General features: G+C 42.0%; 2 protein-coding genes and 2 long non-coding RNA genes across 13 annotated transcripts; 1 reads left to right on the forward strand and 3 right to left on the reverse strand.

Moving 5' to 3' along the window:
* Nucleotides 1-5606: 5606 nt before the first annotated feature.
* Nucleotides 5607-10136, reverse strand: LOC128777644 (uncharacterized). Its single transcript, XR_008422890.1, has 2 exons — nt 10041-10136; nt 5607-9558 (listed from the first exon to the last, which is right to left on the reverse strand). It is a non-coding gene; the product is annotated as an uncharacterized LOC128777644 (long non-coding RNA).
* On the forward strand, nt 9847-66758 carry SLC2A12 (solute carrier family 2 member 12). 3 transcript variants are annotated; one of them, XM_019420516.2, is made up of 5 exons: nt 9853-10148; nt 29522-30853; nt 49955-50077; nt 54572-54704; nt 66489-66758. In XM_019420516.2, the coding sequence occupies exons 1-5, from the start codon at nt 10034-10036 to the stop codon at nt 66592-66594; spliced, it is 1809 nt and encodes a 602-aa protein (XP_019276061.1). In that variant the 5' UTR covers nt 9853-10033; the 3' UTR covers nt 66595-66758. The 3 variants fall into 3 exon arrangements, with proteins under 3 accessions (XP_053760443.1, XP_019276062.1, XP_019276061.1); XM_019420517.2 differs by lacking the exon at nt 49955-50077 and having other exon boundaries at nt 9849-10148; XM_053904468.1 differs by lacking the exons at nt 49955-50077; nt 54572-54704; nt 66489-66758 and adding an exon at nt 33761-35269 and having other exon boundaries at nt 9847-10148.
* Nucleotides 21514-28893, reverse strand: LOC128777645 (uncharacterized). The gene is made up of 3 exons (XR_008422891.1): nt 28801-28893; nt 24293-25005; nt 21514-21960 (listed from the first exon to the last, which is right to left on the reverse strand). It is a non-coding gene; the product is annotated as an uncharacterized LOC128777645 (long non-coding RNA).
* Nucleotides 66759-70449: 3691 nt separating the features above from the next.
* TBPL1 (TATA-box binding protein like 1) lies at nt 70450-107244 on the reverse strand. 8 transcript variants are annotated; one of them, XM_053904472.1, is made up of 9 exons: nt 106795-107244; nt 99952-100034; nt 97213-97300; nt 78245-78423; nt 76116-76198; nt 75902-75965; nt 73135-73238; nt 72938-73032; nt 70450-70983 (listed from the first exon to the last, which is right to left on the reverse strand). In XM_053904472.1, exons 4-9 carry the CDS (start codon nt 78377-78379, stop codon nt 70904-70906), a joined length of 561 nt encoding a protein of 186 aa, XP_053760447.1. In that variant the 5' UTR covers nt 78380-78423; nt 97213-97300; nt 99952-100034; nt 106795-107244; the 3' UTR covers nt 70450-70903. The 8 variants fall into 8 exon arrangements, with proteins under 8 accessions (XP_053760447.1, XP_053760446.1, XP_053760445.1 ...); XM_053904471.1 differs by lacking the exon at nt 106795-107244 and adding an exon at nt 105809-106158; XM_053904470.1 differs by lacking the exon at nt 97213-97300.
* Nucleotides 107245-144179: the final 36935 nt, after the last annotated feature.

Consider the following 144179-nt stretch of genomic DNA (forward strand, 5'->3'; position numbering starts at 1 on the left):
GCAGGAACAAACAGCTAATTGGACCCACAGAAACCACAAGGTTGACAAAGCACAGCTTCATAATTGGTGGGGTGCTCTCTCAATCTCCTCAGCCCTTGTAGCAGAAACCCACTCTTCCCTCTATCTATCAGTAGGGGGCAGCAGAGAGAAGCAAATTCAGGTTCCAGCCTTCTGCGAGCAAAGCCACCCCACTCCCACCAATATCTCAACGCAGATTTTCCAAGCTGTGTCCTCCTACAAGGTAATGTTTGTTTTGTTTTGTTTTGTTTTGTTTTGTTTTGTTTTGTGGCAAAATTAAATATCTAAAATTAAGGACGTTGGGAGAAATCTACATTAAAATGGTTTGGTGTCTACACTGAAAATATTTCTTAGAGCTTTGGTGTCCTAAGAGTAGCATACCATGCAGACAATTTCTCAAACTTTCTGGAAAATGAAAGGGCCCCCTCGTTTTTTAATTTCTCAGAACATCTATTCGCATCTGAAGATGCGACGCCAAAACTCTGTAGAGGACGAATTAGGAAGCGCTGTCCTAGCAAATTCGTACTGTCTTGAGCGGAGGTTGATTCTCTCGGCTTTAAAGATAAGAGAACATTTATTGGGCGACAGGGAGGAAAGGACGACAATGTTGCCATTTCATAGAGTAAATTATCTCAAGAGGGAGCTTGAAAAATGTAGATACACCTTCAAACCTTTCTACTTGGCACTTTCCTGTCTCACCTTCTCTCCTGGGAAGTTAGGCCAGACCCCAGATTTTCATCTGAAAGTTAAAGATCTAACCAGGGGCCTCCAGTTGGGTACATGGCTCTGGGAAATGTTGAGTCAGGTCATGCCGTTGTAAAGGCTGGAGATACGTGGACTTTTCTGGCTTATCACCACTGTATCCATTGCCAGTCTACTGTCATATGCTGTTTTTGTCCTTTTTAGAAAGGGAGTGCATGATTTGGATGGATAAACAAACAGATTCTCTTTTACACTTACTGTTGCTATTGCATCGGCGAATAAATTATATTTATATGGCACCCAAACAGTTTTAAAAGTGCTTTCAAATACTTTATCTGATTTTATCGTAACTGAAATCCCTTCAAAGAGTTTATGTTAGGAATTTTGGACTCTGGACAGCATTAGCTAAAAATGAGTCTGTTGCTTGGTTTTGGGGTGGTTTATAAGAACGAAGGGAGAGAATACTGAGAACAAAGCCTTGGGAAGGATCAGGAAAGTTCTAGAGAAATGGGTAGTAGGAACTAATGGATGGTCTTTTCGGAGTTCTGCCATTGAGAATGACTGACTGCTCCATTCAGGTATAGTCCCTTGTGTCACCTTGGAAGACTTCCATTCCAAAGACAGGACATCTAATTGTCATGGCGGGCAGGTCCAAGCTTACCCCTTGGCTAAGGGTGGTGTGAACTAGTTGGCAGGTCCCAAAAGAAAATTTCAAGAATATTGCCAAAAGAAGTGAGCTTAGCTGCTTGGTAGAAAAAATTAGCAGCTTTAGGCAAAGCAAGTATATGTGTCCCTGTCTTCAAGATAAGGAAACCGAGCCTAGAGGGATGATTCGAACTGGCCAAAGTCGTGTGCATAATAAACAAAAAATCCAACATTAGAATCTATATTACCTTACTCTTGAACCGGCATTTTTTTCTATTATTGCCCTATATTTCTATGGAGTCCCTTGGATGCAAATAACAGCTATGACTTACTGAGGATCACTGAGGTCAGATACTGTTCTAAATACTTTCTGTATATTAATTCATTTCATCCTTGTAGGAATCCTGTGAGATGGGTGCTATTATTATCCCATTTTAGAGATGAGAAAACTCAGTGTCGGTTCCCAGACTCTTGCAACCAGCTCTGGATGTCAGTTCTGTGCATCTGTATAGGGATAGGTATGATGCGGGGGGGGGGGGGGGGGTGCTATTTTCTCTGGCTCTTTGGGGAGTGTCTGCTGCCCTGTGAGTTCAGACAGATGTGACATTTTCCAGAGACAGCATTCCTGCATCGATAGCTTCCTGGAGAATGCAGTTATGGGGGCAGTTATCGTCTGAATTTAGGCAATACATTCTTGAACTCACGGCTTTGTTCTCTGGCCTTAGATACAGGAGCTCAGCTGATAAGTCAGCTCTGTATCATTCTGGGAGTCATTTATGAGTGCTTGGAATCTGATCTTTCAGGCCTTCTAATGATTTTATAAGCATTCATTTCCCTGTGTTAAGTTCCTTCCTGCTTAAACTTCCTGCACTGAACTCTGACTGATATGACCAGTCTCTAACTTAATTCAGAGAGAGAAGATGTGAAAGAGGGGATCCTGGCCCATCCTGTCTGTTCCCTGGGCAAAAAAAGAATTCTATTCCTGGTTTAGTTAGTTGTGCTGGGGCAGGATTAGAGCAACCACGGTGAGGAGTGAGACGAGGCCTTCTGAGAGGGGATCCAGTCAAGGAGGCACTGATTGGCTGGCCCACTGTAGAGTCTGAGATGGGAGGAGACTGCAGAGTTCAAGTTGAGCAGAGTTCAAGGGCCAGGAGACGGGTCTGGAGATCCCAGCTTGAGCCACACTGTGCAGGGCATCTCAAGTCTCATTAAGAAACTTAGACCAATCCTAAGAATGGAGGAAGCTGGCGAAAGGTTTAAAATACCTGGAATCCATTTAAGGGTCTTGATGTTAGAAAAAAAATCTTCCTGGCTGCAGTTTGGAAATGGCCTCCAGGAGCAAGAACACAGTCAGGGGGGCTCGTTAGAGGCTGCTGCAGCTGCCCACAGGGCCAGCGGTCAGGTGGCCTGGATTCAGGGAGCAGCGGTGGAGAAGGGGAGAAGGGAAGGGATCTGAGAGACGTTTAGTAAGCATGCTCATCCGGAGAGAACTCTATTTACCAAACATATTCATGCTTCTTGATCTAAGTTTTGTGGGGCCCGAAGGTTTTAAAAAGTTGAGGGCTCCTACTTTTAAGAAATAAGAATACAAAATGGGGCACCTGGGTGCCTCAGTCATTTAAGTGTCCAACTCTTGATTTTGGCGCAGGTCATGACCTCACTGTCCATGGGATCAAGCCCCACATCGGGCTCTGCTCTCACAGCTCAGAGACTGCTCGGGATTCTGTCTCTCCCTCTCTGTATCTTCCCCCCACTTGTATTCTCTCTCTCTCTCTCTCTCTCTCTCAAAATAAATAAACCTTAAAATAAATACATAAATAAAATAAGAATTCAAAATTACATATGAATGTGAATATTTATTTAGCTAAATTCCAAATATAGTAAAACTCTGGTGTGTACACATAATTCATTCTAGAAACATGCTTATAATCCAAAGCACTTGTATATCAAAGCGAATTTCAGGAACCTTTGGCTCAGTTGTGATCATGTGGCGTTCAACATCACGTACTACTCGTATCGCAAGACGTTGTTCATTTAGCAAGTTAAAATTTATCAGAAACGTTTGCTCGTCTTGTGGGACACTACTCACAGAACAAGTTACTCGCTATCCCAGGTTTTACTGTACTGAAAAGCTGCCACTGTTACAAACATCACACAATCCAAGAATCGCCTGATACATCTGACAGTACTTTTTTCTCCCTCTCCTCTCCATACACATGTTTTTGGTGACATTATTTTCTACAGAGAGAATCAAAAGAATCCAGTGTGTCCCCTAGCATGGCCATCCTCCACAGTCCACACACGTCTTGTGCTGAGAGCCATAGGACAGGTTCATGTTGAGAGGCAGTCTCCAGCTCTGTCCCTTCCATCGCGGTGCCCCATGAGTGACAACGTGGAATATGTGTGACATGGGAGAATTCCCAGAAGTCCTTCTTTTACAAAGAGAGCTAACAAGAGCTTAACTATATACACCAAAGCTCCTGGGAGCCATCTAACTGAAACTCAAACCAAATATTTTTCCAAATTAACTGCCCCTAAGCTGGATCCCAAATATTCGAGGGCCACCATGTCACCTGACGCAAAGAAAACGTGACAGAGAGGATGTCAGAGTCATGGTGCAAAGAGTTCGTTAGTCTTAACTCGTTGCAGGTAAATATTTTACTTTTAACCTACCTCTGCACAAATGAAAAAGGATCCATTGCAAGACCGTGTAAGAGTACTGAGGAAGATTTAAAAATTAGAAATGATTTATTAGGAACAATAGCTGACGGAATGAAGAAAGGCACTCATTTGTATAGCCAAGCGGGAAAAAAGCAGATGAAGGCCAGACAAATCAAAAAGGAAATTTAAAGGAAGACTATAATTTGAACAGCCTTCTTAGTTGCTCAGATACATCTTTGTGCAAATTAGAAAAAGCTGCCCCTTCCTCATGATGTTTTTTTAAAACGTATTTATTTATTTTGAGAGAGCACGAGCACGTGAGCATGGGAACGGCAGAGAGAGAGAGAGAGGGAGAGGGAGAGAGAGAATCCCAAGCAGGCTCCATGCTCTTAAGGCAGGGCCTGATGCGGGGCTCGATCATGACCTGATGGTGACCTGAGCTGATATCAAGAGTAAGACGCCCAACCAACTGAGTCACCCAGACGCACCCCACCCCCCCATGACATTTTCAAGTATCGTTTTCTGGAAAATTTGTTTTACGATTAAATAAAACCAACCTGTGCTGTGAATGGGAATGGTCCGCCTATTGTGCAATGTCTAAATTGCACAATAATATATAGTAGCCCTAAATCTGAAGAATGGTTCTTTAGATGGATACTTATATATTATATATTATATATTATATATTATATATTATATATTATATATTATATATTATATATTATATATTATATGTTATATATATTGTATATGTTATATATATTGTATATGTATATACATGTATATATATTATACAATGTTATCACAACATTAAGAAAACATTTCTTCCGAAAATACTTTTTACACATGATTTACACATGATTAGGACTGGTCTAAATTTCTTAACGTGGCCTAAGATTACCATTCCAACATTGTCAGTTACTTTCAATTTTTACAAGTTCCTTTCTAATCTCTACCGCTATGCACATGCATGTTTAAAAATTATTATAATGGTAATCAGCATGCAATTTTCTACTCTGATTTTCTCATTCACAATAATAAAATAACAGTTTTTATTGCTATACTGTCCTTAATGATTTTATTGCTAAACTGTCTTAATGGTTTATCATTTTCTACCCAGAAAATATATTATAATAAATTCAACCGTGCTTCTTTTATAATGTGAGGAACTTGAATCCATAGGTAATGATTGGTAAGATTCTACATATAAGAAACAAAGTTATATTGAAAACTTTTAAGAGAAAGAAGTTATTTAGGTAGTATAAACAGGTAATATAATAACTATCTTTCCAAAAAATCGTACCAAGCTGAGTAGTTGATCGGACCGGGGCTAAGGAAGAGCTGACTTTGTATCTGGGTAATTTTTTTCTAAAGATCATATTTCCCCATTTGTGCTTACACTGTAATGAACCATTTTAGGATTAAAAAACTCCAGAGGTACATCGCACATAAACACAGTGCCGTAGGATACACTGGGGAGAAGCAACGGGGTGTAGTGGAAAACATGTGGGTTTTGGAATCAAATGGACTTGGACCGCTGTGCTTTGAAATTTTATGTTCCACAAAAAGACCTGTACAAGAATGTTCATAACAGCTTTATTTATAACAGCTCAAACTGGAAACAGTCCAGGTACACATCAGTAGGAAAATGGATAAATAAACCGTGTCATCGTCACCCATGGAATCCTATTCAGCAATAACAGAATGAACATAATACACATAAAATGAACAGAATGAACAGAATACACATAAAAACATGGGTGAATCTCAAAATTCCGCTCAGTGAAACAAGCCTTCTACGAGAGTACATACTTTATGATTCCATGGTATGAAGAGCCAGAACCAGCAAAGGTAACCCATGTGAGAAAAACCCACAGCACTGGTTGTTTCCAGAGGCTGAAATGGGAATTTACTCAGAAGAGATAACAAAGAACTTTCTGGGATGATGGGCATGTTCTGTAACTTAACAGAGCTTTGGACTGTGCACATGAAATCATGTCATGGTACCCTTAGGATTTGTGCACTTTGTTGTATGTAAAATGTCTCAAAGGGGAAAAAAAAGAACTAAAATAAATATTGAACTCTAGGGAATGATACACATCCCAAAGTATTTCAACTTACTTTGAAATTCATAAATACTGAGGCGCCTGCGTGGCTCAGTCGGTTAAGCATCCGACTTGGGCTCAGGTCATGATCTTGAGATTCGCAAGTTTGAGCCCTACATCAGTCTCTCTGATGTCAGCTCTGAACCTGCTTTGGATCCTCTGTTTCCCTCTCTCTCTCTCTCTCTGCCCCTCTCCTGCTTGTGCGAGCATACACAGGCTCGCTCCGTCTCAGAAACAAACATTTAAAAAAAAGAAATTCATGAAAACTAGGATGGATCAATGGATGGATAGAGGGGTGGACATATAAGTCAAAGAGTAAGCATGTTGTAAAATGTTGACTATAGAATCTAGGTTTTCCTGTGTTATTGCAAATTTTCATGATAAAACATTGCAAAGTACTTTTTGATCTTGGGCATGCTCATAAACTTCTCAAGTTCAATTTCTGCAAATGGGGGTCATAGTATTTACTTCACAAAGTTGTGATGTTAAAAAAAAAAAAAAAACTCGCCACAAAAATAGGCCTGGAATATAGTAGACATTCATGTGCCTGGCAATGCTTCCGGCCTTGTCTCTGGTCCCCTCTTACCTATCTTGCCAATTTATCAGCCATGATATGTCTTTTAGGATTCCACAGCATGATCTACAAGCAGGGGGTCTAAAACGGTGTGTGGCATAATTATTGGGGTTATAAGGAACAAACTGTGTGCTGTCTGCTAAGATCTATTTCTTGGGGGTGGGGAACAGCTTTTAAGGATAGCAGTGGCTCAAACTCCATGGAAGAGGGACAGAAAGCCGATGGTGATACTTGCTCCAAAGATATTAACGGAAATGAGAGAGGAAGGCCAGAGTGTTACAGGCAATCATCAAATGGGTTTTGATACATCAAAACTAAACAGGTCTTCAGCTCACTAAAAGCTTCATTTGTGAGCACTCGCTTATTTCAGATATACGATATTCAGATATGATCAAGGATTTATACAGCATGGCTGGTATTGTGCCAGGACCTGGGGGGACAGAGATGGACGAGGGCACACCCAGACGTAGGTACGTGTTCTCTCGGACTTTGCATTCGAACAGTGCTAGCATGGGTTGCATTTACAGGGATCAGCCTGCTAGCCAGCAAATATTTACTGAATATTCACTTGGACCATAATGAACGAAACATGCTCCATACTCTCGTAGAGCTTGCTATCTAGCAGAAAAGGCAAAGTTGATCAATCTACACCAAGAAATACATTATAAATTATAAATGTGCAAACTATGATGAAGAAATACAGGTTACTTCAGGAAACTTAGGCAGAAGAATATTCCCCTGTAGCCCAGGTGAAAGGAATCTCCTCCCTTTGCTCGGAGTTAAGAGAGTAAGGCGAGCACAGGACAGACCGGGATAGCCACGGCTCACATCAGGGCAACAACGGAATGAGGAACAGAATTAGTTCTACCAGGAGGCGAGGTAGTCAGTCACATTGTTTGCTCATTCCTTTTGGTTTCTTGTTGGATTATGCCTTAGGAATTCCAGTAGAGTTCGACCATAGAAAGTAAAGTGAGAATTGCTTTTAACCAGACTTAAAGAATTCTAGAATTAAGTTTGTCTTCTCTCTGATCAAAGACTACAGCAAACACCCTGACACTTTCATGATGCCCACAAGCCGCTGGAGGAGACGCAGGGCCCCGGGATCATTAAACAAGGCGATTACGCGATTGACCAAGTGCAAGAATATGTCCTCCCCTCCACCACTCCCCGCCAATTGAGGTCACTGGTTCTGAGCAGAAAAGGGAGAAGCAAGGGCACGCGGGTGGCGGCTCAGTCGGTTAAGTATCTGACTTTGGCTCAGGTCATGATCTCACAGCTGGTGAGTTTGAGCCCCGCCTCGGGCTCTGTGCTGACAGCTTGGAGCCTGGAGCTTGCTTCGGACTCTGTGTCTCCCTCGCTCTCTGCTCCTCTCCCATTCATGCTGCGTCTCTCTCTCTTTCTCAAAAATAAATAAACATTAAAAAAAATTTTTTAAAGGTAGAAGCAAAGAGAATATGGAGAGCCGATGAGAGATGTATGTGTGTCGCAGATAAAAAGTACAGCTCTTACCATCATAACACCTTCCGGGAACAAATTAAAACTAAAGCATCATCGCACTACGCATTCTTCGGTGGGGACAAGCTGATCCGGGGGTATATTCACCTCTGAACCAGGAGGGGGCTGGGCGATATCTGGAGAGCTTCAGCAGGGTCAGCACACATATGACAGGTGCACGGTAAATACTAGTCGAGTTCCTACAGGTTTGTTTCCATTCGCTATGTGATTCCTGGACAGATAAGACAAATATAAAGCGATCTGGTGATGAGCGAAGGAAAGATACACATGATAAGTTACTTCACAGTTGTGTTATGATCCAGCCGAGGCGTCAAAAGTGAGTCCAGAGTGGTTCAGCTTCTGCCGACAGCACAGATCGGCCTCTCCGTCCAGGGAAGTGACTAGGTCAAAAGGGCATGTTTCACGGCCTCTTCCTAAAATCAAGAAAGGCTGATGAGGGAAGGAAGCCAAGAAAGTCAGAGAAGGAAAGGCTGGGAAATTCGGATGTAGGAGTACATCAGGCTGCCTGGCTTTGCAGTCTCAGCCCCGCCACTAAAGCAGCTGTGACACTTGAGGCAACTTTCTCAGCGTCCATTGCCTCTTCTGTAACACGGGTACCTGGCTCACAAGTTGTTGTTGTTGCTGTTGTCGTTTCTCAAAAGAATCATCTCCAAAGAAAAGAATCATCTGAGTTAATACCCTCGGCACAATTGCTGGCACATAATAAGTGCTCCGTAAATTTTCGTTTTCACGCCTAATGATTTTCTAAAACGATCCCAATTTCCTAAGATTTTTCGCGAAACACGACTTGCTGAAACATACAGCCGAAGGTAAAATATCACAACTCTGTAAGACCTTTTTATCTAAATCATATTCACCAATCGGGGGGCAAAATCTTCTTCTCACTCCCTGGTTTTGTTTCTGAGTCTATGGCCACCACACTCACACAATGGGTCATCGGTCTGACGTCTCTGAATTGGAAACACCCTCCTCCCACAAGCAGGCAATCACACAACCTGACGAAGATTGGGGTTGGGGGGGGGGGGTTGGTTCCTCTCATAAAGACAACTATGCATAAATAAACTGGATTACTTTGCGATCATCCCCGGGTATAAAAAGTCGAAAGAATCTATGCAGTATGAGTTCATGCACGCTTGGTCTCGGGCCTGGATCTGTCTGACGGGCCTTGTGGAGGAAGAGTGCATACCACACTCACCTAGAGCAAAATCAGGCCGAAACAGCAAAGCTGTCTTATGCTTTGTTTAAATGGTGAGTATCACGACTCTTGGAGTAACAGCCTTGCTGAAAAACTGCCACACTTTTCCTTCTGGTATGTCTTTGCATAAATTGTCCCCCTCTCTGCAAGATTAAGTGATACCATCTGTGAACATTCTGGGCCGTCCCTCTCAGCTTCCCTTTAAATCTGCAGGTTTCTCTTCTCTGCCTCTTTTCAAAGGTGCGGGGCATACAAGAGCTCCCCCCACCCCCCACCCCAGCTTGCGGCCAAACCCTGAGCGCCCCGGCCTTTTAACCCCTTGCTTCCAACTCCGCATCTGAAGGCAAAAACAATCCTCGGAGACACGGCCCTCCCACTGCCTCTGATAGGCTGCTTGCAAATAGCAACAGCCTGTGTCACCGAAAAGGGCAAAGCCTTCGGAAATAGAAACAAAGTTGGTTACAAATCACATTGGCTTTGCCCGAAGTTGTTTTTTTTTTTTTTTTTTTTTCCCACCCTTCTTTAAGCATGCTACCATGGGGACAGTGACCGCCGCTGTCACAGGGGGCAGCCGGGGTGGTTCGGGGCCGCGGGAGCGGCTGTAACTTCTCCGCGACCATGGTACCTGTTGAAAATAGAGAGGGCCCCGCTCTGCTGAACCCGAAGGGGAGAGCGGCCGAGACGGACGGCAGCGGCGCGGCCAGCGGCAGCCGGCATCCTCCCGGGGCCAGAGGTAAAGTGAGGCGCCGACCGGCTGGAGGAGCAAGCTGTGCTCGGGTCTCGCTCGCGTGTGTGTGTGTGTGTGTGTGTGTGTGCGCGCGCGCGTGTGTGTGTGTGTACACGTGAGCGTGCACGGTGCGTGGAGAGAAGGGAACGGGATCCGGTGGGAGGAAGAGAGGCAAGGAGCTGTAACGTGGAGATTGAAGTCCCACTGCTGGCACGATGGGTCCGTGGACTGTGTTGACATAATGTGTAACTCTTTTTCATTTGGGGAAGAGTGACTGGCAAAGGAGTCACATGTGTAAACACACACACACACACACACCCGCGCGCGCACACACACTTTTTCATTGATTGCCACAAATGGGCAATCTGTAAGGAGGGAACATGGAGAACCACCATGTTTTAAGTCAGTATTTTAAGCAGGCTCTGGAAAATTGTTAGTTACGTAATCAATGAACACCAACTTTCTTTTTTAACTTCCCAGCGTCTAGTTGGTAATGCATTTGAGCATTTGAGCCTTAGGGAAGCCTCAAACCTGTGCTCCGTTTGCTCCTGCCTAACTGTCAAACTGGCCTTTCAAACTGAGGGTCCTTGAATCCTTTTTCCTTCTGGAGGCGAAACTGGGAAAAGTTTTAATTCATTCCAGTTATCTTTGCTACAGCAAATGCTTTCCTTCACTTCCACATTTACAGTTCCCACAAACGCACTGCAAGCTCTTGGCTAGCCTTTCCTACTCTGTTAGTTGGTTCCCAAAGGAATGGAAACTAATCGTAATAGGAAATTAAATCGAACACAGATAAGTGTCTCTCTGAAGCTTTCCTCAGCTCTGTGCCCCTTCACCATGCCTACCATAGATTCCCAGGCCATTTATTGGAATGGCCAATGTGAAAATGGCCAATTTTCATGAACAATCCAGAACACTAACTGATTCAAAAGGCATGTGCCTCTCACCTTGCAGTGGATCTATCAAATCACATTTGCCTCGTGGGTCTGTCTGATCTTGGACTTGAATCCACGACCCCTCTGACGGAGTCATGGATTGGCTCTTCCACAATGAGAGGCTGTCATTCTTCCCTGCCCTGTTCCCCCTTCAGCTTCCTCCTACTTCCCCACTTCTGGTCAAGAATGAGTACCTGAGGTCATCCTTCAGGACGGCCTCTCCCTCGCTTAAGCAGAACTACCCCTTTCTCCAAGGGTGCTCTCTGGCTCCTACGTCCCCAAGCAGGCCAGGGAAGCTTGTATTTGAGGGTAAAGGAAAGAGTTGCAATGTTCTCTCCGAGTTCCTGAAAGACTGAACCGCCGAGCTTGCTCAGGTGGCCATGTCAACAAAAGCGTTCGCTAAATAGCCCGTGGGAACGTCACAAAGAGGATGAAAAGAAACTTTGTCCTGAAGGGGCCTCCACGGCAACAATTAAAAATATGGACTATTTAATTCTGATATGGCTTTGAAAGCACCATGTACTCTTAATAGGTTAAATTGCGCAAGGTCACGGTCATCCTGAAGGAAGGTCACAGGTGTTAGTGTTTGCAAAGGCACAAGATTCAACTGACAATGCAACCGTGTTCCAAAGAAATGATAAAATGAATAAACACGGTAAATTATTTTTTAACTTAATTGTAAATGAACCTTTATTACGTGGAAAAGAAAGGAAGCCTAAACGTCTCCCCCAAATCCTAAATGAATAAAGCTTTGATTTGTGCTAGAGTTTATATTTAGATGGATACAAACATTTTAGCATTATTAGTACAAATTTTCATAAGTTGTCTCAGACGTGTCGTGGTATCCAAGGCAATTATGTGTATGGACTTGTACCTACGGAAGGCATAGTGCAGGCTCGCTGTACGATTTGGGATTATACTGTAGTCTGTTTTATGAAAATGCTGAGGTTTTAATGAAATGATGTGTGTCGAATCGTTCTTTTGACCGCTTTGTACATTCCCATAGTTTCATCCAGGAAATCCAGAGTATTTACGTATGCTCAATAATTACCATCCTAGTCCTGCATTTGAAGATACAAGTTTTTCTGTATTCCTAGATGGGGAAATTAAAGCACAAAGACGAATGAGTCATACAACCCAGGACAAAGTAATTAGATCATGTGAGATACTGAGAAACAAATCCACACAAAAATTTCCAGACTCCATGTTAGCGCCTCCTAACGCTCTTACGCCCAATAAAAGTGTTGGCAGATCTCGCCCGGGGAACCTCCTCTGAAACTGGAAAGAATTCTTTGTTCCAGTGACTACAAGCTAACGAACTTAAGTCCATTTTCAATCAGTTACGACATAAAGCGTGTATGTTTTTAGTAATTTTTTTTTAGTATTCATGGGCATGTTATAACCGACCTTATAGGCAGCGTTAAGCTCAATTCATAATCCTGGTGCCTATACCCGACCGCTGTGTGGGTGATATTAGAAAAGCACAGTGCTACAACATCTCACACAAGTGAGAGAAGATGTGTGGTTGGCCCAGGTTCTCGCGGGGCTGGTGCAAAACTCACCCTGAGGTCTCTGGCCTGGGGGGCTGGATGCCTGTTCCTCTGTCTCAGCAGATGGGTCTTCCAGACTCTTCCAATTTCATGTTTCTTTTTTTTTTTAATGTTTATTTGTTTTTGAAGGGGAGAGAGAGAGAGAGACAGAGCATGAGTGGGGAAGCAGAGAGAGAGGGAGACACAGAATCTGAAGCAGGTGCCAGGCTCCGATCTGTCAGCACAGAGCCCGATGCGGGACTCAAGCTCACAAGCTGTGAGATCATGACCTGAGCCGAAGTCTGACACTTAACCGACTGAGCCAGCCAGGCGCCCCTCCAATTTCATGTTTCAGATCAGGCTAAGAGGAGTTTCCTTGAGGCCCTTTTTACCCCACCAGCACCTGCCCAAAGGATCAGAGACCAAGAACAATATTCACTGTATGAGTGCAAGTTCTCAAGCAATGGAGCCCCGGCTGCCCGATGCACTGGAACCCAGATCAGTATAACTGGCTGGACTCACTGGCCCAGTTGAAGGGGCTGGGCTTCGTTCCCCCTGAGACCCTTCTAAATCCAAGATGCCGCAGGCTGAGATTTAAGAAATGTACACTTGGGCTAATCAGATGAGTATCCAAAGGCAATTGTTTTCAAACTTCTTTAAAGCCGGGAAACTCCTTTCGACAAAGGAAAAGCTAAATAGGAGGTCAGTATGTAAGAGAGGTAATCATGGCACCTCTTTAGTGGAAAGGGGGGTGAAGAAAAGGAAGAGCCTGAGGCAGGCTGCTCCCTGATCCTTTCCCATCTCCTGTAGTCCTGAGCTGGGTCCTGGGTGGGACCACATTAGCAAACCACAGGTCTGTCACTACTCTGGTTATGCAGACGATGATTTTGAGGGTGGGGCATTTTTACTATGCTCCTACTGAGTCTTGGGTTCCCAGGGTTAGCCTGAACCAGGCCCCCTTGAACTCAGTCAGGCCCAGCTCTCTCAGGCTTCCTTGGGCAGCCCGATGGAGAGTCTACCTGTAAGAGAGTTGAGCAGACTTTAGAAGGAAACTTGTCCCCAGGGAAGAGCAAGTCAGGCCAATGAACTCGACCTCTTAACAGAGCCTTGGTTGTGAAAAGGGCAAGTCTAATAACAAACCAGTCATTTTGGGAAGACCCAGGCCTTAGCCATTAGCATTTTCCCAGGCTTTCCCTACATTAAAAAGTGGCAAAACCTGTGACACAGATTATTGTGCTTTAAAAACACGGGCATTTAACACATTGATGACTGATCACAATAAAAAAATATTCTATACAGCTTGATATTGCCAAGGAAATGGCAGGATTGATAGACATGTGAATCTCTGAGAGACTGTCGACTCTTTTGTCTGGAAATAAGAACAGATTTAAAGATGATTATCTCCCTTTTCACTTCGGTCAGCTTATCTCTATGACTGTACATTTAACCTCACTTGGAAATCACATCAAAAGCCTCAGTTTGAGGCTCCTTGTGACTGTGAGGGCCAGGCAAATGGCTTCTCTGAGATCTAGGGAGAGAGAAGGCTCTGAACCAACATGGCGGAAGCTGTTTCACCACAGACTCCGGGTAGCGTTGGGCTCACACAGCCAGGGCTCTTGTTTCCCTTTGAAATGGCTGTGCCCTAGAGAGGGCAGAGAGGTTGCTGCTTCCACAGGCTACCCCCTGGCTGCCACCACAGCTGCGGACATGCACTGGAGGGAGCCTGCAGGAGGCAGGGCCTGGCAGACATGGATGAAGCCTTCAAGCGGTGTGACTGACCCAGAGGACTGAAATCAGTCAGCAGACACATTGTGCCTGAGCTGGTTTCACAGCTAATGCCTCTTCTGATGGGTCAGTGCCCCATCCCCGTTGTGAAATATTTGTAATATCACCCATAGTCTGGTCAGATTGCTCGCAGGAGCTGAGGCCTCTGAGATCCCAGGAACAGGCCTAGTGGTAGTCCTTAACTTCTACTGTTTGTGAATTTTCAAGGGGGTACTTTTTGGTGGGCTAAATCTTATGTTCGCAGGTAAAAAAAACAGACAGACAAACAAATGAAAACAAAACCAAAAACACCTCAAAATAAACCCACCCGGTAGCTGCCCGAGGAAAACTCCAATTTAAATGTGTAAATCCAAGGGGAGTCAGCCAATTTGAAAATGCAATGTTTAATTGCCATAGATAGGTGGGACTGTCTTCTCGTTCAATAATAGTTGTTGAATCTGGCTTTGTAGGTAGCGTTTTCTCAGTAGTAGGAACCAAGTAATAATTAGCCTCAGGGTTTAAAAAGTTCTGAGAGCTCCCAGTTGCCCCCCGCCCCCTGTTAGTGTGCAATTAGTTTCTGCTTCTCAGCAAAACACCTACTGACTCAGATGTGAGCCAGAACTCGTTGTAGAAGATTCTTAGATTGAGCAGAGTTGGGTTCCCTAGTTCAATGGTTTCCTCGGGCAGTCTTCCCCAAGAAGATGAGTTATTGAATACAATAGAGAATAAAAGCCATGTAAAAAGATACCAAGATACGGTGAGAAAGGGGGGGAAGGTTAGAATGGCTTCATTTCAAGGGGCTGTTTGACCAAATACCAAATAAGGATAATTTCTCATCCCGTCTTCCCTCAGAAGGCACCTAATCTCCGTTAAAGGCAAAGGACTTGAAATCACCCCAGATAGTTCCCAGCTGAAACTTCGAGTCAGCTATATAACCTTTACAGTAAATCATAAAATCATACATGTTTTTTAAAATTTAATTTTGTTTTCTTTTGGCTCATTGGTACCGTTTTACTTCCTATAGGAAGTACTGCTAATCCCATAGGATCCTAAAAATTAATTAATTAAAAATTAAAAAATGAAAACAAAAAAAAAAACCCCACACACACAACACAGCACACTCATTTATACATTTGCTAAGTGGCTATACTTCAATGATATACTAATTTTTCTATACAATTGAGGTATAGGAGTAATAATAAAACTAAAATAATTAATTACATCCTTTTAATTTCAGTAGGTTTCATTCTTTTCGAACAATCCCTTACTTTATATTGTTCTGCCAAAATATCAGGGAGAAAAATGCAGTCCTTTGTTTGACTTACAGGAGTATTTTTTTCCTTGAGTAAATCACGTGTAATTCACCTTTAAGCTGTTAAATTGTGCTCCCCTTGGAAGTAATTGTTTCTCCGGAACACTCATGACTCAGGTCTGCCTGGCACAGTTAGGCAGACTCTGGGGCTGTTGGTTATGTCCATATAATTTTCTCCAAAATTTGTTCTACATGCACCTGCTTCCATACTTTGTGGAAGTTGGTGCTGGGAGAAATGTGCAATGTTAATTTAGAAACCAGCCCGAAATGGCATCGCAGCCTCAGCGGTGCAAGACTTTTTTTTTTAATGTTTATTTATTTTTGAGACAGGTGGGGGAGGAGAAGAGAGAGGGAGACAAGATCTGAAGTGGTCTCCATGCTGAAAGCAGACAGCCTGATGCGGGGCTCGAACTCACGAACTGCGAGATCATGACCCGAGCTGAAGTTAGAGGCTTAACTGACTGAGCCACCCAGGTGCCCCAGCAAGACTTTTAAGAACAGAGAAATAAATTGTGATTAAGATCAGTTTGTGGTGAGAGAGCATTCCCAAGCTAATAAAATGTTTCAATTCCATTGGGAAACAAGATTGTTGAAACCCCAGGCAAACTCACGGGAAGAATTTTTCATGGTGTAAACCCAATTATGTAGGTACTACCAAAAACAAAGGAATTCAAGAATTTATGAAAAGGCATAATTGTTATCCTGGAAACAAGGTATCATTTTTCTTCCTTTGCTATCAGTAAGAGAGACTGTTTCAAAGGTTTATTTCCGTGTCATGGAGATTTTACCCCACTGGTCCAGACGACACAGATTTTTGTTGAATGATTATTGTGGGTCAAATGTTTCTATTACTATTATTCCTTCTTATCTTTACAATAACGCAATGAGGTAATACTACCCCCAGTTCACAGTTAAGGAAACTGAGGCCAAGAGGACAACAGCGAACGTTTACCAAATGCTTACTACCATGCCCAACACATTCTTCTGCCTCATTAATTCTCATAACAACTTTATGAAGTAGGTAATATTATTATCTCTATGTTAGGAATGAGGACACAGAGGAACAGAAAGGTTAAGGGACATGTAGCCGGTAACTAATCAGGCACTCTGATTCCTGACTGTACCTTCACCTTAAGCCCGGGTACCTCCTAGAGAGAACCAAAGGGACTCACTCCAGGTAGCATGGATAATATCAGAGTGTCGGTATCCTATGATCCAATCCACGGTTTTACCCACTTGACCCGTAATACCATCCAGCACCAATGTCTCTACTCCCTGCTCTGTTCTGTTATCTGATCTTTGATTTGGGGTGCCTGTTAAACTCGTTTCAGAACTTTATTGCATTCGATTTTAGCTAGCTCCCTGATTTTCCATGCAACGCGTCTTTTGCTATAAGGTTATAAGCTCCTGGATAAAATACACATTCTTGTACATTTGTCAGAGCTCTGAGAGGACTGCAAGCACTGTGGGCTTGGAAAAGACTGTCCGCAAGAGGTAGGAGCTATGCCTTTTCCATCGGGGATCACGTGCATGTGGGACAAGTACCACCATCTTGAGCTACCAAATCCAGATGTAACCTGGGAAATCTCTCAACACAGTGCTCATAAAGACCATCCTGCTGACTGCACTGTTCATCCAGATGAGCCTGTTACCATCTGTGCCCAACGTGGTGCTGGCGCATAGTACATGCTGAGCTGTTAAATGAGTAAATGAGCATTTGTTCAGCTAAAGAACATGGGAATTCAATACATATTGAGCACTTACTCCATGCTGGATGCTTCAGAGTGAAAAGCAATATGTAGGACATTATCCATGTCCGTAGATTTTACCAGAATCGAAACACTTATAAGATGATCGTTTAGCAAACGTGCTACAGCCGGGTCCAGGGTGAATAAGAGACATCCATGCAATGCCGATACATATTACCAACTGGTGGAGAGAGACACGCGTTCAGGAAACCCAAGATGGAGGAGGTGGCCGGGGATATAATGCCATACTAATGCCCATGGGGCAGCTCAGCCAGGTTTTGATGGATTCTGGAAGATAGTAGAGTGAAGTTGAGTCAAGAAGGTATAACTGAGAGCAGTGCATTTACGGAGAGCATTATCAGCAGAGAAAATAGCTTGCGTACAAATTTTGAGAAGACAAAATGGCACATTCAGGGACCTCCAGCTACTTCTGTGTGACGAGAGCACAGAGTTCAAAGAAGGGTGGAGGGCAGAGGACGACAAAGAAATCTGAAGATGTAAGCGGGGACCATATCACAAGACCTTTGTGTGCTAAGTACCATGAGAGGAAGCATTCTTAGGAAGAGACCATATCAGTTTAGAGAAACCAAGCAAGTGTCTGAAAATGATGGTAGTGGGGACAGACTTAGAGAGTTCTAGAAAACCTTATCTGCATGTCAAAATCCTCCAGCTTCATGGGGCCACCATTATTTTAATATTTATTTTTTTAATTTTTTTTTAATTTTTTTAACGTTTTTTATTTTTGAGACAGAGAGAGACAGAGCATGAATGGGGGAGGGGCAGAGAGAGAGGGAGACACAGAATCGGAAGCAGGCTCCAGGCTCCAAGCCATCAGCCCAGAGCCCGACGCGGGGCTCGAACTCACAGACTGTGAGATCGTGACCTGAGCCGAAGTCGGACGCTTAACCGACTGAGCCACCCAGGCGCCCCCATTATTTTAATATTTAAATAAACACAGTTCCAGCCCCCATGAGGCTAAGTCCACATGTTTTCTTACTCGCCGCCCTCGCTGTGCACACACAGAATACCTGAGGAGCCTGGCTGTTCTTCTGATCAACTTCCTGTCTCCACTGGATTCTTAACCTTCACTTCCTACAATTAGGCTTTTTCTCTTATCTTTGCTTTGATCCATGTGCAGATCATGGCCCCTTTTTCCTTCACATTCTCAAATCCCATTCATATAAGCTCTTTGTGGATCATTACTACGATTTGCAGACAGCTATCATCCAAATAAATGTTTGGTGAGCCCATTTTTAAAATTATCCTGTCAAATCTACCATAGGGAATTTCTTGTAAACCAACTTTACTAAAATCTGTAGGCCTGTGGCCCTTTTGTTCCCTTATCCCCGTCCTCTCCCCCACAACTTGATAACCTGTCTGGACCTTTTCTTCCATTTCTCCATTTTTCTTCCATTTCTTCCATTTCTGGGCATTCTTCGCCAGTCTTTCTTGAACTCTCTCTGTCATACACACATACACACATCCACACACAGGTCAAAATTCTTCCCTTATGTTATATAAAACATCTCGGCCTTTTTTTTTTCCTCTCTCTCTCTCTCTTTCCCATAGTCCACTTGTATATTATCAACTTGCCCCATGCACTTCTCCCTTAACATCCAGGTGGCCATGCAGGTATTTATTTTTAGTAAACAAAGTGCATTTCCTAAGAGCTTTACATCCACAGCCTTTACAATATTATTTGTTCTCTTCCCATTGTATTTTCCCAATTTAAAATGTTTAAATGCACTACGGATGATTCCCAGTCATTTTCAAGCATGTAGACCCCTTTAACAACTCCTTAAACAACTTTAGATCCTCACATAATAGTTTCTGCCATCTTAAATTTATTGATTAGAAAATATAGCCCCCCCCCCGGGGGGCTCCTGGGTGGCTCAGTCGGTTAAGCTTCTAACTTCAGCTCAGGTCCTGATCTCACAGTCTGTGAGTTCGAGCCCCCTGTTGGGCTCTGTGCTGACAGCCCAGAGCCTGGAGCCTGCTTCTGATTCTGTGTCTGCCCCTCCCCTGCTCATGCTCTGTCTCTCTCTGTCTCAAAAATAAATAAAAACATTTTAAAATTAAAAAAAGAAAATATAGACTGAAGGAATGCTACTGTGCCATCACCAGAACTTGAACTTTTTTTATAACTTTTTCATCACATCTGCATACGTTTGAAATCTTCGAGTACAGATACACGTGTTACTATGTTTTCCAACGTTCACTAATTAAAGATTTTGTGAATTCTCACATGTCCATAGCTCACTCGCGCTCGCACACACTGAGAATCTCCGTGGGGGAGTCCTCAGACGTCTCCAGGTGACGTGGCTGCTGGTTTGTTCTCCAGATCACACCCCCTTAACTGTTGAAAATATCCATAAAAACATGGAAAGAGAGGTAAAGTCACAAAAGCGTACAAGCCAGATATGTTCATCAATGGGTTAGCATTTAACCCAAAGTTAGGTACAAACACGGGCCTGATGTATAAAAGGCAGTAACATTTTAGCTTTGCACAAGCTCCCACTGCACATCCCTAATGGAGAGGATTTTCGGGAGCCAGATATAGGGAAGACATCGCCACAGACCCCTGGGGCCACTCTGGCAGAGGGTCGAAGCTTTGCCGCACGGTCCGATCTTCCCAGGCATCCCGTTGCCGTTACTTCTCTTTCTCTCTCAGGGGCTACAGTTTCCAAGATTTCAGCAACTCTGGGCAGATAGGAAAGGCAGCGGCTCACCGAGTTCTGGAACATGAGATCAGTGTTAAGAAGGGACAAAGCCTGGATGAGCCACTGGAATGGTGCCTTCCAGAAGTTGTAGCTTTGCCCGTACTGGTTTTCCAGACTGCTTTAAATCATGCAGGAATGGTATCTCTTCTTCCTAGTCAGGGGACCAAAACATGGAAGCAATACAAGTCCTTCCTCCGTCCAATGGCATCCCACCAGAAAAATTACTTCCAGGGATCAGAAATTTGGCCAGTCGCTCTGCACACCAAGTGCTCCCCCCGGTCTCGCTAAGAGGAGTTCTCGACGGCAGCCGGGTGGCTAGAATAAGGTATGTAAGACACTGAAAACCCAACAGCTGTTCCAACTCCCTTCTCATGTTCTGCCTTTCCTATCTGGGGAGCTAAAATATTCAGAGACTCGCATCTCAGGCTCCCTTGCAGCCAAGTCTGACCAGGGAACCTTCCTCTGCTTCTGGCCAATGAGACATGACGGGAAGTCTTCAGCTAGGTCTGAAAATTAAACTGACGAAGATTAAGAGGGAAAAAGTATCCACGTGAATTTAATGCGAGTTCTACATGACACGGGAGCCCTCGGGAACTAAAGAGTAAGAAATGGTTAAATCTGAGTGTTGTTATGCTCTGTTTGATGAAGCGTGGACAGCCGCGGAGCATATGACAGGTCAAGGTGTGTGAGGTAAGTGTCGTGAACTGGGGAGACTGGGCAAGGCCTGTTTGTTCGGATCCTTCGTGGTCTCTCTCTGTCTTCAGAGATAAGATTGTTCCCTTCCTGTGGGTGTGGGGAGGGCACCTCCCATGTAAGGGTGTCACCTGCTTTAGGGGGAAAGGGCAGGGAGAAGGCCAGAGGGACCCTCCTGCTTCTGCCATTTTCTCAAACTCCTTCAGCTTAAAGCATTCAATAAGCCAAGGCACCACATTTCGGGGCTAGCGTATTCTGAAACCCATCCTCTTCCAGGGTGCTTCTGGAAAGTTCCCTCCATGAAAAAAAGAAAGAGGCCTTACCGCAAGCCTTCTTCCACCGTCACTTGCCTTTGAATTTGGTAGCGAGAGAATCTTAAGCCTGGGGCTGTGGCGGCCTCTTTGCACCTATGGTGACAAACCAGGGGCAAAAGCCAACCCTCTGAGGAGGCAGGAACAGAAGAACGGATAGAGTATGAATCCTTGGAGACACCAAACTCAACTCGGTCTTCTCACCAATTAAACAGCGAATGCCACAATGTTTTAAAGCCTTGTTTTTTAGGTTTTGGTTTCCTACGGTCAAAAATATCATAACTGATCTGGGGGCTGGATACAGAGAAAGCAACAAATCTGGCCACCGGCAAGTATGTTCTAAATACAAAGGCGAAGGATGCATTTTAAGATTTCTTTTTATAGGAAACATACATACATTTTTGGAAAGCATCTGTTTTCTGTTCTCTATACATTTTGTAAGAGTAGACTCTGAAAAAAGAGATTAGGACAACGCCCGACGACGAGAACAAATCTAGGTGAAGACAGAGCTGAGGACAGGTGCAGACAGGACAGGCCTGTGTGAACCTGTCATGAGCGTGAGAACACTAACGCCGCCGGAGCAGAACTATATTCTGAGATCTGTGACGTAGGAGAGGCTATTCTAGGTGCACATAAGCAGGACATGAAGACAGAGAGTGGGGACGCCTGGGTGGCTCAGTCTGTTAAGCATCCGACTTCGGCTCAGGTCATGATCTCATGGTTTGTAAGTTCGATCCCCACGAAGGGGTCTCTGCTCTCAGTGCTTTGGTCTCCCTCTCTGCCCTTCGCCTTTCCGTGCTCTCTTTCTGTCAAAAACAAATAAACATTAAAAAAAAAAAAAAAGATACAGGCGGGAAATGAGATGAATATGTATAAGTAACACATAAATAATTATTACTAAACAAATAGGGGGAAACCCAAAATACTAGAAGAAATCTTTCCTGAGTAGAAGAACCCAAGTAGAAGCAGAAAAGTGTGGAAGAGACAAGTAGCCAGACTTATCCCGGCGAAAGTCTCACAGTGAAGGAGGGAAGGAAGGACGGAAAGGCAAAAAAGCGAAAAGGAAAGAAAGAAAAGAATGGAAGTCCTGTGAATAATCAGGCAGAAAAAGAGAGTTAATAGGGCAAGATGAAGGGAAGGGCTAATAAGCCAGTGTAAGCAGCGTCCCCTCTGGGTACCTCCCTAGCCCAGGGAATTTGGAGAAGCCTGGTTTCCGGAAAGTGTGGCTGTATACGTACTACTAAATCAAACCTGAGATTTGAAAAATGAAAAAGAAAGCAAAGTTCCTATCGGTTTTTGTTTTCGAAAGGCCAAACAACAGCAGGTAGAGAGGGAGGCCAAATTTTCGGTTGGGCTGAGTTTCATTGTATGCTAAGGGGGATTGGGAGGCAGGGAGGGGGACTAGATGCAGGCTGGTGCCCAGTATTTACCACCACCAGGGGCCCCACACGTGGTCTAGGGCCCAGAGGCAGCATCCGGGACCTTTGGCAGCTGGTGGAAACAGCACACCTCAACTCTCCAGGGGCCATACCCTCTGGGCCTGGGGGAGCTCTCTGGGCCAGCGCCCTTCCCCCACTTGACAACCAGGAGTCTGTACTGAGCTCTCCTGGAGGCCCTGTGTGGGTCCCTTGATGAGTTTTGTCCCTTGACGGCGACAGTCCTACTCTCAAGGCGCTCCCAATCTAAGGCAGGAGACGGGCGCAACTAAATATGATCCAGGGTGCTGTCAGGTCATGGACAGAAAGGCAAGAGAGAGGAGAGGGATTAATGCTAACCAGAGGGCGTCTGGAAAGGTTTTGTAGAGAAGGCAATATTCAAACTGTATCTTCAGAGATGACTCAGGTTTCCCCTAGACTCTGAAGTTAGGGGAGAGACATACCCTGAGGGGGAACAGCTGGAAGAGAAGCACAAGTCTGGGAAAGTGCATGGCATTTTCCAGAAACAGCAAGTAGTCTGGATGGGCTGGGAGGAACCGGTGTCTGGAGACTGTTGTGGGGGCTGAAAACCCGAGTCCCTGACGGGTGCTGCTAAACAGTGAGTCTGAACAGCCAGAGAACACGGGGCGCACGTTTCATAAAGAATAAATATATGAGTGATAACGAAACGGTTTACGGTGTCTCCGGTGGTGCTATATTAACAGGCTAAAAATAGGGCTGAAAGCTTTATAGAAATGCTAATGCTAGGCTGTTCAAATGCTAAGCATTTATATAAATATGAAGTTGTAAATGCTAACCATTCCATAATACTGTGCCTTAATCTTAGTCTGCCGACAAAACCTTGGGGAGGTGAGGACCAAGGATCAGTGTTCTGGAAGGCTCTTATCCTTCGTTCATTTATTCCACCACTCAGCAAACATTTACTGAGTATTTACCTTGTGCCAGAGACCACAGATGAGAATACAGACATAAGGAAAGTAGAGTTCTTAGACGTTCGGTTCAACAGGTGGAGACAAATGGGTAAATAAGTGAGCACCTTGAACAATGACAGGTGCACTAGAAACACATTCTTTGGGCGGCAGGAGCCCAGGGGGGGTGAGGGGTGAAGCTCGCAAAATAAGGCCGAGCAGGGTGGCCTTCCTGGGGGAGGTGGCGCTTGGGATGACTCTTGAAAGATGAGTTGGGATGGAAGATATTCAGGGAGGAGGAGTGGAGAAAGGGGAGACCACATCTGCAAGGCCATTTGGGGGCCACTGCAAGTTTTTCCCCCCGAGCAAAACGTGAAGTGGGGGGGTCTTTGAAACCTCAGAGGCATTCGCATTGGGGCACGCCGTCCAATTCCCTGGCTGCCTGCCAGAGGAACCTGTGTGTGCACGTTTTGCCGTCTGTTGTAGGATTTAGTGAGCCGACAAGTGTTCATGGTGCGCCCATTATGTACCCAGGCTGGAACAGACATATGGGGTAAGAGAGGAAAGCAGAGGGCAGGCAGAAACGCAAATATTATGGAAAATTGTGTCGTGTGCGAGCCAGTGACAGCGTGGTTTCATGTGAGTCACGACAAGCGGCGGACAATGCAGCTATTGTGGCCTCGCCTCGCCTGGGGAGGCTCCTGCCCTTTGTGCCCTCCGTGTGGGTCTCAGTGCACGTACGTGAGGCCCCGTGGCTGTGATGGCATCTTCCGCAAATGCTTTTACTTCCTTACCTTGTAGCACAGGCGTCGTGGCTTCAACAGGGACGCTGCTGGACCTAGCGAAGCAGCAAGGCAGAGAAGTAGGCATGACCCAGCGGCACTGCGGGTCCCAGGTGTGACTCTGCACGTAGTTGCCATTTCTGTGATGTCCACGAAAGGCTGGGAGTTCCCTGTGGCCCCTTTGGGGCCATTTCCTTGAATGTTAAGGAAAGGCCCCCATTGAGCAAGGCCGCGAGCAAATGGGATGGAAATGCTAAACGTCACCATGAACGTGAAGTGCAGGGTGTTTGACTTCAGGGCTGGGTGTTCTTTGAAAAGGCATTCATCAGAATTCCTCATCCTGCCCTCTCCTTCAGGACCGGCTGCTGCTTCTGGGTCCAGCGAGCTGCCCAAACTCTCTCATCTGTGTTTAGGCAGACCCCACCTGCCTGCGACGCACTCTTTCCTCCTGTTCATGGCCAGATTTCTTGAAAAAGTTATTTCTACCTTCTGGCATCCGTAGAATAATGTCTTGCTTTTATCATCATCATCATCAAAAAAAAAAAAAAGTCCACTTTTTATGTCTCTTCACTGTTTTTTTTATGGTAAATGAGCACCAGGAAAATGTCCTGTCGTGGAAGTCCTGAGGTGTCACAGGGCTACAATCTAGGGTGATTAGGGACTAACCTTCCACGGGCTCATTGGAATTCAAAATCCCAAATGGGCAGCTGGAGACTGTAAGGGAACTTCAGCAGTAACAAGGAGCAGCACCAAGATGAGTGAAATTTGTTTTGATCAGGATCCCTTAAAGCATATCTCAGGGAGGACAGGCCCCTCAAATGAAATACACACAGTTAAGCCCTTAGCTTAATTCTGTGATATATCACCCCTGTTGGTATGCCCCCTGTGTGGGAATAGGGTCATAGAATGTCCTCTGCACCCTTTAAGATTTTAAAGGCCAACTCCCTAGATAGACAGACAGAAAGATAGATATAGATAGATAGATAATGTTGTGATATATAAAAAAATTTTTAAACTCAGGGCGCCTGGGTGGCCCAGTTGGTTGAGCGTCCAACTCCAGCTCAGGTCATGATCTCGTGGTTCACTAGTTCCAGCCCCATGTTGGGCTCTGTGCTGGCAGCTCAGAGCCTGGGGCTTCCTTCAGATTCTGTGTCTCCCTCTCGCTCTACCCCTCTACTGCTCATGCTCTGTCTCTCTCTCAAATAAATAAATTAATTAATTAATTAAAAAAAACTTTTACACTTGTAATTTTGTAAAAAGACTTTTTAGTAATTCGTATGGAAATAAAGTTATTGTAACTCTGAGGAATTATACTCAGTGCTAGCTGCTGGGTATCTAGAGGGACCTTGACAAACTGGGATGGTTTCCAGACCCTTTGCACACATCCCAATTTGTCCGTGTCCCGTGAACGCTGACTAAAAGAATCAGCATATGAAGCTAAGTCCAGAAAGTGGACAAAGAAGCTGGATCTCTCTTCCGTCAGGAGCATTTCCCCCACAGTATAAGGAGCAGGCTTTGTGACTTGCCCACCTCAGACTCTGTCTGAAGTAACATGATAGAGCATCAAAGGAAGGGAATCTGGTATGTCAAGAAGTCTTTCTTTTGGTAGGAAAACACTATCTCCCAGCTAACAAAGGGGGGAAACAAGAGGGGAAGGAGAGGGCGAAGTGGCAAGGGCAATCTTCTGCCACTCAAGCAGTTGCAGCATCTATTCTGCCATGCCCCTGACTCAGTATCCCCTCATTGCTGCCCTGTGTCACTCTAAATCCACTCCTGGGGTGCCTCCCTCAATCTGCCTTACAAGTGTTTCATTCTTCAATGTCGTTTATTTTTTTTATATGAATAGCAGAGGCCAATTGCCAAAACATATAAAAGCTAATCAATATGTCAAAAGTAGATAAAATTGGGGGGCCTGGGTGGCTCAGTCAGTCAGGCATCTGACTCTTTATTTTGGCTTAGGTTGTGATCTCACAGTTGGTGGGTTCAAGCCCTACACTGGGCTTCATGCTGACAGTGTGGAATTTGCTGGAGATTCTCTCTCTCTGTGTGTCCCTCCCCCACCTCAAAAATAAATAAAATAAGAAACTTAAAAAATAATAGATAAAATGAACAGTGGGAGATAGAGATACGAAGTAATACAATATTCTTATCAAAATGTGAGAATTTGACCCGATTCTCCTTGTCATAGAGAAATATGTTGCTGAGGATTTCAAGATCACATGGGGGGGAAATATGTGGAAATTTAGCACATGAATGATCTTATAAGAGAGTACCTTTTTTGTTGTTGTTGTTGTTGTTGTTGATTTATTTATTTTGAGAGAAAGGGAAAAAGTGGGGCAGGAGCAGAGACAGAGGAGGAGGAGGAGGAGAGCCCGATGTGGGGCTGGAACTCACGAACCATGAGATCATGAACTAAGCTGAAATTGAGAGTCAGATGCTTAACCAACTGAGTCACCCAGGAGCCACTATGAGAGACTACTTTAAAGCCATTTTGCACGTAAAAACTAAAACACTGCATAATAAATAATAGATAACAGAGATATCACCAGAATTTTGGGTTTCTTGGGGGCAACTATATAACTACATCTGGTTGTCCTTATTTCCCTCTCTCTCTCTCTCTCTCTCTCTCTCTCTCTCTCTCTGTGTGTGTGTGTGTGTGTGTGTGTGTGTGTGTGTGTGTGTACTTCCCACTACCTACAGAAATATCTTCCATGTACTGGTGCTAAATATTTGTTTTTTACTTAGCTGGATAAATTGCTAATTTAATTTCACTTTAATGGTTTATGATCACTATGCTCATGAATTACTTTTATTTTATTGTGGGTTCTTGCCCTTTTATTTTCTCCTCCATCTAAATGTTCAATCCTTTTTAGATTTATTTTTTGAAGTCACCTATGTCCCAGGATCCTGGAGATGTAAAATACCTTGGGTATTTCTGGTAGGAAGAGACTCAGACCAACTTTATTTGACCTGCTTCACTTCCTAGAGCTGAACATCATTTTTAACCGCCCCGCCCCCGCCACAATGACAGGCTTAAATAGCCCTTGCTCAGCCTGTGATAATTGTGTGCCTATGCACATTTCTAGTCTATTCTGTACACATCTCAGTTCTGTTCCTTCTCCAACTCCTTTGCTGTTGTCTGTCTTCTAGATGTTGGCATTCCCCAGGTCCCAGGACTACTCCTCCTTCTTCAGCTCTTCTCTTCACCTCCCTACCTGATTTCATTCATTCCCCTGCTTTTAAATCCCAAATAAATGCTGCTGAATCCCACGTACATATTTATCCACAGGGTATTGAACATTATAAAATCACTCAACCAACAGGTCAAACCAGGAAGCCATCTTGGGCTCTGGCCCACCTCTTCTCCTTCTAACTCCCAATTCACAAGCAAGTGTAGTTGTTATTACTTCCAAATTCACTCTTTTTTTTTTATTTTAATTTGAGAGAGAGAGAGAGAGAGCACTTGTGAGCTGGGGAAGGGGACAGAGAGGAAGAAAAAGAGAGAGAGAGAGAGAGAGAGAGAGAGAGAGAGAGAGAGAGAGAATCTTAAGCAGGCTCCACACTCAGTGCAGAGCCCGATGCAGGTCTTGATCCCATGACCCTGGGATCATGACCTGAGCCAAAATTATGAATTGGATGCTCAACCAACTGAACCACCCAGACACCCTACCTCCAAATTAACTCTTGAATCTGTCTACGTGTCTCCAGGTCTACTCTGAACATCCAAGCTACTATCATCTCTTGTCAACTCTAAGGCAACACACTTTTCTCTGTTACCAGTCTTGCTTCTGGAAGAACTAGTCTGCACCCAGCAGCAAGAAAGTTGGTGTCAGTCCCCCCATGCTATTCGGTGTGCATTGGCCCCATTATTCTTGGAAAACAATAGAAGGTGTCACTGTGGGACACCTGGGTGGCTCAGTCGGTTGAGCGTCCAACTTCGATTCAGGTCATGATCTTGCAGTTTGTGAGTTCGAGCCCCACATCAGGCTCGTTGCTGTCAGCCTGTCAGCACAGAGTCCATTTCAGATCCTCTGTCCCCCTCTATCTGCCCCTCCCCTGCTTACGTTCTCCCCCCAAATAAGTATTTAAAAAATAAATAAAAGGTGTCACTGTGGCTTGCAGGGCTCTGTTTGAAGTGTGCCCTCTGTGTCTACCCCGATTTACTGGATCCTATTTACTTCTCCAAGCTGGGGTTGCACCCCACATATGATGTACTAGCTGCCCAGCAGTTCCAGAATTTGCTTTCCTGTGTCATGCCTTTCAGTTGCAAACTACTGTTTCCTGTGCCTGCAGTGCTCTTCCCTGCGCTGCCCTCGGTTACTTTTTGTTTCGTTTTGTTCCCGTTTTGACAAACTACAGATATACACATATAATAAACACCCTCCTACCTACTTCTGAAAATTAATGCCTGTTAACGTTTTGCTATTTTTCCTCAGTTGTTAACATTAAAATAACAAAACAAGACGAAGTCCCTTTTGTCCTTCTTCCCCCAAGTCCTATTCCCCTTCCTCCGTACTCACAGCAAGGAATGGATATTGTTGGTTCCCTCCCCTGCATCCATTTCCTTCTTCCTTCTTTCTGATACAACCTTAACTTTGTTAAGGCATACGCGCACGTGGGCGCACGCGCGCACACACACACACACACACACACACACACTACCCTCATATTTCAGCAAGAGCCAACTGTGGCCAGATGTGACCAAGGAGAAATGAGGGCAGGTTTCCTGGAGGTTGTGGTTCATTTTTCCCCAGGTTACACAAGGGGAAGCCTTTAGCGCTTCTGGAGGTTTCTACCCTTTCTACTCTGCCTTGGAGGTTTGCCTTTAGAGAAAAGCCTGCCATGGGGCCCGAGGAACTGGGCTGGCTGAATTTCTGATCCAACACCAAAGCAGGAACCCAATGGGGTTGCTCTTATTTGTTCAGTCTTTATCATCTATCATCTGCTTATCTTGCGTAGCTGTCTGCTGGTCACTGAAAAACAACAGTGGCACCACAAATAGAAGGAAATGACTTCCTAAACGTCCTCACCCCTCTCCTCCAAAAATGAAAGAAAAAGGGTATTTCCATTTATATCTAATCATTTTTGTTAATATATTACTTTACTATATTAATGTGTGTGTGTGTGTATACTCAGTGCTCCGAAAAGCTTACGCACACAAGCTTGAGTCTCCATTCAGACATAAAATGTTTAAACTAATGGTGCAGAACTGACCTCTCTGTCTCTCCTCTCTGCCTGTAGGTTGCGGCATGTTTACTCTCCTGTCATCCGTCACTGCTGCTGTCAGTGGCCTCCTGGTGGGTTATGAACTTGGGCTCATCTCTGGAGCCCTTCTGCAGATAAGAGCCTTATTAGCCCTAACCTGCCACGAGCAGGAGATGGTTGTGAGCTCCCTCCTCATGGGGGCCTTGCTCGCCTCTCTCACTGGAGGGGTCCTGATTGACAGATATGGACGAAGGGCTGCCATCATCTTGTCATCCTGCCTACTTGGACTCGGAAGCCTGGTGTTGATACTCAGTTCATCTTACACGGTCCTCATAGCGGGACGCGTTGCTCTAGGGGTTTCCATTTCACTCTCTTCAATTGCCACATGTGTTTACATCGCAGAGATTGCTCCCCAACACAGAAGAGGCCTGCTTGTGTCACTGAACGAGCTGATGATTGTCATCGGCATACTTTTTGCCTACATCTCAAATTATGCGTTTGCCAATGTTTCCCATGGCTGGAAGTACATGTTTGGCCTTGTCATTCCCTTGGGAATTTTGCAGGCAATTGCAATGTATTTTCTGCCTCCAAGTCCCCGGTTTCTGGTGATGAAAGGACACGAGGAAGCTGCTAGCAAGGTTCTCAGAAGGTTGAGAGCCGTCTCAGATACAACTGAGGAACTCACTGGGATCAAATCTTCCCTGAAAGATGAATATCAGTATAGTCTCTGGGATCTGTTTCGATCAAAGGACAACATGAGGACCCGGATAATGATAGGCCTAACATTGGTATTTTTTGTGCAAGTCACTGGTCAGCCAAACATATTATTCTATGCGTCAACTGTTTTGAAGTCCGTTGGCTTCCAAAGCAATGAGGCAGCGAGCCTCGCCTCCACTGGGGTCGGGGTCGTCAAGGTCATCAGCACCATCCCCGCCACTCTTCTTGTAGACCACGTTGGGAGCAAAACCTTCCTTTGTATCGGCTCCTCTGTGATGGCAGCTTCATTGATGACCATGGGCATCGTGAATCTCAACATCCCCATGAACTTCACCAATATCTGCAGAAGCCATAGCCCTGTCAACCAATCATTGGATGAGTCTGTGTTCTATGGGCCCGGAAACCTGTCAGCCGGTGATGACACTCTTAGAGAGCTCTATAAGGAGCTCACTGCCCGCAGCCAAAGCTCCCTAATGCCCATGAGAAATGACGTGGATAAGAAAGGAGTGACACACTTGCCAAATACTGGACTGAGCCAAGCTCAATACCAGATAGTCACAGATCCCGCGGACGTCCCAGCTTTCTTGAAATGGCTTTCCTTAGCCAGCTTGCTTGTTTATGTTGCTGCTTTTTCCATTGGTCTAGGACCAAGTAAGTATCCCATTTTTTATTCCTTCCCTCTTTGCCCTTATGAATGCTAACTTGTTGCCTTTGGCCATCAGAACGTCTTAGGGCTATGGTACCTTGCACATGAACCTACTAGACGTAAGATGGGGATAATACTGGCCACCTGACATTTCTACTCATGTGGAAAGTATGCTTGGCTCATACCTCTCTTGTGAGATGTGCAGGGCTGGTATTCAACAGAAGGATTAGTTTTCCATTATCTGTCGCAGGAGGATAATTTAGCAGCAATTGATTGGGGATAAACCAGACCTCAAAAGATGAGTATTGTGCAAGAAATGTGTGTGTTTTATGAAAGCAGTTTACTGGAATAACATTTTCTCCCATATCATTCCTGAGTGTCTTCGTGAATGGAAGAAAAAAATCAAGCTTTTAGATTTTCTCAAAGACACACTGGTGGATGCATTCAGTAATAATGAAGAACAGGGAACGATGAGTTGGGAAGGAGGGTGGATTATTCCTGTAAGTACTGTATGTTTTATCACCAGAGTAACCTCCCTGAGCACTTTACTCATTAAGCAGGAGAATGGGAGTCAAGTTACTCCCACTCAATACAATATAAACAATTTACAGGGAGATAGCTACACGGTTGTTTAATTTTATATAGCTGGTCTAGTCCAATGACAAAGTTCAAACACCTCTCTTGAGCAAACTCTCTACGGTTTTCTAGAACAGGTTGTTGGTAGCAGTTCCTTGTCTTTTAGCCTCACACACAAAATCCAAACCTCTCTTTAGGGAAGTATAAGTCAACTCTTACAACTCTCCGTCTCCCCCATTCTTTCCCTCTTTCCCTCTTCCTTTCTTCCTTCCTCTCTCCCACAAAGTTTTTCTGTTGTTGTTTACAAGGATCAGGGACCAAGCAGAGTTGCTCAGATAAAAGGAAACATTGGGGCTTAAGAACATGAGAAGACATTGGTCATGTTGAAGGAGAGGGAATCTCATGGACAAATTTAGGTTTCTGGTTCCAGGACCTGACAATGTTCCTAGAAAGAAAGTCACTTTAGGGCTTTTGCTCTGGTGATCTACTGTTAGGTCAATAACTATTCATTCAGGTGATGTGTAGCAAGTGACTAATTTTTTAATAGCAAACAACTACGCTAGATGTTGAGGAAATCGTAATGAACAAGGCAGACACTGTCCCTGTCTTCAAGGAGATGATACTTGAATTAACTGAACTATATTCCCCGTGTCTGCTTCTTTCTGGTCAGCAACCAGCAGATTTGGCCTCCTTAATCTCAGTTAATTAATACCTGCATTTGCACATGACTTATATGGCCTCTACAGCTGCTCTCTTTCCTCACTTTGAAGCCTACTCCCACATCTAACCGAGATCGGTCTCTAGATATTGATTCTTTCAAATTCCAGAGAAAGAGAAGGAATCTGATGGACTCTGTCCTTTGCGACGCGGTCATAAGTGGTTGTGCAGGACACCTCTGGGCCACATGGTCCCAACCATGGACGACCAGAGCTGGCCCTTCATCTGGCGCTATGAGTGGATGGATTTCCTTCTAAGGGACTGTGCATGGGCAGATACGAGTCAATTCGACGACACCATCAGCCTCTGACCTCTCTGACTTGTTTCTGAACCCGGGCCCTCCTTGTTAAGACTTAGCAATGGCAAATATTATTAATGAACAGTTTCCTGAAAACAGGTTTCGACTATTATTTCAGGAATCAGGCGTCTTGGGTGTGTGTATCTGTGGGACACTTATCTTAGTTAGTTCGGGTTGCTATAACAAAAGACCAAAGACCGGATGGCTTAGACAGCAAACGTTTATTTCTCATCGTCTGGCGGCTGGCAAGTCCAAGATCAAGGTGCTGGCAGGCTTGGTTGTTGGTGAGAGCCCCCCTCCTGATTTGTGATTGGCCATTACCTTCGTAGTGTGTCCTCACATGGCAGAGGGACAGAGAGAGAGACAGAAACAGAGACAGACAAGAGAGAGCTAGCTAGCTTTCTCATGGCTCCACCCTGATGACCCAGTTACCTCCTAAAGTCCCTACCTGCAAATGCTATCCCATTGAGAATTAGGATTTCAACATATGAATTTTATGGGGAACACAAACGTGCGTGCGGTGCAGACAATACTTACGTGGTTACTCTGACGCATAAAGCTAATGAAATTCGAGAGAGCACCTTACGCTTTTATTCTCAGAAGCTCCTTGAAGTCCACCAGAAGGGCAACATGTAAGTGTTGTCTCGTACCAAGGAACAACTCAAGCTCCTTTGTGAACTTTTCCATATGAAGGAGTACAATAAGTTTTGCTCATGTGATAAACTTCAGGTGGTATTGTCTCGTTGATTTCCTTTGCCAGCATCTTTTTTTCCTATACGTTCATCATATAACTAAAAATCTTCTTTACATCAATTTTCTTGACCCAGTCTTTTACAATATCAAGAATCAACTAAGAATCTAAGGAAAGGTGAGCAAAAAGAAAAGGATGCTTTTCTTGCTTTAAGTCAGAGAAACTTTCAGGTGAACAGAGGTGATGATATGATACATATTATATCAGACATTGATCATAAACCTCCAGAACCCACATACTCATGGTATGAGCTCCTACTCCCTTTCTGTCTTTAGTTTTGGGGTAACTTTGAAAACACGCAGCAAATTCTCCGTCACTAGCTTCCCATTTGATACATTATTGTATTAGAGCAAGAATTCCCCTTTTCAGCAAACTCCGTTTGATTTTGGAAGAAATTATTGGGAGCTGTTTGTTATTTACCCTTTAGGATTCTTGAAATCGTGTTCTCTACTCATTCTTTCAAAATATAATTTAGGCTGTAGATCCAACTCATACGTTTTGACACCTGTTAGGTCAAATACTGTGCTAGGAAGGTTTTACATACTTTGAAGTATTTCGTTTTACCTTCAGGACAAGCCTGTGAAGAAAGAATGGCCACCAAATTTTACAAATGACAGTACTGGGTCTCACAGAGGCCAACGAAGTGACTTGCTCAAATAATTGAAAAGACTCGTCTTCTGAAATTCAGTGTTAATCCTCGTCCCAGGCAAGAATAAGCAGGTCTCTGTTGGTCTCGAAAATAAATGTTAATTACTTTTAGTTCCGTCCTCCATGAGGACGCTGTAGAGGCAAGAATGAATGGAAATCGTGTGTCATTGCCCATCACATGAGGCTGTTAAGTGCACCACTCTGCATTTTATGCAAGATAGAGACAGTCCCTCTTTTTCGGAAGCTCTGCTGGGTAAGTGAGCATGTACATTTATAAGGCTGAGCTGCAGGATAAGAGAGAGGGAGGGTAATGATAAGAACACAGAAGTTTCTGATGTGTACTTACTTGAATGACTGAAGTTGACGAAGATAATGTTTACTGGTTGTTTGGTTAGATTTCAAGCCCGGCCCTAACAAAGACTGAAATAACAGTGAATTCAATAAGATAGGAGTTTCTTTCTCTCTCGCTTAGTGACTGGGCAGTTCTGGGTGCTGTGGAGGCCTCCACGGTCAGGTACCAGAAGCCCCTAGATGGTGTCCCCCAAACCTCCTTGTAGCTAGTACTTCCTTCTTGGTTCTCTGTCCATCATGCTGACTCTTTAAAAATACAAAGATGCGTTTTAAAATTTCATCACCCTTTTCTGATGGCTAATGGGCCCTTGGGAATCAGTGGAAGACGCAAAGTACAGTCAATTAGAGGGAGGCGGGGCATAGGAAGGCCTGGGTAAGGAGGATTGTGAGCAGCTCTGTCGGGGAAGCAGGACCACTGTAAGTGATAGGGGACAAGGAACTTGTCACAAGGGTTGCCCCTCACACAGGGCCCCAGGGAAGAAAGGATGGCCTCAAAGCCACGACAAACTGGAATCCGCGAGAAGAAACTGGAGCCCACGTCTGTCTCCCACCACATCGACTCTGGTGATGCTGGCCACCTGCAGAAAAGCAGGTGTCCTTCTCCGTAGAGCCCTGACAGCAGCAGGAGAGGCCAGAGGAGGAGACTGGGTGCCATTGGCTAGTCCTCATGACCAGCAGGGAAAGGCAGCCGGTCACAGCCCTAGTGACGTCTAGGACCCAGCAGAGGCTGGGTGTCACTTTGGCCTTCCAAGCCTCGTGCAGATTTCTCTTCTGCCCAACCCTCACCAGAACTACCCAGGGGAGGGAACTCTGGGAAACATAGTTCCAGCTCAGCTCAATGGACGCAGTACAAAACCGCCATAGTAATGAACTCCGGACTAAGAAAGAATAGATGTGAATGTGGCCAAAAACATTCCAGAAGGTCAAGGGCCCTGAATGCTGTCTTCAAATGCCGTGATAGATATTTATTTCTGTTAGATATTGTTTCTCTTATTCCTGTGATAGATATTTCTTAAGTTGTTAACATGTATGACTAGCTTCCATTCCATCTACTTCTAAAAAAGAGGTGAGATCATTAAATTAATGTCTCTTGGCTTTCGTTTCTTTAGCTATAAAACAAACAAAAAAGACTCTTTTGCTAATGCATTATAAAAGCCTCCACATCCATTTTCTCAGGAATGTTCATTATCTCCCGGCAGCTGATGACTCTCACTTATCTCTAGTTCTATCGTGTCACAGGGCTTCGAGCTCCTTTTTTTCCTAATGAGGACGGGATTTTTCCACTTTGATGCTTCACTGTAAGCCCAATGCAAGAAGCTCAGCGCTGAATTCTTTTCTCCCTGAGACCAGGGGGAACGGCCCTTTCTTTTCCATGCTGTCTGTCATTCAGTCTGATGCTCTGATGCCTTTTCCCAATCCAGTCAATGACCAAACGCTCTCGCATTCCCGCTCACAAATGCCTCCTGTGTTGAGCTTTTCCTTCCCGTTTCTGCCATCGTAGTCGACCCCTTAGGAGCTCGCTCTTTGATTCCCGGCAGACGCTTCCCGTAATTCTCTTACATTGCATATCCTTCCCATGCCCTCCCGTCCAACATAGGGGCCCCCTTAAATACCTTGTTCCTCGTATCACCACAGCTCACAAATCTCCCATGGTTTCCTGCTTTCTACCACATCGGAGAAGTCCAATGCCTTTCAAGATGAAACGAAGATTAGACATTCCCTGGTCCAACGTATTCCTTTTGTAGAAAAGAAAGAAGTCCATGAGATTGAGAGCACACAGACGTGGGACCAGATCGCCAGGCATCTGGAGCCTCATCCGTCCTCTTTCTAGTACTCCCTCACCCACCTCTCAGGGAAAGATGGTATGATTTCCAAGGCCCTCCATCATCTTCCCAGCTCCATTTTGTAGTCAGTGGCCTTGTGCTCCGGTGCCACCACTCATACAGAAGCACGTGTAGACTCCGAATGGACGGCAAAGGGAGGGGCAGCCCTGCCCCCGTGTAGTGAGGTCACGCTTTACCTCTCGGCGCTGCTGTGTCTCCACGGCTCCACACCCCGGTCGAGAGACACACGCCCTTGTCATGGTTCCTTTTCCTTCCCCCTCCCCTCTTCCCAGATCCCGCCTATCTTTAGAGCTCAGTATAAGTCTCGTCTCCTTTAGGAATTCACTCGGTTTCTTAGAGGTCTTTGTTTGTATGAACTACGAAGTATTTCTAGTGTAGAGCGGTCTGGTCCGGGGCCACGGAAGAGCCTGAATGTAAAATCAGAAAAGCTGGGTTCTTCTGATTCCAGCTTTTCTACCTACTGGCCGTGGGATCTTAAAGCCATGTATCTTCTCTGAAGCCGATTCTAATCTATGAATTGTGCATAATGACCCTTGCTCGATCTCACAGGGTAGAGTGAGTGCCAAGTGAGTTGAAGCACGTGCGACTGTTTGGGATGCTGTTGAGTCTGGTGTAAGTGGAAGTCACATGTGTGATAACACCACTGAGGCCTTAATGATGAAGTGTATTGCTTCGTTATGTTTGTTTTGGCTTATTAAGCAAACATCGTTATTAGAATAAGGCCTTTGGGGAAAGAAATGACATCTCATGTTGTTTTTTTCCTTCTCCTCCTTTAAGTGAGCACTACATAAGTCTGTTTGAAAACCATGAAGGAAGGCATGTGTGTTTCTAAGAGGAGGAGTTGGGGGAAAAGGAGTTTTAAAATGAGATATAAATATAAGAAAGATCTCGAAGTGTGGTTTTTACGTGTGTCAAGCCTTCCAGGGCAGGCGAGGCACCATATGAGCTATCCCTGCTAGCCACCATCGCGAGGCTCTTTGCGGAACAATCCATCACTTGGGCATATTTCCAAAAATCTCTTTCTGGTTTGGCCCGTCAGATACGATATAGGGAAGTTAGGAGGCCTTGAAAAGAGGTATTGGGAGGCACTTAGGGCTTTTCTTTGTCAAGTCGTGAAGCATTATTGGGGAATTTCAGACTCAGAGTATCTAAAAGTCGCCCCAGTTTTTCTTGGACATCTCTACCTTTTGCTGCTAGAAAGAGAAGAGAGTTCTTTCTGCTAAGGAGGTAGAGAATCTCATGGTTGAAGGAGGTTTGGGTGTGGGAGAAGAAATGACCCTTTGTCTCATGGTTTCCCCAGCTTATAATTGCAGTTCCAAGGGCTGAGCTGGGTGACATGTAGGTAACAAGATATGGGTTCAATTACTAAGAAAAGGAAAAGTGTGGATTTTGGAGTAGGGTGCTGCATGGAGGTGAATCTCCACTCTGCTAGCTGTGCAACCTTGAGGAAGTTAGTTAACTTCTCTGTGCCTCATTTTTTATCACTTGTAAATATGGATATGATTAATAATTAAATCATAGCCTTGTTAAGATTAAATCGGCTCATAATAAAGTCCTTAAAGACTGGCACTCAGAGTGCCATATAAGTACATGTTGAGTAAAAGAAATAAATAAGCTTAGGGGTGCCTGGGTGGCTCAGTCGGACTTCGGCTCGGGTCATGATCTCGCGGTTCGTGAGTTCGAGCCCCCACAGGGCTCTGTGCTGACAGCTCAGAGCCTGGAGCCTGCTTCGGATTCTGTGTCTCCCTCTCTCTCTGCTCCTTCCCCCTCATGCTCTGTCTCTCTCTGTCTCTCAAAACTAAACATTATTTAAAAAAAAAGAAAGAAAGAAGCCTAAAGATTGGGTATTCACTCATGAATCTGTGGGGGCACGCAGTCTGAGGCAGAATCCCAAATCTTCCCCTCTGGTGAGAACCAATGGTTATTTCATACACGTGGTTTGGGTTATTGATTCTTCTAGAGTTTTCAGAAGGGATCTGGTAACTGTCCTTTTTTTTCTTGCCAAGAGTCAGTCATTTATGTCTGTATATTATATTGTAGTTTTTTTCTTTTTAAAGAAAACGTAACCTAGGAACCTATCCCAATTTGGTCACCAAAATTGTATTCTAGATCATTAGTATAAACCTTGCAAGCCAGTTGGAGTTTAAAGATTTTTATTAGGAGCAAGGTTTTCATACCAGATCTTGAATGCATAATAAAACTTACTAATCTGATGTGATTATTGCCCAGGTATTTCATTTAAAGAGTTTATTGCTTGTAATAGATGCAAATCCTTTGTGTATAAAGGGAGTTAGCTGCTTTTGTAAAGTAAAATTGAAAGCAAGATTAAACTGTTTTTATTAAGTCTTCTTAAATCTGGATTGGCTTAGAACAACATTCCTTAATTGTATTAGATCACAACATAGTTTCTTCAGCCAAAAAAAAAGTGTTTCTATTTTTAGGTTAAAGTACATGCCCTACATCATTTTATTTTCTGGTCCTCTGTTTCCCTCCGTGTAACATCATAAAGCTTGGCCTAGAATTTGAATTCAGAAGGGGGCATGAATTTGGTCGGTACCAAGTAATCTTATGTATTTTATTTTATGCGTCTAATATACTATTCAGGGAAGGAATCCATAGTCTTAATCCGCTTGCTGAAGGGCTCATGGCCTAAAGTCTCTGCCTTCCATTTTTCTGTTACTCATCCAAAAACTCTTCCATCAAAAGAAATCAGGATATAGACGCCACTGCTGCTATTAGAGACATTTATTTAACATTCTACTTTACATACCTCGTTTTTCACTTTAAAATGCGTTCAAAATCGGAATCTTACCCTCTCCTGTGCTTCTCGGGTGGTCCTGATCGTCACTTAGCTCCTTCTAATTACAGAATATTTGTCCATCATGGTTCCAACTTCAGGGTTGAACCAGAGGTTCCTTACACCGTGAGGACATAGACCCACAGGAAGATTTCTCTTTGACTCACGTTCAAAAGTAAAGCACAGATGAGCCCAAACCCGAGGCGTGGAATTATTAGCTCATGAGTTCGTTTGAGGTGACATTTGTGTAGAAACCCAGCCCTCCTTAAAGTGGCCACCGTAACACAGAAAAATGTGTGTGGCTGTTCTTTTCACAATAATTAGGGCTTTTTAAAATCCAAACCTTCCTATGTTCATAAATTAATGAATTAACCTCTTCCATCTCATGACTAGTCTCTATTCATGAAAGCAGATGGAAGGAATTTGTCCGACGTCACATGCTAAGTTCGGTAATGAGACTGTGGCTGTTATCTTTTAACTACCTTTGTATTCACCCATTCAAGCACAACCTTACACTGCAGGCTGAGTGACAGGTGCCACCAAAGCGCCTCCCAGAGCCCTTCTACTAAATAGGCAGAAGTTCCAGCAAGAAAGCGACTTGCGGGGACCCAGAGGAGGAGGGAGAGCGAGGAAGCAGCGATTGGGGGGAGGGGTCATCAGTTCACTCGCTTATGCGGCATATGTGTATTGCTCACCCATGACATACGGGGCTCAGTGGTGTGGCGATTCGGGGTGGGTGAGCGAGGCCCACGATGTGCCCTCGTGAGCCCAGTGATGGGGACAGGCAATAAGCAAGAAAATGACTACACGCGTGATACAGTGTCAAGAGGAGAGAAATGCTCACATCTAGCTTTAGGTGAGAGTAGTAAAGAAATAATGGAAAGGATAAATGGAACAGCCTGTGTGGAGGAGGTCGAAAGGTCACAGAAAGCCTTTCTGGTGTGGTGACATGGGGCCAATGCTCGTATGAAGAAAGTGGTGTGAAAATCTGGGGGCAGGGAGTTTGAATCAGGGGTGATGGCAGGTCAAGGGGCCTTGAGGGGACATGAGTTTGACCGAAGATTTAGCAGAACAGCAAGAAAGCCTGTTGAGGCTGTACCACGGGGTATTTGAATTCGGACCAGGCTTTGACATCTGACTGCCTGGCCTCGAATCTCAGGTCCAGGGTATGGAACTTTGGGCAAGTCAGTTCATCTCTCGAGGTTTCAATTTCCTTTTGTAGAAAATGGGACAATACTGTCTGCCTCACAGTGTAATCCGTGGGGTTAAGTGAGGCAATCTATATCAAGCATTCCTAGTTCAGTGCCTGATGTCCCGTGTGGACTCAATACAGCTAGTTATTATGCTAATAAATGTCAGACAAGACGTGAATAGTTCTGATAATGCCACCACTGACCGCAGCAGGCGTTTTGTTCAAGCCGTGTCAGGACACATGGGAAGTACCTCACGGCCCTATGTTGAATTATGATGCCATGGTCCTCATCACCTCCCTTCTATACACTATCCCACTTGGGTCAAGACTAAAATGAATAGATTTGGGCCTTAAAATATCTTTTAATTCTGGATTACCTGCAGTCAAGAGAGCTTCCTAGGAAACCAGACATGGCTTAGAGAAGGTCCTGAAGCTTTGGTGAAAGGTGTGAGGTAGGCTGAGAAACACCCACCTGTCCACTCTTCTACGTTGGTGCAACTAATTCAGACTATGTGTCCTATGTGTACACAACCTCTATCTTGTTCATTGTTGTTTCCTCCAGCCTAACCTAGGGCCTGGCCCACAGCAGGGGTGCAATAAATATGTGTTGTAGGAGTCAAAAAAGTGTTTCTGGAACTCTCTCAGCTTCTGGGACTAAAGGGGAGCTCTCTGTCTAGTTTGGGGTTGATACATCCTGATCCCCTCTGGTATATGAGTCAGTGTATAGGGAATTAGAGGTGCATGTATGGTGTATGGAACCTGTGTACCTTTCACCAAAAATTATACCTGAATACAGCTACTCAATTCAGGATGCAAGGCCATCTCCAATATTTGATGACCTAAGAAGTTTTACATTTTAAATTTCGTAAAATTAAGGCCATTAAAAAGTTATAGCGTTATACAAAATATTCATCTCCAGATTTCTATTGTTTTCCCCAAATGCAAGACCCAGTCCTTCCTTTGAAAACAAAGATTAAGATTAGCAATGTCATGGAATAATGTTCCATACCTTGGTTTAGTAATTAGGTGTATTTAAACTTGACTCTACAGAAAAGATTTGAGTCAATTCCTTCACAGTTTTCCTAAGAGAAATATGTGAAAATCTGAACCTGGCATTTGAGACTTGTTTTTGCTTTTTAATTAATATTAGAGTTTACAGAAATATTTCAATGGATTATCTCAGGCTTAACAATCCCATTGAATCCATCAGATGTAAATGGGCAGTCCACAGTTAGTAATAAAAGATCTTTGTAGAAAAATCATACCATTGCCACAAGTAATCAAACCCTCAAGAACTGTAAACTGACTGATATTTTAACCCACTTGCAAGCTAACAACAGAAAACACACTAACCACAAAAAGAACGAGATAATCCCTGCACATATTATGGGTTATTTTTGAGAAGAGGAGCCCCAAGCCTAGAGAACCCAAATCTTTTATAATAGACAGTAAGCCAGCCTGATTTCTTCCATGGAAGACATTATCTTTAATTTATTGGATTGTAAACAAACCTTTGCTCCGGAGGAGACCCTATCTCTGTCTTCCAAGGCTGTTTGTTATACAAAAATCCTTAGGAAGACAGCCCAGACCAAAGACAGTCAGCGCTTTTGCTCAGAAGATATGCAGAACTGCGAGAGAGCCACAGAGAATTGTCTCTCGAGTCAAGTAACCCCCAAAAGCTGATTTTATGTTTTCAATAAGAAACCAGAATTTTTTTAAGTTGCAAAAACTGTAGAGTCTAACTTTTTGTGTGGTTTAGTTTTACGGAGTCTAGCCAGCTTTTTGGAGGATGGGTTAGCAGTAGGAAGCATAAGACTCCTCTGCCATAACATTCAAATTTAGATTTTATACCCAAATAACTCTAGTTCTTCAAAAAGCAATTGTTCATGTGATGTTTGCATAGCTAAAGATTTTGATAGTTCCGGGATGTGAAACAGCAGGTTCTAATTTGGAAGCTGCTTCACTCTAAGATATATTGGGTTTAGAACACAGAAGCATACAGACCAGAGTACATTGAATGTTTCAAAAAAGATTTCAGTATTCTTCATATTGCCTCCTAGGCTCTAGGGCTTTAATATTCAGAATCATGACTGTTCAAGGCAGTTTTAGTGATCGTCTTTTTTCCCCTACAATTCTTATAGGATAGTTACATACCTTTAGAGAAAAGGCATACTGCATACATTATTATGCTTTATTTTATTTATTTAATTTTTAATGTTTACATTTGAGAGAGAGAGAGAGAGAGAGAGAGAGAGACAGAGTGTGAGTGGGGGAGGGGCAGAGAAAGAGGGAGACACAGAATCCGAATCAGGTCCCAGGCTCTGAGCTGTCAGCACAGAGCCTGATGCGGGGCTCAAACTCTCAAACCGTGAGCTCATGACCTGAGCTGAAGTCAGATGCTTCACTGAGCCACGAGGTGTCCCCCAAATTATTATGCTACAAACGTGTGGATCTTATTATCAACTGTAGCCACTAAACAATCATAGTCACACATTAGTCTGTGTTAAGTGTAAGTGTTAAGTGCGTAAGTTTAAGCTCTTTCCAAATTTTTTTTCTTTTAGATCTTAGGCTTCAGTTATCACCAATATTCCCACCCGTACTCTTCCTTTTTTCCAATTAATGAAGTTAAAGGCCATGTTGATTGATGAAAATGATGATTTATTTGGTGCTCTGATGTGAATCATTAAAATAATGCAAAGTAAATTAAAAAATGGTATCTGAATAGTTTTATACTAAGTTTGCATCTGAGCGAAAGAGGAAAGGCTTAAAGAAATACGTGCCCTTGGGGTGCCTGGGTGGCTCTGTCGGTTAAGCGTCTGACTTCGGCTCAGGTCACCACCTCACGGTCCGTGAGTTCGAGCCCCGCCTCGGGCTCTGTGCTGAAAGAAATATGTGCCCTTGCCCAGTGAAGTCCTATTTTCCTCTTTGGAGTTACATGAAGCAGGAAACCAGTACCTAACAGCAGCAGTGTAAAAATTGCATTTTTGTAGCGTGAGCACAACTCAACACTTAATGAAATGACACCATCAGTTCCGTTACCATGGGCAACTGTTCCCATAAAACAAGTGCTGAACTTCCCTCTCAGTCGGCACCACAGCGTAGTCCTGTGCCCTTGAAGCCTGTGAATATCACACAGTTAAGATGTTAAAGAAACAGACTAAGGTTTTAATACTGTCCTGATCAACCCAAGCATTCCTTTGCTACTTTATGTTTTCCGGAGCACGATGTTAAGAATTTTTCCGAGGAATATTTGCAACATTTAAAAACCAGAATACCTTTCTGATTAAGCCCAAAGCAATCATCAAAAAAGCGCCGCATAATGTATTAGCTCTGAAGCATGACATTCAAGTTATAGTTTAGACAAGAAAAGACTAATTTCTCGTAACTCCTTTTTTTATTTTTCGTTTTGAATCCTAGTTCAGTGGTCCGAAAATTGGGATAGTCGTACTCCTAGAGGTTCATTTTCCAGAGTACTCCTTCAATGGTACATCAAAGAAAATAAATTTCTTGATTCTTTAGGGAAAATCTGTTCCCTAAATTTTCTTCTTCCTCATCTCCATTGTAATAACTGTTGTTAAAGCACACCCATTACCCATCAGGAAACCTTTTTATTATGACACACGTCCCAAATTATAAAAACCTCAGGAGCACTAATCAAAAAAATAATTGGAAATATTGCTGTATTGAGGAGGGCACCTTTTGGGATGAGCACTGGTTGTTGTATGAAAACCAATTTGACAATAAATTTCATATACTGAATTCAAAAAAAGGAAATATTGCTGTAGGTATGGTATGGAAAAATGAGAATGACTAGATAATCATCTTTTCATAAACCTAGATATTTCCAATAATTTACTTTCAACAAAATTAAAGAATGATCTAACCAAGTTATGAGCTGATATATCATTACAAATAACTTGTTTTGTTAATGCAAAGAACCGAGTGATACTGCTGTTATAAAATTTCTTCAACTCCCCATCTTTTCTCATTATTCTTGAGAACAATGAATTTCATCTAAAGAGTAGAAATGTACCATATTGTTCTAGAAGTGACATTCACCCACACATACATGATAAAGAAAAAACTCCCCAGTCAATTAAGAGAGGTTTTTTTTTCAATACATTTCACTTTTCATATCTGATAGTTATTTCTAAAGATTTGTAACGTATTTCTATAATTTTCATCCATTTTGTATTAATTTTTGTGTTAATACCTGAGGGAAAAAATACCAAAATCTCTTAGGGGAAATTTAAAAATCCCTAAAATTTCAATTTAAGGTAATTTTTTTCAGAGAATTATGATGGAGTGATCAAAAGACTTTCAAGTTTAAAAATGCATTAAAAAGGATAAAATACCAAGTTCAAGGTGAAAAACTATATAAAATTGATGTTAAGTACCTCATTCCTGTATTTTTTAAATGGATGATGATGAATATCAGATAGGTATAGTATTTCATAGAATGATAAGTGTTCTATTTTATATTAGAGTGTATAATACCATAGAAGTTGCATTCTTTGCTATCAGTTAAATTTATGGTGAAAGGGAGTTTGATGCTGGCTTATAAAGAAAGAAAGTACTTAGTTTTTCAAATTATTTTAAAGGTTACACAAGAAGAAAGTTTGAAGACCACTGCCAATAGCTTTTTCTTATTTCCAACTGGTTCCTGCTCACAAAGGAGTTCCATGATCAATTCTGGCATTTTTTAAACGGACGGTTATTCAATTTATTCCAATTTCCCCTACAATATTTTCAAAAAATCAGTTGGTGTTGACTAGAGATCATGAAGATAGAAAGATAGGGAACACTGAGACTTTCTTTTGTTGCTTTTCTTGGTTTAAGTAATACAAAATAGTATTCTTGAATAAAATATTTGAGAAGAGGCCGGGCATGAGCAAAACTCAGAAAGACTGAGAGAAAGGAGAGTATAAGAATAAAAATAAAAATAAGCGAAAGCTATTGCGTCATCACTGATGTTGGAAATGGTGCTCTACAGTGCAGGGTACTTTTAAAGAGCACACTTTTCCTGGGGTGCCTGGGTGGCACAGTTGGTTAAGCGTCCGACTTCAGCCAGGTCACGATCTCGCGGTCTGTGAGTTCGAGCCCCGCGTCAGGCTCTGGGCTGATGGCTCGGAGCCTGGAGCCTGTTTCCGATTCTGTGTCTCCCTCTCTCTCTGCCCCTCCCCCGTTCATGCTCTGTCTCTCTCTGTCCCAAAAATAAATAAAAAACGTTGAAAAAAAAATTAAAAAAAAAAAAAAGCACACTTTTCCTATTTAGGGAACTTCCGAAGCCAGGATTTGAACATCTGGTTGGGAGGAAATGGGCCTATTTCCCTCTCACATTCATATTTAAAGGACCTCTTGGCAGACAGAGAGCTAGGTCTGCCCTGTGCCGTGTGCATAGGCAATAAAAGTCATGGGATTTAGCTTTACTTCTGCCAAGTGTGGAACACTGATTTCTCAGCAAGTCAGGTTGTTGAAAATTCTGCACCTTGAGTGTAGAACTTCCTCCAAAGTTGCTAGGAATTCTCTGGTAAGAGTTTAAGACCTCCACGAACTTTTCAAACCTGGAGCTAGCATGCCAGGAGGTTCAGGAAAAGCTCAAGCCAAATGGAAGGTGTGCCTGGAGAGCCGTGATAGCCTTGGTGGCTCATATGGAGGGGGTGGAGATAAGCAGGCAGTTTACCTTTGGGTGGGCTGGGTCATCTCCACTGATGGCCCCTACCAATGCAAGCCCTTGTCCTCCATGGCACATGGGGACACGTCAACATATTTTTTGACACTGTGTCCAGCCGTCAACACTGTCTGCAGATCTCACCCGGATCAGCCGCGTTCTGACGGGCAGCCGTGGTGATTCAGTAGCATGTGAAATACAAGTTCCAATACTTGTGGACAAATTGTGTCCTGGCAAGTCCAAAATCTCCTCTATCCTCGCGGCCACAAAAGAAGGCCTTGAAGACCTGTGCAGAGGGTCACCTGGGTGGCTCAGTCAGTTAAGCATCCGACTTTGGCTCAGGTTGCGCACTCGTGGTCCATGAGTTCGAGCCCTGCATTGGGCTCTGTACTGACAGCTCAGAGCCTGGAGCCTGCCTCACATTCTCTCTCTCTCTCTCTCTCTCTCTCTCTCTCTGCCTCTCCCCTGTTCGTGCTCTGTCTCTCTCACTCTCTCTCAAAAATAAATAAACATTGGGGCGCCTGGGTGGCTCAGTTGGTTAAGTGGCCGACTTCAGCTCAGGTCGTGATCTCACAGCTCGTGGGTTCAAGCCCCGCGTCAAGCTCTGCGCTGACAGCTCAGAGCCTGGAGTCTGCTTCAGATTCTGTGTCTCCCTCTCTCTCTCTGCACCCACCCCTCCATACACACACACTCACACTCTGTCTCTCTCTTTCAAAAATAAACATAAAAAAAACTAAAAAAATAAACATTAAAAAAAAAGGCATGTGCAGACTGACATTTATGGAGGCACGAATTGCCAAGGTAGTCCTGGAACGTCAGGGTTAAAGGTGGAATAACAGAAATCAAGGAGGACTGTTTCAGGGTCTGCTAAACTGTAGCGGTGGCACTCATTGTAGAAGAGTTCGCTATGCGGTGGGCACAAAGCATCCCCTCTGGCTCTGTCATCAGGGAAGGGGAGAACAAGGACTCCCAGAGAGAGCCAGCACTTCCTCACGGTGCCATGTAACAATAGCTCAATTTTCCCTGGGAGAGCGATGAGGCCATCTCATGAGAACGCAACATTGGTGGTTTTCAGAAGACTTCTACTTGCCGTTACCAATATCAACATAGTAAATCCCCACGTGACATTTTACCTCTCCGTGCTCCTTCCTTGTGAACTGACACAGAGCTTCTCCATTCTTTCCGCTTTGGGTATTCGTGGCCCCTTCCCAGGGAACGTGGAGGCTTTTCACCATCTTGCTCCTGAGGCTGCCGTGGAAAGATTCTTATCCTTTCAGGAAGTTTTCCCTTGCTGCAAGGACCATCTTCAGAACTTTATTTCACTTTCTGAATTTGGAAGTCTGTGATGTTAGGGTGCTGACCTCATTGTTAAAACAATGTTAACAATTTTAACAATAATTTTAACAATTAAAATCCTTATTTTTGACTTAACAGGCTTCTTATTGGGAGGTTGAACCATCCTTGTCAAAATGCTTGTCAACTGCCACAGCACCCAGTTTGTCAGTATTAGATAAGCCAAGGTATCGATTCTTGAATTCTTTCTATTAGATCAAAAAAGAAGTGGAAGCTTTCCACAATGATGCGTTATTTTTGGAAACGTCAGGTGCAAGGTTTGCCTGACAAGCTCTTATCAGAGACGAAGGGAAGTCCCTCTCTCCACATTCAGTTCATTGCTCACTGACTGGTTCAACTGCCCGCAAAGCTGGCTCAGGTGCTGAATTGAATGCACACCTAGTACCCAGGCTTTCAGTGTAGACTGTGGGTCCTTTCAGGAAGCCTCTGACAGTTCAGATTGAGTGCTTGTAACTAGGGCTTTAGGAAACTGTCCCATCTTCTTGTTGGCGAGCTCTACCACTTTCTACGACAGAAAGATCAGCTCATTTTCATCCGATGCCAGCATGGGTCTGATGACCCCAGCAATGATTTTGCAAAATCCCACCAAATAATTCCAAGAGGAGGTCATGATGAAAGTGGGGAGGGTAAGAAGGGAGTTTCAGAGGTGACGAAGTGGGGATGAAAGTAGATCAAGAAAACCTGTGTGAAGGGCGCCTGGGTGGCGCAGCCGGTTAAGCGTCCGACTTCGGCTCAGATCGTGATCTCACGGTTTGTAAGTTCGAGCCCGCATGGGGCTCTGGGCGGAGAGCTCAGAGCCTGGAGCCTGTTTTGGATTCTGTGTCTCCCTTTCTCTGCCCCTCCCTCGCTCATGCTCTGTCTCTCCCTCTCAAAAAGGAAACATTTAAAAAGTTTAAAAAAAAATAAAGCAAACTTGTGCGAACTCCTCCAGAAAACAGAATGAAAGAGTGACCCATCCCCCACCTCCTCCTTAGGGCTGCTAGAGCAAAAGGTGATAAGAGATCCTCCGCTCTACCTTGACAAAAAACCATGGCAGAAAGGGGCAGAGGGGATTGGTCTGTGGCGTAGATTATTTAGCTCCAAAGAAATTGCATATACATAAATTCATCTTGCATTTGTCCAAGGGCAGGTCATTACAAAGACTTTGCTAGAATCACACAACTGTCAGAGCCAGATCCCCAGTCTTAACAAAGCCCCAGACGAGGTTACCCGAGCACTGCTTTGGTCTCATTAAGAGCAAAGTGATCCTACCTCGGGTCTAATCTGCAAGAACCCAATAAAGTTTTTTTTTTTTGCAGGTAGGAAGCGGAGGGGAGGGGTACAAAATGTTGACTTTGAATTCCCTGTTAATTAAAACAATGATCATCGTGTTCCTTTTGTTAAAAGTATCTTCCATGCCCTAAAGGTAACTCGATACGGATTCACGTGGAAAAGGTAATCAAGAAAAAAAATGTTTCTCCAGCTCTCTTCTATAATTCAATTTGTTTTTCTTACTTTGAAACAACAAATTTACTATGAGCAGATGTTTTCAGCCCAGAGCCTGCTCTTGTCATGAGAGCCAAGTTGTTAAATTAGAGGCACAGCTGACAGCTTGGTTCCCACATGATCCCTCCCAGTGGTTGCCCGCAGTGGGGCCCCTCCCTGGCTTCAAGCTTCTCCCCGCCCCCAACCCCCACCCCCACTGGGCTAGGACAGTACATCTGGGCTGTATGTGACTGATGGCTTTCCAACACAAGGTGACTTAGCCAGCAGTGAGCCCGGGCTGGGGCAGCTCCTGCGTCCTTCTTTCTTCAGAATCAAAGGCTTAGATTCCACATTTACTTATTCATTAACAAATATTTATTGAGCCACCAGCAAGAGAGCACCGTGATTAAAAAGCATGAGTTTCACAGACTGACCGCCAGGACTCAGTGGCACCCGTGCCACTTGTGAGCGCCGTGACCTTGGCAAATTATTAACTCTTTCAGCCCGAGTTTCTTCTCTTGTGAAGAGGGATAGTAATAGTTCCTATCGTGTGAGATTTGAGGAGACTCGTTTGAAGTAAGTTTCGGGACGTGCTCCGCCCCTTGTACGAGCTCGTAGCTCCTTTATGAGGGCAGATTGGACTCGAAAGGCTGTAAACAGAAGACAAGTGCGTTTGCTCCTCGGCCGCCCCTCCTCATCCCATCAGGAGGGTCCTATAATGCTCCCCGTCACTCCCAGAGAATCAAAAGTGCTCTGGTCAGTTTTTGTGCCGACCAGAGTCTCCTTTCAGACACTCAAACATTAAGTCAAGTATAATAATCAAATTTCGGAGCTCTGTTGAATTCAGACCTTCTGTCCATTCAGCTTGCCCAGGTCAGGAAGACCAAGTGGGAGAAGGGGGAATAAGAGAGCCTCCTTCCTCCTGCCTTCGTGGCTCCATTTCCTACCCACTCATTAGCTATGATGTTGGATTTCTCCAAGGTCAGGGGCAAAGGAAATTATAGGGAAGGGCCCAGACATGGAGCAGGTAGAGCGCTGGTCTGGCCCTGAGGCTCTGTGCTTGGCAGAGGTCCCAAGCTGCCTCTCTGGTTGCTCCCTGGCAGGTGGCCCCAGCCACTGCCCCTCCCATTTGCATTTCTCAGGCCTGTGTCACATACCAGCACTTTCTGTCCTCCCGCCCCCCACCCCTGCCCCACCCCTCCTCCAGGATTGTCAGACTCTGTTGGTGTTTCTCCCGAATCCTTTCTCACTTGGCTGGAGAGGAGCAGGAAGCCTGTCCTCTTCCCTCCTGCCAAGGAAGGACCCAACCATAAACCATAAACCACTCTCCAACCATAAACCACTCAGGGCCAGAGCCGAGGTTGGAGGTCAGGGAGCTGGCCCTCCGTTTCAATGGGTGTTTGATAATTTCGCTGCTCCCCACCCTCTCTTCCCTTTCTTCTAGTGCCCTGGCTACTACTGAGCGAGATTTTTCCTGCTGGAATTAGAGGACGAGCCATGGCTTTAACTTCTAGCATGAACTGGGGCATCAATCTCATCATCTCGCTGACATTTTTGACTGTGACCGGTAAGGACCTGCTGTTTGCCTCTAACACCTTTTGTGCTCATAGGACAAATGTTGGGGAAGCACACTCACCTAAAAGACATTTCACTGTGGACATTTTTAAAACATTCAAACATAAAGAGGATGTACCTGATGTACCGACCACCCAATTTAAAGTTATCATTCTGAATTCGTTTATAACCCCAGCTTCTCTCTCCCCGAATTGTTTTGGGTCATATCCCAGACAGGACGTCATTTTGTCTATAAAATTTCCACGTGGACCTCTATAAGATCAGGCGTTTAAAACCTATACCTGCAAGGTCATTATCAGAAATAAAAATATTCACAGTAATCCCTTAGTATCAAATATCAAGTCTGTATCCACATTCTTCCATGTCTTATAGTTATTTTTTATATTTTGTGTTATTTTTTATGTCTTTTATACACTTTTTATATTTTCTTATACTTTGTTTGAATCACGATCCAAATAACACAATCTGCCGTTGATTGACATGGCTCCTAATTTGTAGGTTTCATCTCCATTTCCTCCTTTTCCTGCCCATCTTTGGATTTGTAATGAAGAAACTGGGTCATTTGTTTCAAAGAGTTTCCCCACGCTGGGTTTTGCTGATTATAGTCATGTCACGTGGCCTTCTGTCTTTTGGGTTTCCTGAGAACTGCTCTTTAGATCTCGAGGCTTGAGAGCAGATTTAGATTTTCTCATTTGTTTGTCTATAAACTCCTTCACAGATGATGGAGGGTGTCCTGCCACAAAGGCACACCCTGTGTGTCTGCTTGTCTGTGTCCCACTTTGTCATGCAGGCCCCTTCGAGGATCATCACCCAGATCCGTTATTTTTTTTAAGTGTTGTTTTTTAATATTTTATTCATTTTTTTTTGAGAGAGAGAGAGAAAAAGACAGAACACGAACAGAGGAGGGACAGAGAGAGAGGGAGACACAGAATCTGAAGCAGGTTCCAGGCTCTGAGCCGTCAACCCAGAGCCCCACACAGGGGCTCGAACTCACAAACTGCGAGATCGTGACCTGAGCTGAAATTGGATGCTTAACTGACTCAGCCACCCAGGCACCCCAGATCCGTTATTTTCATTGCATCGCTCCTTCTGTATTTTTGTCATTGATATTTCTCTAAGGAGGAATTTCTTCTCATTAGTTATTTGTCTGCCCTAAAGGATGAATTGTAGGAAAAAGGCAAGGTAAATGCTTGACGTTTTCTCTTGATTTTCTAGTTTTCAAAATAATGAGATAGTTCCCCAGCATCTTCCAAAATTACTAAGGAGCTGTTTTCTTCCTTTCCTTTTCCCATTATATGTGTATCTGATACACATATTAAAAAATACATATAAAATATGAATTTTGAAAAGTGGATGTGTACTCGAAAAGGTCTATATCTATATTTCTGAATACTTGTCAACCACTTTTTTTTGAGTACATCTACTTTTGGAAATTCAGTTTTGGAGTTATTAATTAACCATGGTTTGGGTTTTTACATAACATTTTCAAACGTCCCACGTTTTTTAGAAATAGCCTAAGATTAAAGGAAACAAAGAAACCGGTCATTAGCACCAAACCATACGTGTCCTTTTCAGATCACATGCATAGGCCTGTACCTTTCACCTTCACACACACACACACACACACACACACACACACACACACCCCTTATCTGCCCCTTGATGTGGAGAAAGAGAAATATAAATGCAAAAATGGAGTGAGCATGGCATAATGTGTCAACTTGTCCAATCACTAACCTGATACGTGAAACCAGTGTAACATTGTGTGTCAACTATACTTAAAATTGAAATTAAAAAATAGAAGAAAGAATGGAAACGATCAGGGATGGGAAAAGATGACATAAATCTCTGGGAAGGCTAGCTAATGTGTAAGATGAGCTAATGCACATTCAGAAGTTCTCCTGCATTTAGAACAAACGTTGGGAAAGCACATTCACTTAAAAATCCTGGAATGAACCTGTAGATGACATTTCACCGGGCTGCGTTTGAAATTCGATACAGGTTTCTCCCGCTGTTCGAAAGTAGAGTGTGTCCACGAAACCACTCAGAAGCCACAATGGCCTGAAGCAAAGCAACTCGCACTTCCTAAGAGCGAAAATCCTCTCTGGATTTTTCTCAGTTAGCAAAAACAGATACCGAGGTAGGTCTCTCATAAAAGCAAAGTGGCAGGACACGAATTTGCCGAGAACAGGGAAGGCTGTGCTTACTTTCAAAAGTCAACTTCCCAAGGGGCGCCTGGGTGGCTCAGTCGGTTGAGCGTCCGACTTCGGCTCAGGTCACGATCTCAGAGTTCGTGGGTTCGAGCCCCACGTCGGGCTCTGTACTGACAGCTCGGAGCCTGGAGCCTGCTTCGGAGTCTGTGTCTCCCTCTCTCTCTGCCCCTCCCCCCCCCTCAAAAATAAACATTAAAAAAAAATTTAAAAATAAAAAAAGAGGGCTGCCGTGTGCCCAGCACGGGAGGGCACCTGGATGGGCATTGTGACCCGCGGTCTGTCCAGAAAAGTTGCGAAAGTCCTGGGTGTTTGGGGCGAGAAGATGCTCAGGGAAAGGATGGAAGGGGGCTCGCCCGGGGGCCTGCGTGGCTGTCACGCTGTCATGACGAAGGGACTGGAGAGCTGACCCGGAGGGCAAAGCAGGACCAGAGCCAGAGCTCTTGAAAGGTAGTACTTGGACTTCAGAATGAGTGAGGAAGGCCTTTGTAACAGTTGGGCCAGCCCACTGTGCGGTGAGAATCTCTGAAGCCATCAATTCATCAACTCCATGTTACTGAAAGTGTTCAAACAGAACAGAGGACGAGTTCGATGAGGTGACCTTTTTTTTTCCCCCACTGTCTATATTCCGGTTTTATGTCCCAGAGAGGAAAAGACGACCGATTCTACAAGCACTTTATTAAGCCCTCACTGGGGCAAAAACCTGTGCCAGCAGCAAGGAAAGCACAAGGGATCGGACTTTAATTAAAACTGTCCAAAGAACTGCAGCACTGTCCCTTCTTCCTGCTTCTCCTCACCTCACTGACTGGCAGGTGGTTTATATGCCCAGATCCTTCCACACTGCATTCGCCAAACCTCCCCACTGCACTTTTCCCTGACTGACCAGTCGGGATTCGTGGCTGCGGCTGTTAAGGGCTGTTTGCACTGTCTCTGGCTGAGGTCAGTCTGAGCCTGTGTTTGTTAAGAGCCAGTTTCTTTCCCACAAGTTCCCGCCAGGCTGGACTTCTTGCTGCTAAGCCCGGGGCAACGCAGTGCCCATGCCAGGCTCCGGTGCCCTGGGGGCCGCTTCTCGCCAGTTAACTTGCCTCGAACCTTGGTCAGTAACTACAAAAGGACTGTATCTTTGACCAGAAGTCAGAGGAAACACCAGGCTGGCAGGAGAGGATGCGGCTTCTTGTTGATGAATCTTAGCAAGCTAATGCCTTTCATTAGAACTGTTATCACTTCTGGGGCACCTGGGTGGCTCAGTCGGCTAAGTGTCCGACTTTGGCTCAGGTCATGATCTCTCGGTTTGTGAGTTCGAGCCCCGCGTCGGGCTCTGTGCTGATGGCTCAGAGCCTGGAGCCTGCTTCGGATTCTGTGTCTCCCTCTCTCTCTGCCCCTCCCCTGCTCACACCCTGTCTCTCAAAAATAGATAAACGTTAAAAAAAAAAAAAAAAAAAAGAACTGTTATCACTTTTTTCTCTGAATCCAGGAAGAGGCATCACAAAAATGCTGCCAGCTACTAAAATGAATATTGCCAACACGAGTGACGTATTTGAGTCAGGGTAAAGACGGGTGAGCTCATTTCAAGAAAAGTGCATCTGTATAAATGTCTTTTAAAATATCCACCAAATAGAAACCAAACTGCTACAGCCAGTACTCCCAGGAGGGGAACTGTGGGGTGAGGAGAGAGAGAGGGAGGAGATATTTTACCTTCTGCTTTCTCTGTTTCTGTGTTGTTTGAGGTCTCTTTTTCTTTTTTGCGATGAGCATATTCAGCAGGAAGATGGCATGATGGCATTGGATTTAAATGGTGGTAGTCACAAGGCTTCTATTTACTTTGACAGGGCAAGCTGGGGTAGTTGCTAAACATGACACTTACAGAGGTTGACTGTATTTTTAATTTGTAGTTGCTATTTCCCTGGATATATACCCTACCAGCGTGTTTGGAAATACACATGTTTTTTATATGCTCTAAGAAGCAGCTGTCCACAAAGTGGGTCAAAGCAACACAAAACACATTTTTAGGGATGCCTGGGTGGCTGAGTCAGTTGAGTGTCCTACTCTTGATTTCGGCTCAGATCATGATCCCAAGGTCCTGGGATCGAGTCCTGTGTTGGGCTCCACACTGAGGGTGGAACTTGCTTAGGATTCTCTCTCTCTCTCTCTGTCTCTCTCTCTCTCTCTCTCTTTCTCTCCCTCTCCCCTGCTTTCCTTCTCTCTCTCTCTCTCTCTCAAATAAAAAACAAAAAGCAAAACCCACATTTTTAATCAGTCTCTTTTGTCCTTTGTAGATCTCATTGGCTTGCCATGGGTGTGCTTTATATACACGATCATGAGCCTCGCATCCCTGGTTTTTGTTGTTGTGTTTATACCTGAGACGAAGGGATGCTCTTTGGAACAGATATCAGCAGAGCTGGCCAAAGGGTAAGTATTCTATGCACTGCTCTCTGCACAACACTCTGGTCCAGAAAAATGCAGCTTTTATGTACAACTGAATAATGATAACGTCGGAAATTATTTCAGGATATTCCCTACGGTGTGAAGCCATATCTCAGAGCACAACTGCAGGTTTTAGGGCCATGTGTTGAATCTGGGTGACTAAGCGAAGGAGCTAGAATAACCAGTGCTTTCGAACAGGGGACCTTTTCAAAGCTCTTTTCAGAAATGCTCAAAGAACCTCTCTCGGCTCCCTAGGTCCCCCACCCAGGAGGGTTTTTTTTGTTAGTTTGTTTGTTTGGGGTTTCAGGTAAGTCTTGGAATGCCATGTCCATCCTGTGCCAGAACCACAGGCTTCTATTCCTATTACGCTTGTAGGTCGTCTTTAAGCCCCAAACACCTGTCAAGGCTAAGATTATCAGGAACACTCGAGTTTCAGTGACTGCAGTCATTCCAAATGCGGCACAATCAAAATGAGTTTAAGAAGATAAAGACTTTCTCGAAGGGATAGCATTCAGAAAACTGGTGGAACGCATCTCACATAGAGAGATTGTCTAGACCATTTAACTTAGGGGCTGTAGAAAACTCTTTGGTTTTGGTAACAGAGCTCACAGCTCTGACTGCTCAACGGAGGGCAAGGAGGTGATGCACAGGGGCCAGGAATGAAGGGGAACTCGTTCTTCCTCGGATTAAATCATTACACTTGAACATGGAGAGATTCTTGCTCTTGGGTTTCAATATACTGGGAGGGCACGACTTATTTACAGTCTGGGAATTTCTTCCAGAAAGTCTGTCAATGCGCTGGAGAAAAATGTATGATTGCTACAGGAAATGTGGGCACTGTGATGCTTCAGCTTTTGCCTGAAGGAAGAACATACCTGATAGGTGATTTGATGGTAGCCGGACATGTACATATTCATGTAGAGTAGGGTTTGGAAAACTTTCGCTTTGTATTTTATACACTTTTAGATGGTTTGCATTTTTCCCCCATGTTTATTTATTTATTTTTGAGGGGGGAGAAGAAAGAGAGAAAGACAGAGAGAAAGAAAGGGGGGGTGGGCAGAGAAAGAGGGAGAGAGCATCCCAAGCAAGCTCCATGCTGTCAGCATGGAGCCTAACCCGGGGCTCGATCTTACCAACTGTGAGATCATGACCTGAGCCGAAATCAAGAGTCGGACACTTAACGGACTGAGTCACCCAGGAGCCCCGAGAGTGGTTTGCCTTTTTAAAATATTTCACTTAAAGGGGCGCCTGGGTGGCTCAGTCGGTTAAGCATCCAACTTTGGCTCAGGTCATGATCTCGCGGTCCGTGAGTTCGAGCCCCGCGTCGGGCTCCGTGCTGACAGCTCAGAGCCTGGAGCCTGTTTCAGATTCTGTGTCTCCCTCTCTCTCTGACCCTCCCCCGCTCATGCCCTGTCTCTCTCTGTCTCAAAAATAAATAAACGTTAAAAAATAAATAAATACATAAGTAAATATTTCACTTAAGTGAGCGGAAGGACTTTTCTCTTAATTTAAGCTGTAAGTTAAACATCAAATTGTAGGATTACTTTTTAATACAGATAAGGCCCCATTTTTAAAAAACACAATGAAAACGAAGGTTACTCATTTACGAAGATATGTAATTGTCAGGAAAGCCGGCTGTACCCTTGGCCTGATCAGCACATCGCCTGGCCCTATGCTAGTTGAAACCAACTGACTGGATTTCTTGGAGAGCACAGAATCTCAACAAGACTGTCACAGATACCTGATTCCAACAACTAGTAGCCTCAGACCTTGGTAACTTTATGGATTCATCTGAATACTTGATTCAGATTCAAGGCCTTTTTCCGGGACTTAGATGCCAGGACGCTAAAGACTTCCAAATCTGCTGTTCATTCTTCATTTCTCATTCTTCCCTGTCACCTGTTTCACATCAGCTGTCTGTTCAGGTGGAACGCACCATCCCCAAATGTGGTGGCTGAAGATACACCATTTCCCATTTCCCAGGATTCTTTGGCTTGCTTGGGCGGTGCCTCTGCTCGGTTAGCCTGGCTGCACTCATGTGTCTCCATCAGCAGGAGGGAACGCCGTAATAGACGGTGTAAGGGAGCCTCAGCCACAGGATGGCGGTGGGTGCTGACTCAGTGGGGAGCTCCCATTGCCGTTCACGTGGCCTCAGCCTCCAGGCCAACATGGCTTCCTCACGCGGCAGACTCTGGGCAGCATTCCACGGCGGTGAGAGCCGGAGCTATAAGGCCCTGTGGGGTATACGTTCTGGAAGTCACACTGCATTACCTGCGTTACTGTCTAGCATCCTACAAGTCCCAAGGCCAGCCCAGAATCAAGGGCTGTAGACATTGACTTAATCTCTTGATGAGATGGACACGCGCACACAAAAAACTGTTTTTAACCACATTGACTCTTCCACACCTACTCTTTTTGAAATTCTCTTTTAGCGCCTGTGAAACAGTTTACTTTCCTGGCTTCCCTCCTGCCTCACTGATACTTATTTCTTTATCTCTCCTTCTCTCCCTACATTATAGTTATCATTGCCGATTTAGCCGGTCATCCTTATGCCTTGAGAGACCATGCAAAGCCTCATCTTAGAAGCCCTGCATAACCCCAGCCCTGGATAGCATTCCTCTCTCCTGGATTTTTCACATTTTCGAGTCCCATTTTCTTCTCTACTGGCGTAGCTAGGACTCTAGGGGTTTCCCCTCCTTAACTAAGCGGTAAAGTCTTGGTTTCCAGGAGTGGCCTCTGCCCATTGTCTTTCTTCCGGAACCTCTGTGTGGTGCCTAGCATAATCTTGATTCCTAGAGGATGGTGGAAAAGTATCCGCTGTTCAATTTGATAACCTATGAACAAGGCCAATGCTGAATTCATTGTGTGGGGGGATTAGAGCTGGGATGACCGTGTGGAGCACAATAGGTGTTGATCTGTGGCTTGTAGGGTGTGGTTTCATCTACAGTTGAATGGAGCCTGTGCAATGGGAAGAGGCAGAGGTATGTGTTCAGATAAGTGAGCCCGACTGGCTATACCACACCACTGGCTATACCACACCACTCCCTTCCCCACGGTTTCATCTTACTCATTCAACTCTTTTTTGACCATCTGCTCTCCACCAGACACCGTTCTAGGAAAGAACTGAAGACGCAGGAGACAAAGAATCCATAGCTTCTTTAGAAGGCAGGCAAGAAAACAGACTATTACAAATATTTAGCGTTGTTGGCAGGCTCAAAGGAAGATCGCCTATATTGGAGGATCTCACCTATAAAATCTTCCTGAAAGAGATAATACTGAAGCAGAATCCTGAAGGAGTTGCCTGGGCAAAGAGGTGTATGTGCGAGACACAGGGGGATCACACACGGAGGCCAGTATACTCGCTGGTGTGGTCTGGAGAGGACAAGAGGATTGAGATGGGAGTGCCGAGCAGAAGGCAGAGAACAGTCAGGAAGGGGCTCGTCCTTCTTGGTAAAGAGTTTGGAGTTGGTGCTAAAGGCAGCAGGGCATGTTTAGGGGCACCTGGGCGGTTCAGTTGGTTGGGCATCCGACCGCGGCTCAGGTCACGATCTCACGGCTTGTGGGTTCGAGCCCCGCGTCGTGCTCTGTGTCGACAGCTCGGAGCCTGGAGCCTGCTTCAGAGTCTGTGTCTCCCCCTCTCTCTGCGCCTCCCATGCTCATGCTCTGTCTCTCAAAAATAAACATTAAAAATTCAAAAAATAAAAATGAAAAGATAAAGTAACCGAACAGGAGGGAAGAGTTACCGATTTTTGAAGGAGGACTCTGGCCAAATACAGAGAATGGAAGTGGAGGGGCAGCTGAGTGAGGGAGACCGATGGGAGCGTGTTGATGAAACCAGACAGAAAACTATGGGACTGGATGGCATGTAGGGATGGAACCAGACAACTTAGACCTCGATTGGAAAAGATGGTCAAGGGAAAGGAGCAAATCTCCCTCAAGCTTAGAGAACTAACCCCATACACAATGGCGACATGTGCCCTCGTAAGACCAGGAGAAGGAGGAGCAGGTTTGGGGGGCTGGAGCCTGGCGGGGCTCAGGGACAGCACTGAACTCAGTCTGTACGGACTGTCTGTGAGGTGCCTCTGGGACATGCAAATGGACCAGGGGAGCGGAGAGACCGGTGTCGGTCGCAAGGCGGTCCTCAACACATCAGTGCATAGGGATGTAAGTGGGGGCTGATCCACATTTCGTGGAGCCTAAGCTTTTGAGGGGCCCTGTCGAAGGAAAAAAAAATACAAATTATGAATGTGAAATTAGGTGTGACTATGTAGGTCTTGGAAGAGGCTGTGCAGGGAGGGACCCTGGGGCTTATGTGTCATTGGCTTCATGGTAAGTCCGTCCACCGTGTGCGTAAGCACTTTGTAACTACCCATTTATTAGCTGGGGGTGTGAGATTCCTTTAAAACATTAATGTTTGTTAAAATTCTCGTGAACAACACTACAGAATTGAGGCAGGGAGAAAGCAGTTAGGAATTAACTTTTTAAGTCTAACTTGAAAGTGGAAGGAACGCTCTGGATGAGCTAAGGTTAAGAAACTTTCAGATCTATTTTTCACACGGGGCTGTCAGAATGTATCCAATTGCAAACCAAATAAAAATCTGAGGACAAACCCTCAGAAAAGCCAATATTTCTATCTAATAGACCTCCAGAAGAAGACATTCCCTAGCAGTATCTGATTTGGCTGTCTAAAACGCAACAAAACTTACTCATTCAGCGTCAGGGTGGGGAAGGAATCCGTCTAAATCAGTAAAGCTCTGGATTATGAAAGGTTTTCGAAAGAATCACATTTCTGTTACTTTTGAGTCACGCAAGGTATTCAATCCGAACCTCAAGTGATAAACGGCAAAGTAAGAGGAATCCAGAAGCCAAAGCACCGTGAACCCTAGACAAGACGACACGGGTACCAGGTGTTGGAGACCAAAAATAGATGCGAGCTCTGATGCGGAGAATTATAAAAGAGGAGGTGGCAAACCAATCCTGCACGTGAAATTGACAGCAGCAGTGAAGGCATCTCCTAGGGTGTATGGTGTGAGGAAACCCATTACGGAGGGCGGAAAGGAAAGAGTTGCTCTGGGAACCCTTGGCTAACTCCTGTTTATCTAGTAGTAGAGAGCCTGCGGTTCGTCTGAGCTCGAAGAAGCAGGTCGGCAAAGGCTTTTCAAATGAAAATGTAAGCAGCCCGAATTGTGCAGACTGGCCAAAGTCTGTACATTAGACAAGGTTCCCTGGAGGGGTTAGAGTGGGAGAGAGCCAAAGCCTAAGAGACTCTTAAAAAATGAGAACAAACTGAGGGTTGATGGGGGGTGGGAGGGAGGGGAGGGTAGGTGACGGGTATTGAGGAGGGCATCTTTTGGGATGAGCACTGGGTGTTGTATGGAAACCAATTTGACAATAAATTTCATATATAAAAAAAAAAAAAAAAAAAGGTTCCCTGGAGGGAAATGTCAGCGACAAAAATAAAAAGATAAAATACATAATGGTTCTCCAACCAGCTAAGTAAATGCGGGGCAGCAGAAAGCCCAGGGAGCTGGCTTGGACGCGGAAGCTTAAGGGAGCTTAGAGACTGCGGAAGGACGCTGCTACGTCAAGCAAGTCTTTGCAAATTTAGGAGTCTATGAAACAAGTGAATCATTTTTTGCCGCCATGGAAAGAGATAGTCCTGACATGCATCTCCCAATGACTTCCTAAGGAGTAAGAAAGGAAGCAATTTATAATGTCAAATTAACTTCGAAGCTGAGCCTGCATACCGCTTAGCACTTTTCTTTCCTCATCTCCGGAGTTCGGTTCTTGTGCTTCCATCTCCGCGAGGCTGAGAAAACAAATATTCTCCCAAGGTTGTTAAGTTTCTTATAAAATAAGCAGGGACTCAGCTGAGAGGTCGGACAAGATTTCAGCAAGAATGTAATTTGAAAGGATTTTGTTTTGAACTTCTGCCCTGCCAGCCACAAACTCAAAATGGGATGTTTGCCATATTTGCTATTTCAGCTGTGACTTTGATGCTTTTCCTCAGGTTAAGCGGGAACAAATGGAGAAAATTAACAAGCTAACGTTTTGGAAATATTTTGGCTCTGAGACTTAGGTTATTTTCCGCTTCCAGCAGTTTATTGTATGTGGTCCTTGCTTCATTCATTCACCCAAATTCACTGATTCGATAAATATTTCCTGAGCATCTAATACGTGCCAGGCACTGTTCTAGGTGCTACGGCAACATTACTCAACAAGCAAAAAGGCCGTATTAAAACATGGCAATAAGAGAGCCTCCTAATCAGGGCCTAGGTTTTTTGTTTTTGTTTTTTTTTAAAGTTTATTTATTTTGAGAGAGAAGTGACCGAGTGTGGGGGAGGGGCAGAGAGAGAAGGAGAGAGAGAATCCCAAGCAAGTCTCCCTGTTGTCAGTGTGGAGCCCAATATGGGGCTCGATCTCACGAACCTCAACATCATGACCTGAGCCAAAATCAAGAGTCAAGAGTCAGATGCTCAACCTACTGAGCCACCCAGGTGCCCCAGGGGGCTATTTTTGATCAGCTGATCCGAGAAGGTTATTCTGAGAGGCAACATTTAAGATAAAATCTATGTGATAATAAAGGAGCCAACCAAGATAGGGCGAAGGAGAATTCGGGCAGAGAGAACAGCGCAAAGGCTAATCCGAAATGCACTTGACCTGTTCCAGGAACAGCAGGAAGCCCAGGAAGCTGAAATCTGTGTGAGATTAGTCAGAAAGTTGGTAGAGACGAGCATACAGAACTCTGCAGGCCCAGCGAGTTTGGATTTCATTCTAAGTACAATAGGAAGCCACTAAAATATTTTAAGCAGGGAGTGACATGATCTGATTTACATTTTGAGGTATGCCAAGTAAGCCTCTGCAGTCGCACAGCAGAACGTGGCTGAGAAAGCACACAAGCGCGGTGTTGGGTTTTTCTCATTTTGAATCACGATCATTGACCTCAAATGGCCCTCAGTGCTTGCTGCCTGGCGATCGCACGTGTCCCTGGTCCATTAACTGCTTGTCTCCTAGACAACTGCTCCATACTGCCTTCTCTGTCTGGAAACCTCCCTTCTTCCTTAGCCCTGCTCACTCCCACTGACGGCCTTGTCCCTCTGACTTTACTGAGAAAAATGGACACTTCCGTAACCTGGCACAACAACCCACATGTGTTTGTATCCAAATATGCCACCATCCCTCTGGGTTTTCTCTGTTAGCCTCAGCATTCCTGTTTGAGGCCAATCACTTCATGTTCTCCCCCCATGCCTTTTCCAGGACATTCTCTGACAGTTCTCTCTGCTCACCCATGCATCATGCCCATTTTACCTCTCCCTTTATCTCAACTGCTCACCAGCAGGGAAACCCTGTGCAATTTTTCCCCATCTAAAAAGAAAAAAAAAATGGCCTTGATTCCATTTTTCTCTTTGGCTTTTGCTGTTTTTCTGCTACCATTTATAGCAAATTCTAGCATATTCATTGTCAGTTCCTCTTTTCCCATTCTCATGAACCTGCTCCAGTAAGACTTTTATGGCCACCGTTCTACAGAAATTGCTGTTTTTAGCATCCCAGTTACCCCCTACAGTGCTAAAGCCAGTGGTCAATTCTCCTTCCTCATCTTAATGGCTAGCGTGGTGACCATTCCCAGAATTGGACCGAGGTGAGCATGCCCTTCTTCCTGAAATAGTTGGCTTCACGGCCTTTGAGGAACCCCCCCACCCCTCCTGGTTGTCTCCTGTCAGCACCCTCTACTGGTTCCGTTGTATCTTCCCACTATTTTAAAGTTTTTGTGCCCTAAGGTTTATTTCTTAGAGAACTTCTTTATCAGCCTCACTGGCTAATTGATCTCAGCTAAAGTTATTGAATGAATGAATGAATTAATTAATTAATTAATTAATTAATTGGATATAAGAGTAAGGCAATGAAGTAGTCAGGATGACACCTAAATGTTTAGCTTGAGAAACTACATGGATGGTAAGATAGGGTAGCCACAAGGGGGACTAGGTTTCGGGGATGGAGAGAGTCCAGAGTACTATTTTCGATATATTCATTTTGAGATGACCATTAGGCATCGGGGAGATATATTATTAGCCAGCTGTGCGACATATAATAAGTCTGAAAGACACCCAGGGACAGGGTCAGATTGGGCTGGTATGTAGTTTGTAGGTGGCATTTAAGTTGTGGAACCGGATGAAATCTAGTCAAAGAGCCGAGAGAAGGGAAGGAAGTCCAGAACCAAGCCCTAGGTTAACCCGACATTTAGAGATCCGACAGAGGAGACGGAGTATCCAAAAAGACTGAAAAGGAGCTGATAGTGAGTTTGGGGGAAAGCCAGGAGACCATGGGATCACTGAAGCCAAAAAAAAAAGTGTTCTAGGAAGATGGGACAAGATGGTGCCAAAAGCTGCTGAGAGGTCAAGTACAAAGAGTAAGGTGACCGCAGGCTTGTCAGGCACAGTCTCAGTGGAGTGACAGGACAGAAGGTTTGAGGCTTGAGATGGGACAGAAGTTCACGAAGTGAGGGAATCAGCTACAGCCCTTCTGTCATTTTGCTCGGAAGGGGAGCAAACAGGATGGTCGTATCACGGACTGTCATTACCCCTCGCCCTGTGACCCCTCTGCGCCCCAGCTCACTTTCCCAAGCACCAGCACCGCAACAAATCCGCGCCACACCAGGGCCTGGAATCCACTGAGTAGCCATCGGCTTCCCCTGCTCAGACTTCATGGACCACCACCGCCTTTTCCCTGCCTTCGCTTCCTCCATCATTTCGGGAAAACCCAACTCTGACAAAACCATTTCTTATGCTATCCCTGCACCCAAGGGGCGCAGCGTGGCTAAAGAAAACACACAACCGTGTTGACAAGACTGATTTTAGATTTATGAACATAAATCTCAAGTAGGTCTTCGGGCGAGTCCTACAACCCACGTGGCCCAGAGAGTTGACTTCCCTCCTCTCCAAGAGGATTACCTTACACTCTATACTCTTTCCTCAAGCCTTGAATACCCTTCCCACTTCCTCTCTGCCGACGATCTTGCCTTTTCAGTTCGCTGACAAAACAGAAATAGAGAGACCAACTCATCCTGCATGCCATCCACTAAACTACCTACATCTATGCCCATATCCATCTATGCCAGCTCTTCCCTTTATGCGCTGTCATCAACTTCCCCCTTCTGTGAGGTTATCATCACACACACACACACACACACACACACACACACACACACAGAGCTGCAGTATTTACCGTCATAAACAATATACCTCCCTAGAGGTCATAAACAATATACCTCCTTCCTCCAGGAACCCACCCCTTCCCTGCCTACTTTTCAGTTCTCAAGTACAGTAAAACCTTATATGGCGAGTGACTTGTTCTGCGAGAGTTGTGCAAGACAAGCAAACATTTCTAATACATTTTAACTTGATATCCAAGCGATGTCTTGCAATACGAGTAGCACGTGACACCGAATGTCACGTGATCACAGCTGAGCCAATGGTTCTTGAAATTCGCACTGACACGCAAGTGCTTTGTATTACAAGCACGTTCTGGAACGAATTATGCTCGCCAACCAAGGTTTTACTGTACTCTGCATTGTCTTTGTGTCCTCACCTTCCATTCTTTCTTGAACTTACTCCACTCAGACTTGCTCATGTTCTTACTCCGAAGGCTACTTAGGACTTCCAAGTTATCAAACATGGGGACAGTTCTCAGTCCCCGTTACTCGACTTCCCAGAAGCACTTGCCCCGTTCCTCATGCTCCCTATCTGCAAACACTTGTTTTCACTTGTCTTCCAGAATACCACTCTTTGCTGATTTTCCTCCTACCTCATTAGTCACTTCGTGGTCTCCTTTGCTTCCTCCCTCTCCCCGTCCTCCTGTATACCTTTAAAAACAGTAGTGCCCAAGGGGCACCCGGGTGGCTCAGTCGGTTGAGCGTCCAACTTCGGGCTCAGGTCATGAACTCACGAACTGTGAGTTTGAGCCCCACATCAGGCTCTGTGCTGACAGCTCAGAGCCCGGAGCCTGTTTCAGACTCTGTGTCTCCCTCTCTCTCAAAAATAAAGATTAGAAAAAATAAAAAATAAAAAACCCAGTAGCGCCCAGGATTCAGTCCTTAGATCTATACCTACGTCTACTTCTTAAACCTATCCCTAAGGCATTATAAGCCATCCAAAAAGTGAGGACTCCCAAATGTCTACGATCTCCAGGTTTTGACCTTTGACCTGACTTTCAAATTTCCAAATCTAACTGCTTACTTAACATCTTTGGTTGGAATGTCTAATAGGCGTCTCTAGCTTGACATGACCTACACAGAACTCTTGGGTCTCAGACCCACTCACCCAAACGCACACACCCTCCTCCATAAGCCTTCTGCCTGCGGGTAGTCGGGAGGGGCTCCTCAGGCCAGACGCTTAGGATTCATCCACGATAATCACTATGCTCCACAACCATACTGTCGCTAATTCTCGTTAAATCTGTCGGCATGACATACATGAATCTGACACTTTGAGCCAGTACCATTCGGAGTTCCTGGACTACACTAACCTCCACACTGGTCTTCCAGCCCTGGCCCTCTACAGTCTGCCCTCCATGGGGCAGTCAGCTTGATCTTTTACAAATGTCATTCCTCAGCTCAAAATGCCATGGTGCAAATTACATTTCAGATAAAATGCAAACTTCTTACTGTAGCTGCCACCTACCTCCCGTCTTGTCGTTCGTGTACTCACCATGCTCTGATCTTTCTGAAAACACAGTGCTTCTAATGCTTCACATATTTACCTTCTCGTTACAGTTTCTGATCACATGTCACCTCTTGGGAGCGATGCCAGCGGGATATAGTCGCCTCTCTCCCAACTATTTTCCTTCTTTTTTTTCTTTCCGTTTACTTTTCTCATTAGCACTTTCACTACTTGAAATCAGGTGCTTATGTGCCTGTCTCCTTTATTAAAATGTAAGCTCCTTGAAAGCAGGACTCTATATCCACACTATCCTCAGTATCTAGCGTAGTACTAGGTGCATAGTAGCCACTTAAGTAACTGGCTAAATTACAGGAAAAGATCTTTGAAAGAGGAGGTTCAAAGGTGGCTTTGTTTTTTTTATTATTATTTTTTAATGTAGATTTTGGAGAGAGAGAAGGGGGAGGAGGGGCAGAGACAGAGGATCTAGAGCAGGCTCTGCGCTGACAGGAGAGAGCCTGATGCAGGGCTTGAACTCACGACCCGTGAGATGGCGACCTGAGCCGAAGTCGGATGCTCAATCGACTGAGCCACCCAGGCATCCCTTTGTTTCACTTTTAAATGAGCGTAAAATACTAGGGCATATTTTTATGGGAAATAATCCCATAATGGGAATAATCCTGTAGGAAAAAAATGATTACTGCAGGAGCAAGGGGATAATGCAGAAGGCAGACAATGTAGATATACAAACAGGCATGTTAATTGGGTTCGAGAAATGGAGACAAACTAGGATCTGGGACGTTATCTCCATTAGTTCTGTGTAATACTGTCCTTGAACTCTGCTGGTAGGAATGCCTTGATTGTGTTCGGAGAAGTCACCCTCCCCATTTTACCCTTTGCATGAAATCGACACAAGTTCTGTGGGGTACTGAATGTCAGGATACGTCAGGGCTTTCCAATGAAAATGTCTTTTTTGCTTAGCTAAAACACGAGAGGCCCCGGGTGGTTTAAAAAAAAAAAAAAAAAAAAAAAAGCCTGCACCCTCCCCCCCCCCACCCCCCACCCCAGTACTATAAATTAAGAACGACATTTTCATTAGTGCCTCTTTCTCTTTCAGGAACTTTGTGAAAAACAACATTTGTTTTATGAGTCATCATCAAGAGGAATTAGTGCCAAAACAGCTTCAAAAAAGAAAACCCCCAAGAGCAGCTCTTGGAGTGTAAAAAGCTGTGTGGTAGGGGACGAGCAAGGTGGCTTTCTCCAGAGATCTAATGGCCTCAAACCTTACAAGTGTTGACAAATTAGAAGGGTGTCTTTGTACCAACACCTATTGGCCACTCCCATGTTTTCTTAGGGTCACGGAGCTAGTTTTAGAGGGACGCCCTGAAATGATGAAATGATGAAATGAAAGGACAACCTTTCATGTCCACCTCTCGAAGTGTAAATGGGGTGCAAGATCCCAAGTGATCTCTTACTCTGAGTAGGATACTAGGTGAAAAATACTGGCTGGTTCAATACTTCCCACCCTTTTCACATAGCAGCCTTTGAAAAACTATGAACTAGTAATACGATCAACTTCTGCCTTAAGGTATGTACGTACGGAGGCCAGTCGCAGCTTTATTATCCGGACACGTAAGTGGCCTGAACACGAGCTTACAGGGGTTTTTTTTTGCCCACTACGACAGTACTTACACTGGGTCTTCTGTAAAAAAGAATCAGGACACAATGTGGACAGTTGCACCTAGGTTTTAGATTAGGATAGGATCCTGGCTAGGATTTCAGTGATAATTCCTAATTATATTTCAACAAGTACAAAGATTATGCAGCTTATTCTATGAATTATGAACAACAGTGTAATGCAAAATACCTTTATAAATTTTATGTATTATCACATATTAAAAGAAACAATTCTGCCATAGTTAAGAAAAACAAACACTTTTCCATCCATTTAAAAAAATCTATATGAATAGAAAAGGCAATTTCCAAATCCTGGGACCATATATACTTAGTAGTAGCTGTTAGTAAAACATGAGAAAAGGAGTCAGGCCGTTAGGTTATTTATCCAAATCTCTATAATCAATTAGGTTTGGGTTATGCAGTCAAGCTTATAAAACTCTCTCCTTGTAAGGCTTTCATGACTTAATAGCGATCCATAGTTTCCTGCAATTCTTTGCACTCCTCAGGAATATCACTACCTCAGGTCATGGCATACTGGCTATAATTGATGCTGACTTTCAGATGACTGCAGACATAGGACATCAGGACAACTCCTTCACTATGTTCTTCTCTATGATGAAACAGAGGTCACCAGCTATACCAGAAGCTTGAGTTTTTACCACAACAATGAATTGCTTTCCTCTGTATTTCTCCAGTTGAATATTAGGACTTGGTGGGGCATTTTACCAATTTGGATATGACGACAGAGAACCTACAATAAAGAATCTTGACCCACTTCAGGAGTAACCCATTAAGTTACTATTATAAGCTATGGGAGGCACACAAAGACTTAAGGCACGAATAACCTAACTTGAAAAAGAGTAACCAATTATGTTTGGCCTGAAGAAAAGAGAATCCTAAGAGCCAAAACCCTTTGTTGTTTAGGTTGGGATTTTCCTACTGGCCCCAACCAAACTGCCCCAGTTTGACAGAAGGGTATATGACCTAGTCATTTCCCTATAACAAAATGGAAAGACTACAAATCTGTATAATAGGGAAACTGTACTAGCAGAGACTCAGGAGAATGACTAAAAGTCCTGATTCTGAAACGAATTACATAATGAAAATTGGCAGGGAAAGTTATGAGGGAGACTTGAGATCTTCCTTCTACCACAGCACATTTCCTATGCAAGTTAGAGCATGTGTTGGGTGGTTTTCTTTTTTTTTTTTTTTTTGGAAAAAGGAAAAGTATGTTCTAGAGGATCAATTTAAGAAATTTATTATGAATCTTCAGTGGAATTAGATGCTGAGATTTTTTTTTTTTTTTTTAATCAAGACAGGGAATTGATACGAATTTTTCTTTGCCAAGCATCCCAGATTGTGAGATATTTAACAAAACTGTTACATGTTCCCTTCAAAGTCTGAGCACTACGTATACATTAGCAATTTGTTTTAGCCATACATCATAAATGGGTAGGAAATTGTTCATAAACTTAGGTGGTTTATCACTGGTGATTTCAACTTCGGTACCTTAAACACTCTTACACGTTTCTTTTATTACCCTGAGTCCGTGACTAAATAATTCTGTCTTCGAACCAACTTTTACCCAACATGCCCCCAATCAGAGCTTTTTTTGGTTTTCAAAAATAAAAAAGGGGGAATACTTACAATGTGTATGTATATAGTCACAGTTTTTATTTATCAAAAAATTTACAGCACTTGTGAAGAGCCAGCAGAAGACCTCAGACATGCTCATTCTTCCCAGCTTTAAGTTTAGTGGGTCAGCCAGGACATTTTGCCAGGTGACGCTCACACAGCAGCCCTGAAACCTAAACTGGTTAGATTGTCTTTCTTCCTCTTTTCTGAGAAAGCGTTTTGATGCGCTACTGATCTACCCACTTTTCAAGTCACTCGAATGCTGAAAATATTACAACATCTGGATCCGCACATTGGCCATATAATCATGTCCCCCCCCCTTCCTACATTTCTTTTTTGGGGGAACGTTACAAAACAGGTCACTTGTTACTGTTAATTAAAGCTAAGTGGAAAATCTCAATTTTTAAAATAGTCTGCCCGGAACCTGTAACTTCTTCACGGAATGGTATCCTCTGTGTTTTATGAGGTCTACCTATCCTGTTGGCTCTTAACGTGAAGCAAATAAACACAATGTAAAAAAAAAAAGAGAGAGAGAGAGAGAGAAAGAGAGAGGGCGCACGGAAGTTTGAAAATCACAAGTCTTTCACAAGAAAGAAAATATAAAAGTTAGCCTTTGCCCCCCCGCCATTAAGAGTGAGAGGCACAGTAGGGAAAGGCATCGAGAGGAAAGAAGATAAAAATAAATATAAAATAACGTGTGTTGTTCAGGGCAGGATGTAAGTGAGGTTTGGGAGACTTTATGAGATGGTGAGGAAAATGGACTCGAATATGGAGGTTAGGACGCGGCCATTTCTCACGAAGCTTTCAAAACGTTTTGGAAATTCAGGTTTTAGTGGGGGATTGTGTTGGAATACTGTCTCTAGTAAGTTTCTACTGAGAAGCTAATTGCACTCTCCACTCAACTTCACTTCCAGTTGAAATTATTGTTGGTTCTACTGAATTCCTCACCCCAGGGGTGGAGCGCAACTGCAGCCTGCTTCGCACGCCACCATCCCAGGGCTCACGCGGGTGAGCCAGAGAGCCAATGTTTCACACATGCACATTTATTGTCATTTTAAGAGGAGCAATCCCAAATACTGGATAGGCAGTCACTCTTCGGCTCCATTGAATAAGACACAGCAAGGGGAAAGACATGTCTTGCAAAATGGCTTTCAAGTTCAAGTTGAACTATATTATAATTATACTGTGGCACAGAGGCAGCTTGTGGGCACTTCTTGTTAAAACAGCACAACGTATCAACTTCTGACAAGACTCTTAGTATAGCCTCGAACGCCAACCTCAGATTACTACTTTCCTACAACTAGAGTTGAGTCTTACCAGAATCACAGAAGTACATACGAGGTACAACCCATCACAGCTTCTTTCTCACATCCATCTCATAGGTAAGAGGTTTTGCTTTTTAAAACTACAATTCTGTAACTTTTAAAAGATATTTAACATTCTCTATCATATTAAATTAGCAACATAAAACATTATGCTTAATCTATAAAGTTCTACTCCGGTTCATTCCCTAGAATTTATACACATATTTTTATTTCTAATCTGCAAGAAAAAATTGCCTATTTGATATTTGGTAACAGAGCATTAAAAGATACTATACACACGTGGCATATATATATTTACAAAATACACTTCAAAAAGAAGCCAACACACTTTTAGCAAAAGTCTAAGCTTGCATAGATCAAAAAGAAAAAAGAATTGTGAATACAATTTTTGTTAAAATAGAAAATGGGGAATAAAAGTTACAGAATGGATATGAAGAGAGATCTTTTCCAAACTTTTATTTGTGCACATTCAATTGAAAAAGATAACTTTTACAGGTTCTTTGGTGCCCATATTCAGCATACAAAAATGTAAAAGACTATTCACAAATAAAACACATTAGCTCAAACTGGAAAAAACTAATGACAACAACAGAACAATTTAAGGTAGTGCACACTGTGACAGCTCTGCTTACGGGGACATGAGAATTACTGCGAAAATAAATAGAATGTCCTTTTGTAAAAGCAGCAATGTCATGTCTTGTAAACTTCCTTTTTATATTACAGCAAGGTCTGAAATAAAATCCAAAGGGCCTGGAGCTTACACTGTAGCCGTGAATGAATAAAAGAGTCTATTTCCTCAATTACTGTTGGTCCAGTTTTCCTTTTGTTTTGAGTCCAATGTGCAGCAGGTTTTAAAAGGTGCTCAGTTAGGGATTCTAACCAATTAAGCGATGAATTATAAAATTTCTTTCCTGCTTTCAAACACAAACGGGTAAATCTGTTCCACAGCGGTAGCAACAGCCTTTACGTTGGGCCCTGTACCAAACACAACAGAGAGAGGAAGGGGTGAGAAGAGCGCCAGGAACGCGGATTTCCCAGAACTGAAAATATACGGGGTTGTTTTTAAAAAGATCTACACTTTACATAGTCAGACAGTCACAGCAAAAACCAAGAGAATAAAATTCTCTCTGAACAATTAAAGGCAATCTGAAACACAAATGATGTGATTCGTCTTGTTTTCGGGCCCCAGGGTGAAGACAGTGTACATAAAAACCACACACAGACTGCCGTGAAGGAGAATAAGAAGCGATGTGAGATACTGATTAAAGGAAGGAATGATAAACGGGAGTAGACATTTTGGGCACTATCCTTTTGGTCGCTGTAGTCTGGCTTTGGTTAGGCCGCCTCTGAGGCTCACAGGAGTGCTGAGGAACCCAGTAAAGTACAACAAGCCTATTTCCAAAGTTCTGGGAAATCAGAGGGCTGTGACTAGCTAACTGGTCTAAAACGCCCCGCAGATTAGTACTCACTACCCACCCCCACGTTTATTACTAACCTGGCCATTCATCCTCACAGTTCACTCAGTAAATAGGGAAGCGTGCACGTGCACACACACACACACACACACACACACCCGGGAATGAGGTGACGCTACATATGAATTAATCCATATAATGCTAGGAATAACTAGTTTTTAAAAAATTTAATATTCCACTTGAATAGATAAAAGGAAACATAAAAAAAGACCAAATATTTTCATAAAACATTTTAATAAAAATGGTTTCACTAACGTACGCTTAACTCTTTCAAAAGATCTTAAAAACACACATATTGTACCCACTGTGAACTCTCTGAAGGTACTGACCATGTGTTATCAGGGTCTGCTCTTTCCTGATTCCTCTCCCTTCCCCCACATAGGATAGTGCTTTGCCTATGGGAACCACTCAGTATCTGTTCACTGAATTGTTAGCATTTCATAGGATGTTCCAGATGTAAATATATAACGTATACTAATCAACCTAACTGTCTTCAGTTTGTGATGTTGTTTAGTTACCTATTAACTCAAATGTAGATTTTACCTATGCATCATAAACTCTACACTTAATGGGGACTTCTCAACAGATTTTGGGGCTCTGCAGAGGCCTAGGCTCCAAAATGTAGGAAGAGGCAGTTGAAAGGAGGGAGCAAATGGATTTGTTCCCCCACACTCCATTTTAAGATTTCGGCATGACCCTGGCAGTAGGTTTTAAAAGTCTCCAAGGAAGATGTGAAAGCCCATAGAATGAGTCAAAACTAAAACTTACTTCTTCAGAGTCTAAAGGTGTTGGTAACGTGTATTTTCTCTTAAGGACTAAAGGAACAAAAAGAAAAATTCAAAGACACCAAAGAAATTTTCCTGAATCCAATTTAGTCAAAGGTTGGGCCTAACTCTCAAGTGATGTCTCCGTACAATTTATACGCACAGTACTTTTAAAAACCATCCTGTGTGCTAATGTGATCCTTTGACATCTATGCCTGGTCTTTGAAACCACCCCTTCCAAATACTTAGGACTCAGAAGATACATAACAAAATACACATAAGACGTGATAAATAGGCACCAGTGATATATGAGTATTTTGCTTATGTAAAACCTCTATGAAGTTTATGAAGTGGATTTCTCTTAGGGTGCCTGTGTGGCTCAGTGGGTTAAGCGTCTGACTCTTGATTTTGGCTTAGGTCATGAATCTACAACTACATGGAATAATACGAATGAATCTCACTAGATAATAATGAATGAAAGAACACTGACCCAAAATAGTATGTGTAAGACTTAAAACTAGTAGAAAAAGCAGGGAAAACGAAACTACAGTTTCAAAAGTCAGGAGACTGGTTCCCTTTGAAGGGCAGAAGTGACTGAAGGGGGACAATGAGACAATATTTGTATTTGGATATAAGCACTTCATTCAAACCATAATTGGCCATACGCTTGCTTTCAGTATCATAAAATACCTGTTACTGTGATACTTCCCGTTGAAAAAATCTGTAACGTGGCTCTTAGAGATTTTATCCGATAGCACACAGCAGGATGAAGTTCAGGTTCATAACTGTACAAAAAAAAAAAAAACAACACACAATTAATATAAATATTTATAGGCTGACAAACAATTACAAATTTGGTAAGTTGTCCTGATTCTTCGAAGACCTACCTGGCATGAGGTCTATTGTTCTTTGTGAATTCTGGCAAACGGATTTCAAATGGCATATTACACACCGCCAAAACGTTAACGACCTTAAAATCTGTAAATATTACCTTCAGGAGAGAAGTACAACTCAATGAATTACTTTGCAACAAAAAAATTGCTCAGCAGAAAATAGAAATTGTTCATCAGGGAAACTATAAATAACTGTTTCAATCCTTAAAAGTAAGAACAAGGGGCGCCTGGGTGGCTCAGTCGGTTGAGCGGCCGACTTCGGCTCAGGTCATGATCTCGCGATCTGTGAGTTCGAGTCCCGCGTCGGGCTCTGTGCTGGCAGCTCAGAGCCTGGAGCTTGTTTCAGATTCTGTGTCTCCCTCTCTCTCTGACCCTCCCCCATTCATGCTCTGTCTCTCTCTGTCTCAAAAATAAATAAACGTTAAAAAAAAAAAAAGTCAGAACAAACTAGAAAGAAAAACAACACCTGATGAACTGATTTAGTTTTCGGTGACTTCTTACTACCATACAGGTGACCCTTGAACAATGCAGGGATTAGGGCCCCTGCCAGTCAAAATTCCACGCATAACTTCTGACTCCTCAAACTCAACTACTAATAGCCTACGATTGACTGGAAGCCTTACCCATAACATAAACAGTCGATTAACACATATTTTGTATACATAGTATATACTGTATTCTTACAATAAAGCTAGAGAAAAGAAAATGTTATTAAGAAAGTCATAAGGAAGAGAGAATACATATATGGCACTGTAATATATTTATCAAAAAACATCTGTACATAAGTGGATCCGCACAGTTCAAACCTGTGTTGTTCAAGGGCCCACTGTAATTAAAGAAAAAGGTCAAAAACTTCATCAAAAAATTAAATAGAACTTGAGAGATTTGCAAGATTAAAACATCTGGGCCTTTTGAATCTTATGTTGTATTTTTTTAAACTTTAAGTGGGATATTTAATCTGCTGGGACAGGAGAAAGAATAGTGATTATAAAAATTAAAGCAGAGTTATCCTTCTCAAGAGTCAAAATGGAAGCTGCCACTTAAATAAGTAAATACTGAGTATACGCTGAGTCAATACTGAGTACTGCGTGTACACTGAGCTCTGAAAGGTCAGACTTTTGCTTATAGGAGTAAGGTAAAATGACCTTTCTGTGAGTTTAGTTAGACGTTTTCTTTCGGGAGGGTAGAGTGAGAAAGTGGTGTTTTTGACTGGGATTTTTCTCAACACGTCTAATGTTATAGCAAGACAAGGTCCAAGGCTGAAAAGTAACTTCAGCCACTCCTACCAATAACTTGAATGGAGCAGTTCATTATCTTTTGAAACGTTCCCAGTAAAACCACAATTCTGGGTTAACTATCTTCCACCTGAGTACCTGCACAAGGCAGCTGATGAAAGTCACTACGCTGTCCAAAGTGGCCCCACCATCAGTCACGACTCTCAAGACTGCCACTTTTCTTAAGCACCAACCCTCCCCCTCTCCCACCATCAGTACTCCGGCACCTTTCTAGTATCTTCCACCTCAGGGAAGACTGAGGAAGACACAGAGAAACTCAACTTCCCACAACTGCTCATTTGAATTCCACACAGCCTGGGCCCATCTCTTCAGAGACCACAGCACATCTTTATTTTTCTTTCGTTTACTCATCATTTGCAAGTGACATAACAAGTCCATACTACAGAGCAATTTTACCAAATGTATGCCTCCATAAAATGGTATCTGATAAAGTTAACCTCCCAGTGATGGTCACTTTACAAGTAAGAGCCCACCAACCAGTATGTACTTTCTGTGGACTAAAGTGTGGATTTAACACAGCAGGCCAATCTTACAATGTCCGTTTTCAAACACTGTGCATTTTGTTTTGGATTTATGCTATTTTTTTAAAATGTTTATTTTTGAGAGAGCGCAAGTCGGGGAGGGGCAGGAGACAGAGGATCTGAAGCGGGCTCTACACTGACAGCAAAGAGCACGACGTGGGGCTCAAACTCATCAACCATGAGCTGAGCTGAAGTCAGGAGCCGGACGCTTAACCGACTGAGCCACCCAGGTGCCCCAGGATTCATGTCATTTTTAATACAGCTGATTGATTTTACAAAATGCAGCCTTTTCTGAGTTCTTATACACAGGTGTATACTTAGTATTAGTTATTCATGTGAATCCTTTTCAACTTACACCAGCAAGTGCTCTTATTTCTCAAGCACAGATTCAGTCAGTTCTGCGTATTTTTAAATAATCACAATTTCCTGTTATAATGGTAATGCTGTCACTAGCCATAAAATGTAGGAACACTGTTCACTCTTAGCCATAAAATGTGTAGATCTAGGCAAGTTCCATTCTAGTATCTTTTTTCTTCTTTATAATTTATGTGATAGCTATCTATAAATAAAAACAAATGCGCTTCAACTTTTTGAACGTAGGGCCCTACTCCCTACTCATCATCCTGACAAACTACTCTTGAGGTCATCGAAAACATGACTTGGTGTGTGTGTGTGAGGAGTGAACAACCTGAAGAGCTGAAAAGGCAGGTCACGTGTAAGGTAACAAGCCTCTCTGAGAAAGGGGGCAGTGAAAAAGCCAGGATCCTTGCAAGGACTCACGTGGGTAAGTTCACTGCGTAATTTTTGTACTGAAGGACAGTAAGAAAAAGGCCAATCGTGAGGAAGTTTTTGTGTGATCTCTTCAGTCTATTAAATTAAAAAGTTTACCTTTACAAACTAAATCCTTTCATATTTGCAGTTTGGATGTTTTTTTGAAAACATTACCTGAAAACCTAGTTTCTGCAGACTGCGGGCTAAACGTCTGGCACCAAATTTTGCTTCTTCTTCACTACGGTTTTAAGGAGACGAAAAGATTATCAGTCACACAGGAAATAAACTTTATACTGACAAACATGACAAACTTCACACATGATTTTAAGTCCAGGAAAACGTCCTCCCCTTGTACAAAGGAAACATTAAAAGTCCAAGGAAAGTTTACCTTGTTGCTCCAGTGCAAATAATTTTTCCTGAGGACCAAATTGTAGCTGTGATTCTAGGTTTTCTAAGCTTCATTAATACTTTCTGCAAAAAACAACACACACACACACAAGACCCAAAACCTGATTACACATTAAATATTAATTTTCACTTACGGTGCTGCTCTATGTGGCCATTTTAATACAAGTTGACTACTCGACGCTTACCCAAGTCTGAAATAAATAACTGTTCTCCAAATCATCCATTCGGAAATCGAGCTCCATACCGAACACAAAGAACATATTAATCCAAAAGGACATTCAATTAATCAAAAATACAAGGTCTGCATAAACCTCTTACTATATACTTGAAATCAATACGCCACAAGTCTGTACACTTTCCAACTCTCATTCCCCGCTGGCTACATAACTGGAATTTGCAATTCGCAATCCACATAAATGGATCCTTAAACATGCCAAACCTGTTCACACCTCAGGGGTTTTGCAGTGTTTGTTACTGTCATCCTGAATGTTCTTCCCTCAATAGTCTCACTTCATTCAGGTCTCTCACCAGATGTCAGAGAGGCCTTCCCTGACCACTCCATCAATGCACCCATCCCTTTGTCGCTCCCCACCTCCCACCTTGCTTTATTCTGCTTCATGGGACTCAACGCTACTTTCTGTACCTTACAGTTGAGATGCCTACTACATGTTCAAGTTCAATACACAAATCTTGAATGTAGGGGAAACGGTGGAGCTGGAGATGTAATTTTAGATTCCTTAGATATGAGAGCCATTTATTTAAAGCTGTGGGTTTGAATGAAATTATCTACAGAATGAGCATAAGTCGGTCAAGGACTAAGGTCCAAGAGAACAACAAATTTAAATTTTCATTGTAGTTTTTCATTTATGGAAATATTAATTATATGCCCACTGTGCATAAGAGAAATAAATGTATACTGATTACGATAGCATATGAATTAGACGTTTCGCCTTCAAACTTCCATTGGCATTTTGAGTTTTGCCCTTTCTCTGTCATATGCCGTATTACCCACTTATTATCAAAGCTATTAAATCTGGAAGGATAAAATTTCCCAAAGAGTCCAAATAAAATCTGAACCAAAAGATAGTATAAAATTTCACACACAAGTGGCTGGGAAACACTAAACTGAGTTTATTCTGCATTTAAGTGCCTTTCACCACCTGCTTACCATCAACTCAGCCTTTTCAGTTCATCTTCCTAGAAAAAATGACTTCCCTGTCCCATGGCACACACAAGATCCAAAGCAGTACGAGGCCTTTTACTCGCTAACCTTCTTCAGCGGACATATTCCTTCCTTTATTTAGGGGACGATGGCATTGCTGATGAACTTGAAAATCTTTAATTGTGTCACTATTAAGTTTTAATTGAATTCAATTCCCCTTAACTTAGTTTGTAGTACTAAGAACTAATGATAATTTACTGAGGTATACTGGCACCTAATTTTTAGAGCTTGGAGCCTTCATATACATTCATAATTTTCATAATAAATGTATAAGATACACATCTCAACATCATGTGGTTTACAAAATCCAATGAACACGTATTGTCACTTCTAATGTTAATCTTCAATAAGATTAAAGGCAAGTTATCAATGCTTTTATTTTAAATAGTAGAGGTCTAACAAAAACTAAAATTGAAAGTATCCAGGTTAGGATATGAATCATATTATTTTCAGCCATGTGTTACTAAGAATTCCAACTATTTTATTTTAGCTAAATAAAGAGGGGTATGACAACATACTACAAAAATCACAACATACGTATTAGGACCTCATTCATATCATGCATCATTCATGCAACTAAAAAATTATATTTGAATTAAGTATACACCACTGTACAGATGTCCCCTTCTTCAGTTAAAAGAAATTAAGAGAAAAAAATGTCTAGTAGCCTGTGAATTCTCTGCTAAGACTTAGAGATATGTATATGCAAAAGTTGGCACTTCATGGGAGCAGGGGGGCGCTTCTACAGGGCTCCATATTGTACTGAGTACAGCCGGCACATGGTAAGGTGCTCTTCAACTATCGGTAAGTGAATGTATTTTAGTATATCATTTACAGCGCTACAAAACCAGTCTATGTAGCCCACACGCCAAAATTTAGATACTTACTCCAACATCACGCTTATAAATTACATTTGCTCCCTCCAAAGCAATCTTCCTTAAGTTCAAATGGCATCTTGTTCTAAAAACACAGACTACATTTGTAATTAGAATGTCCAATGCAACATCACTGTCTGCATCCATTGGGGTAGTTTAAAAACTGAGCTTCCCACCACGAAGATCACATCCTGAGAAAGAAAACAAAATAAAGTAATTACACTTAAATATCCTGTTAATTTATTTTTCATAAATAGTCTTGAAAATTAAAATATAAGAAATGAATTACACTATTTAGTTTTCAAATGTGACTCAAACCAAATCATGTCCCTTCTTTTCCTCACTAAAAATGTCATTTTTAAAAAGATAACAAACATGTCGTACAGAATCTTTCAAAATCCGGACCTTTTATTCCTTACAATTAATAAGTAACATTTACGTGCCAGGAGCCTACCAGACTTTTCTCCTGCTACTTCCCTTTACAACCACTATGTTTCAGGTGTATCATAATTATGGCAATTCTCCAAACACACCAAGTTTAAGGGTGGGACTTTGTGGTCCCAATGTCCAATCATTAGTGGTACTGTAACCCGCCTCATACAACTTGCCAGGGCAAAAAGAAGGATGACCTGTCTTTCCTCTATTTTAGGTAACTGACTTACCTGTTTAAAGAAGCAGAAATATTAATTATAATATTAATAGATTTTTCTCATTTGCTAGTCAGCCATTCATTATTCACTTACTGAGTACCTTCTATGCACTGAGGACACCAGGAAAAAAATGAATAAGGCAAAATCTTTTGTCATCAAGGAGCTCACAAGTCTATGAGTGTAGGAAGAAGCTCTCACAAATAGCACACCATTTTCGTCAGGATCACAGTCTTTCAAGGTCTGTATCCTTTTAAAACTATGATACGAGCATTTCTATAAATGAACCAACAAAAAAGAGCCCCAGTTTTTACCAGTAAGCATATGACCCATTTCCAGTTAAAAAATTCTGACTAGGTTTCCACATCTTAAAAAACAAGTAATGGTAATTTAGTTCACCTAACCCACAAAGAGAATACCAGAAAACAGTAACAATACCATTGTAATGATCTTGGGGATCCCTTGCAGCTACAATATGATAAACTAGTATTCTTTATAAGGATTCAAATTATTGTATGACTAAAACAACGAAGATGCCAAGAGTCCCGATAAAGAAAATTCAAGCTTGTTTTCCTGCCGTTTGGGATCTGACAGAACACAAGTCAGACCAGGCCTGTGGCACCTCTCTAGGATGATGGAGCCTTCAGTTCTGTGCACCACCTGTATCTCCGCTTCACCAATTTCTGACTTTTATGTTCCCTTCCATCTGCTTATCTCCTTGTTTTGTTGTTTTCTGTGTATCTCTAAGTCAACTCAAATAACTGTTACGTACAAGGGATGGGGCAGGAGTAGCAGTGCATATACAAGTAGACGGATTACGAAAGAGGATGGAGGCAGTTATCAACACTGATCTTAAACAGCAGGATCGATATCCTGACTCACCACACACCAGGTACGAGAACCTGAAAAACGTATGCAATCTATCTGTGCCTCGGTTTTCTCATTTGTGGCATGGAATCTAGTGTCCTACTAGAACGTGTTGTGGGGATTATACAGAGTGTATAAAAAGTACTTAGCATACATATTTGGCAATAATAACACAAAAATGACAGTTAATATAGATAAAATAATCAATAAGCAGAGATCTCTTACTACCATTTCCCATGATTATATTATAGCCCAGATGCTGAGCCATATAGACCTCACCAGGTTTTCTATTTTCCTGTAAAAACTATGAAATAACTGAGGTAAAGAGGCTCTTAGCCGCATACCCCAACATCCGTTCCACCCTTCCTGCACAGTGAACAGAACCCAGGTGTTTGGGAGAAATAAAATACTATCCATACTTTCAAGGCTCCCTGGGAACAGGTAGAGCCAAGGGGCCACATGATCCTGTCATGATTAACGAAATGTAAAATGAAATGGTTTTGTATCTTTTGCGAAGAAAAGATTGCTTAGAGTGACCAAACTAAGCCAGCCAAGACCCCTTTTGCCTTCCTACCCTTCTTCACTTTTATTGCCTGGACTTTAGATGTAAGAATTGGGAGCTCAAGTAGCCATCTGATCATAAGACTATGAGATAAGGGCAGTGGAACAGTAAGACAGAGCAAGCCCGAGTCCCTAATCCAATGAAATTCCTTATTACCCCTGTACTTCCTAATTCCAGACTTGATGAAGGTGGGAGAAAAATCAATTTCCATCTCAAGGCCCTCACCTGCTGAATTTCTGTCATATGCAGCCAAGCCTAATCCTAACGGATGCACATCCCAAGAGACAGGCTACAGAAAGCACTACTTAAAAAGAAACTCGTATGAAGAAACTGTCAAATTTAGTGTTTCACACAGATTTTGTTTTTTACATTAAAACAAGTTAAAACAAATTAAGGCGAGAATACCAGGACAATATGTAGGGTAAAAATAAGTCAAGAAAGTAGGTATAAAGCAAATCTCGGTGACTGCAAAGAAGACTTGAAATTAATACAATTGTGCCTGTACTTTAGTAACTTAAACTCTAAAAATGAGATCACAGGCGTAGTTCATTCGAAGTTACTCAATGTTCATATTTTAGATGAATATAACCTGGCAAGCAGCCTCAGAAAACACTATTGCTTTAATACGTTTTAAATCAAGGACAGAATATGGAGTCAGTACTTAAAAAAGAATCAGGCGGGGCACCTGGATGGCTCAGCCGGTTAAGCGGCCCACTTCGGCTCAGGTCATGATCTCGCGGTCCTTAGTTCGAGCCCCGAGTCGGGCTCTGTGCTGACAGCTCAGAGCCTGGAGCCTGTTTCAGATTCTGTGTCTCCCTCTCTCTGCCCCTCCCCCGTTCATGCTCTGTCTCTCTCTGTCTCAAAAATAAATAAACGTTAAAAAAATAAAAAATAAAAGAGTCAGGTATCCTACACGAAAGACTCCACATTTCTGAAGCATTACAACAAAAAACCCACTTGCAGTCAATTTAGCTATCTTGTAAAACAAGAAAGCAGTGCTGGATATTAACAAAGATTCACCCCACAGCTAACATCATACTCAATGGTGAAAAGCTGAAAGCTTTTCCTCGGAGATCCAGAACAAGTCAAGGATGCCCACTCTCACCACTTGCATTCAACACAATATTGGAAATCCTAGCCAGAGCAGTTAGGCAAGAAAAAGACAATGCATCCAAATTGGAAAGGGAAAAAGGAAAATTGTCACTTTTTTGCGGATGGCATGATTTTATATATAGAAAACCCTAAAGACTCCACCAAAAACACTTTTATAACTAATAAATGAATTCAGGAAAAGCTGCCAAGTACAAAATCAATATATAAAATCTGTTCTGTTTCTATATACTAACAACAAACTATCAGAAAGAGAAATTTTAAAAACTCAATTTATAATTGCATCAAAAAGAACAAAATACCTAGGAATAAATTTAAACAAGGGGATGAAAAACCTGTACACTGAAAACTGTAAGACACTGATGAAAGAAAATGAAAAACAAGTAAATGTATATTACATGCTCATCGATTGAAAGAATTAATAGTTAAAATGTCCATACCACTCAAAGCAATCTAGAGATTCAATGCGATCCCTATTAAAATCCCAATGGTATTTTTCACAGAAATAGAACAAACAATCCAAAAATTTGTATGGAACCACACAAGCAATCTTGAGAAAGAACAAAGCTGGACTCCGATTTCAAACTATATTACAAAGCTATAGTAATAGAGATAGAGCTCAAAATAAACCCATGCACGTTCAGTCAACCGATGTATGAATAAGGAGGCAAGCATACACAATGGTGAACAGACAGTCTCTTCAAGAAGTGGTGCTGAGAAACCCGGGCAGCCACATTCAAAAGAATAAAACTACACTCCTATCTTACACCACACATAAAAATAGCACAAAATGGATTAAAGACTTGAATGTAAAACCTGGAACTATAAAACTAGAAGAAAACGGGTGGTAAGCTCCACGATACCACCAGTCTTCGCACTGAATTTCTGGATCTAACTTTAAAAGCAAAGGCAACACAAATAACCCAGTGAAGAAATGGGCAGAAAACATGAATAGACACTTCTCTAAAGAAGGCATCCGGATGGCCAACAGGCACATGAAAAGATGTTCAACGTCGCTCCTTATCAGGGAAATACAAATCAAAACCACACTCAGATACCACCTCACGCCAGTCAGAGTGGCCAAAATGAAGAAATCAGGAGACTATAGATGCTGGAGAGGATGTGGAGAAACAGGAACCCTCTTGCACTGTTGGTGGGAATGCAAATTGGTGCAGCCGCTCTGGAAAGCAGTGTGGAGGTTCCTCAGAAAATTAAAAATAGACCTACCCTATGACCCAGCAATAGCACTGCTAGGAATTTATCCAAGGGATACAGGAGTACTGATGCATAGGGGCACCTGTACCCCAATGTTTATAGCGGCACTCTCAACAATAGCCAAATTATGGAAAGAGCCGAAATGTCCATCAACTGATGAATGGATAAAGAAATTGTGGTTTATATACACAATGGAATACTACGTGGCAATGAGAAAAAATGAAATATGGCCTTTTGTAGCAACATGGATGGAACTGGAGAGTGTGATGCTAAGTGAAATAAGCCATACAGAGAAAGACAGATACCATATGGTTTCACTCTTATGTGGATCCTGAGAAACATAACAGAAACCCATGGGGGAGGGGAAGAAAAAAAAAAAAAAAGAGGTTAGAGTGGGAGAGAGCCAAAGCATTAGAGACTGTTAAAAACTGAGAACAAACTGAGGGTTGATGGGGGGGGGAGGGAGGGCAGGGTGGGAGGGAGGGCAGGGTGGGTGATGGGTATTGAGGAGGGCACCTTTTGGGATGAGCACTGGGTGTTGTATGGAAACCAATTTGACAGTAAATTTCATATATTAAAAAATAAAAAATAAAAAAAAAATAAAAAAAAATAAAATAAAAAAAAAAATAAATAAAAGCAAAGGCAACAAAAGCAAAAACAAGCGAGCGATACATCAAACTAAAAAGCTTCTGCACAGCAAACGACATGAAAAGGCAGCCTACTGAATGCGAGAAAATTGCTGCAAATCATATACTCAGTAAGATGTAAATATCCAGAAAATAAAAAGAACTCTTATAACTCAATAGCAAAAACAACAAACAATCTGATTAAAAAATGGGTAGAGGAACTGAAGAGACATTTTTCCAAAGAAGGCATACAGATAGCCAACAGGCACATGAAAAGATACTCAATCGACATCACTAATCATCAGGGAAAAGCAACTCAAAACCACAATGAGAGATCACTGCGCATGTGTTAGAATGGTTGTTAACAAAAAGACACACAATAACAGGCGCTGGTGAGGATGTGGAGAGAAGGGAATGCTTGCTTGTTCACTGTTGGTGGGAATGTAAACTGGTGCAGCTACTGTGGAAAACAGTATGGAGGTTCCTCAAAAAATTAAAAATGATCCAACAATTCCACTTTTGGACAGTCATCTGAAGAAAGGGGAAACATTAATTTGAAAAGATATATGCACCCCTACATTCATCACAGTATTATTTACAATAGCCAAGCTATGGAAGTAACCTAAATGTCCACTGATGGGTGAATGGATAAAAAAAGATGTGGTATATATACAAAATGGAATACTTCTCGGCCATAAAAAAGAAAACAAATATAAACGACTTAAGCATTCGATCCAAGAAATCAAGTATAGGACAAATATAAATGACTTAAGCATTCGATCCAAGAAATCAAGTAAATGACAACCACAAAATAGACGGAAGAAAATGGTAAATGAAAGTAGAAATAATATAACTAACATGGTAGTTATAACTAACAAACATGGTAGAAATAAAAGAAAAATTCAACTCCAAGTTTTGAAATGTAAAAGATTCCAATAGTTTTTCCATATAGGAATATTAAAAAGTTAATTTCTTCAATTTTTTGTATAGTATAGAAAAACAACATAAATATTAGAATCTTTGTACAGTATAGAAAAATAACATATATATTAGAGAAAAACAACATATATATGAAAAGCACAGTTAACTCTATTTTGATTTAAATAGAATTATCAATGACTTTCTCACTGCACAGGGCCTATTAAGGCATGGGTTAATCAAGTGTTTCGTCCTGTGCTCCAAGTATGCCTACTATGAGTTGTCAAATATTTCCTCCTAATAAAAAGCAGAATTCAAAACTGCCCCTGCCCTAACTTCAGGAACTATCATATTTCTAGCTTCTTATTAAGTCCATTACAGTTGTGGCCAAAAGCACAAACTTCCAGTTTTAAAACCAGTAAGTCCTGGAGATATAATGTACAGCTTGGCGACTAGAGTTAGTACTACCATATGGTATATTTAAAAGCTAAGAGAGTAGATCTCATCACAAGAAAATAAATGTGTAACTATGTGTGGTGACGGATGCTAATGACATAGTGTGGTGGTGATTTTGCTATATATATATATATATATATATATATATATATATATACACACACATATATATACATATACACACCTATATACATACATATATTTTTTAAATCATTAAGTTGTATACCTGAAACATATTATATGTCAATTGTATCTCAATAAAAATTTTTAAATAGTCTTAGAAAAAATTCCTCATAGAGGCTGAAGCAGCTTCTTCCTCACTCAATGATTTTATGGGTAAGAACACATTGTGTGTTAGGTTCTCTGACTTTTCAGTGGTATTCAAAAACATTACTTCAGTAACCCTCACAAACTGCAACCTTAAAGCATTACTTGGAAAACACCGCCACCTCCTGGCTTTTAAGACAAATTGCATCAAAGACTACAGGTGATAGCGTGGGTTTGGTTCTAGACCACCATGATGAAGCAGGTAACTCAATAAAGCAAGTCAAATAAACGTTCTGGTTTCTCAGTGCATATAAGTTATGTTTACACCATACTACAGTCTATTAATTATATAACAGCATTATGTCTAAAATCATCCATGTATAAACCTTATTTTAAAAGTACTTTATTGCTAAAAAATGTTAACCATCTGAGCTTTCAGCAAGTCAATCTTTTTGCTGGCGGAAAGGAAAAGGAGAACATGGAAGGTTCTGCCTCCATGTTGATGGCTGCTGACTGATCAGAGTGAAGCAGTTGGGGTGAAGATTGGGGTGATTGCGGCAATTTCTTTGAGACAATAAAGTTTGCCACATGGATCGGATCTTCCTTTCATGAACGATTTCCCTATAGTAGGTGATGCATTCCCTATAGTAGGTAGCCACTGTCGAACTTCTTTGAAAATTGAAGTCAGTCCTCTCAATCCATTAAACCTACTGCATTATCAGCTAAATTCATGTAATATTCTAAATCCTCTGTTGGTCACTTCAACAATCTTCATGGCATCTTCACCAAGAGTAGACTCCATCTCAGGAAACCACCTTCTTGGCTCTTCCCTAAGAAGCGACTCGTCAGCCATTCAAGATTGACCATGAGATTGCAGCAATTCAGTCCCATCTTCAGGCTCCACTTCTTTTTAATTTGTTTTTAAATGTTTATTTATTTTTGAGACAGAGAGAGACAGAGCATGAATGGGGGGAGGGTCAGAGAGAGAGGGAGACACAGAATCGGAAGCAGGCTCCAGGCTCTGAGCTGTCAGGCACAGAGCCCGATGCGGGGCTTGAACTCGTGAACCACGAGATCATGACCTGAGCCAAAGTCGGACACTTAACCGACTGAGCCACCCAGGCGCCCCCAGGCTCCACTTCTAATTCTAGTTCTCCTGCTGTTTCCACCACACCTGCACTTACTTCCTCCACTTTAGTACTGAGCCCCTTAAAGTCATCCATGAGGATTGAAACCAACTTCTTCCAAACTCCTCTTAATGTTGATATTGTGACCTCTTCCCATGAATCATGAATGTTCTTAATGGCATCTAGAATGGTGAATCCTTTACAGAAGGTTTTCAATGTACTTTTTCCAGATCCATCAAAGGAATCACTATCTGGGGCAGTTCTATAGGCTTATGGAAATGTATTTCTTAAACAATAAGACTTGCAAGTTGAACCGACTCCTTGATCCATGGGCTACAGAATGGATGTTGTGGTAGCAGGCATAAAACGACATTAATTTCATTGCACATCTCCACCAGAGCTTTTGGGTAACCAGGCGCACTGTCAATGAGCAGTAATATTTTGAAAAGAATCTTTTTTTCTGAGCAGTAGGTCTCAACAGTGGGCTTAAAACATTCATAAACCATGTTGCAAATAGATGTGCTTTCACCCAAACTTTATTGTTCCATTTATAGAGCACAGGCAGAGTAGATTCTCTTAAAGGTCCTAGGATTTTTGGGATAGTACATGAGCACTGGCTTCAACTGAAAGTCACCAGCTATATCAGCCCCCAACAGGAGAGTCAGTCTATCCTTTGAAGCTAGCATTGACTTCTCTCTAGCTATGAAATCCTTAAACAGCATTTCATTGCAATCAAAAGATATTTTGTGTATACTTAAAATCTGTTGTTTAATGTAACCACCTTCCTTATCTTAGCTAGATCTTCTGGATAACTTGCTTCAGCTTCTACATCACCGCTTGCTGCTTCACCCTGCTTTTAGGTCATGGAAATGGCTTCTTTCCTTAAATGCACCAACCTCTGTGAGCTTTAAACTTTCTTCTCCAGCTTCCTCATCTTTCTCAGCCTACACAGAATTGAAGAGAGTTGGGGCCTTGCTCTGGATTAGGCTTCGGCTTAAGGGAATGTCGGGGCTGGTATGACCTTCTATCCAGACCACTACAATTTTCTCTGTATCAGCAATACAGTTGTTTTACTTTCGTACCATTAGTGTGTTTACTGGAGTAACAGTCTTAATTTCCTTCAAGAACGTTTCCTTTGCGGTCACAACTTGACTAACTGGCACAAGAGACCTAGCTTTTGGCCTACTGCAGCTTTTGACACTCACGACGCGTAATCGTATCTGGCTTTGATTTCAAGGGAGTGTAATTCTTCCTTTCACTTGAACACTTAGAGGTCATCAGAGGGCTACAAACTGACCTAATTTCAATATTGTTGTGTTTCAGGGCACGGGGGTGGGGGGGGGGGCGGGGGGCGCGAGGAGACAGACAGGGGAACGACCAGCTGGTGAGCAGACACACCCGATACGTCTCAAGTCTGCCACCTTAAACGGGAGCATGTCGCGGGGCCCCAAAACAACTACAGAGTAACAGCAAAGATCACTGATCACCATAACAAACACAGTAATAATGAGTAAGTCTGAAACACCGAGGGAATCATCTAACTGTTGGAAAGATGGTGCCAACAGATTTGCTTGGTGCAAGGTTGTCACAAACCTCCCGTCTGCCAAAAACGCGGTATCTGTGGAGCGCATTAAGACCAGTAATAGCTCTAGTACATTTTATACTTTCCACACCAGTAAAGATATTGAAACTGAAAGGCCACAAAAAACACTCTTCGTAAAAACAAGGCAAAAATACCCCCAAAACCTAATAAAAGGCCAGAAGAACAAAACGAAATAAACAGAGCACAGAAGAAAAACATCTTAGCTACTCTGAGGATATTCAAGTTGCATCTGAGGACACCGGGAGAGCGGCCTCCAACGCTTTAACCACAAGATCACCCTCCATGATTTGAGAAATGGCAAAAGTAGGGGAAGGCTGGATTTAGACCCATTTGCAAACAACACGAACCCTCACGGTCTCCTGGAGATTGCTCTTTTCTACAGGTGAGGCATGCCGTCCAAAGTAACCTCATATTCTTCATAAAGCTCTCAAAATAGCACATCAGGACACAGACGTTGTGTCCTGACTCCAACAGACGACTTGACAGTCCCTCAGCACACGCCTGTAACCCAGCTAACGTTGTGCCTTTGAAAAAGCCAACGTTCTTTCACATCTGTTTCACGGGACAGGAGAAACCTTACTTCTTCCCTTTCTCGTCTGGAAACTGGCGGTATCACCGCAACCCCCCACCAAGGTGCCGTGAAGGATTAAGTACGGTTATCTATGTCCATTCAGCACACAGCATGCATTAATTAAATGACAGCTATTACTGCTTGATGGATTCACAGGTAGTTGAATTTTATAACCAAATAGTATTATTTCATGAACCGATGCAAACCTTGAGAAGCCATATTAACAGAGAGGAAAAAAATGGAGATCGCCGCAGATTAGGCAGGGGTCAGCAAATCATACAATGGGCCAGTGGCCATTTTGTAAAAAAAATTTTATTGGAACATGCCATGCTCAAGTGTTACCTAATGACCACGTGGCACAACTGAGCAATTATGACAAAAACCAGATGACCCACAAGTCTAAAATAGTTACCATCCGGTCTTTAAGGAAAAAAAAAAAGTCTGTTAATTCCTGGGCTGGCCCAATGAGGCTGTATCAATAAAATAAAATGCAACACCGATAAATTTTAAAGCCTACTTTTTTTTTTTTTTTTTTTTTTTGAGACAGAAAGAGACAGAACATGAACGGAGGAGGGTCAGAGAGAGGGAGACACAGAATCTGAAGCAGGCTTCAGGCTCCAAGCTGTCAGCACAGAGCCCGACGCGGGGCTTGAACTCATAGACCGTGAGATCATGACCTGAGCTGAAGTCGGATGCTTAACCGACTGAGCCACCCAGGCGCCCCACCTACATTTTTATTAAAATACATAAAATATGTTTGTCATGGTCCTTGATTGAACACTGGTTTGAACAAACCAGTTGTAGGCAATATTTGAAGGACATCAGTATGGATCTGAGTGATACATATATTGGGGAGTTACTGTTCATTTCGTTATGTGCAATGACAGACTAGTTACATAGACAAATATGCTTATTTTTTAGAGACACTACCAAAATATTCAGGGAGGCATGTCGTGTTTATGATTTACGTTAAAATGCAAGTGTTTTTCGTTATCTGAACTCAGTAACAAATAGATTTGGATAAAGTTTCAGATGATTCCCTAGATGCTGGAATCCTGCTACAGGAACCAAACAAATTTGGACAATCTATTCTGGGATACAGAATAGATATGGACAGTAAATATAATTGTATTTTAGGACCAAAAAAATGTCATGTTACTGTTGCATGTCTTAACAATTGTTAAATGTACGTGATAGACATACAGATGGGTATTCATTATACTATTCTCCCTCTAATTCTCTCTGAAAATTTCCCTAATAATTTTTTTAATGTTTGTCTTTGAGAGAGAGAGAGAGGCAGAGTACGAGCATGGGAGGGACAGAGAGAGAGGGACACACAGAATCCAAAGGAGGCTCCAGGCTGTCAGCACGGAGCCTGACGTGGGACTCGAACCCAGGTCAGATCATGAGCTGAGCCGAAGTTGGATGCTTAACCGACTGAGCCAGCCAGGTGCCTCTCCACAATAATTGTAAAAAGTGTTTAAGAAAAGACTTTACTTCACACTAGGCCATACTAAGACAACATGAAGTTGTGATTATATTACTTAAAAAACAAACAGAACCTAGGTTAGATAGGAGCACCTACAGCAAAGGAGTGCCTATAGCCTTTTTTGCTACCAAAATATCTCAATATCCAAACATTGTCATTTAAAGAGGGCAATGATAACCAGATATCCAGAGGGAAGCAGGATGGTATGAGATATAAAAATAGTGTGTGAGGGAAGTCTCAGGACATTTAGCGCAGGAAAGAAAAGATAGCAGTTGTTCTCAAATATCTGAATAAAAAGGAAACTGACAGAACCAGTTAAAGTCACATGGAAGCAGATCTCATGAAGCCACACTGATAAACAAATACCACTGCAAAGCAGGGGACTCCACAGAAGAGAAGTGTCACAAAAGGAGGCGGGGGGGGGGGGGGGAAGGTGTGGCTAGAGAATTAACCAACAGTTAAGAATGTTATAGAATGAGTCTTTGATTGAGTATAAGATGAGACTAGATGGTTTCTAAGGTCCCACCCAATTCTCAAATCCCAGATTCTAACATCTTAGATGAAGACAGGCTACTGACAAACTAGGCATTATACACTAAATTTTTATTTCAGTTCTAGAGCTACTGTGTCAGTTTAGTTAAATTAACATCCCAATTCTCAACTTCCCGCTTTGCCTTCAATACGCGTTTATGTTCAAAGGGGCAGGTGGAGGGAGACAACTGGCAGCACTACAGGGCAACAGCACAGGCACATGGACGAAGCTGCAAACCTTGAACCCGTGTGGCAGGGTGACATTCTATCATTCTGTCACCTGGTGCACTTCCGGGACCCATCCTTAGGGCTGGCATTTTTGCATTCTAGCCACAGAAAGAAAATTTTACTAACAGGACGCCTGGCCTAAAAAAAACCCTTGTACTTTCCAAAGGAAAAGCTTATATATTATGCCATCCATATTACATAAAACATTCAACAAGTAAGTATTTAAGTATAAAGCAAAAAGTACTTGATATACAAACCATGATTACATTGAGTTAAACAGAAAGTTAAAGTATCTTCATTACTTTTGCCTCCACCTACTATGACTCAGTCTAAATAACAATTCTGAAGACCAGCAAGCTGGTAGCATTCATGTAAATACCTTGCATCAAAATGAACTGTTACGATTTTTTAAATCTGTATTAAGAAAACTACAAAAATACTGTTTTTATGGAAATTAATTAACAAAGTGGTGGGTTGCCAGCAACTATTTAAAAAAAATAGTAAGGAAAATTTTTATGTTTCAGTCAGTAAAAATATTTGTAATGGTGCCTAAAAAATAATGGAGGAAAACTTAATTTAACTTGATGATTTTCTGAATGTGTGCTTAATGAAAGGCAAATCAATGGTTTACACTCAAAGAAAAAGTTCCAGTTAAAACAAAACAAAGTATTTTTGCAATTTAAGAATAATCTAATATCTACCTCATATTAATAATGTTTAAATAGTAGCCCACTTAAGAATTTCACTATTTCATCATGTACTAAAATCTATCTATGAAATAAGAGAACTTGGGGGTGCCTGGGTGGCTCAGTTGGTTAAGTGTCCGACTCTTGATTTCAGCTCAGGTCACGATCTAAGGTTTTGAGATCAAGCCCCGGGTTGGGCTCCACGCTGAGCATGGAGCTTGCTTAAGATTCTCTCTCTCCCTCTGCCCCTCCCCAGTGCTTGAGCAGAGGCTCTCTCTCTCTCTCTCTCAGAAATAAAGTAAGAGAACTTGGATCCTAGTGGAAGCTTTGTGAAAGTGGGCTGGCTCTGAACGTTCCTACACTTATTTGCAAAATGCATACACCATTTACTCATCACATGATTTGTTTTGAGAAATTAATGAACACCTCCCAAATCATAATGTGCCCAATTAATGCCATATTAGTCAATGCTAACATCAACTAATATATTACTGTGGATAACAAGAAAATAAGTATATTTTACTGAATATAACTTGAAATTTGCGGATTCAAACTCAAAAGATGAGAAATTGAGTGTACCAATTCCTTATGAAGAACAAAATTTACTTTGGATAGCTTTCTTAGTATTTCAAATAAATGGCCTTAATGCAGGATTTTAAGGAAGATACCACGTCATTTTCCAATCACATACAAAATACTCAAAGAAAAACAAGTCCTACCACAGTTATAATTACTAAGGTCCCCCCTCCCCCATGCTCAAAAAGGCACATGTTTTTAGGCTGCTGAATCCTTACATTTATCTGCATATTAAACAAGACTGAGATCACATGTATATTCTGTCATAGCTCGCCAACAAAGTATTCTGAAAAGGTCTTTGACAATCTGAGATACAAGAAAAACCAATAGTGAATTAACTGGTGAGGGTGAAATTCCTTGAATACTGATAAGAGTGCACTTTTAAAATACTACCACTTGTATTTATTCTGTTAACTGTCTCCGATTCTGTGTTCATTTTCCTTCTGAGATTTCTTACTGCTTTATACAAGCTTTTATATGTTAAAGAATATTAATCTTTTGCCGGCTTATGCTATTCCTTCGCTAAAATTCTTCACCTGTCTCACTCCTATTTGTTCTATAGCTCAGCATCCCCTTCATTCAATCAATTCTGTAGAAATGAATTGGAAATCTAAGCATTAGGCCTCATGCTGGGGGCGGGGGGGGGGGGGGGGGGGGTGGGGATCCAGCCCTGAGCAAGACCTGGTAGAGGGAATGCAGGTGTTCTCAGCTCCAAGGTGAAGAGTACAAACTATTCCGACCTGAAGAAGGGCCAGCACAGCTCAAGTGGAAAGAGTGGCGCAAGACCAGGCTGGAGATGCACAGAGGGGTCATGCCTTCCAGACTACGTTAAGGATTTTCACATTCTCACATTCATCCCGAGAGCAATGAACTAAAAGAGAAGCAAGAAATGACATGAAGTATTTGCTTTTTAAAAATATATCCCCGGCACTTCTGTAATGGAAGAATGGACTGGATGATAAGAACGGGCAGGAAACTCAGTCAGGGTCCAGTGCAGCAGTCCTGGTGAGAGAGGGAAGCAGTGGAGACAGGGTGGATGAAGATGCAAAGAAGTAGACAGAAGAGTGACATTTCTAGGAGATGACTGAACACAGCTTTGTGGCTGATACAGAAAGAAGAAAAGGGGGTGGAGGATGACTCCAGGTTTGTTGCCTAACATACTATTTACAGAAACACTGGAAGGAGAGCAAGCTGCAGAGCAGACAGGACAAGGAGCGATGGTGAGGATTCTGTTTGGGGAATGCTGAGTTGAAGGAACTTAGAAGACATCCATAGGGAGGTACAGAGCAGACAATTAGGTAAGAGTCCATCACTCAGGACAGGTCCAGATTAGAGGTAAAAATCTGAAAACCTGAGTAGAGAAGGTAATTAAAACCACGACGGATAAAATAAGAAATCAAAGGAACTGAGACATCCGATCCCTAAGACTGAGCCAGGGTGTCCCTATTCTGAGTCCCAGTACCATGTTGCTATGCAAACCACTATCACAGGATTTCCCCACACTATAGTAAAATTTCGTATTTATTTATGTCTCCCTGGTAGACAATAAACTCCTCAAGTACATAATCAAATCTTACTTATTTTTACACCCAAACCTTAGCATAGTTCCCAAGACACTAAACACATTCAATAAAATGTCTGGAAGAGCTTAACTGTTAGCTTGAGATTAAAAAGCAGTACACACACACACACACACACACACACACACACACACACACAGAGGTTTCAGAGCTCAGACTCTGGAATAGATCACTTGGGTTAAACCAAGACCCTACCATTTATCAGCTGTGTGACCCTAGGTAAGTTATTTAATGCCTTTGTGCCTAAATGTCCTCATCTATTAAATAAGGCAGGTAATAGGACCTATCCTGGAGTGTTGCAAAAATTGAAATTTCATGCAAAACACAGTGCAGTACTAACAGTTGGTAAGCATTCAAACTTAGCAATTCTCATTGTTATTATTATCTCCTTTCTTTATCTTCCATGAATACAGAAGTGTTCAAAACTGGAAAGGATTTCCAGTTATCTGCTGTGGTCCTCAAGCTTTGGAAAACAAAAACAAAAACAAATCATGTTCTTTCAAGTCTAAAAGCAAGGGGTAGAGGGGCACCGGGGTGTCAGTGAGTTGAGAGTCAGGCTCTTGATTTCAGCTCGGGTCATGAGCTCAGGGTCATGGAATTGAGTCCCATGTCAGGCTCCTCTGCCCCTCTCCTCTGCTTTCTCTCTCTTTAAAAAAAAAAAAAGTGGGGTTGGGGGTGCTTGGGTGGCTCAGTCGGTTAAGTGTCTGACTCTTAATTTCAGCCTAGATCATGATCCTGTGGTTTGTGAGCTGGAGCCTCAAGTCGGGCTCTGCACTGACAGTGCAGAGTCTGCTTGGGATCCTCTCTCTCTCCCCTTCTTTCTCTGCCCCTCCCCCACTCTGGATCTCTCTCTCTCTCTCTCTCTCTCTCTCTCTCTCTCTCTCTTTTTTCTGTCTCTCTCTCTCAAAATAAATAAACTCTAAAAAGGACAAAGAATAAAAGGAAAAAGAAAAAAAGAAAAAAGCAAGTGGAAAAATAAAGAATTTTGATGTGTCTGTTTAGTATTATAAAAAAATAGATTTAACAGTGATTTTTTTAAAAATCCTCAGTAATAGGGGCGCCTGGGTGGCTCGGTCGGTTAAGCGTCCGACTTCGGCTCAGGTCATGATCTCACGGTCCATGAGTTCGAGCCCCGCGTCGGGCTCTGTGTTGACAGCTCGGAGCCTGGAGCCTGTTTCAGATTCTGTGTCTCCCTCTCTCTGACCCTCCCCTGTTCATGCTCTGTCTCTCTCTGTCTCAAAAATAAATAAACGTTAAAAAAAAAAAAATCCTCAATAATAAAACCATTTCAAACCAAGAGCTTATTATGCAGAGTTTTTTTTTTTTTTGGGGGGGGGGGTTGGGGTTAGGGGAGAAGGGGAACAAGGAGAGAGAGGGAAAAAGAATCTGACCAAGTCTATTACATATTGCAAAATATATATTTTGCTTTTACTCAGCTAGGTACCTGCAAACACAGGAAAATTAGAGGTACAACAGATTTGGAAACTAAACTGCAACAAAACTGTGTATCATGTTCATTTCGCTTAAAGTGTAAATCTACTCTGTTCATTTCAAGTGTATGGCACAGGTTTTCTCCCCAGTCTTATATGTCGTATTCTCCCATATTGTGAGCCATCATTTCAAAAACTAGTTACGTCTGTCACTTTATAGAGAATCTTGATATTTGTCCTAACTTACTCATAAGTAACCACACTTTGTGAAACTAATTAAGCCACTAATAAGCTAATAAAACCACATAATTTTAAAAAGATTATAATTTTCTTGGTAGTGTAAATATTAACTCCCTAGGCGGCTAGTAAGCTGAACAACCCCTCTTTGACCTTCTGGTTGGTGTCAGGGTTGACACCCATAAAGTTCAAAGTTCTCCGTATTCTGTATTCTGATTTTTATGTCAGGGATGTGAATGCACGGTTCAAACTTGAATGCCGACAGCTCACCAAGAATTTAATCAAGAGAAAGCACCCCAAGGTAGAATACAACATGAGAAATTTTCTATTTTGATGGTTTCCTTTCAACTGCTTTTACAGGCTTACCCTTCGTATAAAATGTGTGCTCTAGTGTAGACAACCTGTTTAAGGTCTATGTCATGTATGAGTGCCATTTTAAGAAAAGGAAGGTAGAATTATGAAATAAATCAGCTAGCTGGAAAATAGTAATACAGAGTTCAAACTTTTCTAGGTAAAAAGCAGTTTTTACTATTTAGTAAAAAAGTAACATACTTAAATAAAAGCAAACAGGGTTACAGAATGAATATCTTTCCACATGTAAGCACCATTAAGAACGTCTTAATTTACTCAGAACTGTCAGATCTTTAATTGACTGAGGGCTGAGTCACGTTTTTTAAACTGGAAATTAAGGTCTGCGAGAAAGACAAAATATTTTAAAACAGCACAACAGTAAACTGAGTAATTAGATAACATACAAGTAAAAGAAAGTATTCTTACATAGAACATAAATCAGGAATGATAATGAAGTTTTCTGACTGCAACACTAGCTCTTAACTACTAAGTAAAAGATAAAACAAAATAACAACTACCAAAATCTCAACCCCCAGAGATACTGATTAACTAACCTTCATGGGGGCCCTAATTTTTAAAAACATTGCCAAGTTGTTTCTAGTGGGCAGCCAGCTGAGAACCACTGGGCTGCAACACCACAACAGGTCATCAAAATAATGGAATTTCCCTTTCGGCAGGTCCTTAAAATGGACTCTATTCTCATTTTAGGCCTGTTTATCATTAGAGAACATCAAGACTTCTGTAGTCTGTTTACCATGCGTTGTTTCCTTAACTTGATTCATGCATGAAACTGTCACACTCTGCCCTGTGCCTCTGCATGGTATGAAATGTTTAGGAACGAGCGGCTCACTGCTGAATCTGATGTCGCAGTTGAAACTCCCTCCTGATGGACCTCTCCAGAGCACAAAGCACGGGGCACTCCTGACTCTCAAAATTCTCCCTCACCACCCCTAGTTTTGGCTTCTGAGGCACCTTTCCCTAGGTTCTCCTCCCATCTACAATACTCTTCTGCTCCGCAAATTGGAAGTTCCTCACTGAATCCCAGGACAGTTCCTGAAAAGCTCAACAATAGGTTCCAGAGGTGAGGAACCCCTGAAATTGTGCACACACAAATTTGGAAGTGTACCTGAGGAGGCCATTTGTTTTTCATATTCTCGATGAATTTAAGAGCCCTGAAGGTTATAAACCTTTTCTTCTATAAGCTTTCCAAGCTTCAACTGTTATCTCTGAGTTTATGACTCCTACATCAATCCTAACCTATCAGAGATCTGAATCCATTTTCTTCACTGGCTGTGCGGTATGTTCATTAACTTAAACCAACATATCCAAAATCAGTTAATCCCCTCAGAAATACTTGTGGTCTCTTAATTCTTAATTTCAGTTGATGAAGCCACCCTCCAACACTCAACACCTGAATCAGAAATTTCAGAATCAATCATCCTTCAGCTCTTCTCTTTCTCTTATACCCAGTTAACTTTTCACTTTGCTTCTTTTCTGCATCCGAAGCATCGACATTTTATTTTAGGCTTTCACATGTCCTTATGACCACGGCCTTCTAATGGAACTTTGCTTGCGGTATCCGCAATCTAGTCCGTCCAACAAATAAGCTCTCTTCCTAACTGTGCCACACCCCTGCTTGAAGAAAAGTCTGGCTCTCTTGCAGGGACACATGGAATCTAACTTGCTTGGCTTGGAATGCAGTGAGCTTCGAGCCTCCAATTTACCTTTTGTGACCTAATCTTCTTCCACTTCCAACACACCTTAACAATCTCAGCTATTCACTATTTCTCCTCCAGCAGACCTTTTCTTAATTTTAAATTTGCCTAGGATGCCCTTTCCTCATTGCTTCACTAACAGACTCTTACTTGTGGTTAGACTCATTGAATACACAACGGATACGAACCAAGCACTGTAGCTGGACACTGGGAATACAGCTCAGAACAACGGTCAGGGGAGGAAACTTCACGGCAGCTGTATTCCGGCGGAAGAATCTGACAATGAACAGATAAGCAATTAAAATAATTAAGAAAATGTGATCTATGTTGTGAAGGGAATAAGAGGACACAACAGAAACTCTAGGAGGAATGATGCAGGCAGGCCTCTTAAGTTCCTCAGAGACGAAAAATTATTCTTAACGTGCGATCTTGTAGGATAAGAAGGAACCAGTCACGAAACACTAAGAGGAGCTCTCCGAGCAGAGGGTACCGCAGAGGTACCGTCTGCATGATGACCGTGTGCTATAGGCACCACACGCCTTGAAGAGAGCTGTTTAATATAAATGTGTAACCTTTAGAATTTGGCTTAGCTGGCACTTGGTCATCAACTCAACAAATAGTTGCTAAATTAGATGAATACTTCAAGAACAAGTGAAAAACCGAATTGTGGGGTTGGGGAGTAAGTAGGAAGGGCAGACATTTTTCACTGTAACAGGTAAGAATCTTAGTAGCCCCAAACCACTCAAGTTCTCTAACAGCATCTATTATGTCCCTTATTTAACTTACTGGTATGTTCTGCTTAGTGTTCACACACCTAACAAGTTATTATTGGTTTCAGTTTAGACCCCCAAATCCTGAAGGGCAACTGTGTTTCAGGAGCTTTTACAAATACAGAAGTATGTTTCTGATGTAAAGAAAGAATTATTTTAATTAAAACACCCATACAGATCCTTAACGTTTTTGATGTATATATTCCCTTTCCTTTCTCCTAAGGGTTACGTTCTCCATTTTAACCCCAGGAGTCCTGTGAGCCCTAAACCATCCATACCCAAAGTTCATTCCATGGTAGCTGGTCACAGACCAGCCAACAGGTCAGCTGCCTCCAGCCTACCAGTCGCGCAATTAAATGAATATGATAATAAAGCCATCATTCCACTCTTTACAAAGTAAGAGTGAGGATGTAACACAAGACGAATTAAGAATGTAGCTTCAGACATTTGAAACTCTTCCAATTTAATCGGCCCCAAACAAAAAGCCTAGAAAGAGTAAATTAAAAGGCACACATTCTTAATAGACACACATTCTTAATAGACACACAAATTAAACAATTATCCAAGTGGTACTGTACTATGCACTGAAGGAGAATTTTCAAGATCACTGGCCAGCCAAAGGTTTTCTCAGCTTTACTAACCTAAGGATTCACACTAGCAGTATGCTGCTGAGATGATAAAAGAGTTATTTGCGTGGCTTTTCGTCAATCATAAACTGTTCAGCTGTGTCACATACCTTAACTGCCACCATCACCAAAAAAGGAGGAAAGAACTGGGTTAAGAAATCTAGTGTACCTTTGAGATTAGCATACCAACGTTGTGCTGAGGCAGGTCTCATGAACTGGTGACTATGCCTTCAGGAAGGTTGTACCATCCACATCTACCCTAACCTGCCCCCAGCAGAGATTCTGGGATATATATGGTCAAGCCGTGCAATTAAAGGATGCTCATCACAACTTCACCGGGTTACACACGCATACGAATAACTGGAGACAGCCAAGAAGCTCACTGTAGCCATCAGCTGGTAAGGAAAAGAAAAGGCTCTGCACCTTGAAAGAGGCTCTGCAGCAATTTACAAGGACTGGGGTGGTTCTTATTCCACAGAAGGTTCAGGTTTACCAGGAATGTTAGCTGAGGTTCAAACAACGATGGGTTCTATAAATGGTGCCCATAGTCAAAAACCAAATTCCCATCTTCGTATTTGTGCTTTTAGACTACACATCAGCTTTATTATCTTTATATCTCAAGGTCAGCAACACCTGTCCCTGAAAAAGTGTGGTGGAAAGAACACTAGGGAACATTTAACAATGTGTCAGTCAGACCTTTATTTCAAAACGGGCTTTTATTCTGGACAATATTAACACCTTGGAGACCTGTTTTCGTAAAAATCTCCCACTATAGTCCTTAGAATATCTAAAAGGATATATGGAGGTGTGTATGTATAAACTATATATCTATATCTCTATAGATATATCTATGGATATATATCTATGGATATAGATATCTACAGAGATATATATAGATACATATGGATATAGGTATCAGTGAAATAGCCATGATCATTTCTTTGCTTATCTCAATATTTTTCAGACCCAGAATCCATGATGGCTATAGGAATAATGTTAACAATATTATATCAATACTATATCAATCTAGTCAACGAAATGACTACTCAACTAAATCAAGAACATCAACTAAACTTCCCTCTCCTTAAACAGGAAAACAAAAGTCACATCTCTACATACAAGCATATACGCCAATCTTCTTAGGGGAGAAATAGTATAAAAAGCAACTAAAACAAAACAGCACAATATGGAAGGGTTATAAAACTCGACCCCTGTACGTTTAAAGCAAAACATATTTTTAATAGCACGTTTCATATAAACTTCTGTAATATACCTTTCATGAAAACATTATTTCAACTAAAAACCAAGACCTGGATGTCAGCCAAAACAGAAAAGAACAGTTTGCAATTCACTGTATTTAAGCAGAAACATTTATTTTCTAGTCAGCAGTTTCAAATGTCCTTCTAACTAAACTAAAACATTTGTACTTCACTTTAAAAAGTTAACCATTTTAATAACAGCCTAAACAAAACTACAATTATCAAGCTATTCCCCTGCTTAGGTAAGCCTCAGTATCTGGTGTTAGCCTTACCATAAACAAATAATTTTCCAGTTCTATGCGGTCATCCTTGAGTCACTTGAATTACTGGAGCAGAGCAGCAGTCTCAGCTACTTCTAAAATTACAAGAAAGCTACAATGTAGGACATTTATAGTGATAACAGAAAACACAAGTTAAATGGCCTGACAAAGACACCAACAAGTTTCAAGTTTATCACCATTTAAGGTTATACAAGCAAAAATAGTATCCTCTAAAGAAAGAGGAATTCTGCTAAATAAAACCATCAGGGTCTATTGCTTTTATTCAGAAGCACCATACAGCAAAACAAGTGGTCAAGTCCACAGGGTAATAGCATTTCAATAGCTGCAACGTGGTGCCAGATCAGGCTTTGTTGGCCTTCCTTTCCCAAGAAACAGAGATGTCTCTTTTTACTTAGTCCATCTGCCGTAAGTGCTAACCAGATGCCTGTGTGATAATTCAAAATTAAAACAAAAGTGCTTCCCTCCCCCCGGAACCTAACAGCAGGGATGAGTCTAAGTCGGTAATCACACATCAAGAATTCCAGTGCTTCAAGAGAAAGCCTCCATATGAAGGACACAAACTATATAGCTGGTTCACCTTTCATGTGCTGCCTAGTACCAATGCTGTTAGCATCAGGGAATATTTTTTCACCTAATTATGCTGAGCATTGTTCCAAATGCTTTTCACTTAATTCTCACAGCAATCCTACAGGGTCGTACTGGGATTAGTCCCATACTGTAGTTGAAACAACTGGGGAATCAAGGCAGTGAAATAAATTACTCAGGCCATATCATCAAAAAGCAGCACAGCCACTGTATTGAACACAGACAGCCTGTATCCTGATTCCATACTGTTAAGTGCTATATTAAGACTAATCCTAAGAAAACAGTATAACTGATTTTGACTAAAATTGTTCTGCCTCACAATGAAAATACCTGTAATTTATCAACAAAAGAAGGCTCGCACCTGATTCTTTGGAACTATTTAATTAACAAAAACAAATTTTTACTTCTTTTAAAATTTTATGCATTCTCATCGAGGGAGTTAAAAACCAAAAACAGGGGCACCTGGGTGCCTCAGCCAGTTAAGCGTCCAACTTCAGCTCAGGTCATGATCTCATAGTCTGTGGGTTCAAGTCATGCATCAGGCTCTGTGCTGACAGCTCAGAGCCTGGAGCCTGCTTCCGATTCCGTTTCTCCCTCTCTCTCTTTCTGCCCCTTCCCTGCTCAAGCTCTGCTCTGTCTCTCTCGCTCGCTCAAAAATAAACAGACATAAAACAAAACAAAACAAAAAAACATACCACGGACCAATGTTTATAAGCAGATCTCTGTGGTGCTAAATACAATTAAAACAGTAAGAGTCCTCATCCACACATGTCCTGACAAAAGCGTCCTCAGTACACAATCTGATTTTCAGTACTCTTGCTTGATGAATGAATACTGCATGCTTGAAGTTGCCAGCCAAACTTTTGTGCTACGTTTTTTTTTTTTTTCGTGAAATTTTAAACAGTTTCATTATTGATTCCTGCACGAAGGCCCATCCGAACTGTCCCAGAACTCACTTTAGTGTGTTTAACATTTAATGGGATCCCTAGCAGCAGGTGTCCCATCCAAAACAAGCCATCGAAGCCAAATTTTGAGTTTTATCACCAATCACACGATAAGACCAGATGAATATAACTTCTGATACAAACTGATTCTTTTTCACTAATGACCTATTTCTAGAATCTTGGTTTTTCCACAACTACACAGACACACACACTCCGTATCTTTCGTCTTAATAAAAGGTTGTATCACAAAAGTCAAATTTGTATACGTAGCCTGGCAAGACCTCAAACACGCATATACTCTTTCACCCTTTCGAAATTTCCCAAGGTGGTATTCATGCGAGCAAATACTGGAGCTACTCAAGGCAGTAAATCATTATTTTTACTGTTTGAACTGGTTTAAAAAAAAAAATCCCCAATCATGTTAGAGAAGTTTTTGCTTATAATTTGCAGCCAGTAAAACAAAAAAACAAAATAACTGAAATTGTAGGCATCAAGAATTAGATTACTAATTAGATTAGATAATTAAAGGTTCCCCTCATCTACCAGATTACCCTCCGAAGTCAAAGAAAATAAATATACCCTTTTATTAACATGTTAATCTTCAAAATATGTACACACACCTGCATGACATTAGCATACGATAGGATGGCAACTCATAGTCCTGATCCTCCAGAAAGTCCTAATTTTATCAGGCATGATGAAATCTGGACATCAATAGCACCAGGCAGTGTGTAACAAGGGATTTAAAATACAAATTTGTGTGTCGTGTTTCGGTATTCATGGTATGTCCATTTCTCTGCTATCTACAAGTGCACAAAAAGCACCTGAAGAGAAACACCTTTCTTCCAGCTTTACGTACTCGATGCGGCATTAGGCATATAAAAGGTGTAACAAATCTGAGTGTACGTTTCAGGAAATCCTTATTTTTTAATTCAAATGTCACAACACAGCTAAATTTTCAAAGCACTACAGGTCTTCAGTTAAACACACGGGGGAAACATTCTACTATAAATTCTTCTAAAATCAATTTAAATTTTATTTTTCAAAGCAATAATAATTTCATCACATGGTCAATGATGCAACGGAAGGAAATCTGTTCAATCACCAGATTCTTACCGGCTCCCTTTGCCTAAAAACAATGCTGACACCCATTCAACTAGATTACACAATATTTATTGTAAGTGATGTGCCACGTCCATGATAAGAAATAACATTCTCCAATAACATTCGGTTGCATATTTCATATGTATTTGCTCTACTTTAGAGCAAATTCTGCACATTCTATACACGTATATAGTAGTTCCCCTCATTTGTAGAGTATATGTTCCAAGACCCCTGGTGGATGCCTGAAACTGCAGGTAATACGAAACCCTATATACACTATGTTTTTCTCTGTACATACATACCTATGTTAAAGTGTAATTTCTAAATAAGGCACAGTAAGAGATTAACAAGAGTAATAAAACAGAACAATTATAACAATGTACTATAAGAAAAGTTATGTGAATGTGGTCTTTCTCAAAATATCTTATTGTACTCTACTCCCCCTTCTTTTTGTGATGTGAGATGATAAAATGCATATATGTTGAGATGAAATGAGGCGAATGATGTAGGCCCTATGACCTAATAACCTAATATTAAGCTACTACTGACATTCCGGCCATACATCAGAAGGAAGATTGTCTGCTTCCAGCCCCTGGCTGACCAGGGGGAACTGAACCCACAGGAAGCAAAACCACAGATAAAGAGGGGACTACTGTATATCCACAAAAGTTTTGATATAAAAATTATCCACATAAAGAAAAATTTGTGGGAATCACTTAAATTGTTCCCTCAAACTTGGCAAAATGTAATTTCAGTTAAATATTCAGATGCAAAATGATCAGAAAAGACTGATACTAAGAAGGTTTTCAGAATAAAAATTATGAAAATCTGAGGCTCAATTAAAAACACAGTGAGCTCTACAATACTTTTAACCTTTAAAAAAGTGACTGTGTCTATAATTATAGTACTACCACTTGAACTTATAAAACATCTTTTAATTCTGAAAAGTGACAATATTTTTTACATGCTTTATTTCCCAGCATGAGGCTCTTAACCTGCTGTTCTGCACAAACAGAATGAATACAGAACATCTGACATGACCACTTCAATTCTACAAATAAAGAGGAGGCATACAGAAGAAGGAAAATACAACAAAGTAACATTAATGAAAAGGATATATAGCCCAAGGATGTATACCGAAAACTCCGTAAGAAGCTAACAATACAAATAGCCCAAAAAATCATTTGGACTGTTACATGATTAAATAAGGATAGGAACTAAAACAACACCAAACACTGGGAATGTTACAGTAGAGAGCAGGGAACACAGAATTTGGATTGCTACTAAAGGTGGAAGCTAGGGCCTGACCCCCACTCAAACACGGAACAGACAGGGAACCACAAACAGGTCTAGGTGAAGTATGTGATGGCAACCCTGTGATTGAGGGAATTCACTTAAGTCTCATGTGCACTATGGAAATCTTGGGACTCAACATCCAACAGCTTCAAGTGTGGTCCTCCCCCAGGATATCCTTCATAGAAGAAGAGCTTTATGAAAAGATTAAACAATCCTTGATTCATTAACCTAAAAGTGACAATCTTGGGTTTTTCCTCTTAGAATCTTAAAACGCAACTCTAAGTCTCCCAATGTTTATACTTTCCATTAAAGGTAACTGCACATCCATGAAAGTCCTTTAACAAGAGATACTGAACCCCAACTCCATGAAAATGCCTGTGTTAAAAACGCTATTCTGGCTATAGTGAACCAATCAAGAGCACTTATTAGCAGACCATTAGTTTCTGATCTTGAAGGCAAAGAGTATGAAAAGAGGGGGCTGAGAATAAGGATGACACATTTTGCTTAAGACAAGCCAGCTTAGCCAAAAAAAAAAAAAAAAAGCTTGAGACAAACAGAAGCTGTGGTTGACATAATTGCTTCTGTGATTTATCAGTTTTATTTTCATTGTTAATCCTCAACTTTATATAAAGAGCTTTATTCTCACTGGACATGAAGATGATATTCTCTTGAAGGTATATGTGGCCATTTCAGTATGCCATAGGGAAACCTCATTTACTGACCTGGAATGATTTGGGAAAGTATAAAACCACTAAATAGTGATGTAAAGCACAGAGATCATATAAGCTGACAAATATTTACCTGGAGGTACCAAACTGCAAATAATTCTTTAAACCAGATTCTCCATTTGAATGGCCTGCCATTTTCTCAAACTTTAAAAGAGACAGCAGATTACGCTCCGACTGCTAAATCTTTTCCTTATATTTCTATTTTTCAATTTTCTCAGGGATTCTGTAATTGGTTCTTCACACAAAAATCACACCAGGCTTGTTTCTCTCTCTTTTTTACCCACAGCCAATTTTAAGGCACTGTTCTTAACCCTAAATACAGAAGCCCACGCTGGTTAACTGCCAGTGTCGCTTTGCAACTGCAGGTGACAGACGCAGCCAGAGAGCTCACAGATGTGAACTGGCTGGCTGCAGTCTGAGTCTTATTGCAATGAGCACACTGACAGAGCCCGCAGATGCACACCGCGGCTGAAGGAGTCTTAAAAACCATCATTCTCAATTAAATTACTTTTAGGGCTCTTACGGGCTATCATTAAGCGCTTATCCCAATTCTGATCCTCGCTTAGCTCTGCCCACAATTCATTTTATCTTCCTCAGTTCCGGATCCTTCATCAAACCTAATTTGGGTAATAATAATAATAATAATAATAATAATAATAATAATAATAAAGCGGGGCTGTTGGCATTGCCGGCACCAGTAACCGGGGAAGATGCTATTTGGTAGCATTCCCGCCGCGGCAGAGGCCGCTGGAAGTTTTTTGGGAAGCAATGGACCCCTAGCATCTTTGCACGATTCTTCTTCTCCAGGGTGAGGGCTTCACAGAAACGGATGGGGAATCTCCCTTCTGTCTTTCCCAGGGGTGGCTAACAGGAAAAATAAAACACTTCTTTTCTTCTGCTACACCCCGCTCGGTTAAGCTCGCAGGCAGGGACGCCCCGCCCCCCACGCCGTTATCCCTGATGAGCTCCCCAAATATCACCCGGTCCTCCTAAGAAGTAGACCCTCCCTCGGCCCCCGGACCAATTCCTCCCACCTTAGTTCCTCTCCTCGGGTCGTCCGCCCCCGCACACCCCACCAACCGTACGGCCCGGCTCGCACACGCCAGCCCCGGCACCCAGATGCCCGGCACCCGGCGCTCAGGCCGCCCGGTCGCCCGCGCTCCCCCCGCCCAGGGTCGCCTACGGGGTTACCGTGGGAAGAGGGGGCGGCGGCAGAGAACGCGGCGGCAGCGCTGCTGCCGGTTACGTCGGACGCGGAGGATAAGCTGGAGGACAAGGATGATGATGAGGCGGGCGCGCTCCCCAGTCTCCATGGAACTCCCGCCCCGACCCGTTGCTAGGAGCCCCCGAGGCTCGGGCTCCGTCTTTCGTGCTTTGTTGTTCCGGGTACTGGGCGGCCGCTTCTTCCCCGCGACAATAAATAGACCAGACGCAGGGGGAACATAGAGACAGTGCGCGGGGGCTAGAGCGCCGCCGGACAGGGCGCCCCTGGGCTCCTCGCTAGCCACTCATTTCCGGCTCTCACTGCTCCCGTCACTTTCCCCCGCCCCTTTCCCCACTTTCCCTTCCTCCTTCCTGGTCCCCCAAGGTAGGCCCCTCCCGCTCTTGGGCTTGGCGACGTCCGGGTGTTGGGGGCAGGGAGTGCTACTGGGCTAGACTTCTTTTGCTGGAGGACCGCCTAAAAAGGTTTTGAAAAAACTGCGTGATCTTTGTACCTTTCTAGCTCATCTCTAAACATGAGTACGTTGTTCCTGGCATACAGTATATTATAAATGGACTTTAATTTTTTTGTCAAAACCTTAGAACTTTCTCGTTAGCTCGTTCAACTTCAAGGTCCACCATTTAACGCAATTAGCAAAACTAGTTCTCAACAAGTAAATTTATTTTCTAAGACATTTTCTGTCTGAAAAAGTCCTATTTTCGCTTTTTCAGTTAAACGCGTTAATTTACGACGTCATGATAAACCTCTCATTAAGGAATTCTAGTTCTAGTCCTAAAATACACCGGCAGGAGATGATAGCGGAAGGATGGATGGACAGATCGATAGAAGGGTGGGTGAATGGGTGGGTGGGTGGATGGATGGATGGATGGATAGATAGACAGACAGACAGAGAGATAGAGGCAGGGAGCTTAGGTCACACTTCTGTCGTCTCTCCCTTCCCTATTCCTTACTCAACTTGGGTTTGCGGTCAGGACTCCGCCTGGGAGCCCGAGCACTTCAGAGGCTTATACGCGGCGCAGTCAGATCCTGGAAGGATGGACCGGGGCGAGGGCGGCTGCAGGCTAGGGCTGGGGAGCCCAGCAGGAGAAACGGTGGCTCAGGCCGACGGGCGTAGGAGGGCGGTCACTCGAAAGCTGGGCGCCTGGGGACTGAGACTCTTTCACGGCTCTGCGCCCAAGTAGCCCTGGAATCCGGGAACCCCGAGAGGCGCACACTCGCCAGTTTGAACGGCCGCGCTGCGGTCCGATGAGCTCTCGGGGGTGGCCTGAGAGGCGCTGCCCGCGGGAGCGAGACTCGGGTAACGGCCTGGGGAGCGCCAGGCAGCGCAGAACCCCGCGGCGCCCCCGGAGTCCCACTCTTCAGGCTGTCACGGGCGTCTGCTCCCGAGCTCAGCTGCAGCCAGAAGCCTCTGGCCACAGAAAAGGCCGATGGGCAGCTCTGATTTAATAAAAGGCCACAAGGCGGGGTCATGGGTATCTGGTCTCTGATTGGTGTGAATCGTGGGTGAAAAATGATAATGCCACTATCCGTTTGAAAATGAAGGCAAGGGCTGACTTCAGGGGATTTGGGAGTATGCAACCATTTGGGTATTTTATTATCTATTGGGTCTCTAAGGATGGCTCTTGATCTTTTGCTTCCTACTCTAAGTATTCAAAAAATATCTGAGCATTTAAAAAGCTCTGTAGATGAATGGAATTTCCATTTTGCTGCAGTATTTGTACTAACTTATTTTCGAATAATATTAAATAATTGTAGCTTGGTTAGGTATAAGTGAAGAAAATAAACGAGGCTTGACTGGAAAGTAATGTCTGTGTCATACTGGGGTGATGACTCTTAGGAGGTAACATTTCATCTGTTAACTGAAAGCTATGGGAGTGGAAGGGATGTTCAGAGAGTGTTCCGGACAGAGGGAACAAGATATGCTAAGAGTTTGCTATGCTGAAGCATTAGCGTGGATGGAGCATCCTGATCAAATCAAGGGAAAGAGTGACATCAGATGAAATTGGAGAGAAAGTCAGGCCTTAAACCTTCAGTGCCTCGTAGACACAGAAGGGAGTTTGGATTTTCTTCCAAGTGCTAGAGGAAGTGATGGGTTTTAAGCTGTAGTGTAACATGGTCTGATTTGCCAAGGAAATGGCAAGGGAAAGGCTGTAATCCCCTGATTAGTGCCAAGGCTGAAAAGTCAATTTCACATAAATGGTGACCAATTTTAAGGTCTTCATGAGGCAGCTTTCTTTCAAGGGACCAGCAAGATACCTAGTATGAAGCCAGTCAATTACTTCAGACTCCCTTTCGTCGTAGATTAGTCGACAATTTGTTGCACTACAAGTGCCTCATCCGGGAAATGGATGTATGTTGCTGCAAGCAAGCCCCATTCTCCGTAGACCTATCACATTAGCCCATACACCCTTCCTCTGACCAAGGAATTCACTTCACCACGGAAGACGTAAAACAATGAGATAGAGTCAGTGGGCTTCACTGGCCTTAGAATGTGCTCCATTATTTAGGTGCCAGGTAAGATTATAATATTACTCATTATTCAGGTGGTAGGTAAGGTTAGAATATACAGTATATGTTCTGAACCAAGACTCTCCATTAATACAGAAATTGATACCGAGGCTGGGAACCTAGTGAGATTTATCTGTTAGATAAGTGCTCCTTAAAATGTGATGTATGGACCAAAGCCAGTCTGTAAACTGTACTGATCAGCAATGAAATAGGTATAGAAATTGAGAGGAGCATTTTGAAACTTTTAGTAATTTGACATTAATGTGGCCCCTAAGCATGCAGTTTTCTATTTATGAAAGCATTTGTCTGTGTTGGGTTGATAACTAAAAACAAACAAGCAAAAAGTGATCCTTCACAACAGATATCTGTGTCCACTAAGGCTTCTAGCTTTATGAAAACTCGTTTTTGTTTTCTTTTTAATCAAGCTATTGGAATATATTGGATACTTCTTACTCCCTTGGTGCTCTGAGAGAGACAGACTGGTTCAGCAGAGCCACTCAGAAGGAGATGGGCAATAATAAAGTGGTACTTATATAGCTGGTAAGAGGAGTCCTTTCTGCCAGTGGGTTAGTTATCTTGCGTTGATAGTGATCAGATAATATCTACTCTGCCAATTGAAACAGTTAGATTTTCTGCCCCCCTCCACCCCCCCCCCCCCCCCCCCCCCCCCCCCGCTTCATCCCTCATAAGGTTAAAACACTAGACAGGATTGCAGAGACCCAGCAGGACAATGGAGTCAGGGATGTCTCATTCCTCGGGGCTCTTCTCAAATATCTTCTGCTGTGCCCCCTTACCAACTGAAAGATAATTTCTCCCATTGTGCCAGTTGAGTGGGGCACAACTTAGGGGACAGTCTGAAGCTGTAACCTGGCTTTACAATCCCAGCCTGCTTCCCTCCCTGCCCTCAGATAAAGTCTGTGGCAAAGACAGTGAACTAAGATCTAGGGTGATTGACAGAGTAGAGTTGCCAGGCCAGTTTCCAAGAGATGGAAACAAGAAGGGCAAAGTCCCTATTTAAAGCTTGCTGTCTAAATGAGATTTCTGATAACAAGCTAATGGATTTCCCCTAAATGACATTGACTGACAGCCAAGTAAATTTTAAGGGATTGCCAGAAAGCCTTTAGCCTTGCAAAAGGCCTCTACTGCTGTGCTGTCTCAAAGACAACATCTGGGATCTGCAGAAAGATGAATTCAGTTGCCAGGGAAGTCCCAGGAAATTCCTTTTCACTACTTCTCTAAAGGACAGCCTTTGAGGATAATAGATAAAGGAAATCTTGGCACTTTGAGTGACTGACAAGAGATCTCAGTTTGCTCCTGGAGAAGAGAAGTCCTTCTTACGCTTATTCTACATTATACAGTATATGCTCAACCATGGCACAGTGAGTCTCCTTTTTGCCCTTTCTTATTAGGTTTTGTTATCCTGTTCCCCACCCCCCTCTATTATATATTTGTGCATTGGGGAAAAAATCCATTATCATTATCATTTAGCTAGATCTGGACCTTATCAAGATTGGCTACACTCAAAGATCCTGAATTTGGGCTGCAGGTGACATTGAGTTTTCCTCTAGCATTGGGTAGGGATTGAGTACATTGTCAATTGCATAAGGGATAGTTGCTTTATGTTAAGAGAAACTACAGCTATGTGAAAACCAGTGTGTGTGTGTGTGTGTGTGTGTGTGTGTGTGTGTGTGTGTGCATGCACTGAACAGCCAAAGGGTAACATGTAGGGAACATTTATTGGTTTGTCAGCCAAGAACACCTCTCTTCTTTTGGGAAAAGTACTTACACCTCTTATTTGGAGAACTATGTTTGCTCTTTACCTACCTCCAATCTAATGTGGGTCCAAGTGGGAGTTGCGATTGCTAGTGGTTTCTTCTAGATGTACAGGGACTTGGAAAGGAATAAGATTGGAAGATTGGTGACGAGGTAGTGTGGGGAAGAGGTATATAGATAAGTCTCTTTTCATGAGCACAAACTGTGAAGATCCGTGTGTACCATTTGGATACACGCTACAGGTACCCATTGCAGAGGAGACTTTAATAATCAGGTGGGTGAAATGGCACTGTCTCTGGATGTCAGGCAGCCTCTTTGCTTAGCCACCCAGGGCTTGCTCAGTGGGCCCTTGAACAAAGTGGCCATGGTGGTGGGGATGCAGGCTATGTATACGCTCAACAATCTGAATGTCTCCTTACTGAGGCTCCCCTTGCTGACACTGCTGTCAAGAGAGAGAGCAGAAAACAACACCGAGTCCTTGATCCGGCCCCCTTTCCCTGGGCTACTAAAAACAGCTGTCTGAAGGCAGATTGATCGTACCGGACCTCTTCCACCTTTGAGGGGGCACAGATTCATCCTTATTGGAGTACTCCTGTACCCTGAAAATGGATAGTCTTTGCTGCTCATAATGTTTCTGCCAGCACCTAGTGTTTGTGAACTCACAAAATGGTGTGCCATCTACCAGCAGTGCATTCCACACGGCACCGCATCCGATCGGGGAACTCATTTCACGGCAAAGGAAGTGCAGCCATGCGTCCATGCATAGGAAATTAACGGGCCTTACCACATTCCCCGTCGATTGAAAGCAGCCGGCTGAACTGAACAGTGAAATGACTTACTGAAGCCTCAGCCATAGCCCAGCTGAGAGGCAACACCCTGGAAAGAAATGAAAGCCTGTCTTACAGGATACGTTTTGCATCAGAGACCATCACATGGTACCCTCGCTTCCATAGCCAGAACACATCAGAATCAAGGTATGGGAGTGGGAGCGGCTCTTCTCACAACCTCACCTTATAATCCCCTCAGAAATTTTCCCTCCCTTACCTGGAAACTTTGCTGCCGGAGTAGAGACCTTAGTCCCCAAAGGGAGAATGCTTCTTTCATGAGATATATCAATGGTTTCACTGAATTGGAAGACGAGACTACCATCTGGCCATTTGGGGTTCCTTATACCACTGCCACAAAAAGCAAAAACAGGAGGTAATTTACTGGCTGGAGTAATATGTATGTATGTATGTATGTACATAGAGATATGTATGTATGTACATATACACTAATTGTGTGTGTGTGTGTATATATATATATACACATATATATCACTACGTGTATATATATATATATATATATATATATATGACTTCTGCGAAACGTTTACTGCATGAATAACATATAAATATATAAAGAAACTATTATGACATTTATTTATATAAATAAAGTATACAGAAAAGGCACACACAAACTAATTACAGGCATTTTGAACTCCCTCTTATATTTACTAAATTAGCAACAACAAGTAAAATCCCTACCCAAAACTGTAAACTGTTCGTGAGATGATATTCTTAAATGGTGACACTGTTTGGGACACTAGGTTACTTACACACAGTGGAGGCAAGAAAGACAGTCTAGAACCCAGAAGAGTCTCCAGAATCCTCTTTGTACTTCTATGTCTGATATTAAAGTTAGTGAAAATTCATAGCAACCAAAAATAAATGGTAGGGTGTTAGAAGACTGAGATCCTTTGGAAATGAAGGTTTGGGCCACTCCACCAAGGAAAGAATCCCAACCGACTGAGGTCCCAGCTGACAGTAGGGAAATGCAGAATGGGTAGTGAAGTGAAAGCTATAGGTCACTAACTGTGACCTTGTGAACAGTTACAGAAATGCAGTATCGTTGCATGTTTTCTCTTGGCTTATTATATCTTACGCGTTCATTTGTGTTTACTGATCATTTTATCCCTTTATCTCCTTCCTATTTTTACTTGACATTCAAGTTATTGGAAGCCGTGTTGGTTTCCTAGTTCTGTTGTGATAAAGTACCACAAATCTGATGGATTAAAACAACAGAAATTTGTTCTCTTACAGTTCTGGAAGCCAGAATTCCAAAATCAAGGTGTGGGCAGTGTTGGTTTCTTTTGGAGGCTCTGAGAGAGAATGTGTTCCATGTCTTTCTCTTAGCTTCTGGTGGCAGCCTGGTAATCATTAGCATCCTTCGGCCTATGAATGCGTCACTCCAATCTCTGCCTCCGTTTTCATATTGTCTTCTCTGTGTGTGTCTGTAGCTCAAATCTGCCCCCGCCCCTGCCTTTTTTTCTCTCATAAGGACACCAGTCCTTGGATTTAGGGCCCACTGTAAATCCAGGATGACCTCATCTCAAGATCCCTAATTGAATGATGTCTTCAAAGACCCTGTTTCCAAAAAAGGACACATTCACAGGAACTGGGCACTAGAACGTAGACCTATCTCCTGAGGCCACAATGCAACTCGCTACATAAGTTAACCTTACAATTAGTCTTTAAGTAACAATATTCAGTGGAATGGTGACTGAACCTGAGGACTAAGTAATATAGCTAGCAATGGATGTGATGAATCTGAGGACCCTGTATCTCCTTTTTTGGGAAAAGGGTGAGCATTTTACTGGTAAGGAGGATAGCAGTGTCTTCTTCCATAGAAATACAGCATCGTTCTGTTGTAGAGATGCTTATGGAGCCCAGCGGTCAGGCAGGTTTCTGTAGTTCATGGGGCTCCTACAGCGTCAGCAGCTTCTCCAGTGTCTGCCTCCTACAGCATAGGTAGCTGCCACCCCTGCTCCCTATCGTGAGGTTTTGTAGGAGAGCCTCCCCGCCGTGAGACATCTCCTGTGAACTGCTTTCCGCAGCAGTTAGAAGGTGGATTTCTTATGACTTCTCTCTGGAAAGCATCCTACCAAATTTCAGTGAGCCATGGCCGTGCCCTTTCCAATTAGGCCTGGAACTCAGCTGTATTGGGGGCGAGGGGAGAGTGCGCAAGTCTGTTCCTTGAATCTCCAACCCAGCCGCTGGAATAGTGCTTGCCCCTCAAATGTGCGGTTTCTATATTCTTTTGTGTTTTCTTTGTTTCTTGCTGGCCAGCCCGTTAATACTCCCAGTTTCCTGTGATAGTTAAAAATTCTTTATGTTATACTGTTTTTGCTCAAATCCCTGTGCAGTTTACCTCTCCTGATTGGACTCACGACCCCACTTTCCTGGCTCCTGTGATTGGTGAGGAAGAGGGTAAGTGACCAAGCCAGGCCAAAGAGTGTCCTACTCCAGGACTTACTGAGGCGCAGCTGGGAAAAAGAACAGTCCTCTTTTCTGGCAGTAAAATTGGGTAAGGTGTGAACTGACACAACGAGCTGATATATCCTGTAAGGAAGAGAATAATGTTCACTAGCGGATAACAAAGTGACATAGGAAGAGAAGTGGAGACAGAAGATGGAGAAAAAAGACAAGCAAATGTAAAACTGCGTGGGTGGAAAGGCTCAGTGGTATAAAGAAGTCGATCTTCCTCAAATGTATCTACATATTTAATGTTATTCCAATTGGTAGCTAATGATAATTTTTAAGAAAATTAATCAAATTCTAAATTTCACCTGAAAAATAAAATGCAGGAGCATGACATAGTGTTGCAAAAGAAAAAATCATATGTTTAACTGCCAGATCTAAAAACACATTAAAAAGCAACAATAATGGGAGGGCCTGGGTGGCTCAGTCGGTTAAGCATCTGACTTTAGATCAGGTCAAGATCTCATGGTTCATGAGTTCAAGCCCCACGTTGGGTTCTGTGCTGACAGCTCAGAGCCTGGAGCCTGTTTCGGATTCTGTGTCTCCCTCTCTGTCTGCCCCTCCCTTGCTCACACTCTGTCTGTCTGTCTCTCTCAAAAATAAACACTAAAAAAAATTTTTTAAAGCAACAATAATTAATATAGTATAGAATTGGGGCAGGGACGGACAGAATATGAGTGGAAAAGAATAGAAAACAGGGGCACCTGGGTGGCTCAGTCAGTTGAGTGTCGAACTTCAGGTCATGATCTCACAGTCTATGAGTTCGAGCCCCAAGTCAGGCTCTGTGCTGACAGCTCAGAGCCTGGAGCCTACTTCAGATTCTGTGTCTCCCTCCCTCCCTGCCCCTCCACCACTCACACTCTCTTGCTCTCAAAAATAAATATACATTAAAAAAAAAATAAAAATAGAAAACATATCTATGTATTTAAAGGAATCTATTAAATGATAAAGGTGCATTTCAACTCTGTTGGAAAAGGGTAATTAACCAGTAAATGGTATTGAGACAGTTGACTATCCACTGGAAAAAATATATATGCAGTCAGATCTTTATTTCATAACAAAAATACATTCCATGTGAATTAAAGACCTCCGCTGTCTCTGATGTTAGCCCCCTTTTGGAGGAGTTCTTACGACATTGGTCAAATGTACAAGCTTCAGAGATCCTCAGCTCTGTTAGGTTTTTATCATCAAATCTCTATCCATATAGTTTATTTATAAATGACTATGGAATAACCTTTTTTTCCTACACAAATGATGCACGAGTACATTTTCTTTGTAGAAAGTCAGACGACACAAATGTACATACACAAAATGGAGCCTGCTGTGTCCCCCTCCTGCCATCCCACCCCCCCATCTCAGATTTAATGCTCTAGTGTGGCTCCTGCTTTACATGATTCAGAAACTCTCCACTGTTCTGTGATTCTGGTGGCACCTCAGACTCATTTCTTGTGCTGCTCTGAATTAATTTTTATGTTTATATTTCTTCCGTTAATTTAATTGAATCTTAAAATACTAGAGTATATGTATCTTTAGGCCACATTCTTGAAACAAAAGTTTGTTTGGTCGTTTGATAGATCATTCAATTTGCAGCTAATATAAATACGGTTAAAACCTTGGATGGCGAGTAACCTGTTCTGTGAGTGTTCCGCAAGACAAGCAAACATTTCTAATACATTTTAACTTGATAAACAAGCGATGTCTTATAATATGGGTAGTACGTGATGCCGAACATCACATGACTGCAATTGAGCCAATGGTTCTTCTCTCTCTCGCTCGCTGCAGGATTGTTGGTGATCATCTTCAATGTTCAGATGCTCCGTCTCAGCCCACGGTGTTTGGCAGAAATTAGTGGTTTTTCAGAACATTGGAAGCTGCCCACAACTGGCACTAGTGGATTTTTTGTCACTTCAAAGCACCTATGGACAGTCCTTTGCTTTTCCATACAAGAGTAAGTTTAGGAATGCTTTGCTTCATTCTAGGTCAGGCTGCCTGCAGATATAGACCCTTTCCTCTGCTGCCTTATTGCCAGTTACATTAAATACAATATGTAAAAAGATTTTATTAATACTGTACTGTAGTCAACACCCGTGAGAGTGTATACAATGGCCCCCATGCAGAAAAAGGTTGAAAAGAAAGGCAGTTACGAGAAGGAAATGATCACAGTGGAAGTTAAGAAGGAAATCATCGAGAGGTACAAACGAGGTCTGCAAGTGGCCAAAACTGCAAAATTTTGTAAGAAGTCTACGTCTGTATCTCGTCTGTAGAGGAGGAGGAGACAAAGGTGGAGGAATCCCTCACTTCAGATGAGATTAGGGAGATGTATAAAACGTGGGGAAGAGTACACAATTTTGTAGGAAAGGACTACGCAAAAAAGGCTGAGCAGTGTGAGCAGTGAATCTGTTTAATAACAATGCAATGTCACATTTTCACGAAATCCTCAAAAGGAAGCAAAAGCCGTGTGTCATTGGACAGGTTCCTTGTTAAAGTTGCATGAAAAGAAAAAAGATTCCATTGAGCCAATAGACAGCAGTGATTCCGTTAGTGAGACTGAAAGTGTGAAAACTGCCCTACACAATAACCCTCCTCTCTCTTGTCTCCCTCACACCGGCCATGAAGCTTTTCAAAGGTAAGTGCAGGTTGATTTGTTTATTTTTCTTTATATTTTGTATTTTCCTTATTATTTTGTATTATATTACAGCATTGTAATCATTTTTATATGAATATTTTTGGGTTGTGGAACGAATCATCTGAGTTGCCGTTATTTCTGATGGGGAAATTCACTTTGAAATACAAGTGCTTTGGATTACAAGCATGTTTTGAGAATGAATTATGCTCACAAACCAGGGTTTTACTATAACATTATTTTGAAGTGTGTAAAACAAGTCATTTTGAAAAATGCATCTCGCCCTCTAGTGGTATGAAAATTAACTTTTTAATTTTTACTCTGGAAATTTTACTCTGTACATTTACCAACTCCTTAACTTGGGGTAGCAGGGTGGAGGTTGGTGCAGGAAAAGTATCCTTAGATTTGTATTGCTTGAAAGAAGTTACAGTATGATGGGTTTTAGATCTTGTTGAGTTGTTAAATAAGATTACTAAAAGACTACTACTACTATAAAGAGAATAAAAAATAGTGTATATATTCCCATGTGATAGAAGGCAAAAATTAAATAATAAAACAAACAACTAAACAAACATAAAGTCAAGAGAGAAAAAAGACATAGAAAAAGTGGAACAAAGAGATGATGTAAAGTAAGAGTGGAAAAAAGTTGTAAATTTCTACTAAACAAACTCACATGCAAAAAACAAAAAAACATAATAGATTACAAGTAATTCAACTATATTCTGTGTAAATATATTGAGTTTGCCAGCTTAAAAACAGAGATTGTTTTGGTGGATTAAAAAAATAAGCAAATGGGGGCACCTGGCTGGCTCAGTCAGAAGAACATGTGACATGAGGTGCCTGGGTGGCTCAGTAAAGCGTCCGACTCTTGATTTCAGCTCAAGTCATGGTCTCACAGTTTGTGGGACTGAGTCCCAAGTCAGTCTCTGCACTGACAATGCACAGCATGCTTGGGATTCTCTCTCTCCCTCTCTCTCTGCCCCTCCCTTGCTCCTGTGTGCTCTCTCTCTCTCTCTCTTTCTCTGACTCTCAAAATAAATAAATAAACTTAAAAAAAATAACAAGTAGAGCATGTGACTCTTGATCTAGGGGTTGTGAGCTCGAGGCCCATCGAGCTGAATGAAAAAGAAATAGAAGATCTCTAAAGATTTATTATATATGAATAGCAGAAATTATGAAAGTTAAATATTAAAAAGATTCCAGAAAAATGCTAATCATAAAAATGTAGTAGCCACATTAATATCAGCAAAATAAAAGCAAAAATTAGAAGATATAAAGTTAAAATTTGACAAATTTATATCAGATTAGCTATGCCAATAAATCTCTCCGAACTATTAATAGATAACACAGATAAAAATTAGTAGAGATTAATTAATACAATTAAAAACCCTTTGATTTGTGTTAAAGAAAAAAGCCTGAAAATTCATGAGCTAAGTATCCAACTTAAGAAGTTGGAGAAAGAGGGGTACCTGGGTGGCTCAGTCGGTTAAGCATCCAACTTCAGCTCAGGTCATGATCCCACACTTCCTGAGTTTGAGCCCTGCATCAGACTCTGTGCTGACACCTTGGAGCCTGGAGCCTGCTTCAGATTCTGTGTTTCCCTCACTCTCTGCCCCTCCCCGCACTAACATTCTGTCTCTCTCCCTCTTAAAAATAAATAAACAATAAAAAAATAAAATAAAAAGAAAAGGAAATTAGAATAAAAAGCTGAAGAAACTCCAAGAAAATAGAAAAAAATGATAAAAACAGAAATTAATGAAATAGAAAACACAAAGAAAATACAGAGGATTCTACTTATTTTTAAAAAAGAATAATAAAGTAGACAACAGTTGTATGAGTCTGACCAAGAAAAATAAGAGATAAAGCTTAAATAAAAATAATTAGAAATGAAAAAGGGAGTCTTACCCTCAGACATGCCAAAGACTAAAAAGATAAAAAGAGAACACTAGACCAACTTTCTACCAATAAGTTTAAACATTTTGAAGAAATGAGAAATTTCCTAAGGTATGAACAGCAAAAATGACTCAGGAAGAAAGGAATGGACCTCAGGATTCTGGTAACTGACTAATTCTTTTGCAGAAAACTACTAAAAATCCTGGGAGAAAAATCCAGAAGCCTTTCTTAGAAGCACATACTGAAAAGAGAATAAGAGACTCTGAGACCAAAATTAAGAAAAAGGAAGAACCTGGAAAGGTCAATAGTCATCAGAAGGTGTTTTTGCTCGGTGAGTATTGGCCAGTCCTGAGACCTGAAACTTTAATGTTGACGTCCTCCATAAGTGAAGGGCACAGCAATAGCCCAGTGATTGCACTAATTGGGAAGTTGAATAGGAGATCTTCCTGACATCACAGTGAGACACCAAAGGGCTATATCCTGAGGGTAAGAATGTACCTGAAGTAAACAAGTCAGGTAGTAGTTGTTTCCAGACACTGATTTCAGACTGATAGTGTCCCTGGGTGCCCAGTGGAAACACAGATCACTCTGTAAGCAGGTAGATTTCTGTTAGGTTTCAAATTATTCCTATAAATAGGTTTCCAAGTGCTATTCCCAGTGCATATATAGTTAGACTTATATAGGCACGTAAAGAAGACCACATGAGCAAGAACCGAAAGAAACGACAAATAACAGAAGTAGAGTCAAAAATATTTAATATTTAGATTCAGAAAGTTATCAAATAGGTAATGAAACAATTATGCTTACTATTTAATAAAATAAAAGATACATTTGAAATATCTGTAGGAAAAAAAATTACCTAAGCAGGTTTGAAAAAGGTCGAGATGAAATTTCCAGAACCAAAACAATATAATAGCTGAAATTAAAAACTTGATCAGTGGTTTTAATAGCAGAGCAAACACAGCTGGAAGGGGAATTGGTGAACTAGAAGATAAATTAGAAAAAAATATTTTAAAATGAAACAGAGACAAAAAGAAAATACAGAAGAAAAGGTATTGGCGTAAATGACAGGAAAGAAATGGTTAACATACATTTGATCAGAATCCAGGAAGTAGAGGAGAGAGAAAAGAGGCAAAGGTAACATCCAAAGAGCTAATGGCTGATACATATGCGATTAATAAAACTTACAAATATTTGTTTAGTTGAGATTAGTTAAGAAAGAGAGAAAGTACAAACAGTTACTATCAGGAATACAAAAAGGGATCATTATTTTAAATGCTGTAGACATTAAAAAATGATTAGAGGATATCATAAACATTCATATATACAGCAAAGGATTTGGCAATACAGAAGAAAGGACACATTCCTAGGAAAACATATTTTGCCACACCTAAGAACTTAATAGCCAGAATTTTCCCACAAAGAAAATTTCAGGCCCAGATGGCTTTTGAGAATACCAAACACTCTGGTAACAAACATTCAAAGAAGATAAATAGTTCCAAGCTTATATAAAATGTTCTAAAGGATGGAAAAATAGGAAACACTCCTAGTTTCAAAGAATGACTTGTTATCAAACATTATGAAGAGGGTGTGAGATATGAAAATACTGGCCAGTTTTAATCATTAGGCAAAATTCTTGAACAAAACAATTCAGAAATGATGATCTTCTCAGTAAATGGTGCTAGAATAATTTGGTGGCCAAATGGAAAAAAAAAGAAAAAAGAACTTCAATCCATATCTTGAAGCATATATAAAAATTAATTCAAAATGGATCCTATACTTAAAGGTGTAGCCTAAGCCATGAAACTTCTGGAAGAAAACACAGGGAAAACTTTATGTCCTCAAATTAGGCAAATATTTCTTATATATGACATCAAAAGAATACCTATTAAAGAACGAATACATTGGATTTCATCAGAATTAAAAACTTCTATTCTTCAAAAGAAACGTGAAGAGAATGAAAAAGTAAGCCATAGACTTGGAGAGAGTATTAGCAAGTCATATGCCTTATAAAAACTCTAAAAATATTGTAAGAAAACAATTATGACAAAACAACTTAATAAAACACAGAGCAAAAGACTTTAACAGACACCTCACTAAAGAATATATACAGGTGGTTGGGAATGCAAGCTGGTACAGCCACTCTGGAAAACAGTATGGAGGTTCCTCAAAAAACTAAAAATAGAACTACCCTACGACCCAGCAATTGCACTACTAGGCATTTATCCACGGGATACAGGTGTGCTGTTTTGAAGGGACACATGCACCCCCATGTTCATAGCAGCACTATCAACAATAGCCAAAGTATGCAAAGAGCCCAAATGTCCATCGCTGGATGCATGGATAAAGAAGATGTGGTATATATATATACAATGGAGTATTACTCAGCAATCAAAAAGAATGAAATCTCACCATTTGCAACTATGTGGATGGAAGTGGAGGGTATTATGCTAAGTGACATCAGTCAGTCAGAGAAAGACAAAAATCATATGACTTAACTCATATGAGGATTTTCAGAGACAAAACAGATGAGCATAATGGAAGGGAAACAAAAATAATATAAAAACAGGGAGGAGGACAAAACAGAAGAGACCCATAAACATGGAGAACAAACTGAGGGTTACTGGAGGGGGTGTGGAAGGGGGGATGGGCTAAATGGGTACTAAGGGGGCACTAAGGAATCTACTCCTGAAATCATTGTTACACTAGATGCTAACTAATTTGGATTTAAGTTAAAAAAAAAATAGAATATATACAGGTGGCAAATAACCACATGTAAAGATGTTCAACATTATTAGTTATTAAAGCAATGCAGAGACACTGCAATGAGATATCATGGCATGGCTATTGAAATAGCTTAAAATTAAAAAAAAAAAAAAAATACTGGAAGCACCTGGGTGGCTCAGTCGGTTAAGTGCCTGACTCTTGATTTCGACTCAGGCCATGATCTCATGGTTTGTGAGATCGAGCCCCCAGGTTGGGTTCTGCACTGACAGAGAGGAGCCTGCTTGGGATTCTCTCTTTGTCCCTTTCTCTCTCTTTTTCAAAAATAAAGAAAGAAACATTGCAAAAAAAAAAAAGTGCTTAAGCTACTAGCCGATACATAAAAAGGAAAAATACACCATGACCAAGTGAGTTTATCCCAGGATTGCAAGGTTGCTTTCATATAAGAAAGTAAATATATATAATCTACTAAATGAATAGATTATAGGATCAGAGGCCCTTTGGTGGCTCAGTCGGTAAGCATCTGACTCTTGGTTTTGACTCTGGGCATGATTTCACAGTTCATGGGTTCAAGCCCTGAATCTAACCCAAGCAGAGCCTCCTTGGGATTCTCTCTTCCTCTCTCTCTGCCCCTCCCCTGTTCTCTCTCTCCCTCTTTCTCTCTCCTCCCTGTCTCTCAAAATAAATAAATAAACTTTTTTAAAAAAGACTAGAAAAGTAGATGAATATTTCAATAGATCCAAAAAAAGCATTTGATGTATTTCAATATACATTTATGATTTAAAATATAACTTTTATAAAGCCAGGAATAAAACCACATTTCCTTAAACCGATAAAAAGTATCTACAAATAACAACAATATCTTTACTGCAGATATCATACCCAATGGTGAAATACCAAACACTTCCCCTTTTAAGATTGAGACTCAAACAAGGACAATTGCTGTTAAACTTTTACTTTGTTTCAACCAGCTCTCTACTGGAGTCTTAGCCAGGTGAGTATGGCAAGAAAAATATACCAAAGATAGAAAGATTTTTATTTTTTCCCCCTTTTTTAAAAAAATGTTTATTTTTGAGAGCGAGAGAGAGAGAGCGTGTGTGCACAGAGAGTGGGGGAGTATCCCAAATGGATCGTTGAGGGGATCCCAAGTGGGTTCTGTGCTGCCCGCAGAGAGCCTGCTGTGGGACTGGAACTCACAAACCCTGCGATCATGACCTGAACAGAAAAGAAGAGTCAGACACCTAACCCACTGAGCCACCCAGGCGCCCCAAAGATACAATGATTTTTAAAAACATAATGGTTATGTCTAGCAGATGAAATATTTATATGAAAATAAAATTCAAAAGAATTTATTAGTTACTAGAATAAGAAAAGGAGTTCAGCAAGGTTGTGAAATGCAAAATAAAATATAAAAATTAGTTGCGTTTCTATAAATCAGCTAACAACTGGGAACTAAAGCCACTCCAAGTACTTTAAACAGAAGTTTAACAGAGGAAATTAGAGGAATATGAAATCATTGGAAGTTTTGGGCTTCCAAATATGACGCTCAGAACGACACAGAATGATCCTCCAAAGACCACAATAAACAAGTTAGAGAATCAGGTCACTGCATTCAGTAACACACCGCCAGTGCTGCGATTCAGGAATGTGAAATCGGAAAGCCACTTCCCAACTGCCTCTCAGCTCAATGCCTGTGAAATGTGACTGGATTCTAGAACACTGCCGCAGACGAGCTCCACATCTCAATGACCGTGCTTACTTACTAGCCAAAAACGGATGAAGTGTCAGAAAGATGACCTCTGCCTTACTTTCATCTTCCAAATTTCCTGTAAATTTACATGATTGGTGGAAACTAATTCACAAAGATAAAACTAGCTTCGGAAGAGTCTGAAAAATGTAGATTTTAGCCTTCCAGACTCTGCTGAAAGTGGCAGTGACAATACAACAGTGATACTAGGAAAGAGTAGGAATGAAAACTGAGCGTCAACCATATCCACTTCATCCAGCAACAAAAATTGAACGAATGTAATAAAAAATGTAAGATATATAGTATCCACAAAATGAAGCATTTAGGAATGCTCCTAATAAGATATGCAAGACCTTTATATAAAAATTATGTTATTCAATTAAATTGAAGAACACTTACATAAATGCAGAGATATATCATTTTCATAGGTAGGAAAACTCAATATCTAAAAGAAGTAATTTCTTCCTAAACTGGGCTGTAGATTCCATTGAATTCCAATCTAGATCCCCACGAGATTTTTTAGAGGAACTTTGACAAACAATCCTGAAGAACAGGCAGAATTTATTAAACAGCTCTATAGTTAAATGATGGACTATTGGTGTAGGGTTAGATCAATTGACTTGCGAAACAGAATAAGGAGCCAAAGTCAGACTCGTATAAGGAAACCTGATATATGTCAGAGGTCGTGTTGCGATTTCAGTGGGGAAAGAATGAGCTAATCTCTTATCAGTGCTAGGAAAATGGGTTATAAAATAGGACCCCTACTTCACACCATACAGGAATATCAATTCCTGCCCGATGAAGGACTTAAATGTGACGGGTAAAGTTTCAAGACTTTAAAAAGAAAACATGGAAGCAGATGAAATGGTTGTATTGGATTTATGATCTCAGGACTGGGAAGTATTTCTTAAACAAGCTACGAAAGCAATAATCATAAAGCAGCTCAAGTTTAGAACATTAAAATGAATCTCCTGGGTGCCTGTGTGGAGTGTAGTTGGTTAAGCGTCCAACGCTTGGATTTGGCTCAACCCATGATCTCACAGTTCGTGAGTTTGAGCCCTACATCGGGCTCTGCACTGACAGTGTGGAACCTGCTTGAGATTCTCTGATTCCCTCTCTCTCTCTCTCTCTCTCTCTCTCTCTCTCTCTCTCTCTCTCCCCTCCCCCGTCTCTGTCTCTCTCAAAATAAATAAATTTTTTTATGAACAAAATAAAATGAATGTCTTTACGGCATGAAAAAACATGGAGAAGTAGCGAACTTCTGTAAATCGGTAAGGAAAAGTCAGACAACCCAGTTGAAAAATGGGCAAAAGACATAAAGAGCATTTCATAGAAGAAACATGATGATACGAATAAAAATATGAGTCAAACATAGGGAAAGATGCTCAATCTCATCTTGTTAGCAGTGATAGAGTAACTCTTGCTTTGGGATACATACACAAAAATATTCAAGGCCACACTGCTAGTAGCTAAACTTGTAAACAAATCCAAAGTTTTCTTAAAAAATAGAAGCGACAAGTTGCGGTGTGTTTATACGAGGGAATATTATATGGCAGCAAAAATGAATAAACTGACATTAGAAGCAATCACGGGGATTAATCAATTCAATATTGAGTGCTATGAACAAGTTGCAAAGGCTGCATAGAGTATGAACCAAGCTCAAAGACATGCAAAATGAAACAAACTTAAAAATCGCTTGTGAAGGAAGGGTAAAAAAAAAAAAAAAAAAAAAAAAGTAACAAGAACAATTTTTATAAGTATGGATACTATAAGCAAAAAAATCCAGGCTAGCATTTACCTTATTGGGAGGAAGGTTGGACTCACTGAAAAGTCAGACTTTGAACATGTTCAGTGTGTTTCATATTTATATTATTTGTCAAGCCCAGACTAGCAGCATAGTCATTAAAATAAAACTAAGACAAGGATGCCTCTTATCACCATTATGTTCTCCCCTTTGTTCTAGAAGTTCTAGCCCAGGAAGTGAGATGAGAAAACGAAACAATTGTAATAAAGGCAGAGTAAAATGATTTTTATTTGCGCATGGTGGGAGGACAATTTGAACTTGCAAGGGCTGATTCCAAAGCTTGTGCTCTGAAACACTTTGCTCTATTGTCTCCAAATAAATACTGAAAATAAAATCGTTTCTCTGTAACAGAAATAACCAGTGATCAGGACATTTGTTCAATGGCAAGCATTCTCAAACTAGGCTAGTAAATGTCTTACTTAAAAGTACATATGCCTCAGGGGCTCCTGGGTGGCTCAGCTGGTTGGGCAACTGACTTCAGCTCAGATCATGATCTCACAGTTGGTGAGTTCGAGCCCTGTGTCGGGCTCTGTGCTGACAGCTCAGAGCCTGGAGCCTGCTTCGGATTCTGTGTCTCCCCCTCTCTGCCCCTACCCTGCTCATGCTCTGTGTCTCTCTGTCTCTCAATAATAAACGTTAAAAAAATCTCTTTAAAAAGTACATATGCCTCAGATGGACCAAATCTATATATGCAATGTGATCAAGACTGTCTCTCCCACACAGTGCTGCAGAAACATCTTAAATTCTTCCGTTTCCCCCTTTTTAGACAGCATGCAGATTGCTATCTTTCTATTAATTTGGTTTTTCTTGAGAGGAGTTACAATAATATTATTGATCAGGTATTGATTATCCCCCCTGAAACTATGCCTTGATTGGCTTGGGGTGGTTTTGCAGCTCCCCTCTAGAGTTACTTCCATTAGGAATTGATTCTTTCTAACTTCCCCCTGAGATGGTAATTTTACACATTAGGATTGATCTTAGGACATTTTCTAGGGTCTGGAAATTCAACACTTGTAACTAGTGTTTTCTAGCTCATTTATAACTTCCATCCGAATCTTCATTAATTCCTTTTGTCCTGGGGACTCTCAACCGTTCAAAGAGGTTTGCGGAGCCTGTTGCTTTTCCTTCTGGAAAATGCTGGGAACACTCTCACTCGTGCCCTCCCTCACTACGTCCCTCATGTGGCGCAGGTTTGTTGGGCTTGCTCCTGCAGGGGCTCTGTGCCACCTTCCTCTCCTCACAATCTTGGATTTCAATCCAGTCTCCAGTCAGCTTTGGAATTAAGTTAGAGCTAGAAGGGACTTTGGAGATCAGTTTGGTTTTATAAGCAAGCAAACAAAGGCCCACGCTATGTTTCCTGCTGGCTTCCTCCAGGACATTGTCCTGCATCAGCTCCTTGCTCCCGAAAACCGATACCGATTCAGTAACAAGGAGGATCCCTGCTGTGAAAATACAGACCTGGAAACGAGAAACAAGGCTGCCACCGTGTGGTACGAACTTGAACAGCAAGGAGCGATTTATACAGAGAATTGTGAGAATTGAGGCAATTATGCTCCGTGAATTTTCATTAATTAGAACAGTAATGACCCACTTTTGTAATTGTTATTGTGATTCACTTAGTGAGATTTACAAGAACGTGAGATCCTTCTTAGACTGCATCCGGAAGTCTTTAGACCAGGAGTGGTCGTAAGTCCCGGGAAGATGTTACAATTGACTGATCAATGTTTGCAACTGAGAGGTCTACGGAAGGAATATATACATTTTTATCTTAAAAGTAGGTCTAGATATGCCCCATTTTATTTTGTAGAACTATTAAGTAAAATAATATTTATAGGGTATTAAATTCTTAAAATTCCCTTTGTTCCTACCTTTTATCACAAATACTTTTGGCATGATAGTCATGTTGTATAAATGAGATAAGCAGAATTTAATGAAGCCTAAGTGAGGCAATTACTTAAACATTATGCATTTTGATAAATTTGCTCTCGGTGGTTATATAAGTGTTGCTCTAGTGTGAGTGTCACGGAAATGTGCACTGAGATCTATTTTGGGCCACACCTAAAGTGGAGACCAAGGGCCACTCACCAGCTGAGTTGCCCAGAGGTCGCTTCCGTGGATGTGATGCTTTCAGCAAGCAGACACAGGGTGAGAGACAAGGCCATGAAACATGAATTTGCCAAGAGTATTTGCTGTAGCAGCAGCTATCCTCATCCTAGACTATTGCAAATTGCTTGTGTCAAGTACCCACGGGTCTGCCTTACCTCACCTAGAATTAATGAGAATGGACAAGGGGTACCGGATCCAGAACTCCGAGAAATGGACCGCTCGCCGTAAGACAGCTTAACATTCTTCCGGGAGCCTAATAACCTCAGAGTCGCAATTTCCTTTCCGAACTCAGTGAAGCTGAAAAATACATTGACCCTATTCTATATTTTTAAAACTTCAATATCAGTCATATTCGAAATAAAGGGTTCAACAGAAGGCCCTGACCTCATGGCATGGTCAAGAACTTGAGCTCTGGAGTCAGACCTGCTTGAGTTCAAATCCTACTTCCTCTACTTGGGTGATAACTTTGGTCCAGTTATTTAACCTCTCCAGCCTTTAGTTTCTCGTCTGGAAAATGGGGCAAGTAATACCTACCCACTGGATTGTAGCAAGGATTCGTCAGGAAAAGGCAGGCATAGCACTTAGCTCAAAGCCTAGCACGCAGTGCTCCATAAACATTAGGCTGCTAGAATCACCCAGCAGTGGAGATGTGGGTACAAAAAGGAACAACTGATTTCCAGCGGGTTTTCTCAAAGACAAGGCCTTAGTCAAGGCACTGCATTTTCAGCCTGGCACCCGGAATTCTTAGCACACCAAAAAAAATAGTCCCTTGGTGAGAAATTCAGGCTGTTAGTGAAAAGAGTACTGATTTTCTAATCAGATGGTCCCAGGTTCATATTCTTAGATCCATCATTTACTGACTAGGTGTTCTTGGACTTTAGTTTCCCATAGGTTCAAATAGAAAGATTAATAGCATGTACTTACATACTGCTTATTGTTTAATATGGTTGTTATTATAGTTTGCTACTTCGGGAGATAATGTATGTAAGCATCGATTCTAGAGCAAGTCTCCACAAATGTTTTTGTCCCCTTGGGATTCTTTGATGATAGCGATGGTAATGGCCAGGAAAAATCCTGAGATTTAAGTACCTGGGAAGTTGATTAACAAATCCATTTTGTCTGATGAATAGAAAAATAAAGCACAGGAAAAGAATGGCTTGGGCAGTCTTCCAGTTATCAGCGTACTACCTCTCGGTCTCCAATCCACTCTTTTGCGGCTGGATTTTATAAGCATCTCTCCTTTGCAGCTCGCACGTTAAACTTTGTCAGTAGAGGGCGCTGGAGGGACACTGCAGGAGGAAGGGGCTCTTTTTTTTTCCAAATTCATTTACTATGTTCCTTCCCAGCAGGGTCCTTTGATGGGCCAGCTTCTGCAGGCCAGGCTCCTCCAGCTCAAGTGGCAGCCAGCAGGGGCCAGTGGCCAGCAGAATACAGCACCTCCCTGTGGGGACCTCCACCCAGTAGCTCTTCTGGTGGCTTTACAATGACTTTGGAGGTGTGGCACCTCTCGTGGATGGCTTTCCCCTGCACACTTCCCAGAGGGCAAATTTCCAGTGAATCCGAGCCATGGTTCCCAGTTTACCAGCCTCTGCCTGCCTCCCACCAGAAGAATGTTCCCTGCATCCTAGTCCCATGCCAGCCTGTGCTCCAATCAACTACGGGCCATTTCTGGCCCAGAATAATCCAGGGATATTTTTTCTGTCCAGTGGACTTCTCTAATAAGGCCTGAGGCCTAGACTTGGGAGGTGGGCATCTTTTCCAAGTTTGTTCCCTCTGTGGGTATACTTTCTCAGCCCCATGGTTCTCTATTTCTAGTTAATCTTTTGCTCTAGTTAATTTTTGATTTTCCTTATTTTTACTTTTTTTGTAGTTAACTTTTTAAATTACACTTTCTTGTTCAGATTACTATATGATTTCTGGTTGCACACCGATAATAAAAGTGGGTCCTTCACCCAACCTCTGTGAAAACCCAGTTAACTCTATTCCACCATAGAAGTAACTGTTTTGTGACAAAACTTCCTCTGTCTCTCATATCTTCCTGGAAAGTTCTGAATATAGAACGCAGACTTTTGTTTCTTGATGTCAGTCACGTCCCTTTCGTCAATTCATCCTTGACTCAGATGTATAAATTTCGTTAAAAGGGCAAGTCGATATTGGTGGGAACCTTCAAAGGTTATGCTTCTTCCTGTTCTTATTTGATTTAATTATAATTAGGCAGATGTGTACTTTTCTGGAATCTACCGTACTCACACTGCAACTAAGCTTTCCAACTGAGGCAGCTGGGAAAGGCTTCATGAGATGGGCGGCATTTGAGTCCGACTTTAAAGGAAGGATAGGATTTCACAAAACTGAAATGTATCCGCAATCACGAGGCTATTTCAAGCGTAAGTAAAAGATCCAGGGCATACCTGTTGACCTGGAATAAACACATTGGATAGGGAAGAAGTAGGCCTAGAGTTGAGAAGAAGGTAAAGTCAGATCATGGAAGGCCTTGAATGCTAGGCAAAGAAGCATAGAGAGATACTATATTTTCATGAAGATTTGGCTTCAGTGTAGACTAAGTTGAATTGGAAAGGGATTCTAAGACCTAATCAAAGACACTAATGAGAAAGCTATCATAGTAACCAAGATATCAGGCAGTCTGGACCCTAATAATGGAACAATGGAGAGTAGGGAAAATGGAAGGGAAGGAAGGAATGGAAGTATAAAAACTATATAAAGGAAGAATACATTAGAGACTGAATGGGCAGATACAAGAGAGGAAATCTTGATGATTCTAGGTCTCCGGTTTATGTGTTACAGAAACAGGGGACCATAGGAAGACAGAGTTAGTGCTGATTTTCTAACCTAGGTGGGATATACTGTGAGGAATGGAAAGTCCGTATAATAAATATAACTGGTAGACTGATGTAATTCAGATACTTTATTTACTTCCTTATTCATCCATTCTGCTACTGCCTCTTTTATAAAGTGTTCAGTGGGGGAATTTGTTCTTATTTCCTTAAATGAAAGTTTGGCCTCTCACTTTTCTGCTCATTCTCAGAAGACAGTGCTAAGTGTCATGGAGTTTCAATTCAGTAAGTAGAATATCCAGCCCAAGATATGAAGAGAAGTTCTGGGCTATCTTATGTGTTAAGGCTCAACTCCCCAGCACAGGCCAACCTAGGGCCGCAAGTGGCAAAGGGCCATAGAGTTGAACCCGTCTCCATCTCTCCTCCCTTTTTGTTCCTTCTTCTACCCTCAACCCTGCCAGTTTCTCATCTTGTAAAGTGGAAACAGGAAGTTGTCCCAGAGACTCTTAAGGGGAAGGGAAAGATGTCATAAGAACAGGGTATCATTATAATCTGACTCCATGGGGTCTGGACCTGGCACATGTTTAGAGCCAGCTTTCTCTTGAAGGCATTGTCCTTTGTCCCAGACAGATGCATCTCCACTCTTGGAGGCCACCTGAGGCTCTACGTGTGGATTTTAACCCTTGGGTCCCTCTGCCCCTCCAGGTGGTCTGCTTAGACTGGGCCCATTGTGACCCCAAGCCTATTCCCTCTCTCCTGTGGGGACAGGCCCTGGGTGTATAGATCCTTGCCCAGTATCCCACTCCTTGTTTCGTCTTAGAAAAAGCCAACCCTCCTGCATCCCTTCCCAGAACAGAAATAAAAATAAAACACTGAGCTTATCTGAGTAGCCCTGGGGAACGCCCTCCACCCCACGAGATAGCTGGCTCCTCCTTTCCCTCTTGGAATTGGGGTGGGATTGGGCTCATAGCTTAGCCCCATGCTACCATATTGTCTTCAACTCTCCCTACACTTTCCTGCCCCTTTTGTATTCTTGATGTGGTTGAGAGATTCAAGGGTAATGAAACCAATTTTCCTGACAGTTTTCTTCATAAATTCTTCGTAGTGGGATCCTGTCATGAGTGTCAACATTGATTTCATTATAGTGTCTCAGTAGAAACTTTAATTTGAGCAATCTTTCACATAATACTAATCCCAATGGTAATTTTTTTTCCTGAATTTCTTTTACAAAGGATAAATTAAGTCAACGCTATAATTGTTGTGTCCACACTTATATCAACACATTCACATATATATTTAGAGATTTGGTATATTAGTTTCCAATCGCTGCCGTAACAAATCACAAACTCAGTGGCTTGAAGCAACACTAACTTGTTATCTTACAGTTCGGGAGGTCAGCAGTTTGAAATTGGTTTCACTGGGCTAAAATCAAGGTGTCAGCAAGGCTGTGTGTCTTCTGGCAGCTCTAGGGAAGACTCCATTCCCTTGTCTTTGCCAGCTTCTAAAGGCTGCCAGCATTTTGGCTCGTGGCCCCCATCTTCAAAGCCAGCAACAGCAGTTGCTTCTCTCTCCCTTTGCCTCACTCTGCCCCTGATGCTTCTGTCTCCTCTTCCACACTTAATTCCCCCGTGATTGCATCAGGTTCACCCAATTCATGCAGAATCATCCCCCTCACTTACAGTCAGCTTCAGCTGATCGGCAACCTTAACTCCCTCTGCAGCCTTAATTCTCTTTTGGCATGCCTACCAGGGAAGGTTCAGGCAGAGAAGCAGAACCAGTAGGAGGTATGTATTAAGAGATTTATTGCAAGGAGTTGGTTTCTGGGAACTGTGGGTGCTGGCGAGGCAAGTCAGGAAGGCAGCTGGGCATCTTGGGCTTGGGCTGAAATTGCTGTCCACAGGTGGAGTTTCTTTTTTTCTTCCAGGAAGCCTCAACCCTGCTTTTAAGGCCTTTCAAATGATTGAATGAGTCTCCTATAAATTATGCAAGACCTTCACTCTTACTTAAAGTCAACTTTAACTGATTGTGGACTTTTGGTTTCATAACTGGGACTATAACGTTGGCAAGCTGACATGTCAAAAAAAAGCCATTACAGTTCACTCTTTGTCAGCGTGGCACCTATGCACACCTCTATAAATGATACTTATGCTCCAAATAAAGGCGACAACAAAGTCCTACTTCCACCTGACGTCACACATCCTGCATGCAACAAAACATACCCAGCCTTTCTCCGCAAGAGGATGCAGAGTGCTTGGGTGATATTCACTCTTCTCTTTGACAGACTGTACCTTAAATGGTATGATACAAAGTTAACTTTATTCATACATCTTAGGGGCGCCTGGGTGGCTCAGTGGGTTGAGTGTCTGACTTCGGCTCAGGTCACGATCCCACGGTCCGTGAGTTCGAGCCCCGCGTCGGGCTCTGTGCTGACACCCCAGAGCCTGGAGCCTGCTTCGGATTCCGTGTCTCTCTCTCTCTCTCTTTCTGACCCTCCCCTGTTCATGCTCTGTCTCTCTCTGTCTCAAAAATAAATAAACATCAAAAAAATTAAAAAAAAATAATACATCTTATGTTGTATGATAAGGGGATAAGAGGGGGAAAACAAAAATAATTCGTTAAAATAATATGCATACAGACACATTCATGACAAAACAAGGAAGAAACACTCACACCTAGTGCAGCCCCAATTTCTGCAGCTGGTTACATGTCTTAGTTGGTATTTGTAGGCATCTTCTCCCACTACCCCTTCCCTATTCCCTTTGCCCTCAGCAAGCACCTCGTTAATTTTGGTTCTTTACATGGTAGGGTGACCCAAACTTTCGTTTGTAAAGTTCTGGGTTGTTAGTAACCCTGGCTGAATTGGATTGTTGCAGTTTTCCATTTGCTTTACTACAGGGTGTGATGCTTAATTTGGGGGTCAACTTGAGTGGGCCATAGGGTGCCCAGATAGTTGGCTAAACAGTATTTCTGGGTGTGCTTGTGAGGGTGTTTCCAAATGAGAGCAGCATTTTTGAATTGGTATACTGAGTGAAGCAGATCACCCTCTTAAGTGTGGATGGGTACCATCCAATCCATTGAGGGCGCTAGGTTAGAAGAAAATGGCAGAAGAAGGGAAATTGACTCGCTCTGTCTAACTGCTTGAACTGAGATGGTCTTCTCCTGTCCTCAAATTTTGACTTACACCATTAAATCTCCTGTTCCCAGGCCTTTGGGCTTGGGCTGGAACTTACACATTGGCTACTCTGGGTTTTAGGACTTTGGATTCAGATTGGAATATCACTGGCTTTCCTAGGTCTGCAGCTTGCAGATGGCAGACTGTGAAACATCTTAGCTTCTATAATTAAATAAGCCAGTTCCTTACAGCATCTATCTATCTATCTATCTATCTATCTATCTATCTATTGTATTAGTCTATTTTTCTAAAGAGGTCTGACTAATACGGAGGGCAAGATAGGACAGTCAACCCTCATTTTTCAAAGATTCCATATTTGCAAATACACCTATTTAAAATTTATTTATAATCCCCAAAGCAATACTTTCTGGCTTTTATGTTCATTCTTGAAACGCACAGAGAAAAATTTGAATGCCCACTGGGCTTATTTCTAGGTGAGGTTACAAACAAGATGATGCTCTCTCTGCCTTCTCATTTCAGCACCTATACAGAGATGACCAGAGAATGAAGCCAGTCAGGTATAGCGCAGTGTCGTGCAAGAAACTCCAACTCTGGGGCCATTTGGGCGGGGTTTGAATCCCAAATCTGGCATCTGCTAGTGGAGCAGATTCAGGCAAGTCGCTTAACACTTCTGAACCTCATTTTCATTAAAAAAAAATTAAACATTTTACCTTGAGATGGCTGGAGCATTTTCACTTTTGTAAAACAAAGAAAATAGAATCTACCAAGATGAATTGTTCTAGGATTTAAAATTGCACTTTATGTTAGAAATGTGTGTATATATATGAAATATATACATATTTCCCATAGGAGCCATGGTTCAGTATTTCCTAACTCTATTTGCAGTGGCTTTGTAGAACATAACCGCCACAAATAAGAACTGATTGTACTAACAGGTGCCCTAGGATACCTCCTGTATATTCTTCCTACTTTCATCATGTAGTCATAACCCAATTTCTTTGTTAATCGAGTCAAATCATTCCAGCCAATATAGTAACCACTTTTTTTTTGGCCTGTTTTTTCAGAGTCATGGGGACCCCAAAGTGGGAGGATGGCAGTTTCAGTTTCCAGCTCAGTGGAATAGTTTTTGTGTCTCCCAGTGGAACAATTCTTCCCCTTCGGGACTAAGACTTCTAGACCAGCAGAGTGTAAGGTCATGTAGACAAGTAACAAAAATTTCAGTAGTGAATCACAAGGGTTAATGGTGAGTGGAATATTCCCATTTCCACCCTTTGGTTCTTGGACCTGGGAATCCTGGCTATGGGAGGCACAGCGTGTATTGGGTCCTGAGTTAGAGCATGTGCAACCTCTTGGAGGACATTGTGCCAGCTCAGCCAGAGTTAGTGCTAACTTAGCGAGTGCTGCAACTGTCTTCAAAAGGCCATTCTACCATCCTGTGAAGTTAGCTGCTTTAAGATAGTAGGGTACATGGTAAGACCAGTGATTTCCATGAATATGGGCCCTTATTGCCATACTTATTTGCTTTGAAGTGAGTTCATTGATCAGAAGCAATGCTGTTTGGAATCCCAACAGTGGATAAAGGCTTTATTCTTATAAGTGCACTCTGGGGAACAGACTGAATCTTCTGTCCGCAGATCGAATTTCTTCATCATCAGGAAAACCTCCACTCTGATTTTAAGGGCTTTCAACTGATTGACTCAGGCCCACCCAGATTATCCAGACAATCTCTCATACTTCGAGTTAACTGATTATGGATAAAAATGAAAAATAAGTGAGAGAGGAGAATATGACAAAGGGACAATGAGAGTGAAGAAAACAAACACGATTCCTTTGGTGGAGTCAGTGCATCAAATTGGCTACATGTCCCTGAATATTTGCTATGATTTTGCTACCAAGGATTTGTCTGTGATCCTTTAAGCATCTGTGCAAAGCATCTGTACATATTACCTCAGTCACAGTATTAAGAAGAGAAACAAACCAATTGACAGGAGAAGTATAGCCATGCCTGGCATTCTGGAACATTAGTGAAATCGGTGAGCATAGCATTTTAGGTTCTCAAGAACACCCTTAAAATGAAAACAGTAGCAAATGATAGAACCCTATTTTATATAATAGTTTATATTATATGTGTTTTATAGAATATGTTATGTTTTGTATAATATGTTTTATATAATATGTTTTATATATTATATGCGCAGTGTAAGCAGCACAGTTGAGTAAATGGAGTCGTACCCACAGATCATTTAAAGTGGCTCACAACCAGCTCTCTACTGCTTCATAGTACAACTGGGGGCAAGTTTTAGGGTATTTGACAGGTGGGATGGATTATATATGCTTCTGGCTATTCCCTATATTTGTAGTTTATAGTAACCGAAGTTTACAGAGTATACTACTTTGGGTTGTCCTTTAAGTTAAAAAAAATGTGTATGTGATAAAGTTGACATTTCAAATTAATTGGCAGTGAATGAATTATTTAATAGATTATTTGGGGGCAAATGACTATTCACTTGGAAAAAAGTAAGTTAAATCACTTCTTTATATAATATGCAGAAATTAATTCCAAGCTTAACTAAGATTTTAGAAAATTTTAATAATAATCCTAGAGTAAGGAAAGCCTTCTTAAGAACCCGTTGAAGTTCTATATCCTTTATTAATTTCTGTATAGTTGTTTTACCAAATGTTGAGTGAAGGGTGTTGAATTCTCTAACAATAATTGCGGATTTGTCTCTCTTTCTCCTTTCAGTTCCATTAATTTCCACTTCACATATTTTTTACCTATGTTTGTTGGTGCATACACATTTGAGATTGTTGTTTTTCTGGTCGACAGACCATTTTATAATTATATTAATGTCCCTCTTTGTCACTAGTAATTTCCTTTGCTCTGAAATCTATTTTTTATGGTATGTATATAATTGCTCCTTTTTTTTTTTATTGTTTGCATGATACATCTTTTCCCCATCCTTTTACCTTCAATTTACCTATATTGTTATACTTTAAGAGAATTCATGTAGACAACATATAGTTTGGTCATTTTTTTAATCCACTCTGGCAATCTCTATATTTAATTTATATATTTATATCATTCACATTCAGTGTAATTATTGATATGTTGGGCTTATGTCTGCCATTTTATTTTTATTTCTGTTTTTGTTTCTGTTTTTTTCCTCCTGTGTTACTATGAGTTATTTGAATACTTTTAGAATTCCATTTTGTGGAAAACCTATGTATAGTGTTTTTCAGTGCATTTCTTTGTATAGTTTTATTAGTGGTTTCTCTAAGCATTACCTTAGATATATATATATATACATATATATATACATATATATACATATATATATATATATGTATATATATATACATATATATAATGTATTACACAGTCTACCAGTGTCATTATTTAATCAGTTCAAATGAAGTATAGAAATCTTATATCTCTTTATGTTCATTTACCCTCTCCCATCTGTAATTCATTGTCAGACTTAAATATTTCCTCTACATATGTTTTGAACCACATCTGACAGTGTTATATAGTAATTTTTGCTTCAGCTGTCAATCATAATTTGTGGGTTTTTTTGTTTTTGTTTTTTATTTTTGAGAGAGAGAGAGAGAGCGCGCGCGCATGAGTCGGGGAGGGGCAGGGAGAGAGGGAGACACAGAATCCGAAGCAGGCTCCAGGCTCCAGGCTGTCAGCACAGAGCCGGACTCGGGGCTCAAACCCACGAACTGTGAGATCATGACCTGAGCTCAAGTGGGATGCTCAACCAACTGAGCCACCCAGGTGCCCCAACTATCAATCATATTTTAGAAAACTTAGGAAGAGACTGAAAATCTATTGTGTTTTACCCGTATTTTTCCCTGCCTTGCCCTTTCTTACTCCTTTATGTTCCAGCATTTCTTCTTAGATAATTTTCTTTCTATTTATTTAGGAATTTCCATTAGCCATTTTTTAGGGGTAGTCTATTGATGACAGATTCCCCTAGTTTTCTTTCATCTGAGATTGTCTTGATTTTCTCTTCATTCCTGAAAAATTTTTTATGAGTATAGGATTCTGCCTTGACAATTCTTGCTTTAAGCACCTAAAAAATATTGCTTCACTTCTTACTGTTCTCCATTGTTTCTGGATGAGAAATCCGCTGTCATTTTAATTGTGTTACCCATGTAGCTAAGGTATCGTTTTTCTCTGATTGCTCTCAAGATTTTTTTTTTTGGTCTGTAGATTTCAGAAGTTTAATTGTGTTGTATTTTAGCCTGGATTTCTTTGGATTTATTCTGTTTGGGGTTCACTCACCTTGACTCTGTAAGTTTATGTCTTTGCCAAATTTAGGATGTTTTCAGTCATTATATCTTTGACTGCTTTTTCAGTCCTGCTCTCTTTTCCTCTCCTTCCTGGATTCTGATGATACAAATGTCAATTTTATATATATATTATATATAAATATATATATATATTATATATATATAATTATATATAATATATAATATATAATTATATATAATTATATATAATTTATATATATAAATAAATAAATTTATTTATTTATATATATTATAAATATATATAAATATAAATATTATAAATATATATATAAATATATATTATAAATATATATATTTATAATATATATATATATATATAAAATATAACAGGACCCTGAAGACCTAACAAATTTTCTTTCAGCGTATTCTTTCTCTTTTGTTCAGACTGAGTAATTTCCTCCAGCTCACCGATTCTTTCCTCTGTGATCTCCATTCTGCCATTGGGCTCATCCACTGAGTTTTTTATTTTTGTTATTGTCTTTTTCAGTTCTACAGCCTTCATTTAGTTCTTTTTTATATCTTCTTTCTCCACCTTCTCCTTCTCCTCTTTCCTTTTTCCTCTTCCTCTTCCTCATCCTTCTCTTTGGCTAAGACTTCCTATTTCTTTGCTAAAGCTTTGTATCTTGTCATTTGCGTCAACATGTTTGTAATTACTCATTGAAGCATTTTTATCATGGCTGCTTTAAAATATTTGTTGGAGGGGGTGCCTGGGTGGCTCTGTTGGGTAAGTGTCATGACTCAGGTCATGATTCCATGGTTCGTGGGTTCAAGCCCCGCATCAGGCTTTGTACTGACAGTGCAGAGCCTGCTTGGGATTCTCTCTCTCTCTCCCTCTGTACCTGCCCCTCCCCCCACTCCTGGTCTCTCTTCTATCTCTCTCTCTCTCCAAATAAATAAATAAACATTAAAAATATATTTACAGGCAAATAAAATAAAATATTCTTGGATAACTCTAACATCTTTGTCATCTCAGTGTCGGCATCTATTGATTGTTGTCTTTTAAAAAAAGATTTTTTTTTTAAGAACAATTTTAGGCCCACAGCAAAATTGAGAGGAAGGTACAGAGATGACCCGTATACCCTCTTCCCCCACACATGCGTAACCTCCCCCATTATCAACATCCCACACAAGAGTGGTATATTTGTTACAATTGATGAACCTATATTGACACATCATTATCATTCAAAGTCCATAGTTTACAATAGGGCTCACGCTTGATGTTGCACATCATGTGGGTTTGGACAAACGTATAATGACATGTGACCAGTATAGTGTCAGAGACAGTATTTTCACTGCCCTAAAAATCCTCTGTGCTCTGCCTTTTCATTCCTCCACCTCTCACACCAACTCCTGGCAACCACTGATCTTTTTGCTATCTCCGTGATTTTGCCTTTTCCAAAAAAGTCTTGACCTTCCACTAGACCTCTTCTAGTATCACCCCAGCAGGGAGGGGGAGGGCCATTTCCTTACTGACACGTGGGGATAGAAGTCCAGTGTCTTCACACAGTCTACACTGACCCTGCTGGGGTGGGGCTTGTTCCATGTTGTTCCTTGATCTGATGCTCACTTTGTATAAAAACATCAAGTTTTTAATTGTACTTCGCCATCAGAATAGAGAAAAGTATATCTGCTTCAGCTTCCTGGAAGCAGAAGTCCTCAGCAAAATTTTTAAAAATTTGATAACATTGAATATTATCACGGATGTGAGGCAATTGGTACTGGGAGTATGAACTTGTAAAAACTGTGGCGAGAGTAATTTGATAATAGCTATCCAGAAATTTTAACAAGATCAGCAGTCCTACTTGTAAGAATCTATTCTATGCAACTGCTAACATGAGTACATAAATAATAAAGATGCCTCTCTTAGCATTGTTTGTCATAGTGAAAATAATTAGAAACAATTTATCAACAAATAGAGAAATGCTTAAAAATACTGTGGTATCCAAACGGTGACATTATATGCAGCCATGACTTTTTATAAAGTAAGCTGCAAAAAAAAAAAAAAAAAAAATGGATAGCACATTCTCATTTCTCATACAAAAATTGTTGAGTAGCCTTTTCCTTTGCTTAGAATTAATGACTAAGTTAATTATCCTAGAGCATCACCCGTTCCCTTCCTACCACCTCATTCAACACCCCAGTGCTTCTTACAGTCCCATAAACAAAAGACCTGGGGGTAGTGATAGAATAGGGAAAAGCCTTTGCAGTCAGGTATTGCTGGCTTAGGTGGGAACTCTATTTTCCATTGGCTTCCCGTGGAAAAAGGAAGGGACGGTGCTCATCCCCCCTCCACAAGTCAGGCAAAAGAGGGGGAAGCATGGTAATTGCTTACAGACCTTAAGAGTACCTTAAGAGTATGAGACTGACATTTTGTTCTCCAAACGAGTTTTTGGGATTTCAGCTTAAGCAGCTGATTCATCAGTCCGCTGTATAATTACATGAATAGGGGAAAACAGAACTGGAGACAGATGGCAGACCGTTGAGAGCTGATCACAGGGCAAGGGGACCCCGGTGGCAAGAAGGCAGGGGCTGAAGGCATTGAGAAAGCTAGACAGGAAGATATGGAGACAAACTCCACCTCAGAGAACTATGCAGAAGGGAGGCCCCCTGGCACTCTCTCCTCCCAATGCGCTCCCCTCCAGAAAAGAGACTGAAGAAGAATTTACTGTCAGGCTCCTGTGAGAGGGTGCATTTGGCCCCTTGCTTCCTAGAGGGCAGCCAGGGCAAGCGAGAGGCAATTCACAAAGGACCACCACAGTGGGCAGTCAATAAAGAAGCACCCCCTCTCATAGTCTCTGTCAACACCTACTACGAGAGAAACAAGTTCTTGAATAAGGTGGGGGAAGAGATGAGCCAGGCTTCTTTGCCTTCACTCCAACCCGAGTCAGTGACCACAATGGAGGGGTCAAAGAGGACACCCATGCAGGCCCCTGGCCAGCCGTGGCTAGCAGAGGAGGTGAGATGTACATCACATAGGATATCTGAGTTTTAAACTGGACGATACCGAATGTGTCTTTTAATAACGAAGTGTTGGAAATGCTGTAGTAGCTGCCCCAAATATCATTAGGGATCTGCTCCCCACTAGGAAAAGGAGATTCAACATGGCACAGTAATGCTGGGAAAATAAAACTGGCTTATGTTCCTATCCCTGGGCAGTTAAAACTGTCCATCGACATGCGACATGTGCATGTATGTATGATGTATGTATGTGTGGGTCTATATGCCTATATATCTATATATCTATATATAGAGAGAGAGATATGGAAAGATCTGTACCCCATTAGTAACAATCACACACTGGCATATATAAAGATGGAATTTATAATAACCAATAGGTTTTTAACTTGAGAAATAAAAAGGCTTTCTTTATTGACAACAGACGAATACATTAAGCCCCAGCCAGGTGAGAACATGCCCTTAAGTTTCATAAAGATATAAAAGGCTTCACCAGTTGATAAATAAATCTTTCATATTTGTACCCCACACACGCCAATGCTCTGAGCTGCCTCATCGGGATTAGCAAGGTGTGGTGTTTTGCTTCAGGAATTCCTCGGAGTATGAGCCGGTACGGGTCATTTGTGATGTTGGCATCTCTGGAAGACTAGTTGGGGGTGCGGGAGCTGGGTTGGAGTGGCAGCATGAGGGTTGTCTCAAGGTGATCAGGATGGGGTCCTCTGGCTCCCTGGAGCCAGTGTTAGCTTCTGGCGCCTTCCTGCTCAGCGGCAGCTGAGGCTCTTCTGCTGGAACCAACATCAGCTGCTTTAGGACCGCCGACCTTCAACTCCCCCGGGTGTCTGCCTCTCCTCTGCTAAGCCCTGGGCGGTTTCCTGGTGTTCCTTTCACACTAACGATAGGAAATCTCCTATTTCTGATGTCCCACTCTTAAGAAAGGGGCTGTCGCAGCCCAGTAACTTGCTTTCCTGGGATACTGTTCTTTCAGCCCTCAGTGATTGATCAGTTTGGAGGATAGTTGGGCTCAGTTTCTTACTCTCTTTGGAACAAGAGCCCTGTTCCATATCCACACCTTGCTGTACCGTTAGGCTCACTCCACTCCCCTCCTTCTCACTCAATGTGATACTTTTCATTCAGCCTTCACCGTTCTCCCTTTAGTCCAGATTACTTTGGAGACCTACAGGTTATCAGGGTTGTACATCTTTCATTCCAATTATAAACAGAGCTCAAGTTATTTCTCACAGGACTTCTGAGCTCTGTGCAGAACAAGGGATATGACCTGGCATCTATTCTACGTGTCCCTCAATATTTCATAACAGTAAAGTTAAACATGAAACGAATGTAACCAGACCATAGAGGGGACCTCTCGGGGGGGGGGGGGTGCCTAATTCCAAATGACCACATAAATCAGCAACTACCCCAAGCCAAGTGCTACCAAGGAAATAACTTGCTTTTCAGAGCAATGCGTGAACAATTCTGGGGACAGAAACTCCTTTCTCTCTCTGTCCTTCCCCCTCTCTCCCTCTATCCTTCCCCTGCCTTCTGTAACAGCCCTATGAGTAAATTAATAAAGTTACCCAGACCTGGTCTGAGAGCAGACTGGAGAAAAACAATGAGATGTTTTTGACAAAGATATAGAAAATGATATTCAGGGCTCATAAGAGCTCATTATAAGGTACTTTCTTACACACTGCTGGTGAGATTTTGAATGAGTATAGACTTTCTGCAAAGCAAGTTTATACTATTTATTTAAAAAATCACTTCTATTATTCTCAGGAATAATCTGAGAAGTAAAGATGTAAGGATGTGTAAGGATGGTCAATGCAGTATTATTTATCATGAGAGAAATTGGAAACAACCTAAGTGTATGAAAACAAGTTATGCTTTATGCATTAAATGAAATATTGCCCTCTCTTTAAAAATCATGTTTCCAAAACATATTTGTATGATTTGGCAAAAGCTTAGTTTATAATATTGAGGCAAAAAGTAGAATAAAAACTGTATATGCAATACCTAATTTTGTTATGTTTATCGATCTCTTTGGAAGTAAATCTTTTCTTTCTGAATGATTTGAAATTATCATAGATTATTTTTATTGTCAGAAAAAAAAAATTAACATATCTGTTTTCATTTGGCAGCAATCTGTTTTTGGGGCTTCTAGTTTGGGGGTAAATGCCTTTTTCCTGTGAGGCATACAAGATATAATTTGGAGGAAAGGTTCTTAGGGAAGGAATGGAAAGACAAGAATTTGGAAACCAGTTTATGCTTTCCCTCAACAGCTGCACAGTTTCAGTGTTTTTATTTTTTCATGCTCTCCTTCGGTCTGCCCAAGAACAAATATTATTATTTTTTAAGTTGTACATCGACCCAAAGGGGGTAATGGTGGGAATTAGTGGAGGAGAGAGAAACTCACTAATCCCAACCCATCGCTCTTTTTATCTGCTCAGGGGCCTGACTTCCCTACATGGGCAAGAGGAAAAAAACGTTAACTTTAAAATTCAGTCCAAGCAGCCAACTAGAAATTGCTGATCTGGCATAAAATACGAAGCATTTTGGCAATGTGTATGAAGAGCCTAAAATGGGTCATACTCCTTGGCTCATAACTCTACTTCTGGAAAATGCAGACCAGGATTCAAGATGGGCATGAAGGCCTAGAGTGAAAGAGTAGAAAGTCAGTCATCATCTAACTATCTGAAAATCATGGAATGGTTAGCTTCACTGTGGATGAGATAAGCAAAATATGAAAAAAAAATTAAAGCTTCTGTAGGCTTAGTACTTCAGAGAGTACCATACCTTTGGACCGTCTTCATCTTTTTAGCCCCATTTTGCTTATCCAGCCATTGGTAGAGATGAGACTCAGACCAGGGTCAGAATGATAACTACATAGATGTGAACATATAACTTGGTTTGGAATTTTCTCTGAACAGTATGTAACTTGTGGGAAAGAAAATCATTCTAATGAGAGAGATGCGTAGAAGAAATCTCATGCCCTTTTCGGTTCTGATGGGACCAGCAGAGGCTTCAAAACGAGTCATGTGCCAACAATTTCTGGGATTTTCTATAACATACAGTTGAGACTGGGTGGATCTTTATCTGGCAAAATACCCGCATTCTGGCTCAAAAATCACAGGAAATTTTTCCTCTAGAGTCATGACTTCCTCTTTTTTTAATGCTGGAAAGAACTTTAGAAATCTTACCACTGGTGAAGAAACCAAGGCACAGAGTGATTACACAATTATCTTGGGATCAGAGCAACTTAGTAGCAGAGCCCGCAAAGTTCAGGCCCATTTATGAAGTTTTGAAAATAACCACTTTGGTTTTTAAAATTTTTTTTTTAACGTTTATTCATTTTTGAGGCAGAGAGAGACAGAGCATGAATGGGGGAAGGTCAGAGAGAGAGGGAGACACAGAATCTGAAACAGGCTCCAGGCTCTGAGCTGTCAGCACAGAGCCCGACGTGGGGCTCGAACTCATGGACCGCGAGATCATGACCTGAGCCAAAGTCAGACACCCAACCAACTGAGCCACCCAGACGCCCTGAAAATAACCACTTTGTAAAACCTTTATACTAATAAGTTAGAATATACCTGATATAAATATTGAGAGAGACAGTGGAATTCAGTATCACATAATGTGTGAGTTGATTTATAAGATTCAAAAGAAAAAGGAAAAGGAAAGAACAGACAAAAAAAAATGGGGGTTTGTAAATTGTTTGAGGAGAAGGCCCCCTAGATGATGTAGAAGGCTTTTCAGGTGGGGAATAAAAAGTTCAGCTATCACGAGTCATGGCTGACTCTGAAGATATACCCTTCATAGTTTGGGTGTTGATTTTCCAGCAATAAAGATAAATTTCTTGGAATGCACTCATCATATTCTGATATTTTTTTTTTTTGGCTTTGAATCAAGAGTATTTTTTTTAAATTTTTTTTAACATTTATTTATTTTTTGAGAGACAGAGTGTGAGCAGGGGAGGGGCAGAGAGAGAGGGAGACACAGAATCCAAAGCAGGTGCTTCAGGCTCCGAGCTGTCAGCACAGAGCCCCACGTGGGGCTCGAACTCACAGACCACAAGATCATGACCTGAGCTGAAGTCGGACACTTAACCGACTGAGCCACCCAGGCACCCCAAATCAAGAGTATTTATTTGCAAAATGGCCTCCTCTATCAGTGTAGTAACAATGATGGCCCATCCTACTAGCCCATCTCCAGATGGCCTGAGATCCAATTTTAGCGTTAGGAAAATAAAAGCCTCTAGGACACCACCTTGGATTCGGAAAGGGAACTCTCGAAATCACTTCCCCAGATATTCACCCACTACTGGGAGAATGATGTTAGTCCAGAGTAGCAGCAGTTAGAAGCAGTCCACGTTGAGCTGGCTTCATGAATGACAGGCTGAGCCGCCTGGAGCCTCGTGGTTCCAGTGGGTCAGGGGAGGCCAGCATGTACTGGTAGGAGACCCTTCCGGAAACTGGCACAGTTGGCTCTTTTGAGTACGAGACTTCCTTGCTCTTCCAGGTCCTCGAGGAGAGGAGATTGTACAACTACTGAAGAGGAAGACCCAGGCTGGAGATCAGGAAGGGGACATCTGTTTCCAGTGTGTAACACAAGATCCTCGACACTTAGTGATGGTGCATGGAATGCAATGAGCTACTGCGGACCATCGTTCTAA

Source organism: Panthera pardus, unplaced genomic scaffold (genome assembly GCF_024362965.1).
Source record: "Panthera pardus isolate Hobbes unplaced genomic scaffold, ASM2436296v1 HiC_scaffold_17, whole genome shotgun sequence".
Taxonomy (NCBI): domain Eukaryota; kingdom Metazoa; phylum Chordata; class Mammalia; order Carnivora; family Felidae; genus Panthera; species Panthera pardus.

Coding starts and splice junctions, on each gene's coding strand:
- SLC2A12 (XM_019420516.2), top strand. CDS start 10,034: ATGGTACCTGTTGAAAATAGAGAGGGCCCCGCTCTGCTGAACCCGAAG. Junction 10,149..29,521: donor GCATCCTCCCGGGGCCAGAG/GTAAAGTGAGGC, acceptor CTCTGCCTGTAG/GTTGCGGCATGTTTACTCTC. Junction 50,078..54,571: donor GACATTTTTGACTGTGACCG/GTAAGGACCTGC, acceptor TGTCCTTTGTAG/ATCTCATTGGCTTGCCATGG.
- TBPL1 (XM_053904474.1), bottom strand. CDS start 78,379: ATGGATGCAGACAGTGATGTTGCATTGGACATTCTAATTACAAATGTA. Junction 75,966..76,115: donor ATTTGCACTGGAGCAACAAG/GTAAACTTTCCT, acceptor TTAAAACCGTAG/TGAAGAAGAAGCAAAATTTG. Junction 73,239..75,901: donor TGCAGAAACTAGGTTTTCAG/GTAATGTTTTCA, acceptor TCTCTCCTGAAG/GTAATATTTACAGATTTTAA.